Source organism: Sarcophilus harrisii, chromosome 1, assembly GCF_902635505.1.
Source record: "Sarcophilus harrisii chromosome 1, mSarHar1.11, whole genome shotgun sequence".
NCBI classification, from domain to species: Eukaryota; Metazoa; Chordata; class Mammalia; order Dasyuromorphia; family Dasyuridae; genus Sarcophilus; species Sarcophilus harrisii.
Genome location: NC_045426.1, coordinates 322,996,403 through 323,140,581, shown reverse-complemented (window position 1 = coordinate 323,140,581; position 144,179 = coordinate 322,996,403).

Below are 144,179 nucleotides of genomic sequence, written 5' to 3'. Positions count from 1 at the left end.
GAAACGATAGTCTCATTCAGCCCTGGGACCAAACATGGATCGATTGGTCTCACTATATCTCTCCATTTAATAAATTATTAAATACTCTCTAATCTCTATCTTGCTCAGGTTCTCCGGCATTACAGTATATAATCCTAAAGAATGAATAAGTCAAAAACCAAAATAGCTTTCATGTCTGAGGATTGGAGTACAAATCCTACCTATGACACCTACTAGTTGTGTGATTTGGGGTGAATCATTTAATCTCTCTAGCTCTCTCTTTTCTCATGAATTCAAGGTATTTGCCTAAATGTCCCTTAAGTTCTGTTCTAGCTTTAAATTTACTATCTTTAGTAAATTTATTTTAAATTTACATTTTTGTGAAGAGGATAAAAATATTTATGGGAGGGTGCGTAAATATGCAGGTATTATTTTCCTATTAGAATTCAAATTCTCATTAGAATCTAAGTTTCTTGACTGGTTTTTTGTTTTGTTTTGTTTTATGCATGCCTATTAGCCTAGAAATCTGCCAGATACAGAAAAATTTAATACCTGTTTGTGTAAATGGAATTAAATTGATTTTTTGAAGGGTTGAAGGGCAAATGACTGGTTTGGTTAAAGAAATCAGAGTACCAGTGAGGTGAGCTTTCAAAGTTTTCGTTGTGGCTAAAAATATTATCTCAAAATCATTCCAATGTCTAAATGTCATTGGAACCAAGGATTTAGCTATGAATTGGCAGGGATGGCTTAGAGAGCTGAGTATGACATATCTATTACAGGTCAAAAGATATATAATGTTAGAAAATCCTTACCATGTCATTTCCTGTGATTTCTCCTCCTGCCTCCCCCCCCCCAAAAAAAAAAAAAAAAAATCAAGGTTTTACCAAAGCTTCTTCTGTGGTCATGTTATTCAAACAGGGTTCATTCAGATGGATGTATGTTGGCTGTGAACCAACAAATCCACCTTTCACTTGTGAAGACTCAGACAAAGTGAACTTCTTTGATCTAAAAAACAAGCCAGATGCTAAAACGTGGCCTTGGAGCCACTTAAGACAAGGGGGATGCTCAAATCCTCCCATAGTCTGGCATTCAGTTCAGCACCTGAAAAGAAATTATTCAGATACAAAGGAATTACCATGTGAATGGTGTTTCTACACCATTTCTGCATATGCTGCCTTGCATTTTTATCAAGACAAAATAAACCAGCGTGAGAAAGCAGGTGCTTTCCCCCCCTCTATCTATTGAATATCAGTCTTTCCCAGCAGTTAGCTGGGTGCACTAATGGCTACAATACAGAAACGTTTTGATTTCGATCCAAACTCTTGGCCCTGAAGCAGCCTTTTTTTTTTTTTTTTTTTTTTTTTTTTGAGTGTGGGTATTTTTTTTTTAAAGCACTGAGCTTTTGATCCAAATCACATTGTATGGCAGAACATTTAAATGAGAAGGCAAGGGGGCTGATCATAGGGGATAGTCACTGAGTTTTGAAGTCTCAAAAAGCATGTGAGCTCTGAGAGGTTTTTGAGAAAAATTCATTTGAGGTTCTTCCCTGCAATCCCACCTACAGAGTTAAAGACATTAATTACTAGTCACAGATATATTAAAACGCTGAGAGATCAGGCTGACAACACTATGTGGGTCTTTCATCTTGGGACTTCACAACAATAAGGATGATGATAAGATAGACCTGGGATAGGAAATTGCAGTGGATTTCAGGTGAAATTTAAAATCTTGTGTGTACCCTGATATCAGACTATAGAAAACCACTATTCAGTCAGCTGCTCTCTGAGAAGAAATAAAACAGGGGTCTGGCAAGGTGGCAGCACGGATGTTAATTCACAAAGCAGCAAGTGAAGGGAAGCTGCTAAGTGGCACAGTGGGCTAATGAGCCACTCCAGTGTTTCACCACAGGAGACAGATGGGTTGAATTCTGGCATTGGTCACAAGTGAAAATTGGTTTACAGATCTCTGTTTGGTCCCTGGTGGACAGTTGTCCTCCTGATAGACTTCCTCAGACTTTGCTCCAATTTTCTGCACAGGAGAGACACAAGACTGAAAGAGCAGGAACAGAGGCCATCAAGATGGAAGTGCTTGGGCAGAGCAAGAGTCATAGCCAGAGTGAAAAGGGGGACCATCTTCAGTCCCTTTCTAATATTTGCAGCTGACAAGTATCTCATTTGCACAAGCATGGCAATCTACTCAGTGCTGTAAAAGAAAACAAAGCAATAAACAAGGTCAATTTCTTTTTTAATATAACCACATTTCCAATAAACTACGAGTTAACAGTAAGATATTTGAAAAATTATATCTATGAAAGAAAGGGGGTTAGGAAATCAAGAAGAGGAAGAATGGGAGAGGGAGGAAGAAAAGGAAGGAAAAGATGGAACAGGGTAGAAGGGAGAAAGAAAAAGGGACAAACAGAAACAGGGAGAGACAGAGAGTCAGAAGCAGAGAGAGACAGTAGTAGAGAGAGAAAAAAAAAGAGAAAAACAGAGAAAGAAGAAGGTCTGGAAGAAACATGAGAGTAGTAGTGGTCTCCTCCATGAGACTAAATCCTTAGGGATTTCTTAAAAGTGGATAAATCAAATTGATTTGATTCCATTAAAAATGTTTGCATTCTTTTCTTATAATCTATATAATATAATAATAACCACAGTTAGAGCTGTGGTTAGCAGCACCCAAATTTTATAGTGATAATATTAATTTTAGTCTTATCAGATAGTAGTATGTGTTTGAGACAATATAATTGAGTCTTTTAAAAAAAACTGATATATAATACATAGGAAACAGTAAAACAAACGTTTCATTCTTGGCAAAAAATCACAGTTATTTGGTAGAAAATATTACAAGGTATCAGAGAATTAAAAATATGAAAAGAATAAAAGTTCAAGAAAAACTCAGTAGGAGGAAAAACACAAGAAGGGAATAGTTAAGAAAAGGTTAACATTGATTTAGATGGGTCAGTTTTAAAGCAAGAAAAAAGAAAGTAGAAGAAGAAACTAAAACTAAATCAATTAAAAGAAAGTCTAGTGGTTAAAAAGTCAACTTAAAAATGAATAAAAAGAGACATCAAATGTTTAAAAGGAGATTTTTGAAAAAAGAGCATTATGACATAAGAGGGAAAAATAAAATACTTTTAAAAAGTTTTTTTCTACTATAGTTTTTATTTTTAAAGACCAGAGAGATATACAACATATTTAATTCATAGATTTTAGTTTTCTTTTTAACCACTTCTTTATTAAAAGCATTATTATTGATTGATTCCATCTGGATAAAAAGTAGGATCATAAGTGAAATCATGGAACCAATCAAGCAATGGTTTCTGTGAAGTTCATACTGTTTAAAAATTTCCCTGTTTCCAAAGTCTTCATCATGTTCAGTCATTGTATTCCAAGATGTTGGTTTTATATGTTATGTTGGTCTTCAAAAAAGCTTCAAAAAAGCTTTCCTAAGCTATGAGTCTCTATTGGACTAAAACTCTTGGAAATAAATGAATTTCAAAAAAGAAGTAAAGTTAAAAAAAAAAAAAAAAAAAAGATGAATTGCCAGTGAGAGCTATAGATGAGAAAGGCAACTGTAAAACATATACATTGAGAAGAGCAAAATTCAAATTTTAAAAAGCTATTTTCTGAAAAAATACACAATCCCTAAACTACAATTTTCCAGAAAGCTTTATCCCCATTTAATTTTGCTAAATTCAGTTTTATCCAGATGTTGTATGTAAGGTGGGTTTCACTCTAAAGAAAACTATTTCATTTAAAAAAAATGTTTTTCACTGAAAATCAAAACAAAACACCATATACTCTTCAAAGTGGTAGAGAAGATGAAAAACAAAATGTTCATTTGAAGAAACCATGGCTATATTATTGGTGGAGTTAAGAATTGGTTCAAATGTTTGGGAATTGGATCTGGAATTATGCATGAAAAGTCATTAAATTAGTCCTCCTCTGAGACCTAGCAATACCACAACTGAATATATACCCCTAGAAAACCAAAGACAGAATGAAGAGTCTTATGTACATCAAAATATTTGTGGCAGCACTTTTTATGGTATCAAAATAAAAAGAAGAAACAAAGTGGGTACCTGTCAACTGATGATTTCAATGGAAGAGTAATGAGCTTTAAAAAATTACAAATATTTTTTGTTCAGAGAAATATGGGAATACTATCATGAACACATCATGAAATATCATAGAAAAAAGTATAAAAACCAGGGAGAAAATACATACAATAACAACACTAATATAAAAGAAAATAAATCTAAAAAGCAACAATTAGAGTAATTGCAACAAACTATTGGTTCCAGAGAAAAAATGAATGAATGAATGAAAAAGCATTTTTGAAAACTTCATATGTACAAATACTGTACTAAGCATCAAGGATACAAAGAGAAAACCAATCTTGTTACTGCTCTCAAAGACCTTACATTCTAATGGAGGAGACAACAGATATTAAAATTGGTCTTCAGAATTCAGAAAAATAAATGCCCACTTGGATAAAACCATAACTGATTCTGAAAATTCTGGAGACTTAAGTGCCAAGAACTTTATTTTCTTGGGTTCAGAAGACAAAGGATCACAACAGAGGAAGTTGGTGCAACAGAAAGAACACTGGAGGACAAGTGCTTTCATCCCAACTCTCTGGAGTTTAGTCTTTTCAACTATAAAATGAATGGTTTGGGTTAGATTGTCTCTAAGTTCCATTCTTATCTGATCTATGATCCCATGATCTATGATCACATGAAACATATTTCCCTCCTTTCAATAGAAAGGAGCTACAGAATGATGCATATATTGTCAGAAAAGGTCATCATGTGAATTCAAAAACTTTATTTATTACAAAAGGCAAATCCTATGTGACAACACCAACCTGTATACATCCTCATGGCACTTCCTGTCTTTTATTGTGTGTTGGAGTCATCACATTTACTAGCTGTATTAGTTAACAAATCACTTAATCTCTGGAACTCAGATTTCACATTCATCAAAAGGGATAAGTATTAAAAGGTTTTAATGCTTATCTCCCAAGACTGCTGTAAGGATAGAATTAAAAAAATGTGTCTAAAGAATTTTTTAAACTTTAAGAACATTATGTAAATAGCTGTTTATATGATTGTTATTGCTGTAATCATTTGAATTCTTTGTCTTCTTAAATTTCTGTATGACACTGAGTGTTCTTTAGTTCATAGAAACATGTCCAAATCTCCCAAGTCCTTGGGTTTGGCCTTTCACCAATTCAAGCTATTGTCTTATATCCCCACCTTCCTTTCAGAGATAAACTACTTTTTAAAAAAATTATTTCACATAGACTTGATCTCAAGCTTAAAAAATTCAGCACAAAGTTCATTCTTTTACCCGCTTAAACCCATCTCTCTATCTAACTGTTCCTTTTTAGTTATTTAAAAAAAAAAAAAAAAAAAAAAAAAAAAAAAAAAGTCTTGTTTTCTCAGTATTACAACCTAGGAAGCATCCTTAACACCCCATTCTTTCTCTCACCCAGTCAGTTAATTGCCAAGTCCTAGCAATTCTTTCTTCACAATATCTCTCACCACTCTTCCTTTTTCATCACTCAACCTCTTTCTCCATGTTGATTTTATATTATTACCAACTAAATACTCTATTTTTACATTAGTGTTATCTATTGATGCTCCCAGTAAATGACATTCCATTTTCTGTTTTTCATTCCTGAAGCACTATCCTTCCTCACCTTTTTATTCTACAACTACTTAGCACTCTATCACTTAATAATATATTAGAGAATAAATAAATACATAGAAAGATAGATGATAGATAAATATAGATAGATAGATAGATAGATAGATAGATGGACAGACTATATGTATATATGTGTTTACATTTACATTGTTGATGTTGTTCAGTCTTGTTCAGCTCTCTGTGACTTTCTGGACCTTAGAGTGTCTATATTGTTTCTTTAGCAATGATAATGGAGTGGATTGTCATTTCCCTCTCCAGTAGATTAAGCAAATAGAAGTTAAGTGACTTGCCTAGGCTCACACTATAATAGGCTCACACTGAGTCTATATTTGAACTCATCTTCCTGACTCAAGAGTCAGCACTGCATCCACTGAATCATCTAGCATCTAGCTGTCTAAGCAGTTTATATATGTATGTATGTATGTGTGTGTGTGTGTATATACACACATACGTATACACACAAAGTATACATGTATATGTATATATTTGTATAGACTATAATAGTATACACGTATATGTACATTATATACGTGTGTATATATATGTGTATGCATGCCCTAATAATAATATCTAGCATTTACATAGGGATTTAAGGTTTTCAAAGCACTTTACAAATATTATCTCATTTCAGTTTCACAACCCTGGGGAGATAAATACTATTATTATCTCAATTTTATAGATGAGAAAACTAAGGCATACAGAAGTTAAATTATTTGCCCAGAGTCACAGATAGTAAGTGTCTAAGGCAGGATTCAAAGACTTTTTGACTCCAAGCTAAGTACTTTATTCATTATGTTACATAGATTCATATATGAAATTATACATGTAAATATATGCATGTGATATATACACAAACATATGCATATATGTCTAAACATAGATTTGTATGTAATATACAGTGTGCATATTCTTGGAATACAGTTGACATTTAATAAATGCTTATTGAATCAAGTTGAATCTTTAATTCTTGTTCATATTATCTTTCCAATTTGATTTGTAGTCCTTAAATCTAAAACCATGTAAGATGTAGTTACTTAATAAATATTTATAACTTTTATTTTTTCTCTTTCTCAAAGCACATAACATAGTGTCTTCTACAGAGCAGATTCAATAAATGTTTGTTAAGTGAATATATTAATATTTTCCACATAAATCACCTGATTCTGTCCCTTATATTTTCTTTTAAATTCTCTGAAAGAAGAATATCATTCTCCAACTATCTAAAGACATTTGAAACTTTTATGAAGCTTTAAATGAGAGTCACTTCAGACTGCTTAAATTTTTGTACTACTTTATAGCTAATAACAAATTTTTAAATGACCAAAAATGTTTTTAATATCCCATTTCATTAGTGAAAGCTATTAAAATTATTTTTTAAAGTTATAATTAATTTTAACAATTTTCAAGCAATTTAAGATGCTGTCTTTATAGTATTAAACAAAGAAAGAAAATGGAAATAATTAAGCATATTTCAGACCATGTTGATAACCCAACTAGAACTATTTAGGAAACAAAATAAACTATTACTTAACTGGTGGTGTTAAATAAATAGCCCGAAGTAACCAAATCATTGTCTACTCTCTGCAGATGCTAAAGAAAAATAGGGAAAGATTAATCAATATAATCAAACAGTTTTTAAAAAGTAATTTAGCAAATACTTATTAAGTCATTACTATGATCTAGGCACTGTGCTAAATCTGAAAATACAAAAAATGCCAAAAGCAGTCTCTCCCTTCAAGTAGTTTACATTCTAATGGAAGAGATTATATGTAAATAAAAACATACAAGACAAATACAGAGCAGATGAGGAAAGTTTCCTGATAGGCAGTCACTAACTGTCTGGAAGGGCTGGTGTTAAGGAAGGAGAGCTAAGCCTTTAAGGAAGTCAAAAAAGCAAAGGCAGAGATAAAGTGACAGAATTCCAGGCATGGAAGATAATCAGTGCATGAGGGAAAAGGTAGAAGATGAAGAAATAGCAAATAGGCTAATGTGACTAGAATGTCAAACATAGAAGGGATTAAGCAAAAGAAAACTAGAATAGTTTATAAAGAGTAAAGTGAAAGTGTGTTATCATTTCTTCTGGAGATGATAGGGAGTACTTGGAGTTCCTTTAGTAGGCAGACGTATATCTGTCTTAGAAAAATCCACTTGGAAGCTGAGTAAACGATAGACTATAATGGGAAGAGATTTGAGGCAGGGTGACCAGTTAAAAGTCTATTATAGTAGCCCAGACAAGGAGTGTTTAGGATTTGAACACTTTCATATTTAAATTGAAAATTTCTACATATTAAATATTTTAAGGCAAATGGTAAAAAGATAATAATTCTAAGTTCATATTAAAGTCCATGAAAATGCTCTAGGAAATTAATAAGTAACTGATTTAGGATTATGAATAGAAAATTGTAAGGAAATGTATAGAAGGTTGGAACTCTGAAAGATGTATTTGAATCCAGAACAGCAGAGTACTTAAGGCTAAGTACTTACTCAATGAGAGATAATGGTTCTATAAACATATACTTATATGATATGGTGATATGATGTCTCGCCCCACAGTTGGGCACCAAAATATAATGTCTGGACTAGCTCTTTGGAGGACCTCAGGATCAGTCAGAGTCAGGATCAGTCCAAGTCCTTGGTTTTTAGGAGGAGAAGTGAAGGAGGCAGGCAAGCTGCCATGTGGTTTGTTTAACTTGGATCCTGACCCTGGAATCTGGAGGCTGAAGTCTTCCCTGCTGAGCACATTGTGGCAGAGAGACTCAGACCCTCTCCCTCAGCCCTACAATCCTTCCCTACAATTATCTCACCACACCACATTCAACAAGCGCCAATAGTGAGGAGAGCCATCACATTACCATATCATCTAAATATATGTTTATAGAACCATTATCTCACATTAAGTAGGTACTTAGCCTTAAGTACTCTGCTGTTCTGGATTCAAGTACACCTTTTCAGAGTTCCAGCCCTCCACAGAAATGCACATAAACATGTGTTGTACCTAAAGCTTGCAAACTCCTTACTTCCTTATGTCTATAATATGCATGGCACTGAATGGCATATGATAAAGAAGTTTCAAGTATTTTTAAAATCTTGTCTTTAGTGAATAGAAGATTCAGGGCAACTCTAAAACATGTTGGGAAATAGTTTTATTCTAAGTCAATTTTGTCTTAAGAAAATAAGGATTTGAAGTCCCACTATATGTGTTTTTACATATATGGAAGAGACATACATAAAAAGAGACATAGATAAAGATACAGAAATGGGGGAGAAGGGGAGAAAGGAAGGGAGAAAAGGAGAGAGAGAGAGACTGATGGAATAAAATAGGAAAGTGGAAATTGAAGTATAAAAGGTAGATTTCTTAATGATTTCCTGAAATGAATCAAGGTAATTAATATTAAACTATAATACAGAATGTGATTTAATTTGGTCTATGTTGACTATGCCTATACCTACTGTCTGGCCTATTTTCCCAATTTTGTTCTGCAGTATGCCTATCTTGAACTCTACATTTCAACCCACTTTAATTTCTCACATTTCTTGTTTTTATGTTTTTCTTTCCTATTTCCATGCCTTTGTTCAATATATCCAATATATCTAAAATCCAATGTTCACTACTTTCAAATTCTAAAATAATAACAAAATCAATTCTGTTAGTGATCCTGGAAGAGCATGTCAAACTACTCCTCTATTTTTTATTTATTTAATTTTCTAAAACAAGATATTCCTCAAAGATAACATTGCTCTTTCTATATATATAGTTTCCCTTTATTCAATTCTAAGGTCCTTGAGGATAGGGACCCTCTTCAGTTTTATAATTTTATCACCATCTTAGTACAATACATGACATATAGTAAGGTTAATATATACTTTTAATATGTTTATTCATTCATTACTTTTCAAAATATCCCTTATGTCTAAGTCCTCCATGAAACCTCTCAAATTAAAAAGAATCTTTTTGTTCTCAAATTTTTCATAGCTCTTTTTATTTTGCCTAATATTCACATATTTAATTTTATATGATATTTCTCTATTAAACTATAAACTTCTTTAATTCAATTCCATTCACCAAATCTATATGAAGTAAATACCCAAGTGAATTTAGAATTCCAGAAAATAACAAGAAAAGATAAAATAAACAATTCAAAGAAATAAAAGAAAACAATACAATGGGAAAAGCTAGAGATCTCTTCAAGAAAAGTTGAGGTGACCTGTCAGATTGGCTAAGATGACAGGAAAAAATAATGATGATTGTTGGAGGGGATGCGGGAAAACTGGGACATTGATGCATTGTTGGTGGAGGTGTGAACGAATCCAACCATTTTGGAGAGTAGTTCGGAACTATGCTCAAAAAGTTATCAGTGTTACTACTGAGATTATATCCCAAAGAGATTATAAAGAAGGGAAAGGGACCTGTATGTACACGAATGTTTGTGGCAGCCCTTTTTGTAGTGTCTAAAAACTGGAAACTGAATGGATGTCCATCAGTTGGAGAATGGCTGAATAAATTGTGGTATATGAATATTATGGAATATTACTGTTCTGTAAGAAATGACCAACAGGATAATTTCAGAAAGGCCTGGAGAGACTTACACGAACTGATGCTGAGTGAAATGAGCAGGACCAGGAGATCATTATATACTTCAACAACAATACTATATGATGACCAGTTCTGATGGACCAGGCCATCCTCAGCAACGAGATCAACCAAATCATTTCTAATGGAGCAGTAATGAACTGAACCAGCTATGCCCAGAAAAAGAACTCTGGGAGATGACTAAAAACCATTACAATGAATTCCCAATCCCTATATTTATGCACACCTGCATTTTTGATTTCCTTCACAAGCTAATTGTACAATATTTCAGAGTCTGATTCTTTTTGTACAGCAAAATAACGTTTTGGTCATGTATACTTATTGTGTATCTAATTTATATTTTAATATATTTAACATCTACTGGTCATCCTGCCATCTAGGGGAGGGGGTAGGGGGGTAAGAGGTGAAAAATTGGAACAAGAGGTTTGGCAATTGTTAATGCTGTAAAGTTACCCATGCATATATCCTGTAAATAAAAGGCTATTAAATTTAAAAAAATAAATAAATAAATAAAAAATTCATACATAAATGCCATGGGAAAAAAAAAAAAAAAAAAGAAAAGTTGAGGTGATGGAATTCCAGCTGAGCCATTTAAAATCCTAAAAGATGATTCTATTAGAGTACTACAGTCAATACACCAGAAAATTCAGAAAACTCAACAGTGGCCACTACATTTGAAAAGATCAGTTTATGTTCTAACCCTAAAGAATTCTAATCTATGGCAAATAATGTCACATTACCAAACTATTGCACTCATTTCATAGAACAACAAGGTTATGCTTCAGATTCTGTAAACTAGGTATCACCAATATATGAAATGAGAATTATCACAAAGAGTAACCTCATTTTTGAAGAGACAAAAGAGCTAGAGTCCAAATTATCAATATTCTCTGGATTATGGAGAAAGCAAGGAAGTTTGGGGAGGGGGGAAGTGAATATACTTTTATTTCCTTGACTACACTAAAGTTTTTGACAACAAAATGTGGCAAAGGAGATCATTTTACTAATGAGAAACCTGTATGCTGTCTCATGAGAAACCTGTATGCTGTCCAAAAGCAAAAATTAAAACGAAACATTGAATAACTGATTGATTTAAGATTGGAAAAGGAGTATGACAAAGCTGTATGTTTTCAGTTTATTTATTTAACATATACGAAAAACACATCATGTTTAATGTCAGGATGGATTAATTAAAAGATAGAATTAAGTTTGCCTGGAAAAATATCAACAATTTTAGATATTTAGACAATGCCATTCTGATGGCAGAAAGTGTTTCTAAATACATGACTATCCATGCAAATGTGATGTAAATATCATAATCACAATTTCAAGAAATGGAGAAATCTTTATATAAAGTACTTTTAACACATTACTTTCCAAGCTTTCATATAATGGTATATATTTTAACATTACAAAAATGTAGGGATTGAATTTTAAAAGTTTATAGTTTAATAGTGAAATATCACATGAAATCAAATACATATAATATTAGGCAAAAATTCAAAGAGCTATGAAAAAATTTTGAGATGAAAAAGATCCTTTTCAATTTGAGAAATTTTAAAGGCTTCATGGAAGAGTTAGAGCAGGGAAATTTTTTTTTTTTAGTAATTATTATTATATTTATTTTAAGTTAAAACGCATAGTATACATTTTTTCAGTTTAGATTTTTTCTTTTTTTTTTTTTTAATTTAATAGCCTTTTATTTACAGGATATATGCATGGGTAACTTTACAGCATTAACAATTGCCAAACCTCTTACCCCCCCACCCCCTCCCCTAGATGGCAGGATGACCAGTAGATGTTAAATATATTAAAATATAAATTAGATACACAATAAGTATACATGACCAAAACGTTATTCTGCTGTACAAAAAGAATCAGACTCCGAAATATTGTACAATTAGCTTGTGAAGGAAATCAAAAATGCAGGTGTGCATAAATATAGGGACTGGGAATTCAATGCAATGGTCTTTAGTCATCTCCCAGAGTTCTTTTTCTGGGCATAGCTGGTTCAGTTCATTACTGCTCCATTAGAAATGATTTGGTTGATCTCGTTGCTGAGGATGGCCTGGTCCATCAGAACTGGTCATCATATAGTATTGTTGTTGAAGTATATAATGATCTCCTGGTCCTAGAGCAGGGAAATTTTGAAAAGTAATGAATGAATATATCAAAAGGATATATTAATCTTACTATATTTCATACATTGTACTAAGAGAGTGATACATTTGATAATAGGTAAAAGAGAAGAATATAGAAGTTGATTTGAAATTTCACATCAAAAAAACAAAATTAAGATCTTGACAACTGGTCTCATCACTTCTTGGCACATAGATACAAGATATGGAAGGCAGTGCCAGATTTTATATTCTTGGGCTCAATGATCACTGTAGAAGGTGACTGCAACTATGGAATTAAAATATGTTTGCTCATTAAAAGAAAAGCTAAGGTAAATCTAGGCATCAAATTAAAAAGCTGAGATATCATCTTGAAAACAAAGGTCCATGTAGTCAAACCTATGGCTTTTCTAATAACAATGTGTGATTATGATAGCTGGACTATTAAAAAATGCTGAGTGCCACAGAACTGATGCTTTTAAATTGTGGTACTAGAGAAAACTTTCAAGAGTCCCTTGGACATCAAAGAGAGAAAATAAGTCAACACTTTAATAAATTAATGCAGGCTGTCCACTAGAAGGTCAAATACTGAAGATGAAGCTTAAATACCTTGACCACATATAAGATAACACTCATTGGGAATGGCTTAGATATTGAGAAAGATTGAAAGCAAAAGAAGAAGGGGACAGCAAAGGGTGAGGTGGATTGACGGTGTCATGAAAACAACAAATATGAGCTTGGACAGACTTTGAGAGATAGTGGAAGATAGTAAGGCTTAGCATGATTAAGTCATGGAGTCATGAAGAGTTGGATCCTACTGAACAACTAAACAATGAAAACAATAAATACAAAATACCAACTCTGTGCCTTGCTAAATCATGGAAAAATTAAGCAAAAATTAAAATGAAACCTGTTCTCAAGGAACTTCTACTCTATTAGATGCCTTTGAGAGATAAGTAACCTTTTTTTCTTTGTATATCATACTTCATTTGATTGGAACTTAATAACTACTTGTTAGTTATAGTTATCAGACCAAGCTATATCAAAAACTTTACTATCCTCTTTCCAAAAAACCCTAAAAATCTCTTTTCCTTCCCTGTTTCTAAATACATGAGTACTTGGGCAAATGTAACGTGAATATCGTAATTACAGTTTTAAGATGAGAAATCTTTCTTTACATAAAATACTTTTAAAACATCACTTCTCACACTTTCATATGATCGTATATATTTTAACATTACAAAATTATATGTCCTGGAGATCTAGTTTAAAATGGATAACTAGAATCAATGTTAAAAGCTTTGTTGCATTCTTATCCAACTTTAGCATTCTCCTGATACTAGAAAATGGATCCATAGGAAGGAGAGACATAAAACCTTAAAAAAAAAAAACAGGCCAAGAATTAGTTTGGCAAAAGATGTAGAGATTCTCAGCTGGATATATATTCAATAAACATAAGCAACCTAGCCCCTTTGTGAGAAACTATCGTCAGTGGATTAGTTAAGTTCCCAGTGAATCACTTTGCCACCAAAGATCATAATGTTTTGTTGCTGCCATAGATCATTTCTGTCAGATAAAACCCTTTGTTAAACCATCAATGTTGGAAGCTCATATCTATCTAAAATGGTACAAAGCATGCATTATAATTTCAGCTATGATAGCTATTTTCAAGGAAGAATTAAAATAGCACAATTTTGACAATTTACCTTTTTAAAAACTAATTTCTTAGTTCATTATTTTATACATCAAGTACACTAAATCTTCTTACATGCTTTTAATATATCACTTACCATTCAGTAATTACTACCTCCTCCAAGTCTTCATATTCTTTAAGAATTGAAACTCATAAAATGACATTGGTCTTATAACTATATAAAATCCACAAGGAAAAAAATCCCCTGTTTTTAAAGGGTCCCAGTTGTGAAAATTTTACTCACACTAACTTATTAAACTTTTAAAACTCATTTCAGATTGTGAGAGGCATAGCATGATCTCATTGAGAAGGAAGAAGGAACTGAAATGATCTTACAGGATAAGATATAAAGAAAGAAGATAGTAGGTTTTTTTCTACCTTCAGAGAAATCACTGAAACAGTAAAATTCCATTTAGTGCTTCTCCTAGAGGAAACACATATAAAAATGAAGTCATTTGAGTAGAAAAGTTATCCATAATACTTGAGCCACTGAGCTAGTTAATCTGTTGTATCTTAGTCAGAAATATAATCAGAATAGTCTGAATAGAATAGAATAATCAGAAGTTTCCTCAATTGAATCTTTTTTTTTTTTCCAGAGGATGATTGTCATCCTAATCTGCTTTATTTCTGTCTTGATATAATACATTATTATATAATATTTCAAAATCAGTGAAGCTTATCATACTTATAGGTCTTGTGAGCAACAAGATTAAAGATAAAACATTATCTTTGATCCTGATGACCTTTCAAACTTCTCTAAAAAAGAAACTATGTGCCAAATAATTCAATTTCATAAGTCTCTATTGTATAGGACATCTAGAATCCAAAAGAATGTTTTTTAGAAGCCATGAACTGATACTTATACTGAGCTCATCAAGCAATACTCCAGCTTCCACACTACTAATAGCAAAGCGGTACTAATTTCTCCAAGGATTTGATAACTAGCAACAGAATACAACTCTAAATGTAACCCATCTTCCTCTTTCTGGAGACCTTGACTCCAGCCTTCAAAATTTGCTTAAACCAGAACATATTGAGCTGCAGCCATTCAAAAGTAGAAACCTTCTGAAGGTCATGATAACTAGGTTAGTACCACAACAGATAATGCTGTAGCATAAGAGTTCTAAAGTTTTGAAGTATTGGTTTTAGGACAACATGAACATGCAAAGTTTGAGAATGGGGTGTTGAAGCACTAAACTCTGCTGAACACTGCTGCCAGCAGACTTTGAATTGCTGGGTCAAATGCTGGGTCAAATAATTAAATAGCAAAAGGAGTGGAACAGGTCACTAAGAGAAGATAGTGTTCATGTAAGCAGCTATGTAACACTCCATTAAACCTGAAGTAAAAGCTCTGCATATAGTGGAGATCAATTCTGTGCACCAATAACCAATGGGGTGGAGACTTAGAGTGATGAATTGTGAATTGCCCATCCTGGGAAGAGGCTGAGACACTTTGGATTCTAATTCCCAAGGAAACCACCATCATTGAGGACAGGGTCAGAAAGCAAGTAATAAGGTAAAATCAGGAGAAATAAGAATAAAATTGCCAAAGATCTTAAGAAAAATACAGACAAAGACTACAAGAAGGAAAATTTCAATAATAGAAGGAAATATGGCCTCCAGATCTAGTTAACAAATTAAGGCATCTATGAATTAACATTACAAGACAAAGGAAAATGATCCAACATTTGAAAATACAGAGAACTGTAGAAAGTGATAAGAATATGGAATTACAAAACACTGCTCCTAAATGATTCAAAAGAGAAACGAAAACTGTGAAAGCAAAATATATATAATTTTTATGCAGCAAAAATAATGGGTAGAATAGAAAAACTAGAATCTGCAAATCTTTCCAAAGAAATGAGAGAATAATAGATAGGAAATGCAAATATGTAGAAGTTAAAGACAAAGTAAAAAAATAAATAAATAAAACATTCAAAGAAAATATATTCACTCTTTAAGTTAAACACATTGATCTTAAATACAGGATTCAATAAAAGGATAATATTAACAGAAAATATCCTCATCATCCAAACATACTGATGACAAGCTATATAGATACACTCAGGTTCACAGGTCTACCAGAAGAAGGGAGACAGTTGATCAGAAGGCAGTTACAAGGGGGTCTCTTTACCAGAACTGAGACAAGATTCTTTTACTTTGCCTATACTCAGATTTGGGTTGCAATCCTGGCTCACAGTACAGGTTCCTAAAACGATCTCTGAAAACAGTTTTGCACAGAACATTCAAAGCTTGGGACAATGCATCTTTCATCCTGGAAACTGAGACCTTCTTTAACATAGTCAGAAATTGAATAATATTTTCAGATTAAGAAATTAAAACCATTTCTAAGGATATGAAAATTTGCTCTAAATCACTATTGATTAGAGAAATGCAAATTAAGACAACATATTTCAGATTGGCTATGATATCAAGAAAAGATAATGAGGGAGAGAATGTGGAAAAACTGGGGCACTAATACATTGTTAGTGAAGTTGTGAACTGATTCAACATTAATGGAAAACAATTTGGAACTATGTTCAAAAAGTTATCAAAGTGTGCATACTCTTTGATCCAGCAGTATCTCTACTGGACTTGTATTCCAAAGAGATCAGAAAAAAATGGAAAAGGACCCACATGTGTTAAAATGTTTGTGGCAGCCCTTTATGTAATGACAAGGAATTGAAAATGACTGATACCCATCAATTGGAAAATGGCTGAATAAGTTAGGATATATGAATGTTATGGAATATTATTGCTGTATAAGAAACAATCAACAGGCTGATTTCAGAAAGGCCTGGAAAGATTTATATGAACTGAAAATAAATGGAAGTGAGTAGAACTAAGAGAACATTGTACACAGCAACAACAAGATTATGTGATAATTAATTCTAATGGATGTCTCTTTTCAACAGTAAGGAGATTTAGACCAATTCCAATGTTCTTGTAATGGAGAGAGACATCTTCACCCAGAGAGAAGACTGTGGTGACTGAGTATGGATCACAACATAGTATTTTTACTTTTTTTTTTTAACTTTTTCTACTTTTTGTTTGCTTTTTACTTTATTTCTGAATTATTTTCCCTTTTGATCTGATTTTTCTTGGGTAGCATGATAAATGCAGCTATATATATATATATATGTATATATATATATATATATATATATATATATATATGAATTCTACATATTAAATATATATTGAATTGTTTCCCATCTAAGGGAGGAAGTGGGGAGAAGGGAGAAAAAATTGGAACACAAGGTTTTGCAAGAGTGAATGTTGAAAATGATGCATATATCTGTGCTTTAAAAAGAAGAAAACAATTTATCAATATGTGAGGGAAATGAGCAAACAAGAGAAAAAACAATTTTTGATCATAGGAAGTTACTATGTTGACAAGGAAGATCAAAAAATACTCTCAGAAGGTAACAAAGTGAAAAATACATCCAAAATTTTCATGAAAAATAAGAATTGACCTCAGGACATGAAAGAGCTCAAAAAAGATATGAAAATAAGTAAGAGATATAGAGGGAAAATGAGAGATCCAAAAGGAGATAGAAAAAGGTAATAATGAGAAGAATGCCTTAAAAATCAAAATTAGTCAAACTGGAAAAAAAAAAAGATGATAAAGCTTATTGAGGAAAATAATTACTTAAAAATTAGAACTGAGCAAACGAAAGCTAATAACTTTATGAGAAATCAAAAAACATCCAAACAAAAACAAAAGAATTAAAAATAAAAAAAAACAATGTGAAATATCTCACTAGAAAAACAACTGTCCTGGAAAATAGATCCAGGAGAAATAACTTAAAAAGTATAGTCCAGCTGAAAAACATGATAAAAAAGAGCTTAGACACCATTTGTTAAGAAATTTTCAAGGAAAACTATCTTAATATTCTAGAATTAGAGGGTAAATTAGAAATGGAAAGAATCTACTGATCGCCTCCTGAAAGAAGCAAAGATTAAAAAAAAAAAAAAAAAGGAATACTTTAGTCCAATTCTGAAACTACCAGGTCAAGGAGAAAATATTACAAGCTTTCAGAAAGAAAGAAATAGTTCAAGTATAGCATAGGAGCCATAGCCAGGATAACATAAGATTTAGCAGCTTCTACATTAAAGAATTGAAGGCTTGGGGTATGGTATTCCAGAGAGCAATGGAGATAAGATTACAACCAAGAATCACCTATCCAGCAAAACTGAGGATAGTCCTTCAGAGTAAAAGATGGATATTTAATGACAGAGAGAATTTTCAAGCATTCGAGATGAAAAGGCCATAGCTGAATAGAAATTTTGACTTTCAAATGCAGGACTCAGATAAAGCATAAGAAGGTAATCAGGAGAAGCAAATCATAAGAGATTTAATATAGACTAATCTGTTTTCATTCTTTCATAGGAAGATAATTCTTGTAATTCATAAGAATTTTCTCATAGAACACAGTACAATATAAAAGGAAAATGTCTAAAAATAACAAAATTAAGGGGTGAGAGAAGAATGTACTGGGAGAGAGGGAGAGTGATAGAATTGCATAAATTATCTGCCACAAAAGAGACAAGAAAAACATTTTTAAATGGAAGAGAAGAGGGGAAAGAGAGAGACTGTAAGTGAACTTTACTCTGGATTTTCTTAGAATTTCTTCAAAGAGGAAATAATATAAACACTCAATTAGTTTAGAAATCTATTTTATAAAAGTAGGAGAGTAAGGGGATATAAGAAAGGAAAAGGAGGCTATAAGAGAAGGCATATTGGGAGAAGGGTGATCAGAAGTAAAACACTTTTGAGGAAGAATGGGGTTAAAGAAGAGCAAGAATAAAATAAACAGGTAGAAAATATAATTAGCAATGATAATAGTGAAAAGAATTTTGAAGCGAGTTTCTCAGATTAAAGCATTATTTCTCAAATATATAGAAAACTGTGTCAAGTTTATTTTATTTTTAAAATAATAATAATAGTTTTATTTTTCAAAATACATGTAAAGGTAGTCTCCAACATTTAGCCATGCAAAACCTTTTCTTTTAATTTTTTTCCCTCCCTACCTCTCCCCCTTCCCTAGATAGCAAGTGCTCCAATATAGATTAAACATGTGCAATTCTTCTAAACCTATTTCCACAATTGTCAGGCTGCACAAGAAAATTCAAATAAAAAAAGGGGGGAAAAACAAGCAAACAAAAACAACCAAGAAAAGGTCAAAATACTATGCTTTAATCCACATTCTGGATGTGGATAACTTTTTATCACAAGTCTATTGGAATTGGTTTGAATCATTTCATTGTTGAAAAGAGTCAATTTCATCACAATTGATTGTCCCATTATCATGTTTTTGCTGTGTACAATATTCTCTTGATTCTATGCACTTCATTTTGCATCAGTTCATGAAAGTCATTCCAGCCTTTTCTGAAAAGAGGCTCTTCAGAAGATAACTGCACAAATATGTATACATATATTGGATTTAACATATATTTTAAATATTTAATATGTATTGGACTACCTACCATCTAGAGAGGGGAGAGGGGGAAGGAGGGGATAATTTGGAACAGAAAGCTTTGCAAGGGTCAATGTCTAAAAATTATCCATGCTTATGTTTTGTAAATAAAAAGCATTAATAAAAAAATTTTAAATAAACAAAATCTTATAAAACCAAAAAAAAAAAAAGAAAAGAAAAGAAAAGAAAAGAAAAGAGGCTGCCCATCATTTTTATGGAATAATAATATTCCATTACATTTGTATATCATGATTTATTCAGCAGTTCACCAATTGTTGGATACCCATTCAATTTTCACTTGTTGCTTCTATGAAAAGTGCTGCTATAAACATTTATGGGTCCTTTTCTCTTTTTTATAATTTCTTTGGGATACAAACCCAGTAGTGACACTTCTGGACCAAATGGTATGCACAGTTTTATACTGCTTTGAACATAGCTCCAAATTGATCTGCAGAATGGTTGAAAAGATTTACAGCTTCAACAATTTATTAGTATTCTATCAATTAAAAAACTGCAAATTAAAACAACTCTGAGGTTCTACCTCACACCTCTCTGATTGACTAAGGTGACAAGAGAAGATAATGACTAATGTTGGATGTGGGAAAATTGGGACACTAATGCACTTTTGGTGGATTTGTGAAATCAGCCAGTCTTCTGTAGAGCAATTTGGAACTATGCCCAAAGGACTATAAAACTGTGAATACTCTTTAATCCAGAAGTGTCTCTACTGAGTCAGTATCCCACACAAAATTATAAAAAAAAGTGAAAAGAATCCACATGTACAAAAATGTTTGTAGTGGCACTTTTCAAAGAGGCAAGGAACTAGAAATGGAGTGTATGTCCAACAATTGAGAAATTGCATTAATCAATTGGAGAGTGGCTTGATTTCTTATAAATTTGAGTATTTCTGCTCTTGATTGTGAGATATTTATATCCTAATTCATCGTCATTTTTTGTGCAAATGCAAGGTACCACTGAGAAAAAGGTAATTCCTTTCTGTCCCAATTAAATTTTCTCCAAAGGTCTATCATACCTATTTTCAAAAATTCTATTTACCTCCTTGTTTTCATTCTTGTTTATTTTGTGCTTTGATTTATCTAGTTCTGATACAGGAAGGTTGAGACAGCCCTCCCCCAGTATAGTTTTGTTGTCTATTTCTTTTTGTATTTCTCTTAACTTCAGGAAGAATCACAAAAGAACTATTGGCATAGGGAAACAAGGGAGAGGGATAAGCATTGTCTTATCAGTTTGGGCTCAAAAGGGAGTAACTTAATCATTCAGTTAGGTATAGAAATTTATCTTACCCTACAAAAAAGTAGGAAATGAAAGGAGAAAGAAGAGAAGGGGCTAAATAGAAAAGAAGGCAGAAATACTAGGAGAAAGGGGTAAGAGAAGAGACAAGGAATGATAAAAGGTAAGTCAAATAGAGGATAGGGTGAGTTAAAAACAAAGTACTAAGAAGGAACATGGTGGAAAGAGATAAGAAAAGTAAATACAAGGGAGAAATTAGGATAGAGGAAAATATAGAGCTGGTTATCATAACTGTGAATGTGAATAGGATTAGCTCTCTCATAAAATAGAAGTGAATAGCAGATTGAATTAAAACAGAGGATCTTACAATGTATTGTTTACAAGAAACACATTTGAAATAGAGAGATATATGCAGAGTAAAGGAAAAAGGCTGGAGCAGAATTTTTTATGTTTCAATTGAGGCAAAAGAATTACCAGGGATAGAAATTCTTATCTCAGATAAAGCAAAAGCAAAATAAAATAGATCTAATAAGAAGAGATAAGGAAGGAAATTATATCTTATTAAAGGGTACTATTAAAATTAAGTAATAATGATACTAAATGTATTATTTAGTGGTAGAGCATCCAAATTCTTAGAAAAGATATTAAGCCAAATAAAGGAAGAAATAGGCAATAAAACGATATTAGTGGGGGACTTCAACCTTCTCCTCTCAGAATTAGACAAATCTAACCACAAAAAATAAACAATTCTATTTTTAAGGAGTTGATTTCTTCAGTCAATTTCTGCTTCCAAACTCTCCTTCAAAGTTTTTATTTCATTTTCCCATTTGTACTCAAACTCTCTTTTAATCACAAAGGATTCATGACAGAAAATGCATCCAGAGGAATAACTGATGGAGTCCAAATGCAGATTGAAGCATACCCTTTTCATTTTCTTTATTTTTTTCTTCTTGTTGGATTTTTTTCTTTTTGACTTCTTTCTTCTTTCACGACTATGACTAATGTGGAAACATGTTTTACATGATTACACACATGTAACTTACTTAAATTGCTTAAAATTTTAGTTAGGGAATAGAGAAGCAGAAAAATATGGAATTCAAAATCTTGTAAATTTGATGCTAAAAACTGTCTTTACGTATAATTGAAAAATAAAATACTTTAATAAAAAAATTTCAGAAAACATTTAAACTCACACAAAATAAAAGAGAAAATGGGAGGAAATATATTAGACATCAAGGAAATCAAAATTTTACTATATATCAAATGAATCAAAAACAGCAGAAAATGATTTCATCCTATTTAATAACATTCAAAAAATAAAAGGGACAAACAAGGAAAACACATCATGCTGAAAGGAGCCGTGGACAATAAGCCATAATCAATAATAAATTTATGCATTCCAAATGACAGCATCTCAATTCACAAAGGAACATGCTGTTAAGAAGACACAGACAGTAACACAACAGAGGAGGGAATATTTCAATATTCTTCTCTGGATTTGGATGAGTCTAGCATAGATAAAAAGAAAATGGGAAAATAAAGAACTGAACAAATTACTGGAGAAATTATGGTTAAAAGATTTCCAAATGGGAATACAGAAGCACATATATCTCAGCGCCACACAAATCTTTTACAAAATCTATGTACCAGGCAACAGTTATTACAAATGTTATGTTTTACTTTTTAATGTAGAAATAGTTTATACATCCTTTATATCCCATAATGATTACTATTACTATTACATTACTATTATTAGTAATTGGTTCAGCAATTGCTAACAAAAGATACAAAGTCAAAAGGAGACTTAACAATGAAATCTTAAATAACATAGAAACAATAACTATGGAAAAGAAAATGATAATTAGGAAAAGAACACCAACTTTTCTGAGATTCTGATAAAGCAGTCCCTTAGGGGAAAAGTCATATCCCTACTTATGTTACATTAGCAGTAACAAAATTTTAAAAAGAAAGTAAAATTGAATATACATTTAAAAATAAGAAAATCTACAAAATCACTGGGATCAAAATGTACCCTGTTGGATTGTCCTATATTTTAAATCCCTAGACCAATTTTTACTTTCATTAGTCTGTCAATCAGCAAGCATTTATTAAGTGCTACTAAGTTCCAACCACTTTGTAAAGGTTTATGGATACAAAGAAAAGCAAAAGTAGTTCTTTCCCTCAAGGGATTCACACTTTAATTGAAGAGACAACATGTAAATCTACTTTACATATGTAGTTTATATAAGTTGTACATAGAGAAGATAGAAAATAACCTCAGAAGTTATCATTTTCAAAAAGAATAGGAGAGAGGACTATTTAAGCAATTCTGTTTTTATTCTTTGTCATGAATGTAAAACAACAATATTTATAGGGTGCAGAATGGGAATAATAACAATAATAATAATAATAATAATAATAATAGGATAATAGGATGATTGAAGATGTGGACAAATTTTGTGATGTTGAATCAAGAAGAAGGAGCTGTTGGTCAATGTTCTTTCTTTGCCCCTTCTCCCTCCCCTTCCCCCAAGGAAAATAAGATTCAAGAACATTTACAAAGAGAGAGAATGGATTAGAGCTGCTTTTCAGGCTTGAGTCACTCAGTAAATAAACATTTATTAAGTGCTTACCTAGAAAAGAGCTAAGCAGTGGATACACAAAACATACAGAATTCTGCTCACACAAAGTTGGAAGGCATTGCAGAATCTCTTAGATTCTGTAATTCTTTGAAATGCAAACAAGAACATGACATTCGTCAAGTATGAAAATTCAATCAGACATCACTACAGAGTGAAAGATAGAATAAGTTTGGAATTCATTTACCCTCAGAGTTGTACATAACTGAATCTGCACACTCAATATGATATTTTGTTAAAGAGACAGAGTTATAAAAGGTAATTTGTTGATAATTATTATTTCATTATGATAGGAGGCATTTATATAATACTTTACCTTTTGCAAGAGTTTTGCATTTTATTTAATCTTCACAACAAAAATTGTAATATAGATGCCATTATTATCCCCAGTTCATAGATGAGAAAAATTGAAGTACAGAGAAGTTAAGTGACTTGTTTTGAGTCACACAGCTTAACAAGCAACTGAGGTGCAATTTGAACTCAGATCTTTCTAATTACCAGTTCAATGCTTTATTCATTATATAGCCTTCATTCCTTCAATAGGAAATTGTGATGTTACGGTAAAATAGTTCTAGTGTTATAGTTTACTATAGGTAATGACCCAGTTCCAAAGTCAGGAAGACTTTAATTCAAGTCCTTCCTTTCACACATGCAAGTTATATGAACAGAGACAAGTCACTTAATAACTTTCAGTGTCCCCAGACAAATTCTCACGATTAGAAAATACACATAACTTACTAGTCTACAATAAGGGAGGAAGAATTCACACTGGGAATTCCCTGAAGCCATGGACAGATCTTACATAGGCACTGTGTTAGGTGCTGGAGATGTAAAGACAAATATAAAAGATAACCCTTGACCTTCCACTCAACAAACACACATAACTACTCACAGTAAACAACATGCTTTGGTAAATATTTTAAGTAATAAAAATGCTAGGTAAACATATTTCTTTTTAGCCACCCCATGAGTTTACTTTCATGTACTAACATTAAGAACTTCAAAATTATTTAAAATGCCATTTTTAAAAATCAAACACTGATATGAAATGTAAAAATTTTTTTTGAGGTTAAAAAGATAGCTTTGTCCCCCCCACATCCCTCTCTCTACCATAAATAAGTCTAATGTGGTTAAATGCACTTTTAGTTATTACCACCAATGAAAAATATATTTTGTCAGTTTTTAATTTAAGGGACATATATGGAGCATGTTCTTCACTTTGTGGTTTTTTGCCCTCATTGAAAAACAAATGTATCGTGGTCCAACAATAATCAGGCAGATAGCCATTAAACCCATAGCACTTCAAAAAACCACAAATAAGGAATGGATTGTTCCTTTAAAGCCTTAACCCAGAGCTTCCATCTTCTTATGTCACTCCTAGCACTTGGGATTTATTAGGAACTGATGCAAGAGAGCTTTGTGTTCATCATTTAATCTATAGTTGTCCAAAACTGACCAGCCAGTCCAGCCAAAGTTTGATTCATATCCTGCCAGAAAAGATCACCCATCCAACTGTGACTGGTTTTCATTATTCCTACTGACTGACTAGTGCAGCATGACAAATATAATCTTCATCCTTGCTTGCTATCATTTGACTAATATAGTCACTTAACTGAAGAGATGATCTTGGCAAGGGGTCCCTCCCCTACCTCGGTGCCTAGAAAACATGGACTGATTCCAGAGACCTGTTAAATCAAACAAACACACATATTTTTCAAGCTACAGACTGTTCTTGCATGGAATGGCAATGTAAATGAAAACTGAGACCAAAAAAAAAGTATATGCATTTCAAATTAAATTGTTTCAAGTCAAACAATGCTAAATTCTGGCATCAGATTAAAGATGCTTTTTTTTTTCTTAAAGTATAACCATACGACTCAGGTTCAGAACATAGAATATTATTTTTAATGATCTAAAAGAAGTCCTTGATTGAAGTACTATAGGCTATTTAGTGAAAACCTTGCAGCATTATTCTTCTAAAAACAAAAAATAGGAAGCAATTAATGGGAATCAGATAAGGATGTTATTGATCATTTATACATTAGTCAAATATCAAAATGGAAGGAATTTTTTTCTTCAATGAAATCAGGAAAAGACATAATGAGCAGATGAAAATACACTAAAGAACAATTCATGTTCTTTTAACACAATTTTTTTTCCTCTTGGAGAAAAAATATAGGCATATATAAGTATGTATTATAATACACTTTGGACAAAATTTAATTGATCTCTGGTACAAATAGGGAATAATTATATCTATCTATCTATATATATATATCTATATCTATATCTATCTATCTATCTATATATATATATATATATATATATATTTTTTTTTTTTTTTTTTTGCTGAGGCAATTAGGGTTAAGTGATTTGCCCAGGGTCACACAGCAAGGAAGTGTTAAGTGTTTGAAACCAGATTTAAACTCTGGCCCTCCTGACTTCAGGGCTGGTGTTCTGTGCACTGCACCACTTAGCTGTCCCATATTTAATCGACGTGCTTTAAGCCTTTATATAGTGAGATAAATGAAAGAGTGTATGAAAGTAATCAGTTTCTTCTATATAACTACAAATAGTAAGCAGCAAGTGCTCTAAATAGATTATCATGCCTTGTGTGAGATCTCAGTAAAATAATATTTTAGGCAAACATATGTATGACATTCAAAAATGTGGTTAGTCTTTGGAGTTGCATTCTCTGTAGTAGATGGTGAATTCTTGACGTTTCACTCAAGAAAGGACCTTAGTATCCAAAACTTAATTTTGACAGTACCTTTATTTTGCCAGTTGATCTTCAGAATCTTGCTAAGAAAATTAAATGGAAACAATTCAGTTTCTTGGTTTAATCTTGGCTTATAGCCTTTTCTAGTTGAATAATTTACTATTAACGCAGTAGCTAACCTTGCTACCATTTTTGTTCTCAAAGGCATCTGACAACATCATTAAAACATCAAATATGGAAGCAACCACAAATCCTAGCTTGATTCCATTATTAATGAGTAAAGTGTGAGAGATTTTTCTATTATCCAGAACCCACACAAGAATGCCAAAGTGGAACTGGCACACAATATTGATGAACTTTTTTGGACAACCAAATTTTGCTATAATCTCCCACAAGTCCTCATGACTGACAGAATAAAAAGCTTTGATCAGACCTATGAATGTTCTACTTTATTCTACTTCTGGCATTATAAATACCATATCAACTGTTCCCCAGACTTTTTGAAGTTATACTGTTTCTTGGAAGATGACCATCTTCCAGGGAAAGGAGCCACCTATTAAGAAGGATTTTGGAAAGAATCTTGCCAACAATGACTAAAAGGGACATTATCCTCCCCAGTCCCCTATACTGTAATTGCCATAGGACAACCTATTTATCTTTCCTTTATAGATATATACTATGATCCCTGGGAGATAACTTCCTCTTTCCATATAACTGGGAAGATTTCATTCAATTTTTTTGTGTGATCACCAGACGCTTGCTCCCCATCCTCAACATTATAAATCTCAGCTGGAATAGAATCAGCACCAGGTTCTTTGCTACACATGAGGAACCAAATGAAATTTAAAACTTCTTATTCAGTTGGAAATTCAGCTAAAGAGATATTGACTTCAGTCTGGGGGATATGATCAATAACTTCAGCATTGTTGAAGATGATGTTCTGTTGAGAACATTCTAGAAATGTTCAACCAATCTCTCCAGTATCATACTATTTTCACTCAACAATATGGCTCCATCAAGATTGGGTGATTGTAATGTACCAAAGGTCTTTGGCCCATAAATAGGCTTCAAAAATTCTGGATTGTTAGTGTCTGTAAAACTGAACTTTATCTGCCTTCTCATTAAACCAGGAATCTTGCATCTCTCTAAACTTCACTTATACTTACTTTTGATGGAGTTAAATACTACTTTCTTAGAGACAGATGAACAATTCTGCTGGAAAACCTTGTGGAGTTAGTTTTCTTTCATTTAGCACTTTCTGAATTCCCCCATTATTTTAGTCAAACCAATCTTGATACTTATAAGTGTTCTGGTTCAGATAATTAATGTAGTGCTGCATACCAAATCTCTGAAAGCTACCTTCCTTTTTGTTCCATTGTTGCCTACCACGTGTTGTTTCAACTTTCCCTAAAAGTTAGCAACAAACTGAGGAATGTTCTAATCTGCTGACATTAAGTCTTCTTATAGTCACCTTTCCTTGGAGCTATCCTATTTGTTGAATGCAAAAAGTTTAATTCGAAGAGGATAAGTCTATGATCAGTCTATGTATCATATAGTATCACATAGTAATTCCATCATTTTCACATCCTGTCTCTTCTTACATGATCTATTAAATGCCAATATTTGCTACAAATGTATGTTCATGAAATTGTATTACATTTAGGTAAATGGAAAGTAGTATTGATAATGCGAAGCTCATGAGATATAAAAGTCTTCAGTAATAAGTGATTATTGCTGTTGCTCTTTCCAATTCTATTCCATCCAAAGACTCCCTGTCATGTCTGATAATCTATGCCTACTCTGTCATTAAAGTTGCCTAATTGTAAACTTGCTCTCTTTTGGCACATTGATGAATCTCCAAGTTTCCATAACATTTTTCTTTGATCTCATCAGGGCTCCTCATGATGATGGCAGCATGGCACTTTTCCTGCAAGTAACAATTCTCTGTCACTGTGAGGCATAGATGCCTGTTGACTAGATTAGTTTTGATTGCAAAACTTATGCCATCTTCCCAATACTCTCCAAAACTATGGTCACTCAAAAAGAAAACACACAAAAATATGTATTCAGCTCTGACTTTGGTAAACTGGTTTTCATTTGCCAAATTTGTCTTACTAAAGGCTATAATTTGGATATGATACCTGATGAGTTTTCTTGCAAGAAGTGTTTGTCTTTCAGGTTTATTAGATGTTGTGTTGTCTCAAAGCATGCATACATTCCTTGTAGTGATGGTAAGTAGAATTATCTTTGCAAAAGGTTTTGTATATTTGTTTTTGTTTTGACTGCAGAGGCTCCCTGCCTCTGAAGTAAACTGGCCAGAGTTAGCTTAGGTGAAGCAGACAGCTTTAGGACATCTTTTTTAGCTATTTCCTCATGCCAGGAGGTGAGCAGTATTTTAAAAAGGCTACTCAGTCTGGAAGCTGCCAAATTCCTCTGCTGTTTCAATACAGTGAGAAGATAACCCTATAGCCTAGGCTGCCTTTGTGCAAAGGTTGTGACTAAAGCTCCTAATACAAACACACTTGCGCTTCATCATTTGCCTGTCACCATGGGATTTTGTTTTAGGTAAAAAATATTTGATAGTATGAGTAATATCTTTTGACTTGAGCAAAAGATTGCATCAAGTGAAGTAAGGTTGCATAAAACCATAAGTTTCATTTTCCAAACATCTTCCAAAGTTATCAGAGTCCAGTGGTAAAACAGAAGTCAAGATGACTAGTAATTGTTTTGGATGCAGTGGATGATATTGGTGTCTTTGATGTTTAGCCAAGCTTTAAGTGTCCCAAGGCACCTGTTTTAGTCATCGTCATTGTCATTGAAGCAAATTGTTCTCATCTTCCCATTCCATTAGGGGAAATATTCACATGTCTGAGGTATATAGCCCCTAACTCACTGATGGGTTTGGGGGCCTTTGATTACCCACCTGGTTTTTCCCCAACAATTAAGATATTTTACCAAATTGTGGCTGTTATACATGCTACGGCTTTCTGGAGCCAAAGGTGAGAGTTGGGTAGCAGGAGGATACCAAAAGTGAAAAGCTGCCTTGAAAATGACTTGGAAGTCCTTAAATCAGACCTATTAGTTTTCCCTTAATACCCATATACCCTCAAATAGTAAACATTAAAGAATATATATGGAATAGTTGATATGTTTTTTTTTGGGACACTGAGATAAGGCAATTAGTCTGAAATGTAAGTATAGAGTATTCCTGTAAGATGTTGGCAAACTAGTGTGTCTTTGGAAACTTGAATGTCGACTAAAGGAGTACTAAGTTTATTTGGGAGGCAGAAGATTTGAGGCTTGCAACAGGCAAAACTAATGCACTATTGATAGAGCTGTAAATTGGTCCAATTATTTTAGAAACTTATTTGGAATTATTCAAAGAAAATTATTAAAATGTGAATTTTTTTTGATCCCGAAATCTTGTTGCTGGGATATCCCCAATGAAGTCAATGAGATAGGTAGATAGATAGATAGATAGATAGATAAATGTTTTTATATGTCACAATATTTATTCCACTATTTTTTTTGGTAAAAACAAAGGAAAAAATTGAGTATTTTAACCATTGCCAAGTGGTTAATACAATTTGTATGTGTATGTTGTACATAAATATCATGAAATGATTTGCTGTAAGAAATTATTAATAATATCAATATAGAGAAGCATTGGAATGGCATATAAACTGATGTGATAATGAAATAAAGCCCAGATAAAACAATATGCTCAATGGCTGCAACAATATATAGGAGAAAGACAATAGTAACAAAATTATGAACATTGAATTCTGTAAAAATGTAATGATAATACTTGACCCCCAAAGAAAAGACATAAGAAGACATCTTCCTCTCTTCTTCACAGAAGTAGAGAGCCACATATATGAAACGTATCCTACAAAGTCTGATTTGGTTGATGGAGTGATTAGTTTTGCTAAACATTTTTCCCTTTTCTATGTTTTAAGGACTGGCTCTCTGGGTAGAGGAGGAAAAGAATTCTCCCTAATTCCAATATACTGGGAAATATCAGTGATATAAGACAAGAGACCCAAAGAAAAGTCCTTTTAGATATTCATGGTAAGTGGTTGTTATGATATAACAAAGCCATTGAAGGAGAAAAAAGTATCAGAAAAGATTCTTTAACTTTATGCATGTCATAAAGGTCTTTGACAGTCTGTTGAAGCCAATATACCTCTTTTTAGAATGTTTTTAAATACATAAAATTAAATGCAAAGGATTACAAAGGACATCATTTAATGTAAAAGATAATTATCAATTTTAAAAGATGGTTCATGGACTTCAGGCTAAAAATCCACATGAGAAAATTGAGGCAGGATGCTGGTCACAAAACATGAGCTGATATCAGTACTTAAAGCTATCATTTTAGCATATATTTGATGAAGTATTAAATATTAATTGAATAAATGAAGTTAACCTTCAGAGTGTAACAGTTTAAAGTGGTCACTTAATAAGAAAATTAGAATAAGAGATAGAATGGAAAATAAAGTAGTTACTGAGGATATAAGATGAGTGTTGAATAATGGTGATTATAAGAAAGGAAGGACTTAGACCAGGAATGGGACTTTGGAGCTACATAATTTTCATTTCATTGAGTGGAGGAGAAATGAAAGGTATTGAAGTTCAGTTACTTAAAATAGATAATTCCATATTGGGTAGATATAGAATGAGTTCTAAGAGAGTTGCTTAGCTCTGTCTGATGAAGGAAAGTTGTGAACTCTGGATCATGTGCCCCTCCTGATGTGGACTATCATCACTTTGGGAGCAATGTTGAACAACTTTCATCAGATTCAATACAACTTTGAGTTGAATCCCAGGACTTCCACAGGGGAAAAAAAAGCTCTCAAGAAGCCAATGAACCCATTATCTTAATGTGAGCATAACAATTAGCAAGTTGGAAATGCTTATAAATGTGTATGTGTGATACAGAAAGAAGAAAATCAATATTTTAAAATATATTTCTCCCAATCCCCTTACCATGCTAAATTGTGATCCCAATTCAATAATTGTATATATTAGAAGTCTACATTTTTAATTTCTCTCCATTATTGTGGTGTTCTTCTCTTCTTTAAAATAATATAAAGGTTCTCTCTGGGAGCAAGTTTCTTGGGGAGATAGCCCTAGTATCAGTTCAGATCAATAATCACCCCAAATGCAGCCAGCTGACAAAATGCAAATGTTTATTTTCTCCTTCCTTGGGCCTGGGTAACTTTAATAGAGGCCTCCGCCTTCCTTGGTTCTGAGAGCTCTTGCAGCTTGTCCTTTGCCTCTGCTTTCTTCTGCCTCCAGCCAGCACAAAGGAAGAAGATGGAATGGATCCATCCGACTCCTCTAGCTCAACTCCAAATGTCTCCAGCCAGCACCAAGGTGAAAGTTGGAAAGAATCTCTTGTCTCTGCCTGGGGCTGGGCAGCTTTCTGGAGAGCCTTTCAGACCAGCCTTGGTCTCAGTGGGGGAAGTGCAGGAGCCCAGCCACCACGGTGAAGTGAATGAATCTGGCTGCGCCACCGAGAGAAGGCTTCTCTCTGAACTGAACTTGACTGGCTCACTGAAGCTCTGTTTATGTTCCTTCTCTGAGAGTGGGATTGTGGGTTTCCTCCCAGAGTGCTCTCTGGCCCTAAGAGCTTCTTGCTTATATGAGCTCTCTAAAGGTGTGAACACAAGCATTGTTTCTATCAGTTACACTTAGTACCTTGTTTCTTCTGGCCCATAACATCTCCTTGTAGGATCAGATGAATTATACTGAACCATGCTAAATTTGATAATTATTATCTCTATCAACTCTAATGACTTAACACTTTGTAAGGATTCCAACACATTATGACACTGTGAATTATTTTCCCTTGTGGATTATTAATCCAGTTTTATTTTGATTTAGCATCAGTTTAGGTGGATAGAGTGTTGAGCCTGAAGTCGCAAAGACTCATTTTCCTGAGTTCAAATCTGATCTCAGACACTAGCTATGTGACTCTGGTCACTTAACTTCTGTTTGTCTCAGTTCCTCATCTATAAAATGAACCTTTTCCAGTAACCTTTTCAAGAAAACTCCAAATGGGGTTATCAAGAACCAGACGACTAAAACAACTGAATGACAATAAAAAGTTGCTAATAATCTTTCTCTTTCTCCTCTTCTTCCACCTTTTTATCTTCCTTTTCCTTTTTCCCTTCCTCTTCCTTCTCCCACTCCAATTCCCTTACAAGTCATGGCATCACTTTCCTAATGTCATGATCCTCTTTGAGAATGAAGGACAAAGAACAACAAGCTCCTCCTCCTTTAATAAAAGTGAGAATAAACTAGAGTACATTTTTCTCATGTACTAATTATTTAATTATATTCCAAGAGTTTGTTTTTTATTCACAGATAATCTGTTAATGTTATAAATGTTATTTTATTCTATGTTTATGTTCCAGATTCCACTGGTCACTCAGGAAATCTCTGCCTGATCTAGGAAGCCATGTACCACTCAATACCAATGCAGGTGATTTTTAAAGCTGTTGCTTCATTCATATTCTCTCTTCTCCACAGCTGCATTCTTGGCTCTGTTTTGGGTTTCACTTCTGAGGCCAGATGGCTTGGATTAGAGAAGTGCTTTTTTTGTGTTTCCTTCGGTGGCTAGTCTGCCATTATAGGGAGAGCTGTTTGCCAAGAAACATTCAGTACTGTGTCTTATTTGGGTGCTAATTTCCTTAACAGTTATATCCCTAAGCTTCAAGTTCATCTTAGTGATCCCAAGCAATGGTGCAGAAACATCTGGGTTACCTTATATACTGGATAACAGTTTAGGGAAGATCAATTTAACCATTTTATCTATGGTTGACACATTGAACCTAGTGTCCATGCTGATGAATGCTACTTTCAAATCACTAAAATCTCTGTTTGGTACTCATATATTCTTTGGGGGGAGCCCCAAATCATCCTGCTATTAGGATTTTAAAATATTCAGTTGCCTGTTGTTAGCCATATTTTAGCAGATAGGTTTCACTTAAGAGAGTTCACTAAGAAGAATGGAGTTTTATGAGAGTACAGGCAATTTATTCAGTAATAGCAGAGCAAAACATACCTATGATATGTGAGGAAGCTACTTTACATGCTACTCTAAAAAGAAAATCTCTATAGCAGCACTTTTTATAATATCAAAATGTAATAAATTTTCCTGAGTACAATATTACAATACAAATACAATATTACTGAAGTATAAAAAATAAAAATAAAGAATTTATAGAAAAAATGGGAAGATCTATATGAATTGATATAGAGAAAAGAAAGCAGAACCAAGAAAACAATATTGCAATGGCTCCAATAACATAATAAAAATAACGCTGAAGATATCAGAATTTAGATGGAAGAGAAAACATTATAAAAAGTTCATTTACAGACCAATCATCCTTCCATAGAACTAATCATAAAACACTTTCGTCTTCTCTGTAAAGAAGTTGTGGACTTTAGGCAAAGAATGATGCCTAAACTATCCCGTGCATTTGAGGAATTAGTTTGTTTTTAATAAATGCTTTTCTTTATTACATAAGAGGATAATATGGGTCCTATAAAGAAGAAATTGAAGTTATTGGAAAATAAAGATGATGTTTAAATGATCAGTGAGATAGATAGTCTAATATGCTATAAAGAAGACTAAACAATTGTTTGAATGTCTATATAATACATTATGTTTCAGCATAGCAATTATATAACTTTATTTTGAGTATGAATTTTTAAACCTCTCTAATGTGACTTCCTGAAAAGTACAATTGCTGGCCTTCCCTCATCTAAGGGGAAAGCCTGCAGAGGGAATCACTCCATTCCACTCATAAAAGTCTTAGTATTGATTGATCTCACAACTCTTGTCAGAGGTACAGATCCTATTATCAAGGGTCTCTCTTTAACAATGTTCCATCTATAAAGGGTACATACATATTTGTTGATAATTGTATTAATACAAACTTGGATTTTCCTTTAATATTAATAGGAATCCTTTGGCTACATAGAGATCAAGAAGTAAATTATTTTGTTCAGTAGGAAGAATGGAAGGCAATATACATTTATATAGTATCTCTGATATGACAGTCTCTTTTCTAAGTATATTTTCACAAACACTAGCTCATTTGATTCTCACAACAATCCTGATGTCTTTGAGTGCTATAATTGTCTTCATTTAAGAATTGATTAAACTGAAACCTACAGAGATTAAATGACTTGACCAGAGTATCTTCAAAGGTCTTCCTTTCATTTGAATCTTCCTATATTGTTTTGGTTTAAATTTAAATTTAAAGTTTAAATGAGAACATAAATTCTCATAAATTTGAAAGTGTTACTCCAACACTTATTACTGTGTCTCAATAGGAATTTGTTACTTGAAGAAAGTCATTTGTAAGACAAAGCCCAATTCTACAGAAACAGAAGCTAAAGTGTATGCAGAAAGTGGTACCAAGCAAATTCAGAAGATAGGAAGTCAATCACAGCAGAAATTAGGAAACCCTAGAAAATCTAGTAAAATGGAAAATTAGGATTTACATTCCTATTGTCTGGATCAAATGGAGGCTGTTCTTGCCAGGAAGTACCTTTATCATCTACCAACACCTCCACAATCTTCTTTACTAAAAAACAGGGGTGGAGATGAGGTAGTATCCACACATTTAATTGTTTCAATTATCGTTATATACTGTGAATCAGGAATTTTTAAAAGACAATAAGTATACACATCCATGAGATCTCATAAGGGATTGACCTTAAATATATAGTGAGGTATTTTTCCTCTATTCTCATTTCTTTTTTAAAAAGAAGTCTTCCATTATAGGCAGACCTAACTGTTTTAAATGTATAAAAATTACCATCTGTATTGCATAAGCTCTTCTCTGTACTACACAAAACCTCCCACATCCCTTAGAACAGGGAAATCTCCCTATAGTATATTTTAAATATTAGCATATTGCAGAATGAATACCACTTGAGCACAAAGCTAATTTTTATCTGAGGTGGGTCCTTTGCATGCAGAATAAGACTTTATAATGAGATGAGGAATGTTGGTTCTGTATCACTCATGTAACAAAGCTTATAACAATAGTAAAAGGCATAACATTAGTTATTTCCAGTGACAATATTAAGATTGTAATGAGAACAAAATGGCACAACATATTCTTTCTCCTGACAGGTATTGCAATAATAATGGGAAAGGACAAAAAAAAATCATCTATTCTGAGTTGGCCAAATGGGAAATAGATTTGGCAGGAGCAATTCTGACAGCAGACAAAAAGGAGAGGACAAAAGACAAAATAAATTTTATTCCTTAAGTTTAATGTCCTGCTTAGTCCAGAGATTTGGGTCAAGATTCTCTCTGGCATCTGTTTAACTCTTGTCATCTAAACTCAAAGCTAATGATAAAAGCTTTTCACTTGGATAAAGAGCACCTGGTATACTCTTACCTCTTGTTCCAGCTTTTTTTTTCTTTATACAATTTTGAAGAAACCCCCCTTCCCCTTCAATTAGACAACTGAAGTTGCCTTACTTTATTACTTCATTCATACTAGGAGAATATCTTTTTTTTTAAGCGATTTAACATTTTATTTCCCCCAATTACATGCAAAAGTAATCTTTAACATTTGGGTATTTTTTTTAATTTTGATTTCCAAATTATCTCCTTCTCTCCCTTCTGCCCCTCATAGAGGAGGCAAGAAATTTGGTATAGATTAGACATGTGCCATCATGCAAAACATTCCCACATTAGTTGTGTCAATAAATAAATAAACACAAAGAAAAAATATTAAGATAAAGAAGTCAAAGAAAAGGACTTCAATCTGAATTTGGACTCCATCAATTCTTTCTCTGGAGATGGATAGCATTTTTCATCATAAGTCCTTCAGAATTGTTTTGGATAATTATATTGTTGAGAATAGTTAAGTCATTCATAGTTGTTCACTATACAATATTGTTTTTATTATATACAATGTACTCTTAATTCTGCTCATTTCACTTTGCATCAGTTCAACTTTTTTCCATGTTTTTTTTTCTGAAATCCTATTCATCATTTCTTATAGCAAAATAGTATTCCATCATAATCATATACAACAATTTATTTAATCATTATCCAATTGATGGACATCCCCTCAATTTCCAATTCTTTGTACCATTAAAAGAGCTTCTGTAAATAATTTGTACATATAGGGCCTTTAACTTTAATAGGAGAATACTTTAAAATCAGGGGTCCTCAAACTACGCCATGGACCAGATGGGGCAGCTGAGGATGATTATCCCCTTCACCCAGGGTTATGAAGTTTCTTTATTTAAAGACCCACAAAACAAAGTTTTTGTTTTTATTATAGTCCGGCCCTCCAACAGTCTGAGGGACAGTGAACTGGCCCCCTATTTAAAAAGTTTGAGGACCCCTGCTGAAATCTTATTATTAAAAATTAAGGAATGAAAAAATGAAAAGCATATATTATGATGGTTTAAACTCTGGGGATACAAACACAAAAGCAAGATAATTTTCTGTTCCCAAAGATTAGATTTGGAAAGAGGCAACAATATATATAGAGGATTGGTGAAGATAAGAGAATGAGGCCTTATATGTAATGTCATGATTTAAAAGGTGAATATAAATGGAATTTATACCATATTTTCAAGTCAAAACTGACTTTTAGAAACTTTTTTTTCAATTTACCATGGAAATTAATATCTGAGTATTTGTAATTGGCTATAATCTCAATCATATTTGGGGGTCTGCAATCCTACCAAGATCCTTTAGAGGAAGTTATGTTCTCTTTTCATGAAAAATGTAATAAAGAGCCAATAATATTCACTTTAATACCCATTGTAAAACAAAGGAATTGATCAATGAGAAATGAATCCTCTCTCCCTCTTGGTGGTGTTAGAAAAAATAAACCCATTGCAGTAGCATTTTTCTAGCCTGATGTTCTGTTGTTTCTAATTAGGGAAACCTCTAGAAATTCTTCCTATCAGCACTCCCAGTGGTAGCTCTCAGCAGTTACTTAGCAGCAATGTCTTCCCATAATGGCTTTCATCACCTGTTTCCACCATCAGTCACTCTTGTCCACCCTGGTTCCCAGAATATGTAGCAGTTTCTAGAGGTGCCAGCAATTGTTCCAACCAATGACCTTACCCAGCATTTACTATAACAATTTTGTCTCCTCGTTTGCTATTACTGTTTGCCTCTTCAAATTTTCTTCTCAATCAGGATCTTTGCTATTACTTTCTCAATGTCATCATGATAGGGCACATTACAACAGGTTTCAATGCTTTTTCTATAAAAATATGATGTTTTTCTCAATGTCTTGTCACTACATTTTGGGAAAGAATTGAAAAGCTTCATACATAGTCTTTAATTTGTCCTGAACTCTAAACTGAATTTAAATAGACTTCACTTCTGATTAGTGATAATGACTACAATTTTCAGAATAGAATATCATTCCTAGTTTTGCTCCCTTCACCCCCAAGCCAGAAAAGAGAATCATTAAAGTAAAATTTGCTAAAGAATTTGCTAAAGAATAGCAAATTCATAACCAAATACTTCAAATAATACTCTGAAGAGTCTGCATTGCTTCATCTTTTTTCCTTCTACAGTGTTCTAGCAAACAACAATCTTTTCAAGGAAACCCTGTTCAATACATTTCCCAGTAATTTAGGGATATATATGTATAGATAGATAGATAGATAGATAGATATCTATATATGGTATATTTAGGTATATATATATATATATATATATATATATATATATATGGATTGATCAATATCTATATCTACATAGATACAGATATATTGTAATTGTGATTGTATCTTTGAGCCAAATAGAATTTGGCAAATTAAATTGGATTTATTGTTTTGAAAGACAAAGTAGTATAGATGGTCTCAGGCCTAGGAAGTACAGAGTTCAAATTCTACCTCTTACACACAATGGCATAAAGGTAAATTTTTCCTGGTAACCTAATTTACTAATTATCTATTCTGGTAGCATATTAAAAAATTTGCTTGCAGAGTCCAGTCTTGACATTGTTTTCTTTATGCGTATTTCACCCATACTTATACTACAGAGATGATGAGATCAATGAGATAATAAAATCAGTGATTTCATACTATGGTCAGATGCTACCAATGTCATTCCCAGGCAATATTCTCAATAATCAAATTGAAAATAAGTTTATTTATTACTGTATTCACTGTCAATAAAACACATACCAAAAAACCTAGCTTGAGAAAAAAAATGTTCTGTGTTTTGGTTTCTTCATTAGTGGAGTATGAACATTTGCCTCGTAGGGCTGTTAAAAGGACATTCTAAGAATCAATTAACTAAATTAATTAATTTTACTAATTAACTGAAGTTATAGATTTTTTATATGGATGCTACTTTAGAGGTCATCTAATACAACTCTCTCTCTCTCTTTTTTTTTTTTTTTTAATTTAATAGCCTTTTATTTACAGGATATAAGCATGGGTAACTTTACAGCATTAACAATTGCCAAACCTCTTGTTCCAATTTTTCACCTCTTACCCCCCCCACCCCCTGGGGGATAAGTAGATTTAAATATTTAAAATATAAATTAGATACACAATAAGTATCCATGACAAAACTTTTTTCTGTACAAAAAGAATAGTCTGAAATATTGACAATTACTTGGAAGGAAATCAAAAATGGGTGTGCATAAATATGGTTGAATTCAAGTAATGGTTTTTAGTCATCTAGGTTCTTTTTCTGGGCATAGCTGTTCAGTTATTCTGCTCCATTAAAATATTTGGTTGATCTCTTGCTGAGGATGGCCGGTCCTCAAACTGGTCATCATATGTATTTTGTTAATAAAATGATCCCCTGGTCCTGCTCATTTCCTAGCATCAGTTCTTAAGTCTCTCAGGCCTTTCTGAAATTATCCTTTGGTCATTTCTTACAGAACAATATTCCATTATTCATATACCACAATTTTTACCATTCTCAACTGTGGACATCCATTAGTTTCAGTTTTAGACACTACAAAAGGGTAACAAACATTCTACTGGTCCCTTTCCTTCTTTTAAATCTCTTTGGGATATAATCCCAGAAGTAACACTCTGGATCGAAGGGTATGTACAGTTTGATAACTTTTTGGATAATTCCAAACTACTCTCAAAATGGTTGGATTCGTTTACAATACCAACAATGTATCAATGTCTCATTTTCCCACCCCCCAACAATCATCATTATTTTTTCCTGTCATCTTGAATCAAAGGTGGTAGTATCTTAGAGTTGTCTTAATTTGCATTTCTCGATTAATAATGACTTGGGCATCTTTTCATATGACTGAAATAGTTTCAATTTCTTCATCGAAATTGTCTGTTCATATCCTTTGACCATTTTTAATTAGAATGGCTTTTTTTAAAAATTAGAGTTAATTCGCTATATATTTTGGAAATGAGGCCTTTATAGAATTTTTTAAAAAATTTTTCCCATTTTATTTTTTAAGGTTTTTTGTTTGTACAAAAACTTTTCAGTTTAGTATAATCAAATTTTTTATTTTGTGATCAGTAATGATCTCTGTTCTCTTTGGTCAAAGCCTTCCCCTTCCACAGGTCTGAGGTAAACTATCCTGTGTTCCTCTAATTTATTAATAATTTCATTCTTTATGCCTGGTCGAACCCATTTTTTATCTTGGTGTATGGAGTTAAGTATAGATCAATCTAGTTTCTATATTAGTTTCCAATTTTCCCAGCAATTTTTTCAAACAGTAAGTTCTTAAAAAGCTGGGATCTTTGGGGCTTTCAAAGATTAGGTTGCTATTTTGTTACTTTTTTCCCTTGAACCTAATCTTTCCACTGATCCTAATCATTCCTTAGCCAATCCAAATGTTTTTGGTAACTGCCTCTATAATATAATTTTAGATCTGGTACCAAACCACCTTCATTTGATTTTTTTCATTAATTCCTTAAATTCTTGACCTTTTTGTTTTTCCATATGAACTTTGTTGTTATTTTTCTAGGTCTTAAAATGTTTTTTGGGAGTCTGATTGGTATGCCCTAAATAAATGATTAGTTTGGTAATATTGTCATCTTTATTATTTTGCTCGCCCTATCAAAGACATTTAATATTTTTTTCAATTGGTTAGATCAGACTTAATTTGTGTGAAAAATGGTCTGTAATTTTTCATAAAGTTTCTGATTTTCTCTTGGAATGTTCCTAAATATTTTATATTATCAGTAGTTACTTTAAATGATTTCTTTTTGAACTCTGACTTTGGTTTTTTTAGTGATATATAAAAGAATCTGATGACTTATGTGGGTTTATTTTAAACCAGCAACTTTGCTAAAGTTGGGTTACTAATAACTTTTTTAGAAATCTCTGGGGTTCTCTAAGGATACCATCATGTCATCACAAAAATATAATTTGGTTTTCCTCATTCCTATTCTTATTCCTTTCTCTTTCTCAGCTCTTATTGCTAAACTGCGTTTCTAATACAATATTAAATAGTAACGTGATGGTGGGAACCTTGTTTCCTCCAGATCTTATTGGAATGGTTACAGTTTGTCTCCATTACATTATCACATGGTTTAAATAGATACTTGGTTATTTTAAGGAAAGTCCATTTATTCCTATTCTCAAGTGTTTTTAATAGGAATGGATGTTGGTTTTATCAAATGCTTTTTCCATCTATTGAAGGATGATCATATGGTTTTTTTAATTTGGTTTTTTCTGGCCAATTATTTGATAGTTTTCCTAATATTAACCAGCCCCATTCCTGGTATAAATCCTATTGATCATGGTGTATTTCTTGGAGATGATTTTCTTAGTCTTTTGCAAATATCTTATTTAAGTTTTGATCAATTTCATTAGGGAATTGGTCTATAATTTTCTTTCTCTTTTTTCATACCTGGTTTGGTATAATTAATGTCTTTAAGAAGGAATTTGGTAGGACTCCTTCATTCCCTATTTTTATCAAATAATTTATATAGCATTAAATTGTTCTTTTGTTTGGTAAAATTCAATTAAATCCATTGGTCCTGGGGATTTTTCTTGGGAGTTGTTTAATTCCTGTTCTTTTCTTTTCTGTGGGACTATTCAACAATTACTTCCCCTCTGTTAGTCTGGGAAGTCTATATTTTTTGGAGGTAGTCATCCATTTCTTGGTTATCAAATTTATTGGCATAAAGTTGAGCAAAATAACTCCTTATTATTTCTCTAATTTTCTTCATTGGTGAAGGTTCTCCTTTTCATTTAAGACTACTAATTTCATTTTCCTCCCTCCTTTTTAATCAGATTTAAAGGCATCTTTTTAGGCTTTTCATAGAACCAACTCTTAGTTTTATTAATTAGTTCAATAGTTTTTTTTCAATATTTTTTTTCTCCTTTTAATTTTAAACAATTTAGTATTTGATTGGGGTTTTAATTTGGTCTTTTTAGTTTTTTTAGTTGCAAGCCCAATTCATTAACTTTTTTTTCTGTTTTATTCAAGTAAACCTCTAAGGATATAAAATTCCCTCTTATTAGCCCGGCTGCATCCCACAAATTTTGGTATGATGTCTCATCGTCATTATCTTGAGTGAAATTATTAATTGTATCTATAATTTGTTCTTCAAATCATTCTTTAAGATGAGTTTTTGTTTCAATTACTTTTTTGGTCTATTTCCCCTAACTTTTTGTTGTGTGGTTTTTTATTATCATGATCTGAAAAAAAGCATTTACTATTTCTTTTTGCATTTAATTTTAAGGGTCTTTATGTCCTAATTATGGTCAGTTTTGAATAGGTTCCATGAACTGCTGAGAAGAAATATATTCCTTTCTTTTCCATTCAATTTTCTCCAAAGATCCAACATACCTAATTTTCTAATATTCTATTTACTTCTTTAATTTCTTTCTTATTTGTTTTGTGGTTTGATTTGTCTAATTCTGAGGGGGTTGAATCTCCTACTAATCAGTTTTGTTTCTTTTCTTTTTGTCTCTTCTTCTCCTTTAGGAAGTTGGATTGCCATACCACTTGGTGCAATATGTTTAATTTATTCTTCGTTGTTTATGCCCAGCAGGATGTAGTTTCCTTCCTTATCTCTTTTAATTAGATCAATTTTACTTTTGCTTGATCTGGATAAAGGGTGGCCCCCCTCTTTTTTTGACTTCACCAAACATAATGATTTTACTCCAGCCTTTTACCTTTACTCTATATGTTCTCCCTGCTTTAAATGTGTTTCTTGTAAACAACATATTGTAGGGTTCTGACTTTGATCCAGTCTGCTTCTGCCTCCTCTTTATTGGGGGTTTCCCATTCACATTTACGTTAGAACTACTAAATCTGTATTTCCTCCATCCTTAACCCCAGAATGCTTTCTTTTCTTGCCCCCCCAACCCTCTTTTCCTCCTTTTTAAACATGTCCCCTCTTGTTCACGGTTTACCCTCTTTATAATCCCTCCCTACCCCCTTTGGTCTTTTCCCCTTCCTTCCCTTATTACTCTTTTTTCTTTTCCTTTTCCTCTCCCCTTTTTTAATGAGGCGAGAGAGAATTTTCTCAAAATAAATTCAATTATTTTTCTTTGGAACTCTGATGAGGAGTAAGATTCACATAATGTTCCTCCCTCTCTCTAAATTCCCTCAGATTGATAAGTTTCCTTTGCCCGGGGGATGTGGTTTCCCCTCTGTTTATCCCTCCTTCCCACCTTTTCTATATCCCTTTTTCCTTATCTACTTCCTTTTTTGTTATATCAATTTTAAATCAAATTATACTTATTCTTTTGTTATCCACAACGAAATACAATTCTCAAAGTTATTTTTACCTTTTCTGCATTCTTGGTTCTTGGTTGGAGATAAATTTTTGTTTAGTTCTGGTTTTCTTCAGGAAACAAATGGAATTCATTTGTTTCATTAAATATCCATCTTCTTCCCTGGAAGAAAATCTCACTTAGCTGGGTGTTTTATTCTTGCTGCATCCCAAGTTCTTGTGCCTTTCGGAATATCAGATTCCAGGCCCTTCTTTCCTTTAATGTAGGGCAGCCAGATCTTGGGTGTCCTTATTTGGCACCTCGGGTATTTAAATGGGTTTTGGCTGCTTGAAATTTTTCCTTTCTGATAGTTCTGAAATTTACAATATTCCTTGGGGTTTTTATTTTAGGGTTTCTTTTTAGGGTGTTCGATAATTCTTTCAATGCCTATTTTACCTTCTATTCTATTACATCCCGGGCAGTTCTCTTTGTGATTTCTTGTAAAATGTATCTCTCTTTTTTTTCATACTTTTGGAAGGTCCAATAATCCTCAGATTATTCTCCTAGATCTATTTTCCAACCTGTTGTTTTCAAGTAGATAATTCATGGTTTTCCAGTTTGTCATTTTTTTGTTTTGTTGACTGGTTCTTGCTGTCTCAATGAATCATTAGTTTCTATTTTTCAGTTCTAATTTTAAAAATTATTTTCTTCATTAGCTTTTTTTACTTCTTTCTGTATATGTCAATTGAGTTTTTTTAAATTATTGTTTTGGTCTGTGGAATTTTTTTTCCATTTCACTAATTTTTTTTAGTGAATTATTTTTCTTTTCAATTCACAGATGCTACTTTCTTGAGTTCTTTTTTTTTTCCAATTCACCAATTTTGTTTCCCTGCATTTGGAATTTTTTAACTTTTTCAATTCGTATTTCAGGAAGTTGTTTCTCTCTTTAAGGCTTCTCTTTCCTTTCCCCCATTTTCTTTAACTCTCTTTTGAGACTTTTAATGGTCTCTTCTTGAACATCATGTAAAAGGGAGGACAGTCTGATGCATTTTTGTTTGGGGTCTCTTTAAGTTTGCTGACCTTTCTTTTTCTGCATAGAAGCTGTCGATCTTCTTTTCATCTTTTTATTCATGTTTTAAAGCCTTTGGGTTTTTCTCCTAGGAAGGGGTTACCACCCTCTGTGAGCAAGGGAGATGTAAACCGATTTCCGGCTCCGTCAGGGTTTCTGGTGAGGTTTTTCCCTTCCCCCCAACAGGAGTGGATTCAGCACTGGCCGAGCTAAAAGGGTGCCAGTTGGGCTGTGTGGGTTAGCGATTGCCCTCAGCTAGAGACTAAGGGGTGAAAGTGTCACTGCCCCAGGCCGGAGCCTCTTGTGGGACTGTGAGTATTAGCAGCTGACTGCAGACAGCAGACCACCCCGAACTCTGCCCCAGTGTCTCTGCCTGATGCAAATCGGCCCTGGAAAAGTTCTATGGCCCCAAGCCGAGCTCCCTACTGCACAGATTGGAGGCTAACCTGGGCTGCGTCCTCCTGCCGTGCAGTATCACAGCTGCCCCAAGGAAAAGCCCCGTACTGCAGGTTGGGGCTGCAAGCTTGTGCTGAGATCTGTGCTTTCACTTTCGTTTTGAGGTTCTCCTCAGAACCTAATTTCTCTCCCTGTCTGTGCTGATCTCCCCCCTGGCCCCAGAACCAACCTTTTTTTGGCGAGACTGCAGATTTTCTTCAGCCTGTGAGTTGTTCTACTTCTTATCTTTACGAATTGTAGCAGTCAAGACTATTTTTGAGGCTCCATATAATATTGATAAAGAGGGTAAGAGAAGAGCTTAGAAAGTCGCGTGTGTTTTCTCCGCCATCTTGGCTCCGCCCAACCCATCTAATACAACTCTCAACCCAATGCAAAATTCCTGTCTATAATAACCTTAGCAAATAGTTATGCAGCTTCAAGTAAAATACCCTGTTCTATTGTTAGAGAGCTTTAGTTGTTTAAAAAGTCTACAAAAATCTCTGGAATATAATGCTAAGATATACCTTGAAAAACATTAATCTTGTCTCTATAGCACATTTACCAGTCAGCCCCATTCTGTCCAAATCTCTAGCCTATGAAACCAATGCATAGTAAATATAGGAGCTCTGAGTGGATCTCTGAATAATTCTTAGCCTCCTAATGATGACTAATAAATTAGGTTAGTTTGGCATATAGTTTGCTGAAATTATGTCAAATCAATCTCTTGATCTACCCTATAATCTGTTCAAAGCCCTGGAGTGCTCCCAAATTGAATCTTTTAATTTACCTCCAATGTTAGCCCATGGGTAGTCAGAACAAGGCAGGACAATCTTGGTCCTCTAGTGTGATCCCAAGTTTAATTGGTTATGCTAAACCTACCACAATGAAGTGATAGCTTTAAAGCAAGAACAGTTTAAGCTGTTCTGAGTTCTCAGTGCCAGAAATAGGGGGTTCCAGAGGAAGTCTAGATGAATGTTACTGAGATAATTTTTACAAATTTATTTGTAAATGTTGATTTTTGAGTTTTGTAAATATTTACAAACATATTAGAAATACAACACTTTTACAAAAGTTAGAAATTTTTTGAACATATGAGAGATGGATATCAAATAATGACTTTACCTAGATGTGACTTATGAACAGGAAGACTCTTCAATTCTTCCTTGTCCTCTGGAGGTAATTTGGTCATTCTTGAATTTCTTTTTTAACTTCTAACACCTGCAATGGAGTACTAATAAGTTTTAACATGCTACAGAACCTTAAACTTTGTTTTCCATAGTGTAACAATGTCCAAGGATGAGCCAAGCTAACATTCATTGATATTCACTGATAAAAGCAACCCAGATAATAACTTTTTTTACTCCCTTCTATGATTTCAATCTTCAAAAGATTGAAGTAGCAACAAATTCTATTCTAAATCTGATTTTTATTAAGAAGATGGAACTACTTATTGGAGTGAAAAATGATGGATGAGAAACTTGAGATAATGGTGGGAGATGATCACTTACTTCAAGAATGTTAGTTCTTGAATAGTTAGAATAGTCAAGAATAGTCTAATTAGTTAGACAATGAAAACTACCTAGGCAAGTCCCTGGACTTGTGGAGAATTCAGAGAAGAGACTGGGGGAATCCCATGGACTATAATGATATAGGGAAAGTTAATTTAGGATACATGGAAAGTGCTCAAAAATTCCATTTTGAAGAATCAAAGGACAACAATGCAATTAGAAAGAAAAACAGGATCTTCCTGATGCCTAACCCAGTACTTTATCCAGTACTGCCTGCTAGAGAAGAAAGTTTGTACACAGAGAGATAAAATAGTATATTTCTTCCTCAAAATAATGGTAGGAACAAAATGGGGAGAGAAAAAGGTAAGAGAGAAAAATTTTAATAAATAAATAAAATAATAAATAAAGGTATGAACTCTAACATATAACTCTAACTCTAACATAACATGGTATTCTTTCCAAACATTACTATTTCATTGGGTAAAAATTGAAGGGAACTAAGAATCAGCTATGATTCTGAGATTTCTCCAAACCAAGAAGATATATATATATTCTCTGAAACAGTTGAATCCAACACCAAAATGCTCTGATTCAATATGATCAGAGAAATATTTACCCAGAACAGTTTACATTTCATTTCTATGAAATGAGAATTTGTTTGCAGAATAATGCCTAGACTTTTTTAAGTAATATAACATTTAATCAATAAATGTGAAACCTTATCTCTGGAAGTACTTATTCCACTGGGTTGGAGTTGCCATTTTGCTTTCCAGTTATGTGTTTAATTGAGATCCTCAGTCTTCCCAGATAGCTTTATATCTTCTTATCTTTCTACATTAGCAGCTTTACTTGCTCTTCTGAAACACATTTCTCATTACTACCTTTGAACACATTTCACTTTCAACTCAAAGTTTCTTCTTTGATATTCCATTATGCATCTGAAATATCTTGCTTTTCCAAAACTGGCCACATTCCCCTTCTTGCATCATTTAGAAAACTCTTTAAATTTCATGTTCATGAAGCCCACCTTCAATGATAACATGTGAAGTTATTTTGAAACCTATCCCTATCACCAAAATTCACTGAGACAGCATGGAGTTGAAGGGAGAGAAGCAGAAAGGAAACCTAAGTTTTCTAATCCTCAAATAATTACTAGCTGTGTCATTAAGCAAGTGACAATCTCTTACTCCTAGTTTTTTCTCTTATATAATAAGGATAATATTATTTACCTTATAGCCATATAGTGAGCATCAAAGATAACTAAATTAAATTCAAAATTAAATTTTGAAGAATCAAGATAAGACTTGTAAAGCACTTTGCAAACCTTCTGGCTTGTAGAAATTTTATTTTTTATTACAAGACATTCTCTAGTTGAGGAGACAAAACAAAGTCACATCTACTGGTCCTCATTTTTGGATATGCTGATCCCAGGATTCAATAGGATAAGCTAGACTAGAGGTATCTAAAATTTAGAGGTTAATGAAATTTCTTAGAATAAAGGATTCAGAAAGGCAAATTTAAACAGCTGAGTTAATGTGGTAGACAATAGATAGAGATCTAGATGCAAGCAGGATATGGTTAAGTGTTAGCAAAGACCTCTGACACATGTGATATTCTAGAAGAATTATGTTTGACTAAGAATATGCTAAAAAATAGGATGATTTTGTTTTGTTGTTGATAAGTTAACATTTTAGCAGTTATTGCCTCAGTCCTTTTATTAACTATCACCACAAACTCAGATAATCATAATCAATGGTATCTTTTGAACTTCATTTTCCCAAAGGAATTCTAGACAGAAGCCACTCTTTAATCATATCTCCTAGAGAAATGTATCTCTCAGAAAATCACTCATATTATAACACCCCAAGAGCATTTTTTTTATTTTAATAGTATTTTATTTTTCCAAATACATGTAAAGATAGTTTTCAACATACACTTGTGAAAAACTTTGGATTCTATATTTTTCTTTTTCCTCCCTCTTACCTCCCCCTCTTCAAGACAGCAAACCTGTATCAGCAACCTGATATAGGTTAAATATATACAATCCTTTAAAACGTATTTCTATATTTGTTTAATTGTACAAGAAAAATCAGACCAAAGGGGAAAAACACTAGAAATAAAAAAAAAGATGAAAATGTGAAAATACCATGCTTCAACCCATTTTCATACTTATTTCTCTGAATGTGATTGCATTTTTTCATCCCAACTCTATTAGAACTGCCTTGAATCACTGCCTTGTTGGAAAAAAAAAGTCTATCACAATTAATCATCACATAATCTGCTCACTTCACTCAGCATCAGTTCATGTAGGTCTTTCTAGGCTGTGCATCATTTGGTGCACCATTCTTATAGAACAATAATATTCCATTATCTTCATATACCATAACTTATTCAACCATTCCCCAACTAATGGGCATCCACTCAATTTCCAGTTCCTTGCCACTGCAAAAAGAGCATTGCACTTGATTTTATTGTCATATTGAGATGAAGTCTATCCCTGCTACTTCTTCCATCTTCCTTTTCAAAACAATAGGACCTACACTACACATACTGCAAAAAGATGATAATGAGCTAATTCCCAAATCACCAGAATCCCACTGCTAGTATTTAACTTGTCATGAGACTCTTTAAGGAATAATTTCCCTCATTTGACACAAAATTATCTGCAGATACTTCCAACAACTACTAAGTTGATTTCATCTTTATACTACCTTCTTGTGTTGTCCTGATACTGCCTCACATTCTGGCATCATAAGTGGCTATCAGACCATAAAGTAGTGAGTACTGCATTGGGATTCAAAGGAAATTCTAATTCAACTCAAGGTGGTTTTTAATTGTATGACTTTAGGCAAGTGATGGTCTTCTTGAACCTCATATGTTCATCTATAAAATGAGAGACTTGGATTGGGTGACATGATGGATGGATTAAAAAAAAAGAGAAACAATTATTAAGGATTTGTTATTTGCCAAGCACTGTGCTAAGTGCTGGACATAAAAACATAAACAAACAAGACAATATCTGCTCCCAAGGAGTTTATATTCTTTTATATATAAATATAATAAATATATAGTTATAATAATATTATTACATTATATATCAAGAGAAGTCAATAGTAAAATAGAAATAAAAAGTTGTGATGGGCAGATCATTAATACTTGGAAATGGCCAGAAAATATAATTGTTCCTTCTCTTGACTAAGGCAACATTAGACTAAAGTTCCCTTCTCAGAGTTCAGGTCCCAGGGGCAGGGTTCAAATTATGTCTGGAAAAAGGATGGGGATGATGACCAAGGTAGAAGAAGTATCATTTGAAAAATCACTAGTCAATGGTATGATAGCTTAGTTATGGACAAAATCAAGTAATCTGTCTGACTCTATCAAAACCCAGGATCCAATAATCATAGTACAAAATCAAATAGGAGATAACTCCTAAGATTTCTTCCTTGCTCCAAATCTTTGATCCTGTTCTTTCAAAGTAATTCAGAATTAAGTAGCAAGTGTCAACAATGGATAACAGGCATATTTATCCTTATAAATTGAAGTGAGTGGGCTTCTGAGAAGTGCGAAATAAAACTATGGCTGCTCAGCTAAAAATGTCCCTTACAGAAAGTCAGAACAAATATTGCTATCAAAATAATGTCACATTAATTCAAAGTACTACCCTTGATGGGAAATGCAAGTCACAGCAAACTGAAATTGGAGGGTTGCCTGGTGCTATCTGGGAAAGTTGAAGTTGTTCTAGACCTAGTACTGGAGCAAATTATTGGATGGCTGACAGAACCCCTCTGTATGACTGCTAAGAACTAGTAAAGTAGAAAGAAAAGCAGTAGTTGAAGCTGGTAATCTGACTCAACCACTTATCTCTGATTCAGTGAGACAAGTAAATATTGAATCAAACATAGTGTGTTACACAATTAAAACATCTAGAAATTGAGTCCTGTGAATGAATAGATGGATAGAAGAATGAGTTTAAAAGGACAGATAAATTAATGAATGAAAATAAATTTATTAAACTTTTGAATATCATTCCTAGAATTCATTTATACGAGTCAGTGTGGCTACCTGTGCTACATATCCTGTGCATTTTGTGACACTTATTATAGGAAATTATTTCATTTTGTCTCTGAGATAAATGGGATCTTTCTAGTAGGAAATGCAGCAGAAATGATCTGAAAAGTTGATTAGAGATCAATTATTATTAGAAGTTATTACTAAAAAAACGCTGAGTAAGCCAAATTGGGTACTGTCTATGAAAATCTACATGAGACATTTCCTTTTGTTATCCTTTACCATGACAACCAGGGAAGAAATAATTCTTATTGGGAGAGAGAGAGAGAGAGAGATAGAGAGAGAGAGAGAGAGAGAGAGAGGAAGGAGGGAGGGAAGGAAGGAAAGAAGGAAAGAAGGAAAGAAGGAAAGAAGGAAAGAAGGAAGGAAAGAAGGAAGGAAGGAAGGAAGGAAGGAAGGAAGTAGTAATAATACTAAATGTACATACACAAAGTGGTAGAAGATACAAATTCCTAGAGAATGTATTAAGTGAGTTACAGGAAGAAATAGACAGTAAAACTATTCTAGTAGGGGACCTCAACTTTCCCCTCTCAGAATGAAACTAAGGAACTTAATAGGATTCTAGAAAACCTAGGTATAATAGACATCTGGAGAAAATTGAATAGAGGCATAAAAGAATATACCTTTTTTTCCAGTAGTCCATAGCACCTACACAAAAAATAACCATTAATTAGGGCATAAAAACCTTACAATCAAATGCAGAAAGGCAGAAACAGTAAATGTTTCCTTTTCAGATCACAATGCAATACAAATTATATTTTAAAGGGGTCAGGAGAAGACAGGCTAAAAACCAACGGGAAATTATTTCAAATCTAAAAAATGAATGGGTCAAACAAGAAATCATGGAAACAATCCATAATTTCATCCAAGAAAATGGCAATAATGAGACAACATACCAAAACATATTCAATTGTATGGCATCAAATCTGTCAATCTAACCAAAATGGATGAATATTAACAGAAGAGGAAATAAATTATTTAAATAGTCCAATTTTAGAAAAAGAAATTGAACAAGCCATTAATGAACTCCATAAGAAAAAACATCCAGGCTCACATGGCTTCACAAATAGATTCTACCAAACATTTAAAGAGCAATTAATTCCAATACTAAGTAAACTATTTGGAAAAATAGGTAAAGAAGGAATCCTGCTAAATTCCTGTTATGACGCAAATATGGCACTAATACCTAAGCCGGGAAAGTCCAAAACAGATGAAGAAAATTACAGACCTAATGAATATTGAGGTAAATTTTTAAAAATAAAATATTAATAAAGAGATTTCAACAACTTAGCAGCAGGATAATACACTATGACTTAGTGGGATTTATATCAAGAATGCACATCTGGTTCAGTATAAAAAAAACTATTAGCATAATCAACTATATCAATAATAAAACTAACAGAAATAATATGATAATTTCAGTAAATTCAGAAAAAAAAAAACTTTAGACAGAATATAGCATCCTAGTGTTAACTCAACTTGAAACAAGGTGATAACTCAAGGGAGATGTTAGAATCCTAGTGTAAACTCAATGGAATTGATACAATGCTTGATTCATTGGAGTGAGTACTTAAATGCTTCTTGATTATATGAGCTCTCTAAAGGTGTTATCACTTTGTTTCAAGTTGAGTTAACACTAGAATTCCAACACATTACTATTAAAAACACTAGAGAGCGTAGGGATAAATAGAATGCTCCTTTAAATGATAAGCACTATCTCTTGAAAAATCATCATCAAGCATTATATCTAATGGGGAGAAGCTAGATGCATTCTCAATAATATCAGGTATGAAACAAGGATGCCCATTTTCACTATTATTAGTCAATATTGTACTAGAAATGTTGGCTTCCATATATTTTAACATATTTAACATGTATTGGTCTACCTGTCATCTAGGGGAGGGGGTGGGAGGAAGGAGGGGAAAAGTTGAAACAGAAGGTTTTGTAAGGGTCAATGCTGAAAAATTACCCATGCATATATCTTGTAAATAAAAAGGTATAACAAAAAAAATTTAATGTTGGCTTCAGCAAAAAAGAAAAGAAAAAGAAATTGAAGGAATTAAAGTAGGCAGTAAGGAAAAAACTATCACTCTTTGTAGATGATATGATGATATTCTTGGAGAATCCTAAAATAATCAAGCAACAAACTATTTGAAACAATTCACAACTTTAGCAGTTTCAGGACATAAAATAAACCCATATAAATCATCAGTATTTCATTATGTTACTAACAAAGTCCAACAGCAAGAGACAGAGAAATTCCATTTAAAATAAATATAGGCAAAATAAAATATTTGAGTGTCTACCTACCAAGATAAAGCAGGAAGTACATGAACACAATTACAAAACACTTTTCACACAAATAAAGTCAGATATCAACAATTGGAAAAATATCAATTGCTCATGGATATGCCAAGCAGAATCAGAGATTAAATGGCTTTCCAAGGTTATCCAAATGGTTGGGTGTTGTCCTTTTTTCTCACAGTTGTAAAATGACATCAATATGTTAGAACCAAGTTATACTGTGTCTGACTGTGGCTGATCAAACCAATATGAGCTTGAATGCTCTGCCACAGGTCGAACACAAATAAGCCCTAAGAATATTTGGGGTGACTTCTTTAACTTTGTGCATCTTGAGTTTCTTCTGAACTAATTTAATTCTGCTTTGCTCATAGAGTACAGTACTTTCTCTGATGAAGGCACACCATGCTATGCAGTTCTGTGCAATTGTCTCCCAAGTCATACAATCAATTCTAAAATTCTTAAAAGAGACCTTGAGATGATTCTTGTATTACATTTTCTGATCTCTTGTTTGTGTTTGCCCTATGTGAGTTCTCCAAAAAATAATCTTTTTGGCCAGCATACATGTGTCATTCAATCACTGTGTCTAGCTCAATGAAGTTGTGCTCTCTGCATTAGAATTAGAATACTTGGCAATTTAATTCTAAAAAAGACCTCAATGTCTGGTATCTTATGTGATCAGGTGATTTCAGTATCTTCTTAAGACAATTCAAATGAAAGCAATTCAGTTTCCTGGCATGACACTGGTATACTGTCCAGATTTAACAGTCATACAACAATGAGATCAGCTCAAGGGTTCTGTAGACCTTCAGTTTGAAAGTCAATCTAATACTTCTCCTTCCCCATACTTCCCTCCAGAGTCTAACACTGAACTAACTTTGACTATGTGTCAATCTCATTATCAGTGTGGACATACCTAGAAAGTACACAGTACAATAAAGCACAAAATTCAGTACTGTACCCAAATAACAAGGGTCAGAAGCACAATTTAAATCTGAATCTTTTGATTCCAAAGCCAATGTTCTTCCCATTAATGCTGCCTTTTTAAATGCTAAGACTTACACGTTAAAATAATGTGATTTTAATGTACCTTTTTCATAGTTTGACATAGAGATTAATTAGAAAGAAATAAAAAAAAAAACTAAAAAATATTAGGAAAAAATATTGATTTCATAGAACTATGACAATTAATTAAATGAATATAGTGGTGACTCTGTAACCAAAACTGGTTCTTCCAAGGATATCTGAAGTCCTTCATAGGACAATTAAAGTAAGATTTTGAAATTATCAGGGTTATATAATCTCATTTACATATTTCAAGACAAAAAAGTTCATATCTTAAATTTCTCTTTCCTATGCTAAATGCAAAATTTCTTAACTTTTAATCTTTTAAGAGTTTTGGCTATTTATCTTCAGACTATCAAAGTTTCTTCTTTTTCAAATAGTGATGAAATCTAGGTGCTTTGTTTAAGTGTTCAAAATAAGATGTGGAGTCAAGATGACAAAGTAAAGATAGAGACTTGCAGAGTTTACCCCCAGACTCCTCCAAATGCTTTTAAAAATGACTCTAAGCACATTTTTGAATATCAGAACCCACAAAAAGACAGGGTTAGGGTGGAACAATTTTCCAGCCAGAGGCAGCTTGTAATGTAAGCAGGACAGGTCTATTGTATGTGGTGGGTTCACCATGAAATCTCAGTGTGGACTAGTTCAGCAAAGCCTGGGGCCCTAAGAAACCAGGAAGTGACAGTGATATCCAAACCTCTCAGCCCACAGAGGCCAAGAACAATGCAGCAGGAAATGTTTGGCATACTAGATTGTAAGGGGAGCCTTAGCCCAGGATCCAACTTTAGGAGCCAATGAATCAACAGCTGAGGCATCAACATTGTAGTAGGAGCAGTGATCATGGTGACAGTAGCTTCCAGACATTTTAGCAAGAGGGAAGAGGGCTAGAACAGGAGATCTCAGGGGGCCTCTTTGCTGACATTATAGCAGGACTCTATTGCTTGGTCCATATTCAGATCTGGGTTGTAGTGCTAACTCACAGTACAGGTTCCTAGAAGGATTTCTAAAAACAGTTGTACAACAGAACCCTAATTTAATAAAGACTTACAAGTCAAGTAATAGGTTGGGGAAGTGAATAGAAAACAGAGTAAGATTATGAACTTAGAAAGTAACTATGTTGACAAGGAAAATCAAAATACACACTCAGAAGATAATAGAGTCAAAGGTACTATATCCAAAGCTTCTAAGAAATATTAGTCTCAGGTTACAGAAGAATTCAAAAGGTATTTTGAAAATCAAGTAAGAGAGGTAGAAAAATTGTGAAGAGAAATGAGTGAAAAAAAAGAAATTGGTCAAATGGGAAAAGAGGTACAAAAGCTTACTAAGGAAAATAATTCCATAAAAATTATAATTAAGCAAAGGGAGTCTAATGACTTTATTAAAAATCAAGATACAAAAAAATACAAAAGAATGAAAAATAGAAAAAAAATGTGAAATATTGTTTTGGAAAAAACAACTGACCTGGAAAATAGATTCAGGAGATATAAAAGTTATTGGTCTACCTGAAATCCATGATCAAAAAATTATCCTGGGCTTTCAAGAAATTATCAAGGAAATCTACCCTGATATGCTAGAACCAGAGGAAACAGAAATGAAAAGAATCCATCAAACACTTCCTAAAAGAGAGTCCAAGATGAAAGCTCCCAGGAATATCATAGCCAAATTCTGGAACTCCCACATCAAGAAGAAAATATTGCAAACATCCATAAAAAATACTTCTAGAATAGTAGAGCCATAGTCAGGGTAACACAAAATGTAGCAGCTTTTATGGTAAAGGATTGGAAGGTGTAAAATATGATATTCAAGAGAGCAATGGAGCTAGTATTACAACTAAGAATCCCCTATCCAGCAAAACTGATGGATAATTAATCCAATAAAAAAGAGGATTTTCGTGCATTATTGATGGAAAGACCAGAGTTGAATAGGAAATCTGATTTTCAAACACAGGAGTCAAGAAAAACATAAGGAAGTGATCAGGAAAGGGAAATAATAAGGGACTTAATAGAGAATAATCTTTTTATATTCCTACATGTTAAGATGATACTTTTAACATTTCAGAACTTCCTTATTGATCATTATGCACTGCAATAAGAAGATTATGCAACGATCAGTTTGTAGCTCTCTTCAACAATGAGATGATTCCAGTGCCAGTTCAAAAGGCAAACTCTGGGAAAATAAGCTGTTTCCTAAAAGAGTAGACAAAGCCATCTTCAGCAAACACAAGGGACCCCTGTGCTAAAAATCCAAGGCTCAGAGCTGCACAAGAATCTTGGGACAGTAACTCTTTCACTTGAGGAGCAGAGTTCAACCATAAAAGTAAACAAAAAATGAAATATCAAAAGAAAAAGAAAGAAAATGAGCAAGAAACAGAAAACAACTTTGACCATAGAAAGCTACTACGATGACAGGGAAAACCAAAACACTAACTCAGATGAGAATAAAATGTCCACAGAGGAAATCTCAAAGAGTGAGATAAATTGGTCTCAAGCCCAGAGACGCTTCTTGGAAGTGCTCATAAAAGACTAAAAGGCAAATAAGAGGAGTAGAAGGAAAAAATCACAAAAGAAATGAGCAATATGTGAGAGAGTCAACAACTTGGAAAAGGAAGGAAAAATTTGACTGAAGAAAACAATTCCTTAAAAAATACAATTGGTCAAATATCAAAAAAAAAAAAAATTAACTGACGAAAACAATACTTTCAAAAGTAAAATTAAACAAATAGAAAAAGAGATACAAAAAGTACTTTAAGAAAATCACACATTAAAAACTAGAAAAGGGCAAATGGGAGCTAATGACTTCATGAGATAGCAAGAATCAATCAAACTAAAAAGAATTTTAAAATGGATGAAAATGTGAAATACCTCAATGGAAAAAACAGCAGACCTGGAAAATAGATTCAGAAGAAACAATTTAAAAATTATTGGTCTACCTGAAGACCATGAGCCAAATAAAAACAAAACAACAACAACAACAACAAAAAAAAAAACACAAAAAAACCCCCAACATTCTTCAAAAGATCATCAAAGACAACTGCTATAATATTCTAGAAACAGAGGGGAAGACTCATTGAAAGAAACCATTAATCACCTTCAGAAAGAGATCCAACAAGTAAAACCCCTAAGGAACATTGGTGTGAAACTCCAGAACTACAATCTCAAGGAAAAAATACTGCAAACTGCCCGACAAAAACAATTCAGATATGAAGGAGCAATAGTCAGGATTACCCAAGATCTGGAAGCTTCTACAATAAAGGACCAGAGGACCTGGAATACCATTTTCTAGAAGGCAAAGACCCTAAGATTATAACCAAGAATTAACTACCCATCAAGACTCAGCATCATCTTTCAGTGGAGGCGATGGATCTTCAATGAAATAAAAGACTTTGTATCATTTCTATTGAAAAAAAAAAAAACAGAACTAAATAGAAAATTTAATCTACAAATACAAGACTCAAGAGAAAATAGAAAGGTAAACAAGGGGAAAATATATATCATTTAAAGGTTAAACTGTTTTTACATCCTTAGATGGGAAAGTAATATTGGTAACTCTTGAGAACTGTATCTGTTACTGAAGCAGACAAAGGGGGGCATCACATAGATAGAGGATGAAGTTGTAAATGAACTCTGATGTGATGACATCAAAGAAAAAGACATTAAGGAGTGGAAAAAGGTTTTTACTGGAAAAGGAGGAAAGGGGAGATATAATGAAACAAATTAGATCAATCATGCTCCCAGTCAAAATAATAGCTACTAAAGAGAATTGCCCAGTCTATCATTAGGTAGAAAACTTCAATTAAAGTAGCAACCTCAATTATTGCCTCTAGCATTACTATTATTTTTCTTTATAAATGAAACCCTAGGAATGTGTTTTATTTAGGGATTTCTACTACTAAGAACAATAGGCTTTATGATTGTAAGGGTTAAAAAAATTCCATTTTCATGTTTTTTTTAATAAAGCCACTACATTAATATATCATATTCTATATATGCTTAACTATGACTCAGATCCTTTCAGCTGTGCACAAACATTAATCTAGTCTTTTCCCACCCAGTATTTTCTACTATTTCATTTTTATTCCCAGTTGTACTATTTTGAATTTTTCACTAGGAAATTACATTCCATTCATACATTATTCTATATTTATCAGAGTAATTTTAAGCTTTTCAACTAATTTCTAAAGATATTAAATTAAATACTTTTCAGTATTTCAATGGATCTCTGACCTAATAATATAGATTATAATCTACCCATCACATATCATCTTGTAGGGCCCATGTCTTCTCTTAATTCTCCCATAGGTGGTGGACTAAACTTCATGGAAATTTTCCTCTAAGGTGTAAATATCAACCCACATATGTAGAGGGCCAGATTTTATATACTACTGGCATACCTTTTAATCCTCAAGCACAGGCAATAGTCGAAAGGAGAAATAGAGATATCAAGATGCTCCCAAAAAATAAAAAAAGGGGGAGTCAGAGGTAACCCTAGAGAACTTCTAAATTTATCTCTTTACACTATTATTTTTTTATTATTTTTGATAAAGATGCACTGTCTCCAGCAGGCAGATTTTATAACCCACCAGAAGGTTAATGGCCAGTGCAACGGGCTCCACTATCTTTAGATAATCTCCAGGTGATGTGGAGAGATTCAGAAAGTGGTAAATGGAAAGGACCAGATAGGTTAACTACTTGGGGGAGAGGGTTTGCTTATATCTCTACAGATGGAAAAAGAATCAGATGGATGCCAACAAGCCAATGAGCCTTGTCCATGGGAGAGAGACAGAAAAGGATAAGATTCTTGAAACAAAGTAAAAGACGCAAGAAACATCGGGTGGTTCCATCTCTGACTGCACATACCAATGAACAACAAAAATTGTTAATTAGACTACTACAGGACTTCAAAATCTGCAGGAATTGGTGGATTTCCTGACACATGAAGTGATGGACAATAGATTGGTTTTGGACTATCTCTTGGCTGCTGAAAAAGGTGTGTGTGTGTGTAAATATTATTTATATGCCCTCCTTCTAGGACTTATGGACATGTATAATTCCTCATGTTGATTCATATTGTTTGTTACATCACCACTAGTCTGTATAATATTACTATGTGCTTGTGTAATACCTCCCATGCTGATGGATTTATGTATACCTGTTTCAAGTAAGATCCTTCAGTCTAGAGGAAACCAGCTAACAAGATATGGTTTGGTGCCCACTTCCTTTCCTGAGAAGTCAGGAAAGAAAACAACAACAACAACAAAAAAGCAGAAGATTTAGAAGGCCGGAAATCTGGAAATGTATACTCAAAACAAGGATACTTACAGCAGGGTGTTTACTCAGTGTAATTGATGAGATAATGATTCTCTAGTTTATATATACTTAGTACTTAGTATGGTGATGTAATGGTTCTCTAGTTCACACATACTTAATGTATACTGTATACTGTATAATGTAATTGTAATAGGGTATTTAAAGGCTGAGAGAGCTGGGGACACAATCAGTCAAAGTGAACAGACTGTGAAGTAGACAATAAAGACTTTAGACTCTATTCCTGACCATCCTCATGGTGACTATCCTGCTAAAATCATGGCCCGACCAGAGGACCTCCAGAAAGCTAGCCTGGACATTACACACATATACCAAAGCATTCAGATTTTTCATGATTTGTCCCTCACTTTTGCCAAGAAGGATAATCTTATTTTATTGTCATATATCTCTCTAATGTCTAATATCTCTCTTATACCACTCTTTTATGTTTAATCAAGAAAGCTTGCAAAGAACATGAGGGTTAGCTTAATTGCATGATAATCAGCACAATGTCCCACATAATAAGGTGCTACAGGATAAAGACTTCTTATGGTGAAAGTGAAAAATCTATATTAATTGGACTGGAAGAATGGATCATTTAGAAGAAAATAGGGTAAATCTTAAAGAGAAAAGTGGATGAAATATATAGAGAACTGAGACATTTTGTAAGAACACAAGTCATTCCCCAATTAATTAATCATCAAATGATATAAATAGCCAGTTTTCAGAGAAGGAAATCAAAGCTTTCTACAGCAATATTAGAAAATGTTCTAAATTACTAAATGCACATTAAAACAACTCTGCATTACCATCTCATATCTATAAGATTGAGTAAAGTAAAGAAAAGTAAAACGATAAATGTAGAAGGGGATGTGAAAAAATTTGGACACTATTCACTTTTGGTAGAGCTTGAACTGAAACCAACCATTCTGGAGAACAATTTGGAACTGTGCCCAAAGGGTCTATGAAATTGTGCATACCCTTTGATCCAGCAATATTAATACTAAGTCTGTATCCCAAAATGATTTCTCAAAAATAGAAAGGGATCTATTTGTATAAGAATATTTATAGTAGCTTTTATGTGATGACTAAGAATTGCAAATTGAAAGAATGCTCATCAATTGGCAAAATGGATGAAGTTGTAATAAATTATTGTAGTTGAATAGTATTCTACTATATGAAATAAGGAGAAGGATGACTTCCTAAAAACCTGGAAAGATTTACATGAATCTATGCAAAGTGAAGTAAGCAAAAAGAGAACATTGTACCCCTACTATTGTAGGATGAACTACTGTGAATGATTTAGCTATTCTTAGCAACACAATATTCTAAGACAATCTCAAAGGATTCCTGATGAAAAATAGTATTTGCCTCCAGAGAAAGAATTGATGGAATCTGAGTAATGAACAATTTCTTTCTTTCTTCTTTCCCTCCCTTCTTCCTTGCTGCTTTCATTTTTTTGTTTCTTTCTTTTTCTCTCCTTTGAATTTTCTTCCATAAAATGACTGATATGGAAATATGTTTTTACATGATTTCACACGTAAAATATATATCATATTGCTAACTTCTTAGGAAAGGGATAGAAAAGGGTCAGAAAGATAAAATTTGGAACACAAATTTTTTTAAAATGTTAAAATGTTTTATACATGTAATTGGGGGGAAAGCTAAAATATTATTTTTTTAAAAATATCAAAGCAGAATAAGATGTTCAAAGACAAATTGTATTTGTGAATGAAAAAAGTTACCTTCTAGTGTATAGAAGTCATTTTTGAAGTCATTCATTAAAGCCAAAGAATAATAAAGCCTACAGGGGTTTCTGCCTGAAGAGAGTACTTGTCCTGAGTAAGAGAGGGAATACAATGTTTTGAGGCAATTGGGAGGGCATTGATGAAAGGAGATTTCTAGGCAAAGGTAGGAAGAAAACCAAAGGTCATCAAAAAAGCTGTTTTTCACTTGACCCAAGAAATCCTTTGAACCATTATATCTTTCCATCTCTTTAAAGTGATACTATTCAAAAAAGTCATCTCTACTTTTTGGTTTCACTTCTCTTAATATAAATCTCATTCTCTTAATTTGTTCTCATCAATCAATTAAATTTGTTTTCTGCAAAGTAAGCAATGTTCTTTTAATATTAAATCCTGGTAGGATTTTTTTCAGTCCTCAGTGCTTCCTGACCACTTTTTTCTTCTAAACATTCTCTCTTCCTTCCTTGGCTTTTAGTAATACAGTTCTACCCTTACTTGGCTGTGTGCTCTTTTTTTACTCTCCATTTCTTTATTATGATTCATGTCTGGTCTCTTAATGTGGGTATACTTCAAGGTTTTTATTAGTCCTTCCCTCTGTGTTGGTGATATTATCAGCTCCCATTGTCTCAATTATCATCACTATGTAAATGATTCTAGGATTTATATATGCAGCCCTAGACTTCCTACTGAATCCCTGTCTCATATCGGTAGCTGCCTAATTTCCAACTGTATATCTCTACCCTTGCCATCCTTATAATCAATCAGATTCACATCTCTGAATCACCTAGAGATAAAAAATATCCTTAGAAATAATGATTGGTTTTTAGAGGAAGAACAATAAGGACTGTTTCATACACTTTTACCTCTTTCCATAGCTAATCAGGTGTAAAGTCTTATTGATTCTATGTCTACAGCATTTTTCATCTCCATCCTTTTCTCTCCAGTATATGAACATTACTTTACTTTTAGCACTCTGACCTAAAAGAAAATACAATACAACTATAATATTCTTTTTCCCTGAAATTATACACATTCATGCTACCTGATGTTATTGTTGGTGTTGTTTTTGTTGTTGTCGAGTCATTTCAGTTGTTTTTGAGTTTTTGTGATCTCATATGTAAATTTTCTTGGCAAAAATACTGAAGTGATTTCCCATTTCCTTCTGCAACTTATTTTACAGATGAAGAAACTAAGGCAAATGGCTTGGCCAGAATCACACAGCTAGTGAATGTCTAAAGCCAGATTTGAATCCATATCTTCCTGAGTCCATCTATTATATACACTATATCACCTAACTCTCTAACATAACATCACCATTTTTTTGGTTCAGATGTCAATAATTCTCTTAATATGTTCCCCATTCCCTATTTGCTTCAGTTCTTTCCAAATTGGACTACTGACTTATTTCCACAAGATATTACCTACTCAGATAAAAAAAAAAAAAAAAAAAAAAAAAAAAAAGCTCTTCACCCTGGGGCTCACTCCATCCTTAAACTACTTCTCAATTTAAAATGCTATTTACCCTTATAACCTGTCCCTCTGATTATCTGGATTCTCCCAGAACCCACTTTTAAGATGTGAATTTATAAAAGCAGGACAAGTATGTTTCCATTACTCTTCAGGCTATATTCTTGACTATTCAAATTTTTCTCTACCATGCTCCTAAGCCAGATACCTGTATTAGTCTTTCTTTTCAGCTAACTTTTATGTCTTTCTTCAATTATTAGAATGTAAACTCCCTGAGGACAGGGACTATCTTTCTTTCTGCATTTTTTTGTATTCTCAGTGGTTAACACAGTCCCTGGCATATAGTAAATGCTTAACACATGCTTGTTATCTTAAATTGATTCCCATGAAATCTGAATGGAAATTTATGCAAATGGAAAAATTTGACTTTTTGATCTTTTCCATTTTTAGTTGCTGAACATTTAATAGATACTTAATATCTATCTTTCAGTTGTCATAGAAAAGTCATTAGAAAACTTCTAGTCTTAGTTTTACTTTGATAATTGTTGAGTCTATATCCTTGCACACACACACAAAAATAATAATAACAAAGAAAAGAATAGAATGAATAGTCTCTCTGCTTTCTCCCAGATCCAAGATTCTATAATTCTATCATTTGAATTATTGTCCACCTACAAGCTTCTGTTGCCACTGAAGTGCAGGTGTTAGTAGTGGAATAAATAACATGAGCAAACCGCCTTAGTTTAAATATTTCCCCAAATGGTGTTGATTGACTTTACCACCACCAACTTCCTTTTTGTTGATGAAAAACACACCACATAGATTAACCAATGCCAAGGAAACAAGATTTTTTTGGAAACAAAGCTTTCTTTTTGGTCTATACCTTATGAAAATGTGTAAATGGAATGAGGTGAATAATTCTCAAATAAGGTGTGCGTTGTTCATGAGCACCAGGCTCTGATTTCTGGAAACCACAACATTCCTCCTCCCAACCTCCTCAGGGGCAGAGCCAGAGCTGTCTTGCCAACTGAATGAACAAACCTTGACATTTTATTTATTTTTCTTTTAGGTAGCTTTCATTCAGAGGAGAAAGGGTCCCCAAATTTCATACAGCTGCTGACTGTCTCATTTTTCTAGTAAAATTCAGAGAACTGCTTGGGTGGCCACTGAGAATAGTGAGAGCAGGTTGAGTTTCCCATTTGGGATTCTTTAAGCATTTCATAATAACCTCTTACTCTATGAGGTCAAAATCATACCTTTCTCCTTGCTATGTACAACTCAATCTCTAGGTAAACAGGGTGTCCAGACAATTTAAAAAGTTGAATGATATTCCCCAGTTCAATAGACTTAATAAATGGCTGCATGTGGAATCAGAAAACCTCTCTTTTAATCTTTCCCTAGATATTTACTAGTGGTGTAATGCTGGATGAATCATTTAACCATTCAACTACCATTCCTTTATTTATAAAATTGAGATAATAACAATATCTATTCCACAGTGTTTTTTACTGTAAAAATCAAATAATATAAAGTACATAAAGTGGTAGATATTATGATGTTCTTGACCTCTCATTCTACCTCAGTCCATATATCAAATCAGTTGACACTTCCTGCTAGCCACATTAGTACCAAGGTCTTGTTTTTTAAATCACAAATGTGATATTACTGAATGTTACTCAATAAAATCCTGTGACTTCCTATTGTCTCAAGGACTAAATATAAACTCTTTTTAAAAAAAAATCTCTCAAAGTTCTTCAGAAATTGACCCAAAACTCTCTTTTCAGCCTAATTGAACAATACTTCCGCTTCAATGTTTTAACATTAAGGCCAATAAAACTGGCAATCTTTTTGTCCCTCACACATGCCACTCAATCTCTTGTCTCTGTACCTTTACATTGACTGTCTCCCATGTCTAGAATGAACCTCTCCTCATTAGAATCCTTCTTTTTATGAAAAATGCAAGTTAATTACCACTACTTTCCCCATTAAGCTTTGTCTGATTCCAATATTTGCCAAAGTTATTGCTCTCAAAGTCCCTTGTATTTAATTATTATTTTATATTTCTGTGCATTTATTCTCTTTATGTGTATTCTACATGTGTATATGCATGTTCTCATTTTTTCATCCATTAGAAGAACTTTTTTAGAGACTGTTTTTTTAAATAATTATAATTTTTTATTGACAGAACCCATGCCTGAGTAATTTTTTACAACATTATCCCTTGCATTCACTTCTGTTCCTACTTTTCCTCTCCCTCCCTCCACCCCCCAGATGACAAGCAGTCCTATACATGTTAAATATGTCACAATATATCCTAGATACAATATATGTATGCAGAACCGAACAGTTCTCTTGTTGCACAGAAAGAATTGGATTCAGAAGGTAAAAATAACCGGGAAGAAAAACAAAAATACAAACAGTTCACACTCATTTCCCAGTGTTCCTTCTCTGGGTATAGCTGATTCTGTCCATCATTGACCAATTGGAACTGAATTAGATCTTCTCTTTGTTGAAGATATCCACTTCCATCAGAATACATCCTCATACAATATAGTTGCTGAAGTATATAATGATCTCCTGGTTCTGCTCATTTATCTCAGCATCAATCCATGTAAATATTTCCAAGTCCCTCTGTATTCATCCTGCTAGTCATTTCTTATAGAACAATAATATTCCATAACATTCATATGCAACAATTTACCCAACCATTCTCCAATTGATGGGTATCCATTTATTTTCTAGTTTCTAGCCACTACAAACAGGGCTGCCTCAAACATTTTTGCACATACAGGTCCCTTTCCCTTCTTTAGTATCTCTTTGGGATATAAGCCCAGTAGTAACACTGCTGGATCAAAGGGTATGCACAGTTGGATAGCTTTTTGAGCATAGTTCCAAATTGCTCTCCAGAATGGCTGGATGTATTCATAATTCCACCAACAATGTATCAGTGTCCCAGTTTTCCCACATCCCCTCCAGCATTCCGCATTATCTTTCCTTGTCATTCTAGCAATCTGACAGGTGTGTAGTGTTATCTCAGAGTTGTCTTAATTTGCATTTCTCTGATCAATAGTGATTGGGAATATTCTTTCATATGAGTTGAAATAGTTTCAATTTCATCATCTGAAATTTGTCTATTCTTTTCTTTTGATCATTTATCAATTGGAGAATGGCTTGATTTCTTATAAATTAGAGTCAATTCTCTATTTATTTTGGAAATGAGGCCTTTATCAGAACCTTTAACTGTGAAAATGTTTTCACAGTTTGTTGTTTCCCTTCTAATCTTGTTTGCATTAGTTTTGTACAAAGACTTTTTAATTTGATATAATCAAAATTTTCAATTTTGCAATCAATAATGATCTCTAGTTCATCTTTCGTCACAAATTTCTTCCTCCTCCACAAGTCTGAGAGGTAAACTCTCCTTATGTTCCTTGAATTTATTTGTAATCTCGTTCTTTATGCCTAAATCATGAACCCATTTTGATCTTATCTTGGTGTATGGTGTTAAGTGTGTATCCATCCCTAATTTGTGCCATACTAATTTCTAGTTTTCCCAGCAATTTTTGTCAAATAATGAATTCTTATCCCAAAAGTTGGGGTCTTTGGGTTTGTCAAACACTAGATTGCTATGGTTATTGACTATTTTGTCCTGTGAACCTTAACTATTCCTCTGATCATCTAATCTATTTCTAGCCAATACCAAATGGTTTTGGTGACCACTGCTTTATAATATAGTTTTACATCTGGTACACCTAGGCCACCTTCATTTGATTTTTTTTTTCATTAATTCCCTTGAAATTCTTGACCTTTTGTTCTTCCATATGAATTTTGTTGTTATTTTTTTTAGGTCATTAAAATAGTTTTTTGGGAATCTGATTGGTATAGCACTAAATAAATAGATTAGTTTAGGGAGTATCGCATCTTTATTACATTTGCTTGGCCTATTCAAGAGCATTTAATATTTTTCCAATTATTTAAATTTGATTTTATTTGTGTGGAAAGTGTTTTGTAATTTTGCTCATATAATTCCTGACTTTCCTTTGGTAGATAAATTCCCAAATATTTTATGTTATCAACAGTTATTTTGAATAGAATTTCTCTTTGTATCTCTTGCTGTTGGTTTTTGTTGGTGATGTATAAAAATACTGAAGATTTATGTGGATTTATTTTGTATCCTGCAACTTTGCTAAAGTTGTGGATTATTTCTAATAGCTTTTTAGTAGAATCTCTGGGGTTCTCTAAGTATACCATCATATCATCTGCAAAAAGTGATAATTTGGTTTCCTCATTACCTACTCTAATTCCTTTAATCTCTTTCTCAACTCTTATTGCTGAGGCTAGTGTTTCTAATACAATATTGAATAATAATGGTGACAGTGGGCAGCCTTGTTTCACTCCTGATCTTACTGGGAATGGTTCCAGTTTATCCCCATTACATATGATGCTTACTGACAGTTTTAAATATATGGTGCTGACTATTTTAAGGAAAAGTCCATTCATTCCTATCCACTCAAATGTTTTTTATTAGGAATGGATGTTGGATTTTATCAAATGTTTTTTCTGCATCTATTGAGATGATCATATGGTTTTTATTAATTTGGTTATTGATATAATCAATTATGCTAATAGTTTTCCTAATATTGAACGAGCCCTGCATTCCTGGTATAAAACTTACTTGGTCATAGTGTATTATCCTGGGGATGATTTTCTGTAATCTTTTTGCTAATATTTTATTTAAGATTTTAGCATCAATAGTCATTAGGGAGATTGGTCTATAATTTTCTTTCTCTGTTTTCAACCTACCTGGTTTAGGTATCCGTACCATGTCTGTGTCATAAAAGGAATTTGGTAGGACTCCTTCAATCCCTATTTTTTCAAATAGTTTATATAGCATGGAAGTTAATTGTTATTTAAATGTTTGGTAGAATTCACATGTAAATCCATCTGGTCCTGGGGCTTTCTTCTTAGGGAGCTGATTAATACCTTGTTCTATTTCTTTTTCTAAAATGGGACTGTTTAGGATATTTACTTCATATTAACTTTTTTTAATTTTCTACTTTGTTGGCACAAGCATAGTTTAGTGACTTCTTTTAATGTGCAGTTGTATTCTACTTTCCAAATGTGAACAATAGAACATATTTTTTAAAAGAATGGTGGTGGTGACCATGATGATGATTACTAAAACTACTATTATCTCTTTTTCACCATTTTGATTGTGTTCATTTAGGAACTTTCCAGGGACTAGTTACTGTCTTGCTATTACCTTTTATATTTAATGTTGTGCAAATAAATTAATAAATGACTGCTTTTGTAAAAAAAAAAAGTGTTGAAATATGAACCCTTTTGTAGAATTATTGAAGCATCTTTGAGTTAACTGCAAAAGAACAGAGACATGCATATTGTTGGATAGAACTCCCAAATCCCAAATGAGATTACAGATATACTTGATTATTTGAATAAGGAAAATATAAGTGAAAAAACACAGATATATATAGAGACCAGATAATATCCTAATCAATGGGTCAAATAAGTAATAGAAAAACTGATATTTATATTAAAGAAAATGATAAAAGAAAAATTTATGAAAATTTGTGAAATTTAGCTAAAGCAATCCTTAATGAAGATAGTATGTGTGTGTACATGTATATATGTATGTAGTTAAGTAGATATGTAAATCTATATAATATATATTAACAAAAGACAAAAAGAGAACTGATGAATTTGCATGTAATCTTAAAAAATAGAAAATCTGAAGAAGTATAATACCAAAACAAGTTAAAAGAAGAAATATTGATATTCAAAGGAATAAAATTTTAAAACAAGAAAACAGCTAAACTGATAAAATATGATTTTTTTCTTTTTAAGAATAATAAAATTAATATTGTTAGTTCCATATTTTGAAGGGGCTAAAGTTTTTCACCTGTGATTTCATGAATTTAGATATTTCCCAATAAGTAAAATCAATATAGATGAGAGATTATTTTGCAATGTAGAATTAGAGAGTTCCCTGGTATACCAAAAATCAAGTAACTTGGTTAGAGTCCCATTTGCCAGCATATAATAGATGCTGAATATGAGCTGAAGCCTTTTTGACTCTAAGACCTAATAGCTATCTTGAGAGCTGAATTTGAGACCAACTCTCTATCTCTGAAGCTATTCTGTTCCTTTTACACCATTAGCTAATTTATTTTTAATAGAGATAAAAATGAAATTAACAAGATAAAAAAATGCAAAGTCTTTTTAAAGTTTCAGGTCATTTCCTATCTACTGCTCTTTCCTAACTGCCTGTATGCTTAAAAACTCTGTTTGGTTTATAAAGACCCATGTCATGTCTCCTTCCTACCTTCTCAGTTCCTTACACCTTCTACCACCTCCAATGTACTACATGATCCAGTGACAATTGCTTCCTTACCATTCTTCATGCATAAACTCAATTTCCAAACTCTGAGTGTTTTCTTTGGCTGTCATGCCTAGAACTCTCTCCATAATTAAGCCTCTTGTCTTTGTTCATCTTAAATTCCTCCTTCTTCAAGAAAGTTTCCCATAGCATTTTTAATGCTATTGATTATTTCCAATTTCTTTATATATCATGTGTGACTATAGTGGTTTGCATGTTATCTCCCCCCAACAGACTGTGAGCTCCCTTAGCACAGGAACAGTTTTTAGCCTTTCTTTGTATCTCCAGCACTTATCACAGTGCCTGCAATATGATAGACATTTAATGAAATGCTAATTGACTGATTTCAAATATAAAGGAAATGAAAGCAATTAGAAGTCACTATACTATGCTTGTGCCAACAAAGTAGAAAACTAAAAAAAGTTAATATGAAAATACATAATATGAAAACCATACCTAGATACCAGACTGTTTTTGCTCCAGTTTTACCTATAATAACTAAATATTGAAAGTCTCCCAGTAAGAACAAGAACAAAACAAGAAGATCATGTTGTCCTTAGTATTACATGAGAAAGAAATATATTACCAGAACAAATCCTATTTAAAAGCAGCAATTATAAAAAAAAAAAAAAAAAAAAAAAAAAAAAAATTCAGTGACATTAAAAGAATTATAAAGTAGAACAATGGAATAAATTTGACAAGAAAATGTAACCAGTAGTCTAGAGTTTGGTAATCTCGAGGATACAAATGATTAGGAAGGGATTCTTTATTCAACAAAAAAAATGCTAGAAAAATTGGGAAACAGTTGCCTTGGAAGTAGATATAAACACCATAAGCTACAATAAATTTTACTTGGAATTCTTAACCCTGGCATAAAATTAAATTAAAAGTTTCATCATAAAAAATAAAGAAGTATTTCTGAACAGATATTGAACAGAGGAGGTTAAAAATTATTTTAAGGAATGAAGTGTTTAAAAAAGACAAATTGGATGATTTGTTTGTGTAAAATTAAAAAGACTATAGAAACAAAAGCAATGAGAATAGAACCAGAATGAAAGATGAATTAAAAAAATATTCTTTCATTAAATTATAGCAATAAGTAGAAAACAATTTCAAAAGAAAAAGATGCAAATTATAGACAACCATCTTAACATTCAAAATTATGAGCAATACATGTATGAAGTGGCAAAATAAAAATATGTACTTCTATCAATCAACCAATATGTGTTGTATTCCATACACTTTGCTACACAAAGACAAAAATGAAATAATCCATGCATTTAAGGAACTTTTTTGTGAATAATATTTCTCAATAATATGTAAAGATTATTTTAATCATTTATTTTATAGGAGTTTGAGTTTCAATTTTTTCTCTTCTCTTCCCTTCCCTACAAGACAGCAAGTAAACTGATATAGTTTATAGATGTGTAATTATGGGAAAATATTTCTACATTAGTCATGTTGTGAAAGAAAAATAGAAGAAAAGGGGGAAAGTCACACACAAAAAACCTCCTGAGAAAAGGAAAATATGCTTTGATCTACATTTAAACTCAATAGTTTTTTTTTTTTTTTTTTTTTTTTTTTTTGGTAAATGTGAATAACATTTTCCATAATGAGTCTTTTGGAATTGTCTTGGATCACTGAATTGCTGAGAAGAGCTAAATCAATCATGCTGGTTGTGATATAGTATTACTGTTATTATGTAGTGTTTTCCTGACTCTGCTTACTTCATTCAGCAACAATTCATGTAAGCCTTTCCAAGTTTTTCTTAAATATACCTGTTCAGCATTTCTTCTATCATAAAAGTTTTCCATTACATTAAAATATACCACAACTCATTCAATCATATCTCGATTGATGGGCGTCCTTCTATTTTCCAATTCTGTCATCACAAAAACAGCTACTGTAAATATTTTTCTAAATGGATGTTGTTTATTTTCCTTTTTTATAATCTCTTCAGAATGCAGACCTAGTAGATTTAGCTAAATCAAAAAGGATGCACAGTTTTATACCCCTTTGGGCATAATTCCAAATGGTTCTTCTGAATGCTTGAAACCATTCACAATTCTAAACAAATGCATTGTCTCAATTTTTTCCACATCTTTTCCAACATTTATCATTTTCCTTTTTTCTTATATTAGTCAATCTGATAAGTATGAAGTAGTATCTCAGAGTTGTTTCAATTTACATTGCTCTAATCAATAGTGATTTAGACCATTTTTAATATGGCAATGATTTTAATTTCTTCATCTGAAAACTGCCTGTTCATCTCCTCTGACCATTTATCAATTGGATAATGACTTATGAATTTATAAATTATGACTTATAAATGACATAAATCAATGTCTTATAAATTTGATTAAGTTCTCTGCATATTTGAGAAATGAGGGCTTTATCAGAAGCACTAGTTGTAAAAATTGTTTCCAGCTTTCAACTTTCCTTCTAATCTTGGTTGCATTTATTTTGTTTGTGAAAAAACTTTTTTGACAACTCTAAGATACCACTACACACCTGTCAGATTGGCTAAGATGACAGGAAAAAATAATGATGATTGTTGGAGGGGATGTGGGAAAACTGGGACATTGATTCATTGTTGGTGGAGTTGTGAACGAATCCAACCATTTTGGAGAGTAGTTTGGAACTATGCTCAAAAAGTTATCAAACTGTGCATACCCTTTGATCCAGCAGTGTTACTACTGGGATTATATCCCAAAGAGATTATAAAGAAGGGAAAGGGACCTGTATGTGCACGAATGTTTGTGGCAGCCCTTTTTGTAGTGGCTAGAAACTGGAAACTGAATGGATGTCCATCAGTTGGAGAATGGCTGAATAAATTGTGGTATATGAAAATTATGGAATATTACTGTTCTGTAAGAAATGACCAACAGGATGATTTCAGAAAGGCCTGGAGAGACTTACACGAACTGATGCTAAGTGAAATGAGCAGGACCAGGAGATCATTATATACTTCAACAACAATACTAGATGATGACTAGTCCTGATGGATCAGGCCATCCTCAGCAACAAGATCAACCAAATCATTTCTAATGGAGCAGTAATGAACTGAACTAACTATACCCAGAAAAGAACTCTGGGAGATGACTAAAACCATTACATTGAATTCCCAGTCCCTATATTTATGCACACCTGCATCTTTGATTTCCTTCACAAGCTAATTGTACAATAATTCAGAGTCTGATTCTTTTTGTACAGCAAAATAATGTTTTGGTCATGTATACTTATTGTGTATCTAAGTTATATTTTAATATATTTAACATCTACTGGTCATCCTGCCATTTAGGGGAGGTGGGGGGGTAAGAGGTGAAAAATTGGAACAAGAGGTTTGGCAATTGTTAATGCTGTAAAGTTACCCATGTATATATCCTGTAAATTAAAGGCTATTAAATAAAAAAAAAAAAAAAAGAAAAAACTTTTTTAATGTAATATAGTCAAAATTATACATTTTACATTTCATCATGTTCTCTTATCTTTTGTTTGGTCATAATTTTTTTCTCCTCCCCATCAATCTGAAAAATAACTATTCTATGCTCTCCTACTTTGCTTATGGTGTCACTCTTTACATCTAAATCACATACCCATTTTGGTCATATCTTGCTTACAGTTTGAGATTTTGTTCTATGCTTAGTTTCTGCCATATTATTTTTCAGTTTTCCCAACAGCTTTTGCATATGATATAAGTGAATTCTTATCCCCAAAGCTGGCATCTTTGGACTTATCAAGCATTAGTTTATTATAGTCATTGTGTCTCATGTTTCTTATCTATTTCACTGATTCCCCACTCTATTTTTTAGTCAGTACATGATATTTTTGATTATTGATGCTTTATAATATCGTTTGATTTGATATGGCTATGATATCTTAGTTTGCTTAATTTGATTTTCACTAAATCACTTGATATTATTGATCTTTTTTATTTCAGATGAATTTTGCTATCCTTTTTCTATGTCTATGACATAATTTTTGTTATTTTTATTAAAATATGAAAATTGAAATAAGAAAATAAATTAATTCAGGGAGAATTATCATTCTTATCATATTGTCTCAACTTACCCACAAGCAAGTAACATTTTCTCAATAGTTTAGATCTGACTCTTTATGTGAAAACCACTTTGTAGTTGTTACTATATAATTCCAGGATTTGTCTTGGCAAGTAGATTATCCAATATTTTAGATTGTTTATACTTATTTTAAGTGGAATTTCTCTATCTCTTGCCACTAAGCTTTATTGATAATATACAGAAATTTTGATGGTTATGTTTGTTTTATATCTTATAATGGCTAAAATAGTTTTTTTTAGTTTTTAGTTTAGATTTTTTAGTTGATTCTTTAAGAGTAGCTAAATATATCATCCTATTATCTGCAAAGAGTGATAGTATTTTTTTTCATTACCTATTTTAATTCTTTCCATTTCTTTTTCTTCTCTTATTTCTATAGCTAACATTTCTAGTATAATATTGAATGATAGTGATGACAATGTACAGTCTTCTTTCACCTTTAATCTTATTGGGAAGATTTCTAGCTTAGCTGCATTGCAGATAATGCTTTCTGATATTTTATATGGATACTATTTATCATTTTAAGGAGCATTCCCTTTATTTTTATGCTCTCCAGTGTTTTTAATAGGAATGGATGCTATATTTTGCAAAAGTCTTTGCTAAATTTATTGAGCTAATCATATGATTTCTGCTAGTTTTGCTATTGATAAGGTCAATTATGCTAATAATTTTCATAATATTGAACCAGTCCTGCATTTCTGGTATAAATACTACTTGATCATATTATCCTGGTGATATATTGCTATAATTTCCTTGCTAGTATTCTATTTAAACTTTTTGCATCAATATCCATCAACAAAATCAGTCTATAATTTTCTTTTTCCATTTTGGCTCTTCCTGGTTTAGGAAACAGCACCACATCTGAGTCATAAAAGAAATTTGGGAGAAAGAAATGTATACGCTTTGAGAAAATACAATACATAAGATGAATATATTCAAAATACATATGAAATAAATGCAATTATTTTCTGAGGAGAAATTAGCAGTGTTAACATCAAGAAGAGCCTTACACTGAAAGTGGTCTTTGAATTGAGCTTTGATGGAAACTTGGGAGAATAAGAGTGGATAGTGAGTGTACAATACATTTTAGGCACGAGAAACAGCCTATTCATGGATAGAGAGATGGAAAATATAATATTATATTTGAAAAACAGTAGGAAAATCAGCTTGGGTGGATCACCAAATATGCTAAAGAATATTAAGTCTATTACTCTACCAATCTATTTACACAAGTGTGTACATAATATGTACAGTGTGTCTAGAGACATTTATGTCTATATAACACATACACAAATACACTCATATATATTGTATATGTTTGTGTGTAATTGTGTGTATATATACACATTTGTATATTACCACAAATTATAAATTAGTGTTGTCTAAATAAGTTAAATATTAGATATATAACAATTCCTATTGTTCACCTAGTGTCATTGAAAATAATATTTTGTTCCATCATTTTCAAAGAAATCAACCACTAGCTTTGTTTTCCTCTTTATTCTTAATTATCTTCAGAGTATGTGCATGTATGTGTATATATTCTCACACATACACATGTGTATATACACATATATGTTCTTTTCTGAGTCTCTGGCACACACATACATATATATGCATGCAGGCAGGCATATATACAGGTAAACCCTCCACATCATGACTTTCCTTATCATGGTTTCAATATATTGTCATCATATGTATCATCATAAGAAATTAAATGGGAACTTTTAGGAATTTTTGCAGAAACTGCAGATGAATACATGAAAACCAACAGATTACATAGAAAAAGTATAGACTCTCAGAAATGTATAAAATGTATGCACAGTATTGTATGATATCAGCATATTAGTACTATAATAATTCATACTTCTACTCATAAAAAGGAAGGATCAAAAAAAATTTACACAGATTTTACAGATCATAAATAACCATACTCCTAATTCCCATAAAGTGTATGAGATAATTGTATACACAGATGCTGTCACTCTGATGGCAGAGAGTGAAGCAGATTTAAGAAGTCTCTTGATGAGATTGAAATAGCAGAGTTTAAGAACTGGTAAATCTAATAATAAGGTAAAGCTTAAATATTTTAGCCACATAATGAAAAGACAGAATTTGAAGAAAAAAGTCACTAATGCTGGAAAAGACTGAAAGCAAAAACAAACAAACAAAAAGAAATGGTGAAGGATAGAAAGACCTGAGTGTTTTTCATGGGGTCACACACTTATGTGTATATATGTGTAAGTAATAGCAACATAAGTTGGAGTCAGGTTTTGAACAGTGTTAACTATCAGAGGGATTATATTTGGTTCTAAACATAATATGAAACTATTTTAATTTGTTGGACAGGAGAGTTACAAGATTAAAAACATACCTTATAAATATGACTTTGGTAGCTCAGTGGAAACTAAATTGGAGAGGTGAGAAACATGACTGTAATGATGTACATGGAAATAAAACAAAAAGAAAAAAGTCAAATGCAATGTATAATAGTGTTATCAGAGTTTTAAAGTTAAAGCAAACAACCTTTCTGCTGACAGCTGGTCAAGTATAAATATAGATAGTAATGTGTATCATCAGTTTTAATCATTTTAGTGAACTGGTTTGCTTGACTGCTTTCAGGTTATTTTTGAGTGGTTGTAGAAAAGCATTGCATCAAAACAAATATATCAATAAGAAACTAGAAATTGCAAAGGTAAACTTGTCCTAAACTGATACAAATTATCATAAATTACAGATTTGTGTTATATTGCATTGAGATATTGGGGGAAATGTTTTTATAAAGTTTTATGAGCAACAATTTCAAAAAATAAAGATAAATAATTCCATAGATCACCTAGAACTACTGAAATTTTATTCCATTATCTTTAGTTATCCCATAAAGAAAACAACCACAAATTTAATTTAATTTAATAATCTTAATAATAATAATCTTTAATAATTTAATAATATTAATGAAGTATGACTTCCAACTTCCTTCAAGTTTTCCCTGATTATGGACAGTAAACTGTCTCAGGAATTATAGAGAACAAAGTTAGGTACTGGATCTGTGATTTAACTGACATAGAGGACTTCCAGTGGAGGAATTCCCCCAATACAGGTCAACACCTTTTTTCTGGGCTTAGAGATTCCTGAGACCCTGAGAAATCATGTGACATCTCCTGGGTGACATAATTGAGGTTGGAAATGAATTCACATTTTCTAGGCTTCTAGGCATCCAGTTCTCTTTGTTTCAATAATTATCAAAGTCTAAGCTGCTCTAAACATATGTATTTAATTCTTGTATTCATGCCTCTCATCTACTTTTCAGTTTTTAAAATTAATTTTAGGGGGAGAGTCAAGATGGCAGAGAAGGCACACTTGACTTTCTAAGCTCCTCTCATGCCCTCATGACCAATATTAAATTCAGCCTCAAAAAATAGCATTGACTGCTAAAATCCATGAAGATTAGAAGCACAACAACTACCAGTCAAAGATAATCTGGAAGATTGCCAGGAAAGGTTTGTCCTGAGGGGCCAGGAACAGACCAGCACAGGCAGGGAGAGACTAGTGTCTAGAACAGACCAGGGGCAGGGGTGACCTCTGTGGCTAGAGATGACTCTCCCATAGGCTAACTGCTCTGCCTTAATTATAAAGCAGTAAACCAGCAGAGAAATTAAAGCCAAAGTCTAAAAATGCCAGAACCTAACAAGATCTGGCTATAACCACCCAAAACCCAAAGTGACTCAGCATAGACCATAACACAACCCTGCAGCCACATCCTGCAGTACGGGGCTTTTGCAGGGGCAGTTACAAATCTGCATGGCAAGGGGGGCACAGACTGGAGCAGCCTTTAATCTGCACAGTGGGAGGCTCGGCCTGGGGCAATAGAACTTTCTCAGTGGCTGTGCTTCCTAGGGCAGAGACAATTCCAGTCCCTGTGGGACTACTCACTGGTCAGCTGCTAATACTCACAGGCTCACAGAGGGCTTTGGCCTGAGGTAGTGACACTTTCACTGCCCAGCTTCTAGCCCCAGGGCAGTTGTTAACCTACACATCAGGGTTCTTTGCAGGGCACTTGAGCTTGAGTTACTTCTGGTGGGGAACTCTTTCCTGGAGCACTCTCATACCTCCCTGCTCTTTGTAGCTGGTTGGTAGGACAGCTATCTGTACATACACTTATTCTTGCTCTGCAGAGGAAGCTGGTAACCTCCTGACTCTGAAGGCAGACCCTACAGGCTTTAAAAAAAATGAGTAAAAAAATCAAAAAGATTATCAATAGCTTCTATACAGAAAGAGAGCAGGTTTTCAACCCTGAGGAGACTAATAGCAGACAGTCTCCAGACAATTGTTTCTCTCCAGCACAAAAGGCTCTCCTAGAAGAGATTATTAAAACTTTAAAAGAGAGCTAGAAGAAAAATGGGGAAAGGAAAGAGAAGCTATGCAAGAGAGTAATAACTTCTTGAAATGTGAATTGGAAAAGGTAAAAAACTCCCAAGAACTGCAAGGAAACAGAATTTATGAATTGGAAAAGGGAAAGAATTTCCAAGAAAGTAGGATTTGTGAATTGGAAAAAGAAAATAACTCACTAAAAAAAAAATAGTGAAATGGAAAAAAATTCCACAGAGCAAAACAACTCATTTAAAAACTCAATTGGACATATGCAAAAAGAAGTAAAAAAAAAAGCTAATGAAGAAAATAACTCACTAAAAATCAGAACTGAACAAAAAGAAATGACTGATTCACTGAGACATCAAGAATCAGTCAAGCAAAACCAAAAAAATGAAATATTAGGAAAAAACACCAAATATTTACTTGGAAAAACAACAGACCTGAAAAATAGATCTAGGAGAGATAATCTAAGGATCATTGGACTTCCCGAAGAATATGATGAAAAAAGAGCCTAACTACTATTTTACAAGAAATCATGAAAGGGAGCTGCCCAAAAGTAATAGAACCAGAAGGTAAAACAGGCATTGAAAGAATTCTTCGAACACCTTCCGAAAAAGATCCTAAAATAAAAGCACCAAGGAATATTGTGGCCAAACTTCAGAACTATCATACTAAAGAAAAAATATTACAAGCAGCCAGGAAAAAAAAAGACAATTCAAATACCAAGGTGCCACAATAAGGGTTACTCAAGATCTGGCTGCCTCAACATTAAAGGATCTAAGGGCCTGGAATCTGATATTCCAAAAGGCAAAAGAATTTGGAATACAATCAAGAATAAACTACCCAGCTAAGCTGAGAATTTTCTTCCATGGAAGAAGATGGACATTTAATGAAACAGGAATTTCATTTGTTTCTAAGGAAAAAAACATCTAAACAAAAAATTTGATCTCCAACCACAGGACTCAAGAGAAGCAGAAAAAGGTAAAAGTAACTCTTGAGAACTGTATTTCTGTGATGGATATACATAAAAACCACATGTATAATTTGATTTTACTGATATAACATCAAAAAGGGAAGTAGAAATGTAAAGGAGATAGTGTCAGGAAAGGGAAAGGGGGAGATAAAAAGAGGGAAACTACATCCCATGATGAGGCAAATGAAACCTATCATATCTGAGAGAACTTAGAGAGGAAGAGGAATATTGTATGAATTTTACTCTCATTGGAGTTGGCTCAAAGAGAAAATAATTGACATATTTGTTTTACAGAGAATCTTCTCTCACCTCATTAAAAAGTGGGAGAGGAAAAGGGAAAAGCAAAAAGAGTAATAAGGGATGGGTACAAGAAAGGGGAAGGGATTCAAAGGGAGGAGGGAGGGATCCTAAAGAGGGAGAGCTACATGACACAAGTGGGACCCATAAGTTTAATACTAGGGAAGGAGGTAAGGGGGGGGCAAGAAAAAGAAAAGCATAATATGGGGATATTATGATGGCAGGAAATACAGAATTAGTCATTTTAACCATAAATGTGAATGGGATGAACTCTCCCATAAAGCAGAAGTGGATAACAGACTGGACCAAAAGTCAGAACCCTACAATATGTTATTTACAGGAAACACATTTAAAGCAGGGAGATACATACAGAGTAAAGGTAAAAGGCTGGAGCAGAATCTATTATGCTTCAGGTGAAGTCAAAAAAGCAGGGGTAGCCATCCTTATTTCAGATAAAGCAAAAGCAAAAATTGATCTAATTAAAAGAGATAAGGAAGGAAACTCTATCTTGTTAAAGAGTACTATAGACAATAAAGCAATATCAATATTAAACATATGCACCAAGTGGTATAGAATCTAACTTCCTAAAGGAGAAGTTAACAGAGTTGCAAGAAGAAATAGACAGCTCAATCTTACACTCTCAGAATTAGATAAATCAAACCACAAAACAAATAAGAAAGAAATTAAAGAGGTAAATAGAATATTAGAAAAATTAGATATAGATCTTTGAAGAAAACTGAATGGTGACAGAAAGGAGTATAATTTCTTCTCAGTAGTTCATAGAACCTGTACAAAAATTGACCATATATTAGGAGATAAAAACCTCAAAATTAAATGCAGGAATGCAGAAATAGTAAATGCTTTCTTTTCAGATCACAATGCAATAAAAACTACATTCAACAAAAAGCTAGGGGTAAATAGAACAAAAAGCAATTGGAAACTAAATAATCTCATCCTAAAGAATGATTGGGTGAAACAGCAAATTATAGACACAATTAATACAGTCAAAAGACCTGATAAAGGCCTCATTTCCAAAATATACAGAGAATTAACTCTAATTTATAAGAAATCAAGACATTGGAGAGAAAAAGAAAGAAAGAAGAGATGATATTTATTAAATACTTAGTGTGTGCTAGAGCCCATATCAAATACATGGGACATGAATACAAATGAGTAGGATGGTCCCTGCTATAGACAGGACAGCCTTCCAATGGAAAAATAAGAATACTGGAAAGTGGGGAGGAGAAGAAACTATCCACAAGTACATGGTGAAGAGAATAAGAGAATCGTGTGGAGGCTTAGGCACCAATAAGGTAATATAAAAATCTCTACAATCAGAACTTGGGATATCCAGGAATGAAATCCACATTTTCATTGGAGTAGAAATGATCTGTGAGCAGAACTATAACAAAGAAACTGAAATGGTACTCTTGGACTTTGTTCAATCACTAACTAGATTATTCCCTCATGTGTCAAATAAGGATAACAATGCTATATATCATTTAGAGTTAATATAAGAAAAAAGTTAAATAATATTTGTAAAGAAATTTATAACTATTAAAGTGATACAAAAATGCTATTGTTATTGCTACTGTTATTATAAGAACAATAAGTCAAGCAAAGTCATGTACAGTATGTATTGTCTCTAATAGCTTCATTACATAAGTCATAAAATGAAAAAAGATAGGTTTTCTGGGGTAGGAGATCTTACATTATATTTGAATACATTCACTTTTGTATAGAATTGCCAAAACAGAAAGTATGCTTTTGCTTTTTTCTATTTCCCTCTGCTCCTATTTGGATAAGCAAGTATGAAGAATACCTGGAGATCATTCTGTAACAAATTAAAAAATGAACAGGATATATGCATATATACATACATAGATAGTGCTCATGTACAGGATAGAGCACCGGGCTTGGAGTTGGAAAGTCCTGAGTTCAAATTTGGACTCAGCATACTGGTTCTGTGATCTTGGGCTCATCACTTAAGCTATAGCTACCTCAGTTTCCTCACCTATAAAATGAAGATAATTATAGAATCCATCTCCTGGGTTATTATTCAAATAAAATAAGATGTTTTTAAACTGTTTTGCAAATTGCAAAATAAATACCAGAATACTTGTTTTATTTTACTTCATTTTATTGTACTTCACAAATAGTGCTTTTTTTTACTAATTGAAGGCTTATGGCAACCTTATATTGAGTTGTTGGTGCCATTTTTCCAACAGTAGCATATGCTTAAATCATGTTTTTGTGTCACATTTTGCTAGCTTGTAATATTTCAAGCTTTTTTCATTATTATAATATGTTATAGTGATCCGTGATCACTGATCTTTGATGTTACTATTGCAATTGTCTTGGGGCACCATGAACAACCATGCCTATAAGATGGCAAACAATCAATAAATGTTCTGAGTGTTCTGTTCCAGTGATATGATGTTTCTGACTCTCTTCTTCTCCTTGAACTTCCCTATTCCCTAAAACACACTAATACTGAAATTAGGCCAATTAATAATCCTACAATGGCCTCTAACTATTCAAGTGAAAGGAAGATTCAATCATTGGGACAGACTTCATTGTTGTCTTATTTTAAGAAATTGCCACTCCTACCCCAACCTTCAGGAACCATCATCCTGATCTATCACCAGTCATTAACAGAGACAACACTCTTCACCAACAAAATGATTGTTCATCATTCCACTTATGTTGAAATGATTAAATTATCCATTAATATTAAATACCAGTAATTCCTAATTTTATTAGGTTGTGTTTTGGTATTGATACTATAATTATTAGCCAGTAACAGGTGTGCTGGGAGACATTAGGTACATAATTGTCCTCTCTTTCCTTTTCTCTGATTCAAAAGAAGGATTCTGTATTACTCTCCTCTTGCCTCAGTTTCCTCCTTTTAAAAATGAACTGGAAAAGAAAATGGCAAACCTCTTCATTATTTTTGCCTACAAAATCCCAAATGACCTTATTATATCTTTGGAATAAATATTCCTTTGTAAAAGCTAATCTGAATGGTTAAATGGAACTACAGGGCTGGTTTCAACAGTAGGTTCTTAAATCAATGGCAAAAGAAGAAAAACACTTCCAACAACTCCAGAGTACCAAAGTATTCAGAGTAATCTGTGGTCAGAGTAAAATATAACAAGCCTAGTTGTCAGATAGCAATGTCAGACACAACTATGTTACAATGTTATCATGGCAATTGTTCATCCAAATTCAAAACAGTAGCAACTGAAAGGAATTCACAGCTACACCAAAGAACTTTATGTTAGGTAAACTCTTCCATTTTTGTCTCCAACATGAACACCATTCTTCATCTTCTTCAAGGAAGCACTCAGCATCTGTTTTAATTTAAGGGATTCTACTGCACAGGGTGAAAAAGTTTTATATGATTCAGAAAAGCAGGAAAATAATACCCCCTCCATACTTCTCATCTCTCCCATCTTTTCCATTCCTGCTTTCTTTGAAGACAGATGCCTAAAGATTTTACTCTCCAGTTTCAAAGGAATCATGCCTAGGAGAAGCTCACATTGTAATTTAAATTGGAAATGGCAGCAAATTTTAGAACGTATTTAGCAGAAGGAGAATGTACACAGAAAACATGTTCATATTAAATAAATGAGTGTACTAAGTGCCAAAAATGTGAAAGCTGTGTGTTAGAGTTATATGTTCATAATATTTAATGATGGAGATACTGTCAAAGGAAACAACATTAATAAAGTCATCATTAAAATAATTAGTATATTTTGGCATAATATGAAAAAACATATCCATATTAGAAATAAATAATGCAAAAAATCTATTAAGAACTTAGAATATATGCCCAGCAGTGTATTGTGCCTTGGGAAAAGAAACACAAAAAAGAGGCAGTTCCTGATCTCAAGAAACTTATATTCTAGTAAGGTAAGAAAACACAAATAGAAGCTTAGTAACTGAAAAAGGATGCATTGGTCTGAGAAGTTAGAGGGATGATGAAGGGAGCCATAGGGACTCTTTGGACCACTATAGAGAAGAGACTATTTGAATTTACACACTCATTAATCAGAATATGGCCCCACATGAAGATTCCCCAAACTGGATAGTTTAGTTCCTTGAGAGTTCCACTGGAGATCTTGTTTCTAGGATATAACATCAGCAGTAGAGTAATATGACCAAAAGATATGATTGTTCAGTTTAATTTAAAAGAAAAATTTAATTGACAATCTACTTTGTGTAGGATGGTCAACCAAAATGAGGGAATATTGGATATAGGGTTTTCTTTACCCTCTCCTTCACCTGTTCTTTCTAAAAGACCACTGTGCTAGAGTGCTAAGTTATCCTCACTGGCTATCTGATCACACCAATCTTCACATTTGTGTCATCATTCCTTCAGAGTAAAGTAATGGATAGAAATGTGATTTCAAAAACAGAAAGATCTGGAGTTAAAAAACTCTCTCTTCTACATACTACATACTAGCTGTGACCTTAAATAAGTCTATATATGGAGATATACAGAACAAAAGTTTTATTACTTGATAGATAGATATTATATTTATAGATAGATATGTAGGTATAGATAAATACATATAGATATATCACTAGTCTTTTCTCTACTATAACCTAAGTTCCTCAGTTAAACTGTCATCTAACTTAAAATCATAACTCCATTTTAGATTTTACATCCTTAGCATACCCTAGGAAAATGTTCCTGGGGCTCTATTTTTTCAAGTGGAAAATATATTGAATGATACTGTAGTGAGGAAACTGTTTAAATACACTTCCACCAACACCAATCATATTCTATGTTCTATGCAAATAGCAATAGCTTTGCAACTTAGATTAGGCTGATGACCTTTGTTTTATTTTCTCTCAATAATACATCATGACCTTTTCTTTCTCATGCCTCTTTATTTTTCCCTGCCCCTATGTGTTTCTCTATTCTTAAATAAATAAATGGAATACAATGTTAGAGAAAGGCTGCTGTACTTCTTGGAAAGAGATGGATAATATCACCAATAACAAATATATGTATATATATATATATTATTATTATTATTATTAAATCCGAAAGCGGCTTGACAAACTTATTAGGCATCTTCTAGAAGTGACTTAACACAATGTAATTTATATCAGTGCCATGGATTCTTTATTTCCTCAATGAAAGGATTCACATAATGATGGTAGATCACAACCTACCCAAATCGTTTTATTCTATAATTACTGCTTATCCCTTTGTAAGAATCCTCTGAGGCAAGGGATCTATGCAACACTATAAAGGCTTTCCTTCATGGAATATCAATTGGGTTTTATTACCTCCTGGATATTGGTGTAGCACATGACTGTCTTCAATCCCTCATATTTACTATATTATGTCATCCCCTCTTCTACTGATACATACTATACCATTTTGACATTTACAAACTTATACAAGATGTTCCTAAAGTCATACACACCTGCATAGTTTTATATATATATATATATATATATATATATATATATGTATATATATATATACATTTATATACATATGAGATAAAAATAGTTGCTATTAATGCTTAAAGGTTTTCAAAGTACTTTTAAAATGGTATCTCACTTTATCTTCACAACAACCCTAGGGGATAGATTCTAAGTGCTCAGTTCTAGTCCTGCCTTTGAAACTAACCAGTTGATTGATACTGGTCATAACCTTTCATTGTGTCAAACAAACCTTTGGGATTTATCTACTAAGTCATAAATAATCTGAGGCCTAAGTCATAGATAGACATAAACCAGACTGTGTAGAACTGAGATCCTTCAGATTTGGCAAGTTGTGTTAGTAGGAGTCCCTACACCAGGAGTTCTTCACATGATGAAATGATGGATTCAGCACATATCAATGTTACTATAATAAAAATGAGCAAGATATGAAAGATTATGAAATATCATCTAGATTGTAAATAGTCTTTTATGGAAAAACAAATCCAAAGGACAGCCAAATCAAAAGCTTTCAATTAGCATCTTCAAGAATGTTTATTGACATATTTATACCTCATCTTGAAGCTAATGTAACAGTTTGTGCTAATTACAGTATTGCTTTTCCTGAAATAGCTACCCAAATGAACGTGTATTACTGTTAAAGGAGAATGTATTTATTTTAACATGAACACATTTCCCTCCTGTGAGAATTTCTTTCCATGTATAAGCACATGGCACATATATACTGATTTCAAACCATCATTTTCTCCTACTGAACTGAGGATTTGCTCAGAAGAAAGCAATAAATGAAAGACAAATCAGGAAAATTGATTCCTATGTCAAGAAAAAATGATAAAAGGAGAGGGAATTGGAATGGTGTCTCTTGTATTAGTACTTTCCTTCTCTGGTCTCAGAATTAAAGAAAGATGTCATTCTTTCAGCAAACCACAGAAAAAGTATTCTTCAGATTTGAAAAGTCTGTTTAATATGCATGTATTCTTAGGATCATATATCTAGAGTTGGAAGGAAAAACAGAGATCTAGTTTAGTTCCCTCATTTTAGATGTAAAGTAAATAAGGAGAAAAGAAGGAAGGAAGGAAGGAAGGAAGGAAGGAAGGAAGGAAGGAAGGAAGGAAGGAAGGAAAGAAGGAAGGAAGGAAGGAGAAAACCAAGAGGGAGGGAGGGAGAAAACAAGCATTTATTAAATACCTAACTATTTGTTAGGCATTGTGCTAAGTGCTTTGCAAATAATATCTCATTTGATCCTCACAAAAACTCTAGGAGGTAGCTGCTATTATTATCTTCATACTGCACTTGAGAAAACTGATGCAAACAGAGACTGTAAGAAGCAAGCCTTAAACCAAAATCAATCATTCTCATTGATTGGCCATCAATAGGTCCCAAGCCAAGTGCCATTTGGTCATTGTTTAGGTCTTGATAGATTCAGATTGAAGCAGTCAGTTTCGTTTTGACCAGAATCCCTGAGGGTCTTTCCCTCCCAGATTTATTTATTTTTCAGATTTATTTGTTTATTTATTGAAAAAAAAAATTTTTCTGGGCTAGGTTAAAAAGATTCTTTGTCTCAATTACTATCTAGGGTTAATCACTGAATGGGTACAGCCTCAGTCAAACTGAGATCTGTTGAAGATCTTAAGGCCAAGGTATCTCATTGAATTCAGGGAATCTCCAGTCATCTTGATCTATATCTGGCCATTGGACTCAGATGGCTCTAGAGGGGAAAGTGAGACAGCTGACCAGGCACAGACCTCCCTCACAGCATAACCTTCCTGATGATATGATTCTCTTTGAGAATAAAGGACAAACAGCAACAACATACAGTTCTTAAGTATCTGAGACCTGATTTAAACACAAGTCTTCCTGACTTTATATACTATGCTACCTAGCTGCCTAAGGAAATTGTTGTCCAAGGTCACATAGGTAGTGAGTGGCAGATGTAGGATTTATGGTTTTTTACCTCTCTTTTTTTATACTAAATAGTATTTTATTCTTCCAATTACATGTAAAGATCATTTTCAACATTGAATTTTGTAAGATTTTGAGTTCCAAATTTTTTCTCCCTCCCTCCTTTACTTCCCTGATTCACCAAAATAATAAGCAATCTGATATAGGTGATATATGTACAATCATTTTAAACATATTTCCATATTATACATGCTGTGAAAGAAAAATCAAAACAAAAAGGAAAAATGACAAGAAAAAAAAAGGCAAGCCAAAAAAAAAAGGTGAAATTAGTATGCTGCAATCCTCATTCAATCTCCATAGTTCTCTCTCTGGAATGCCAATGGCATTTTCCATCCTAAGTCTATTAGAATTGTCTTGATCATTATATTGTTGAGAAGCTACACTAAGAGCTATCATGGTTCATCATCACATAATATTGTTCTTACTGTGTACAATATTCTCCTGGTTCTGATCAGGAAGCAACATTAAGTATGTATTTCTTATATATAAAATGTTTCGTCAATATTAAAGTGGTAAATGCCCATTTTCTGCAAGTAACTAAACTAGGTGTGGGATATACACAAATCAGTCCAGCCTTTAAGTAATTTATATTCTTTTTGGCAGAATATGTGTGTGTACTTGTATTGCAAGGAAAATGAGGAAAGAGAAGTATAATAATTTGTATGTGTGGGGGAAATTTCACAAAGAATGTGATAAGTGACCTAGAAAAGAATTCTGGAAGGTAAAGATGAGAAGAGAATACATTCTAAGCATAGGAATTAATCTATGTGAAGACAAACAAGAAAGAAATGGAGTGGTGAGATTTAGACATTGTTATTCAAAGGATTTGAAAGGAACAAAACCTATATGAAGGAGTTAATGTGAAATAAAATAGGTGAAAGAGACTACAGAGAGCCTCCAATACCTACTAGGGAGATAGTATTTTATTCTGAGGAATCATTGAAAGTTTTTGTATAGAGGTATGATGCAAATAGCTTCAGGAATCTTTTTTTTTTCCTTTTCTTTTCTCTTTTTTTTCTCTTTCTTCTCTTCTTTCTGTGAGAATAGATGAACATGTATTTGGTTTCCACAGTTATGAAAATTAAATTGGAGAAATGAAACTTAAATTAGAACATTGAAACCCATAAAGAAATCAAAGAATAATTGAGGGTAGAGGTTTTCTCCCCGAAAGAATTTAAGAATATAAGCTACTTAAGGACAGGGACTGGATTGACTGAAAAAATACCCTGCCCTATTAGGTATTTGATAACCTCAGGATTTCTTACCCACATTTTTAGAAACTGTCCAGTCAACGGAGAAAGGAGTTAGGGGGATACAGACAGGAGCTTTCATTAGGGAATAAAAAGGGAATGGCCCTTTCTTGTGTGTGTGTATATGTGTATGTGTGTGTGTGTGTGTGTTTCAAACCATGCCTTGTGTGTCAGAAAGTACACATCCTTTCTCATGAGAAAGAAATTCTTTTTTGCCTTTCCTAAGACAAGTTTCTGATTGATTAATTGAAAAGGGGTGCAATGACCCTTACCACACCTTCCATCATTCCTTTCTTCCTTACTTCTTCCTTCCCTCTTCCCTTCCTTCTTTCTTTCTTTCCTTCCTTTCTTTATTTTCTTCCCCTGAAGATTCACCAGTGTCAACCATATGTATGTGTTACAGACAAGACTAAACCAAGTGATGACTCTGTCTGAGAAATAGTTCAGACACTGAGGGAAATATGGATCAATTTCAGTAATATCTGGAATATATTTTTCTCCATCTAGAGATATAGTTTGATCTTGAATGACTCCCAGATGCCCTCAGCTTTGAAAGTTCAAAAATTTTTTTTCAAACTTCATAAAACAAATAATTGCCTTTCCACACCTGATTGTCACAAAATTGCCACTCAAGATGTAACTTTTTTTTTCCTTTTTTGATTGGGAAGCAATTTCAGAACTTGAAGTGTTTGTCCAGTTCTCAAAAAGCTGCCTATAATTTATATATATATATATATATATATATATATATATATATATATATATTGTCATGAGAAATTGATATTGCATCTTCATTAAATGGTCGAAATTTCAAGGTTTTGCCAAAGATTTAGATAGTGGCTATTAGTCTCAACTCACCCAAGTTCAATAATTATTTTTCCACACATTAGCTATACATTTTAAAATCCCTGTATCATAATAGCTACCCTTTGGTAACTTTATATAAGAATGGTACTTTATGTTAAATCTTTTCAAAAAGTAAAACATTTTAAAATGTGCTCTGTATCTTTTCTTTTTAGTCTTTTGTATTTCCACTAATAAATTATTCTAACTCCACTCAAATCCTGATTTAAAGGCTGAACTTTATAGTTTATCCTGAATCTATTCTTGGCAAAAGTTTTCTTGGCCAACATCCTGGATTGGTTTTCTATTTGCTTCTCCAGTTCATTTTGCAAATGAGGAAACTGAGGCAAACAAGATTAAGTGACTTGCCCGGATCACACAGATAATACTAAGAGTCTAAAGCCAAATCTGAACTCAGGAATGAGTCTTCCTGACTGAAAGCCTGGCACTCTATCCACTGAACCAACTACTTGCTTCACTTTAAATCTAACTTGATGTCAAAACCCTTTAACATCACGTCTCTCTGCTGCCAGATTTCTAAACTTTAGCTTCTTCTGATTCTAGTGAGAGCCCAGATTCATTGAAACCAAAATAATTGAAGAAAAAAAAATAGAGTTCATTTTTTCTAGAATTTTTATTAAACTAGAAAGTACTTTTCATTTCCCTAGTATAAGAATTCTTTTCTTCAACTTTGTTTCCCCTTCAAGATGAATGAAAAATGATCTATTTTGGGAGAGAATGACATATTATAGTCACAAATTTAATGATCAATTAAAATATTTATTGGGGGAATATTCTCCAATCCGTAACTCCCTCATCCTAGGAGATATAAAAACTGTTGGATCTTAATTTGAATATAAAGCTTTATTTTACTGAGTTTCCTTAGCAACTCCTAGTAAATGCTATCTATAAAAAATTATTTTTTATAAAAAGAATCCTTCAAATAGCACAATTCCCCTGTAATGGAACAGAATATTTAACCAGAAAATCAAATAGAAAATAAAATTATTTATTCATCAACCAGGCCAACAGCAAAAACAGAAACACATATATTTTAGGATGTCTGGGGAAATAGACAAAATTTCAAAGTAGTTGAAAGGAAAAGGTGTAAAATACTTGAAAATGTGGAATTCTGGAACTAGAAGAAATTTTGCTAAATCAGTCTCTTCTTTTTATGGTTGAGCTAATTGAAGCTCACCAAGGTTCAATTCCTTCTATAAGGTCACCCAAATAATGCAAGGAAATAGAAAGTCATGTTGTATTCAAGGATTCTTTCCACCATATCACATTAATTCAAAATCATTTTGTAAATTCTGTCTATGTAGTTTTAAAGACATCACCACTTTTAAGGATAAAGTGTAAAGAATTGATAAATATTTTTTTTTCTTCTAAAGCATTGTATAGGTACATGTACAAAGATGGGGTTACCGAACATATCTCCATATATACTTGCAAATAAAAGTTTGGGGAAACAATTGAGTTAAAAATCTATATTTTTTTCATTTTTAAAATTTTTTATTCATTTTCAACTTAACTACAAAAAGGGGAAATTTTCATGCACACAGCATAACATAAAAAATTAGGTAAAAACAATCTATGCTACTCATCATTTTCAAAGCTCCTCTGCTTTTCTGTGTTGCCTTCTAAACTTTTTGTTCTCTGCATTTTTAAAATTTTTCTCTCCCTCCCTTAACACCCATCACAGAGAAAGCTACAAATAGAAAGTCACAAATAGTTTCTTCCATGAAACATCCTTTGTAGTTAATTTGAATATTTATGGCACTCAAAATGAATTAGTGGTTATTTCGTCACAATCAGTTTCTTTAGCCATTCCCCAACTAAAGGGCATTTCCTCAATTTCCAGTTGTTTGCTGTAATATCTGGCCTAGATCTCTGGAGGATTTGGGGACCAGCGTTTCAGGACCTCCTCTTAGTGGAGGAGTGAAGTAGATAGGAGAGCCACCAGGAGAATCATCAAAGATAGAATTTCCAGTCCTTCTCAGTCTCTAAATACCTCAGTATTATTACATCATTACAGCACACTAAGTATGTGTGAACTAAAGAACCATTACATCACCATTCTAAGTACTGAGCATATGTAAACTAGAGAACTATCATCTCATCAGTCACACTGAGAACACCCTGCTGTAAGTATCTTTGCTTCATATATGCTTTTCTGAGTTCCTCAATATCTGAGGTCCTCTACAGTTTGACACCACAAAGATAGCTGTTATAAATATTTTAGAACATATAGCTTCTTTTCCTTTTCCCTAATTACCTGGGGAAACATACCTAACAGTGGGATCACTGGGCAAAAGAATATACATAGTTTAATAACTCTTTGACCATAATTCCAGATTGCTCTCAAAATGGTTGGATCAGTTCACAGTTCCAGCAATAGTAAACCAGTTTCCCAATTTTTTTCACATCCCTTCCAAAATTTGTCACTTTCCTCTTTATCATTTTCATCAATCTGATCTGTACAGTATGATATCTCAAAAGTTGCTTTAATTTGCATTTCTCTAATCAGTAGTGAATTAGAACAGTTTTACATAACTATATATAGTTTGAATTTCTTCATCACAAAACTACTTGTTCATATTCTTTGCATATTATCAATTGGGGAATGACTTGTATTTTTATAGATTTGACAAAATTATTTTTATATTTAATAAATAAGACCTTTATCTGACAAACTATTTATAAAATTTCCCCCAACTTTCTGATTTCCTTCTAATCATAGCTATATTAGTTTTATTTGTACAAAAATTATCCATTTTATACTTCACAATGCTTTCTATCTCTTATTTATTCATAAATTGCTTTTCTATGCAGAGGCAATAGACTCCAAACATTATTCTTTAAAATAATTATAGCCAATATATTGTAAATGCATAAAACATAGAACTCTGAGACATAAGCATATGTAAATTCTAACTTCTCTATTATCTGACTAAAAGCTATATACTCTGAACACTGTATGAAAATTGGCAATGTAATATTTGGCTTTAAGAACTAACAAAGCATCTGTGTTAATTCTCCATTTATGCTATTGCCAATAAATATTTGTTACCACTGAATTTTCCCATAACTTAAACTTTTTAAGCACTCAGACATTGTTATTTATTTTAGTCATTTCTACTGGAAAACTTTCTCAAATATATTACATTCTTCCCCATTTCTTTAAATAGAGTCAGGATCATTCCTAGGAACATTAATTACTATTCTGTGGTTAAAGTGATGTTATCAAAAGTAATTGAGGCTGCAGGGTTTTTTTGCCCCTTCATTAAATGGTTCCATGCTAAATGTGTCAATTGTCATTGTTCTCTATTGATAAAATGTCCCATTTTTTCATCTGTTGCTTTATTTAATTCCCAATCATGTGTCATAAGACCTTAGAGTACTCCTATAAAACATCAGAACTGGTTGCCATTGAGACGTTTTTACTTATTTTCAGTTTTTTGTCTCATAGATGACTGATACTAACAGAAGTCTTTAGGGAAGGATAAGAGACATTGTGTATAGATTTTCAGTATTTGGGGAAGAAAGAAGTGGAGGAGTAGGAAAAGAGAAAAAAAGAGGAGGAGGGGGAGGAGGAATTAAAGGAGAAGGAGGAAGAGAGAAGAAGAAAAAGAACAAGAATAAAAATATGATGATGATGATGAGTGATTAAAAGCATAGCACTGAAAATGCTAACAAATGGGGTTAAATTAAAAAGACTTCATTAAGCAATTTCTTTGTGCTAGGCACTGTGCTAAATACTAATGTTATAAATATAAAAATAGAATAATCCCTGATCTTAAATAGTTTACATATAAATATGGAGAGGCAATACTTACTGGGGAATATAGCCATGGAGAAAAATTTTGTCTTGTAAAATCACAAGGATGATGAGTACAGCCACAGTGTATTCCAGTACTATCAAACTCAAATAAGAATGGAATTCACTTAACTGGACAGATGAATCATTGTGGGCCATGTGTTGACTTAGAAAATTACATATAAAGATCTGTAATGTTATATTTTTAATTTTCTTACTTCCAAATTATTTTTTTCATGTCTTCTGCACTGAGCAATGTTCATGATACTGTTGAGTAGCATGTTTGACTTCTCTGATACAACAGATTGACACACCTCTTTTCCAGAAAGGTGATTGAATGTACCAACCCCAAACTCACAAGGCAACTGGCAAAAAGATGGCTTGAATGAGGAATATTCACTGTATAGAAATCATAGACTCACCAATCAGGGAAACAGGTTCTCTGTTCAGGGTCTTGCTTCAGGCCTGAATTATCAAAATAGCTTAACTGGTCTTTATGCCTTTATTATCTTTCTTATTATCATAGGATCATAAAATGGGAGCTAGAAGAACCTCAAAGATCACCTAATAATCTCTTCATTTTGCAAATTAAGAAAGTAAGGCACAGTTTGAGTACCTTGTACAGGGTCACACTGCCAATGTCTGAGATGGAACATGAACCTGTCTTCCTGATTTCAAGTCTAGGACTCTATTATTACTGTAATTTTAGACTGCAATTCTATATTGTAAATCACCTCTGATGATTTCCCTTACTCAAAAACTTTTAGTTCCTTATTATACTTGAATAGAAATGAAGTATAAACTACTTATTCTGTCAGTACACACCATCCACCACTAGACTTCAGCTTATGTTTCCAACCTTATCTCATACTACTCATTTTGATGCACTGTATTTTAATTATACCTGACAACCTGACAATTGCCCAGCCTTTTACTGTACTCTGCAACTTCTGTGACTTTGTTCAGATTACTGCCCTCTCCCCCCATTCCCATCTTTACTTTCTGACTGATGAAACCAGTCTCTCTTTTTAATATCCACCCTGAATACCACCTCCTGTGAGAAATAATGCATTTGGACTCCACTCTCTTCCAATCATATATAATTCCATGGGATAGTAATTATAATTTTTGTATTTTAGGTCCCAGAGCTGTAAACTGTAGGTTATAAATTCACTTGCTTAATCATAGGAAACTAACCAGAATCCCTCCACTCTTGTTTTCCCCTGGTATGGTGACCAAATCCAGTGTGGCAGAAATGACTGAATTACATGAAAAGTCCCCCAACTTATTTTTGTACCTCCCTATTACTCTCTCTTGACTAACATGAGCAGGTAACCATCTTATGACAACTTAATAAGCGGAGATGGCCCATGTTTTGCCTACTGCAAGACCCTCTTGCTGACATACTACATTACATACATTCTAGCCAGTGCTCTTTTTCTGGCCCTCAATGGGATTCTGTATTTTATATAGCCTGTCTACAGTATTTATGGATCAAATATGATAGTAAAACATAATAATAAGGCCCTAGAAGACTCTCAGACCATGAGAGAGGTCTGGTGTCCATTTCATTAGAGGAGACCATAAACACTTTAATAACTGACCTAGAGCTCTACTTCAGTGGTTCTTTAGACTGAGAAATTATAATCCCCATGTTCCTCCACACACTTTTCCTGAGGTTTTTAGTTCAAAGATTCTTAATCTTGGGACCACAAAATTGTTTATTGTATTGTTTTTATGACTATTTTGACATAATTGATTTCCTTTGTCTTCCTATTCCTTGACAAAGAAAAGATTTTTAAAAACCTGCCCTGACTGGAAGTGTCCTCCCTTTTCTCAACTTTGATCATTATTTACCTGTGTCTCTCTATTTCATTTACAATATTCTGCCCTCTATCATAAAATCATTTTCTTTCTACCCCATTAAATTGTTAGTCCCAAAAGATCAGAGCTTGTATTATTTCATCTTTGCATTCTGGGTTTATAGGATCTAGGATAAGAACCTTATGCTTAGTAGAGACTTAATAGTAATGTTTGCTAAATCAGATTGTATTGAATCACTCACAATTCCAAAGAACTGATTTGCTTTCTTTGTTTATCTTTTCCCTGAAGCAAAATTCTTATAGCTTCTTTCACCCCACCCCAAGCTTAGCCAAATTATAGTGAAAGGTGGTACCCTTTATACAAATTAAATGTTTTGCTAGTTGCAAATTACATTCACTCTTTTTAGTTCCTGGGTTTTTGCTTTTTGTGTGTGTGTGAAAGCTTAAAATGAAGTCCGTTTTAAGAGTGTTCCCCCCTTTTAAGTAAAAGAACATTTTTAAAAATAGAACAATGTATATTTCATGAAATAATGATTCTTTTCTGGGCAGAGATTTTTCTAAGAGATCTCACTCTGGATTTACATTTGCAAAATTTGTAAAGTCTGAGCAAATTTGTTTGGAGTAATAACTTAACTATTGTTACTGTATTTTTTAAATAATTATTTTAGGGGAAAATATTTCATTTAGTGAAAGAAGTCAGCTGAAATTTGATCAAAATGTAAAGACTAAATCAATTGTTCTGAGGTCCTACAGGAAAAGAATTTTAAAGCAGAAAGCTAAATAAAAACTGATATAATCAGTAGAACTTTTTGTCCCATGTAAGTATTAGTTCTTGAATTTTCAACATTCTTCTTCTTTATATGTGATTTATAAAGAAGGAAAAAAATCATACAAATTAATATATGTATCTTGATGAGATATTGCATATAGCCTTTGCACAAGTCTGCTGCTACATTTTAGTGAAAAAATGATCTTGAATTAGGGCAACAGGAAAGATGTTTTTCTCCATGTATACACACACTTCATCTGACTTAAGTCTAAAGCCCACATATTCCCATAAAGTGATAACATCTACAGCGTGGCTGTCTAAACTTGTTTGGAACAGTGGTTACTAGGCCATTGCTTAGAGCTGATTGGCATTCATACTTCATCTGAGTGGGTTTGCATTTGGACAAAGTCTTCTTTCATTTTCACCTTTCTTGCTATTTCCTAGGGAAAATCAGCAATTCTGTAATGCCAGTGTGATCAATTGTAGGTTTGTTCAGTGACCCCTTTCTTGTAAAAAGGAAAGGTCTACATTTGAGGAGTTTGTCAGGTAAGAAGGTGTTAGATTCAACTGTAACATTTCTCAAATGATCTTTCTTTTTTCCTTTTCGACAATTGTGAATGATACTTGATTGACAGCATTAGATATATGAGTTTTTCATTTATCCATAGACCAAGGATAAGATGAGACTTGATGAAAGGACCTTACATCGCTTTGGAGGAACTGACTTAGAGGGGAATCTTGTTCAATTTAACTCAACAAGGACTTATTAGGTATTTACTATATAAGTTCATATATGTAAAGTACTTTTCAAATCTTAAAATATTCTAGAAATGTTAGTTATTTTTATTATTACAATGATGATGACATAATGATGACAGTGATTACAACTACATATTGTAACATGCCAGGCACTGTGGAATCCAGAGTTGTTGATGTGATTTTCCCCATGTGAATTATTTCTGCTAAAACTGACTGTTCAAGAAAAGGACATTCATTAGTCAGGTGTATATAATAAAATTTTGCTCTGAACTCAACCAACTCTATTGAATTCATTTCTAAGTCACCACACATCTGTCAAATGTTAAGAATATGACCATGGCTAATCACAGTGTCATAGACACTATGAGTAAAAACCATGTATTTATTGCCAAAGTAAATCAAAGAAAATAGCAATTATCCACTGAATTCAAGGAATATAGATAAACAATCTGGATAATTGAGATCTTTAAAATTCTATCTTTTAAGCAAAAATGAAAAGCACTTGACTTTCATTCTCTTGACTGGTTAACTGCCTACGACAAATTTTCCTGTATTATTAATTGTTTATACTTCCATTTGGTTATATAGACATGATCTCACTATTTTAAGGTTCCACAATAACTGGACAGAAGTATCTAATATTCCAGTGGATTACCTCAGTTGCTAAATGGAGCCTGTGCACTGAGCTGTGAAAAAAATCCACTCTTTAAAAAAAGAAAGGAAGGAAGGAAGGAAGGAAGGAAGGAAGGAAGGAAGGAAGGAAGGAAAAATTAGAAAGAAACACTGATTCAATTTGAGTGATAATTAATGAACTTGGAGGTAGAAACATATGGTAGATAGAGGAGATTAAATTAGGTTAGTATTGACTAGGCAATTCATTCTGTTCCTTCCTGAAATTGTTTTCCCATTTGATAGGAAAGTTTTTATCCTATTTACTAAGTGATAATAAAGATATGTGTGAGCACACACACTCATTGTTTACCTCTATGTGCTTTTCATTTCTGTCCTTAAATCCCTCCCAGCTATTCAGTGGGGTCCATTATGCTAATGCTATTTTCCCCAAATAGTGTCTGGATCTGTTGAGGAACAAATGTGATAGTCTGACTGACTGGGAGTAGCATTGGAATCCCAAGCCAGAGCTGTAATGAAAAAGACAGCATATAACAGCATACTCGCTTGAACAAATCTCTTCATTTACTACTAGTATTCCAATAAGGCAGCTGGGATGCCTCTGGAGATACATAATCCATTTTTCATGACATGACTCAAGGGAGAGCAAAATCTCTGGGAAATTGGATGTCTGCGAAGGGAAGTTGAAGACTCAGTAACCTCATCAATTTCCTATTGGCTCCTAAAACATCTGTATAGCTCTCAAAACTGGATATTTTTGAAGTACTTAACCATTATCAAAACTGTCAAATAATACCTAAAAGAAAATTGAATAAAATAAAGGTGAGAAATGACAGGTGTTACTTATTGCTGAAAAAAAGATAACTTTATTTTGTGAAAACTCCACAAGTTGACCAATCTTAGAAGCATTCTTTAACTTTATTTTCACTGAAATGTATAGCCATCATTATTTTAGTGGAGCCATGATTTTATTGAAGTCCATTTTTCCCTTGTTAAGTATGGATTGCAACCAATTCATTCAGGCTCTTCTTGTGTGGCTTTCATCAATGTCTACCACTCTCAAAAGAGGGTCCATTTAGCCCTTTTCTCTGGGTCTTTTAATTGTTATGGAGACTATTTTGGCACTTGGTCAGCCCTCTGTTATTCTTCACCCTCAGAACCAAATTTTTCTTTTTCTACCTCCTTTTCCAAATATCCTTGTCCTTGATGCTGTCTTCTATGCCACTTCTCACATGGAAGTCAACGCTGATAATGTATTGCTGCCTGTTTATGCTCACCATATATCTTTTCATTGTCCTTTAGGTCACCTGAAATATTGAATTCACTGAATGATTGCACAAATTGAGATATATCAAAGTAATGCAATATTATTGCTCTGATAAAAGTGACACATGCAAGGAATAATAAAAAACACAAAAAAGAGTAGTATAAAGTAAAATGAAGCAAAGAAACCAGAAATAAGAGAACAATATCCATGTTGACTATGGCTATGTATATCAAGATTTTTTTTTTTTATAAGCTACACAAATAGAAAAATGATTGAAAGGAACCCAAAGCAGGTAAGGTATTACTTTGCTAAAATTTCTTATTTTTTTTAATGGATTAATATTTCTAAGCATCTGATTGTATTTTGAATTATATTCGTCACCTTTGTTTTTGTTCAATAATATTGTTAAGCTTGAGAATTAAATTAAAATTAATTTTAAAAAAACAGATTACCAAGAACTTTTTATCATAATAACTTTATGAAGTAGGAATCACACATATTATTCTTTCCATTGCATATATCAAGAAATTGAAGCTCAGAGAAACTAACTTTCCCAGGGAAGCATAACTAATATATGTTGATGTGTTAAGACTTAGATCTCTCAACTTCCAGGCCAATGTTCTTTTCACCAAAGCACATACCTCATTAAATATGCATTTCTTTTTATGGTTAAAAATAAAGGGATCTGAAATTTCCTTAAAGTGAAAAAATCTTTTAACTTGTTTAATATTGTTCCAGGTTTTTCTTGAAGGGGACTTGGACAGTCATGAGCCTCACTTTTTCTTCCAGAGTCATTTAAGTCCAGGGGTAAAGCAAAAGTCTAGACAACTGACCAGGATAAAATGGGTAACTTTAGTGTCCTCCTTCACCCACCTTCATGAATGTTATAATAAATTGTTCAAATCTGCCCATTCTACCAAAGAAATCTTGAGAAAGACTAACACCTCTGATATGGGCCCTTTTATTAGGGCTACTCATTTACTCTTTGTGTCACCAGTCACCCAGCTTTCACCCAAGATTCCAAGAACCGCAGCATATGCAGCAGCCATACCCCAATAAAACTATCTTAACAAACAGGCTAAATCACGCTGAAAGTAACCAACAGGCTCAAATATGTTGGTGAGTGAGGGGTAAGTTAGGAGGATGTGGTTTCAAGATAGCAATTAAGTGAATCCCCCATGGTCACACAGTTAATGTCGATGCAGAATTTGACCCAAACTTGTTTCAACTCCACACCCAGAAAGCAATCATTACCCTAGACTGTCTTCAAGGATCAGAATAATTGCAAAATGCTGACATAAAGTTAGACTGTTTAGATAGATAAATAAAATACTAATGCCAAACTGCACAGGTAGTTCCAAAGTCTTACTAATTAAAGCTTAAAACTACACTAAGATTTTTGGGACACTGTATTTTAGATGTAATGAATTCAAATTTATATGAGCTATAATTTTTAAAAAATTTTTTTGGTATGTTGGCTCAAATGTCAAATTAAAGCACAGCATTTTCAAGACATTTATCTCTTTTTTGTGTACTGTTCTTAATGAGTAATGTTGGTAATTTATGGAATTCTCAGCAAGAAAGACAACTGTTTGATAATGTAGCATTTTAGACACTTGCCTAAGAATCACAGTGATTGAATAAATAATTTGCTCACTCATTTATTCAATGGGTGTGACAAATTTGAATTCAAATCTTCCTCTGATATATTTTGCAAACCATCCATGACCTTTTCTATTTTCTGTCCTTATTCTCTCAACTTTCTCCACTACATCACAGCAACCTCCTCAACTTGAAAGTTCATTTTACAACTGATTTCTCATACACTAGAAGTAACTTGCACAAGTATTAATCTTTTGCTCAAGATGGCTGCTTCTTCCCACCATCTTAAGTTTAAAGAAAGTATTGATCACAGACATGTCTTCATTCTTCTCTGGGCTTCACTCTTGATTCCTCATATTTTCTCTACCATTTCTTTCTCCCCTCTCTCCCATGGTATCACTTTTACTTTCTCTTCTCCCATTTCCAACTCCATTTACAATATAAGCTCCATGAGGACTTACCTTTTTTTCTTGATTTCTCCTTTTCTTTGTCTTCTCAATGTTTAGCTTCAATGCCTAGCACATAGTAAGCTCTTAATAAATGCTTGTTGAGTTGACTTGCTGACTCTAAGATCTCCTTAAACTATATAATAAAGCCTCTCAAACATTTTGTTCAAGAATATCCTTTTTTACTAAATGCCTAAGAGTAAGTCTGTCAAGGACAACCTATATCCTCTTTATCAAACCCTTTTCACTTCTAAACTATGAGAAGAATTTATGGACTGCCTTAAGAGTCATTGGAATCCCTCTCACTAATGGTCTTCAAACAAATATTGGATGGACATTCCTCAAGTATGTCTTAGAGAAAATGCATTTCCAGATATAGATTGGACTATATTGGCTTTGAGGTCCCTTACAACTCTGATCATTCTATAATGGTGAGGTTCTATCAATATATTTCAAACCCCAGAGTGTGTCAAACTATGCAATAATTTGCATTATTTTTATATATTGCAATATATATAATTTTGCAATTATTTTTTGCAATAATTTTTATGGCTTTTTATAATTCTCAAATTCTATTAGTCTATGGGATAATTTTCTGAAACGTAATTCCTCTTGATCATTTAAGAGAAGACAAATCAATCTGGGAAGTGTCCTCAAGCTAGTAGCTAGTATTTTGTTGATTTCTATGGGTGCTGCCTTTTAGACAACAACCTGAATATATTAAATAATTACTGACTACCCAGCATTGTGCTAAGAGTATTTTGTTATACAAAAGAAATATGATATGCTCTTTGCCAAAAAGGAACATATGCACACACATATATGTGTACACCTATACATATATATATATATATATATATATATATATATATGTGTGTGTGTGCATTTTTTAGGAAATACCAGTTGTGTGAGTATCACAGAACTTGATTTTTCTATTAGAATTTAAACTCCCAGTTCTGGGACACTAGGCCCTAATAAGTAAATTTGTACATGATCTTGCTCAGAATCAGGCCACTAAGCCAATTCCTCACCTTATCTAAAACATATTGTTTATGATATCTACATACTGTCTATCTCCTCCCACCAGAACTTGGATTTATGGCCCATTGAATCTACTCTGTGAGAGATGAGTTTTCATCTTATCTTGCCTAAAATGTGTCTACTCTACCACTTTCCCCTGTCTCCAAATATCAACAGGTACTTACATACCCTCTCTTGCTCATTCCCTTTCCAAAGCTAGGTCTTCCTTATATGTTGGCTTCCATTATTTGAACAAAATGACAATTTTAACACCGCATATATGCTTTTGAAGGGCAGACATTGTCTTATTTGCTTGGATTTCATTCTAATATTTTATTCTCATTTATTCACATAGTGAATATTTAACACATGTCCATTCATTTATTCATTCAATGGCAAAACTGCCTCTATGACCAGTTCTCTATCATGTTAAGTTATATGATCTCTCTTAGTCTTATTTTTGACCACCTGAATTTCTGAATGTTTTATAGATGAATTGAAACTATAAGATTTGTTGATTACCCATCAAAAATAGCCAGAAAAAAATCATTTACACCAAGTAACATACATACTAGCAATTGCATTAATGATATAGAAAAATTGTTTGATCCTCTAAGTAAATTTGAAGTTTTCTGTCTGACAGAAAGGTGGATATGGTTCTGACCACAGACTTCCAGGGCTTCCTTTAAATTCAAACTAAAATTCTAACTTCTATTGGAAACTTTCTCTAACTCCTCTTAATTCTAGTGTCTTCCTGTCAGTTACTTCCCATTTATCCTATATATAGATTACTTTGTATATTTATGCTTATGTTTGATCTCTCCCACTGAATTGTAAACTCCTTAAATACAGGGATTATCATTTGTCTCCAGCACTTAATGCTAGAATGCCTGGTACATGGTACATAGTAGGTCCTCAATAAATGTTTGTTGAATGAATGAATAAATTATGAATAGCAAAATTTTCTCAGACTTGGTTTTAATGTTGTAATTGCATACATTATATATTATGTGTAATCACATCTAGCATTATATGAAAGATAATTACAACATCATTTTTTATCCTGAACTATAATTTCATCTTTGTGGGAAAATCCAGATGTAGAAATAGAAAGATTATAAGTCTTTAAGTTTTAGTCTTATAATGCTATCTGAGGCATTCAGGGGCAGCTAAGTAGTGCATTCAATATATTACTGGGTCTGGACTCAGGAAGATGAGTTCAAATCCAGCTTTACTAGCTGTCTAACAGTAGACAAGTCACTTAACCTTTGTGTAACTCAATTCTCTCATCTGCAAAATAAGCTGGAGAAGTAAATGGCAAACTACTCCATTATGTTTGCCAAGAAAATCTCAAAAGGGGCCATGATGAATTGGACATGATGGAAATGACTTAAAAACAATAAAGTTGCCTGGAACACAGAGATATCTGCCTACTGTCACATAGCCAGTTTGTATCTAAGATTAGATTTGAATAAACATATCAGCAAACAAATAAATAAATTGATAACTAACATTAATTTAGCATCCATTATATGGCAGGCACTGTGCTAAGTACTTGACAAATATTATCTCATTGGATTCTCATAACAAACATGGGAAAGTATAACTGATATTTTCTATGACTTTTCTTTCTCTTTTCTTGGAAAAATAATATTCAGCTTTAAAACATTATCACATAAACACTTGTTTTGTAGGCTATAACCCTAAATTTTACTTCAATTTAATTTACTTTTCCCCAAGTTGTGAAATAATATTGTAGGGAAACTTTCCAAAAAGGGAGATGTCCCAAAAAGAAATAATAACATGGACCAATTCAGGAAAGAAGCTTTCAAGTCAAAGACAGATGTGAAATCTTTAAATGTTAGTTCCAATATTTTTTAAATCTCTTCTAATCAAATGCTAATAATAACCGTCAATGACCTGGCTAAAGGATGAATAAAAGAAATCAGGACCATAAGACAAAAATGACTAAAGCAAAAATTATTCCTTTTACTGTGAATGAAAAATGCAATATTGGGCCAAACTAACCCTTGAGGAAGTGAAAGTCAATAAGCCAAATGTCCTTGTTATAAACCTATACCTACTCAAAAATCCCCAGCATGCCTCTTTAACTCATCAGAAATAGTTATTGATAAAAGGCTAATCATCAGTATGATTTCATAATGGATAAAGAACATTCAGAGTGTTCCACAGAAATCCTCTAAGTTATTTTGCTTAAATCAAATTTGAAATTTGCTGTCATTCTACAAGATCACTTAAAATTTGTTTGTCTTGAGGAGGAACTTCCAGCCAAGATAGCAGAGAGGATGCACACATCTACTGAAACTCCATCTTTCTCTCAGAATAATTTATTTCATGACAAGCCTCAGTATTAGTGCTTGACTGAAAAAAACCACAAATAATTACTAAAAGAAGATATCCTCAAAATTTGCCACAAAGATCTGTTTTTGCTTGTGGATGAGGACAGCTATATTGGGCACAAACTGAAGGCAGGCAGCGGCAGCACAGCAGACAGAGTAAGGCACACAGCTCACAGCTAAGCAGACCTGAGGGGGCTGCAGGGGTGATCTCAGCCATTTCTGTGGGGAGAGTTTTACTATAGTATTGGCTACTTTGCCCTAGCAGCAAGGCAGTACACAAGCAGAGAAGCTAAAACACAGTGGGTAAAGACTATAACCCTGAAAAGCTAGTGTCTCTTGGGACCTGGCCACATCCACGAAGAGTGTCTCAGCACAGTCTCAGAGTCTCAGGGTGCAGAAGCAGTACGGCCATTGCTATCCTGCTAGTGCCTTGCTTTTGCCCCCTGCAGTCTATAGAGGAAGCTTGGTAATACCATCCAGCTCCCCTCCCCCCAAAAAAGCAGACTTCATTTGTTTTTCTTGTTAGTTTGTTTTCTTTGTTTCTTCTTTGACAAAATGAGCAAAAAATTAAAATGAACTCTAACTATTGATAGCTTCTATATGGATAGAGAGCAGACTTTAAACCCTAAGGACACTAAAAACAGGTTGTCTCCAGATGAATCCCCAAAGGGGGATATGATCTGGTCCTCAACACACAAGACTCTCATAGAAGAAATTAAAAAGGCTCTCACAAGAGAGTTAGAAGAAAAACGGGAAAAGGAAAGGGAAGCTTGGCAAAAGAGTCTGGATAAGTCATCCAACTCACTTAAAGATAGAGTGGATAAAGAATTAGTGAAATTGGAAAAGAGAATTAGTGAACTGGAAAAAGAAAATAGCTCTTTAAAAAATAAAATTGGTGAAACGGGAAAAAATTGCACAGAACAAAACAACTCACTTAAAAACTCAATTGGACAATTAGAAAAATATATTAAAAAAGTGAGTGAAGAAAATAACTCATTAAAAATCAGAATTGAACAAATGGAAATGAATAATTCAAGGAGACACCAAGAATCAGTCAAGCAAAACCAAAAAAATGAAACAATGGGAAAAAATGTCACATACCTTCTTGGGAAAACAACATACCTTAAAAATAGATTTAGGAGAGACAATCTAAGAATTATTGGACTTCCTGAAAAACATGATGAAAAAAAGAGACTGGATACTATTTTCCAGGATATTATCAAAGAGAACTGCCCAGATGTTATAGAAACAGAGGGTAAAATAGACATTGAAAGAATTCATCTATCACCTACTAAAAGGGACCCTAAAATCAAACCTCCAAGAAATATAGTGGCCAAACTCCAGAACTATCACACAGAGGAAAAAATACTGCAAGCTGCTAGAAAAAAATCAATTCAAATATAGAGGAGCCATAATAAGGATTACTCAGGATCTAGCAGCATACACATTAAAGGATCAAAGGGCCTGGAATATGATATTCTGAAAGGCTAAGGAACTTGGTATGCAGCCAAAAATAACTTACCCAGCCAAAATGAGCATTTTTTTTTGAGGGAAGAAGATGGACATTCAACAAAATAAGTGAATTGCATCTATTTTTTGATGAAAAAACGGGAACTAAACAAAAAGTTTGATCTACAAATGTAGAACTCAAGAAAAACCTGAAAAAGTAAAAAGAAATCTTGAGAACTATATTTCTGCTATAAAGATACATAAAGAACACATGCATACTTTGTGCTAGAAACTAGAGGTGGAAAGGAAATTGTACTGGGAAGAGGGTAAAGTGGGGTTACTACATCTCACAAAGAGGCAAAGGAAACCTATTATATCTGAGAGAAAGAATGGATGGGGATGACTATAGCATATATCTTACTACCATCAGACCTGGCTTAAAAAGAAAATTATTACATAAATTCAATTTATGGTGAAACTTCTCCTACCTCACTGAAAAGTGGGAGGGGAAAAGTGAAAAGGGAAGGAGTAAGCTAAGCAAAAGGGAATACAGAAATTATGAGGAAAAGGGGTAAGATAGGGGGAGGAACCCTAAGATGAGGGAAGGATACTAAAAAGGAGGGCTGTGAGAAGCAAGTGGTGCTCACAAGTTTAATACTGGGGAGGGGAGTAAGGGGGAAGGAAAGGAGAAAAGAATAAGCAGGGGTTAACAAGATGGCAAGTAATACAGAATTGGTAATTTTAACCATAAAAATAAATAGGGTAAATTCCCCCATAAAGAAAAAGTGGTTAGCAGAATGGATTAAAAGCCAGAATCCTACAATATGTTGTTTACAGGAAACACACTTGAAGCAGGGTGATACATACAGAGTAAAAATAAAAAGTTGGAGCAGAACCTACTATGTTTCAGAAAAGCAGGAGTAGCCATGCTGAATTCAGATCAAGCAAAAGTAAAAAAATGATCTAATTAAAAGAGATAAGGAAGGGCACTATATCTTGCCAAAGGGTAGCATAGATAATGAAGCAATATCAATATTAAACATATATGCACCAAGTAGTCTAGCATCTAAATTCTTAAAAGAGAAATTAAACGAGCTGCAAGAAGAAATAGACAGCAAAACTATAATAGTGGGAGATCTCAACCTTGAACTCTCAGAATTAGATAAATCAAACCACAAAAAAAAAAAATAAGGAAGAAGTCAAAGAGGTAAATAGAATACTAGAAAATTTAGATATGATAGATCTTTGGAGAAAACTAAATGAAGGCAGAAAGGAGTACACTTTTGTCTCAGCAGTTCATGGAACCTATACAAAAATTGACCATGTATTAGGACATAAAAACCTCAAACTCAAATGCAGTAAAGGCAGAAATAGTAAATATATTCTTTTCAGACCACAATGCAATGAAAATTACATTCAATAAAAAGCCAGGGGAAAATAGACCAATAAAAATTGGAAACTAAATAATCTCATACTAAAGAATGATTGGGTGAAACAGTAAATCATAGAAATAATTCCATAACTTCATCCAAGAAATTGACAAAATGTGTGGGATGCAGCCAAAGAGGTAATAAGGGAAATTTTTATATCTCTACAGGCCTACTTGCATAAAATAGAGAAAGAGAAGGTCAATGAATTGGGCTTGCAACTAAAAATGCTAGAAAAGGAACGAATTAAAAACCCCCAGTGAAACACTAAACTTGAAATTCTAAAAATAAAAGGAGAGATTAATCAAATTGAAAGTAAAACAATCTATTGAATTAATTAATAAAAACTAAGAGTTGTTCTATGAAAAAACCAACAAAATAGATAAACTCTTAGTAAATCTGATTTTAAAAAGGAAAGAGGAAAATCAAATTGTTAGTCTTAAAAATGAAAAGAACTCACCACCAATGAAGAAGAAATTGGAGCAATAATTAGGAATTACTTTGCCCAGCTTTATGCCAATAAATTTGATAACTTAAATGAAATGGAAAAATACCTTCAAAAATATAGCTTGCCCAGATTAACAGAGGAAGAAGTAAATTGGTTAAAAAGTCCCATCTTAGAAAAAGAAATAGAACAAGCTATTAATCAACTCCCTAAGAAAAAAATCCCCAGAACCAGATGGATTTACATATGAATTCTACCAAACATTTAAAGAACAATTAACTCCAATGCTATATTAACTATTAGAAAAAATAGGGATGGAAGAAATCCTACCAAATTCCTTTTATGGCACAGACATAGTACTGATACCTAAACCAGGTAGGTAAAAAACAGAGAAAGGAAATTATAGACCAATCTCCTTAATGAATATTGATGCTAAAATCTTAAATAAAATATTAGCAAAAAGATTACAGAAAATCATTCCCAAGATAATACACTATGACTAAGTAGAATTTATACCAGGAATGCAGGGCTGGTTCAACATTAGGAAAACTATTAGCATAATTGACTATATCAATAACTAAATTAGCAAACACCATATGATCATCTCAACAGATGCAGAAAAAGCATTTGATAAAATCCAAAATCCATTCCTAATAAAAACACTTGAGGGGATAGGAATAAATGGACTTTTCCTTAAAATAGTCAGCAGCATATATTTAAAACTGTCAGTAAGCATCATATGTAATGGGGATAAACTGGAACCATTCCCAGTAAGATCAGGAGTGAAACAAGGTTGCCCACTGTCACCATTATTATTCAATATTGTATTAGAAACACTAGCCTCAGCAATAAGAGTTGAGAAAGAGATTGAAGGAATTAGAGTAGGTAATGAGGAAACCAAATTATCCCTCTTTGCAGATGATATGGTGGTATACTTAGGGAACCCCAGAGATTCTACTAAAAAGCTATTAGAAATAATTCACAACTTTAGCAAAGGTGCAGGATACAAAATAAATCCACATAAATCCTCAGCATTTTTATACATCACCAACAAAAGCCAACAACAAGAGATACAAAGAAATTCCATTCAAAATAACTGTTGATAATATAAAATATTTGGGAATCTATCTACCAAAGGAAAGTCAGGAATTATATGAACAAAATTACAAAATACTTTCCACACAAATAAAATCATATTTAAATAATTGGAAAAATATTAAATGCTCTTGGATAGGCTGAGCAAATATAATAAAGATGACAATACTCCCTAAACTAATGTATTTATTTAGTGCTAATCAGATTCCCAAGAAAATATTTTAATGACCTAGAAAAAATAACAACACAATTCATATGGAAGAACAAAAGGTCGAGAATCTCAAGGGAATTAATGAAAAAAAAAAGTCAAATGAAGGTGGCTAGCTGTACCAGTTGTAAAAGTATATTATAAAGCAGCAGTCACCAAAAACATTTGGTATTGGCTAAGAAATAGATTAGTTGATCAGCAGAATGAGTTAGGTTCACAGGACAAAATAGTCAATAACTATAGCAATCTAGTGTTTGATAAACCAAAAGATCCTAACTTTTGGGATAAAAATTCATCATTTGACAAAAACTGCTGGGAAAACTGGAAATTAGTATGGCAGAAATTAGGCATGGACCCACACTTAACACCATACACCAAGATAACATCAAAATGGGTCCATGATTTAAGCAGAGAGAACAAGATTATAAATAAATTAGAGGAACATAGGTTAGTTTACCTCTCAGACTTGTGGAGGAATAAGGAATTTGTGACCATAGAAGAACTAGAGATCATTATTGATCATAAAATAGAAAATTTTGAGTATATCAAATTAAAAAAACCTTTATGCAAACAAAACTAATGCAAACAAGATTAGAAGGGAAGCAACAAACTGGGAAAACATTTTCACAGTTAAAGGTTCTGATAAAGGTCTCATTTCCAAAATAAATAAAGAATTGACTCTAATTTATAAGCCATTCTCCAATTGATAAATGGTCAAAGGATATGAACAGACAGTTTTCAGATGATGAAATTGAAACTATTTCTACTCATATGAAAGAATGTTCCAAATCACTATTGATCAAACAAATGCAAATTAAGACAACTCTGAGATACTACTGCACACCTGTCAGATTGGCTAGAATGACAGGGATAGATAATGTGGAATGCTGGAGGGGATATAGGAAAACTGGGACACTGATACATTGTTGGTGGAATTGTGAATACATCCAGCCATTCTGGAGAGCAATTTGGAACTATGCTCAAAAAGCTATCCAACTGTGCATACCCTTTGATCCAGCAGTGTTACTACTGGGCTTATATCCCAAAGAGATACTAAAGAAGGGAAAGGGACCTGTATGTGCAAAAATGTTTGAGGCAGCCCTGTTTGTAGTGGCTAGAAACTGGAAAATAAATGGATACCCAGCAATTGGAGAATGGTTGGGTAATTGTTGTATATGAATGTTATGGAATATTATTGTTTTATAAGATAATGACCAACAGGATAAATACAGAGAGACTTGGAAATATTTACATGAATTGATGCTGAGATAAATGAGCAGAACCAGGAGATCATTATATACTTCAGCAAGTATATTATATGAGGATGTATTCTGATGGAAGTGGATATCTTCAACAAAGAGAAGATCTAATTCAGTTCCAATTGATCAATGATGGACAGAATCAGCTATACCCAGAGAAGGAACACTGGGAAACGAGTGTGAACTGTTTGTATTTTTGTTTTCCTTCTCAGGTTATTTTTAACTTCTGAATCCAATTCTTCCTGTGCAATAAGAGAACTGTTCGGTTCTGCACACATATATTGTATCTAAGATATACTATAATATATTTAACATACATAAGACTGCTTGCCATCTAGGGGAATGGGTGGAGGAAGGAGGAATTGCCCAGGCATATGTACTGTCAATAAAAAGTTATTTTAAAATATATATGTTTGTTTTCATGGCCATCTAATTTACTACTATTATTTAACTTTAAACAAAGAAACCAAGAAATATCTCAGTAGTATGATATTTAGAATTCTGACCCTAATGGGATATTTAATTGATTAATAATAACATGACAATTTCATGAACATAGCAGAATGGATAGAGAGCTTGGAATAATGAAGACTAGGTTCAAATCTTTTCATTGATACAATGTGAACATGTCACTAAGAACAAGTCATTTTGGAAAATCCCCAGAAACTTACTATGGTTATAAGTTATAGGCAAATTAGCAATTGGTATCAGTTGAGGTAGTTTCAATATCATTGGAGGAAGTTTCCATAATCATAGTTGTACACCCATATTCATATCCATTAAATTATAAGTCTAAATCGAATGACTACCAATACTACTACTGCTACTGCTACTGCTGCTGCTGCTGCTGCTGCTGCTACTACTACTACTACTACTACTACTAGTAGTAGTAGTAGTACTACTACTACTTCCATTACTGTTACTATCAGAATCACCATTACTGCTACTATTAACTAATATTATTATGGGATTTATTTGTGCTTTAGCGTTTGCAGTACATTTTACTTATAGTATCTACTTTGATCGTTATAGCATTCTTAAAAGATATATGCTATTATTCCCATTTTAACAATAAAGAAACTGAAGCTCAGAAAGTTTAAATAACTTGGGGAAAGCTCATGAGATCATTGCAAGAAGGAATGAAAAAAGCATGAAAAATGCCCTACAAAATAGATAGGAAAAAAGATACCAACTCATTGGAAAACAAAATTTATGAAATGGAAAAAAATGCAATGAACAAAACAATTCAATTGGCCAAATACAAAAGGAGATTAAAAAGGCAACTGAAAAAAATAATATACTAAAAATTACAATTGAACAAATGGAAGTGAGTGACTCAATACGACTTCAAGAATCAGTCAAACAAAACCCAAAAAAAAAATGAAAATAATAATAGAAAATATGAAGTACAATCCTAGGAAAAACAACTGACCAGGAAAATAGATCTAGGAGAGACAATCTAAGGATTATTGGACTTCCTGAAAGCCGTGATGAAAAAAAGAACCTAGGCAATATCTTACAGAAAATCATAAAGGAAAATTGTCCTCATATTTTAAAATCAGAAAGTAAAATAGCCATTGAAAGAATTCACCCATCACCTCCTGAAAGAGACCACAAAATTAAACCCCCAAGGAATATTGTGGTTAAATTTCAGAACTATCACACTAAGGAAAAGATATTGCAAACAACCAGAAAGAAACAATTTAATTACTGAGGAGCCATAATTAGGATTATCCAGAACCTAGCATATCCACCTTAAATGATAGAAGGGCCTGGAAATTGATATTCCAAAAGGCAAAGGGACTTGAATTACAGCCAAGAATAAGCTATCCATCTAAAATGATCATTATTTTTCAGGGAAGAAGATGGACATTCAATGATACAGGTGAATTTCACCTATTTCTAATGAAAAACCAGAACTGAACAAAATATTTGATCTCCAAACACAGAACTCAAGAGAAGCATAAAAAAGGTATAAAAAAAATAAAGAACTCTCGAGAACTATATTTCTGCTATGGATATTCTTAGAGAATGTAGGTATAATTTGATTTTATTATGATAATATGAAAAAGAAAGTTGAGATAGAAAGGGGATCATATGGGAAAAAGAGGGAAAAGGAGGCAAAATAAGGGAAATTACATCTCATGAAGAGGCAAAAGAAATCAATTATAATTGAGGGAAAGAAGGGAAAGGGATGAGCATTGTGTGAATCTTACTCTCGTCAGATTTGATTTAAAGAGAGAATGTCAGACATATTTTATTTCACAGAGAAAGGTTAAATAACTTGCCCAAGATCACATAACTAACAAGTTTCTGAGTTAGGGCTTCCTGAATTCAAGTTCAGTATTCTAGATATTGTACTACTTACTTCCTATGCCTCATTTTTCAGTGACATTGACTATAGGCCACTTGCTTTCCATATTTAAATGAGACTCTTTAGTAATAAAATGTATTATCTTTTTAAGTTGTTTTCTATTGTTTTATGTGTATTCAACTTGTTTATTCAACTGATGACATTGGGTTTCTGTCTTATTCCTTTGTATCTCCCAAAATACCAAATTTTGATTTTGTAATTAGTAGTCAATTAAAAAAACTCATTAATTCCAGCTTATGCCTTTGTTCTTTTTTGGGGGGAAATCCAAGAAAATCAACATGATGTAAAAGCCTCCACATCTTCCAATGTGACAAATTCTTGGCATGCTACTATCCCAGATAATAGTTACTGCACAAACACAACCTTAACATTGGTAATCTTACCCTAGAGGAGAGTCATCAAAGTTGAACAGTTTTCTTTCCAGCTTTGTAAAATATCAAAATATAAAGGAAAAGCTACATAGCAAAAAGCATTTCCTGCTGTGTTTACAACCCAGGAGAGTAGTTTTCCAAGGGATTTTTGATCCAAGTAATGCCTGAAATGTACATTTATAGTACTATACATAGGGTTTATGTTGAATGGGATCTTTGATTTTGTTTCCACATCTGGCATATCTCTTCTTAAGCTTCATTCTTTCTGTTTATAATTTAAGAAAAAAGATTTATATTGTATTTCTACAGTGCAATACAATTAAGAAGTACATTTGCATCTGGAAAGAAAAGATGATATTTATATTAATTAGTCATAGACCTGATTTTGTCACATGATAATGATTATTTTTTTTGTTTGAATATCTAAGCTAAGGAAATCATTAAGTATGGGAAAATAAGTTCTTTGCCCTACTACAATAAAGATAAAGAAAGAATAGTAGACCAAGGGGCAGTTGGGGGCTCAGTGGATAAAGCACCAGCCCTGAAGTCATGAGGACCTGATTTCAAATCTGGTTTCAGACACTTAATACTTCCTAGCTGTGTGATCCTGGGTAAGTCACTTCACTCCAAATGCCTCAGCAAGAAAAAAAAAATGCTAGACCAAGTGATATTCAGGAAATATCAAGGAAAATACCAAGGAAAAAGCCATGGTGGGTCATTGTTTTAATTCAAAAAGGGACAGAAAAAGTCACAGAATAAAAAATGGAAATTTAATTACAATTTTAAAAATTTCTTGTGAATCTTGCACAATACAAAACTGAAGCAGCTAAAATTAGAAAGGAAAGAGTTAACTGGGAAAAACATCTTGATAGCAATACTCCCTGATAAAAGTCCCATTTCCAAGATGTAGAAAAAACCTATTTAACTTTATAAGAACAAGAACCATTGTCCAATAGATAAGTGATCAAAGGAAATTAATATTATTCTCAGTGGAAGAAATGTAAGCAATTATTTGAAACATTAAAAAATTCCAAATCACTAGTAATTCGAAATACACAGATTAAGACAAATAAAAATTTCTATCCAATATCAATCTAATGTAAAGGTGAAAAAGATAATGACAAAAAAATGAAAATGACATATGTTGAATGGGCTGCAAGAAAATGTGTATATTATGTTGTTTTGGTAGTAACTATGAATTACTATAGTTATTCTAGAAAGAGATTTGGGACTATGCTGAAAAGAAAAAAAAAAAGCACCAAATGACTTAGTAATGCCAATGCTAGGTGAATAACCCAAAGAGATCAAAAGAAAAGGAAGAATACCATATATACAAACACATTTAAAGCTTACTTTTTTTTAAAGCAAAGAATTGGAAACAAAAGGAGTACTACTCAATTGTGAAATGTCTGAACAACTCTTGTTATATTAATAAAATGAGGGAAGAGAGGAGTCAAACAACTAGATGAAAAAAGATTTCAAGGAGCTCTTTGCTGGTGCTGGATTCAAGACCATTACATTGCCAATACAGAATACCAAGTCACAATGCTTGGGCCAAAGGAATGATTATAAGTGGAACAACAGGAAATAAGGAACATTGATTGCAATACTAGAATGGAGAAGAGTTTTTGGTATCACTCTTAAAAAAGAAGGGATTCCGGCTTCACTTGCAAGATAGAGGGTACTACTAGCAATTGTGATTACAGGAGAGTAGGGGATCTGATCACAGTCCCAGAGCCAGGAGGAATACTCGCACTAATGGCCATAAGAGAACAAGCCCCCTTCCTTGAAAAAATTGAAGAGCACAGGAGAGAAGAGCAATGACCAAACCTCTCCTCAGATTTTGGAAACAACAAAATCATATAGACCAATAGAATTAGCACTGAAAATACAGAAAGCTGCTTGAGCTCTCCCAGTTTCCCTCAAAAACCATATGAAACTAAGCCTCTGAACAGTCCCAACTCAGAAGGCAAACTGGGAAATCAGGCTGTTTCCTGAAAAGAACAGGCAAAGTTAGCTTTTGCAAACACAAGAAGCCCCTGTGCTGAAAGCCAAGGCTCAGTGCTACACAGGAAGCTTGGGACAGCACCCACCTTTTTTCCCAAAAGCAGAACTCAACGATAAAAGTTTAAAAAAAAGGAAATATCAAAAAAAAAGGAAAAAATGAGCAAGAAATAGAAAAGAATCGACCATAGAAAGCTACTATGACAGGGGAAAACCAAAACACAAACTCAGATAAGGACATAAAGTCCACAGAAGAAATTTCAAAGAGAAATATGAATTGGTCTCAAGACCAAAGAGATTCTTGAAAGTGCTCTTAAGAAACTTTAAAAGGCAAATAAGAGAGGTAGAATACAAAGTGAGGAAGGAAATGAGACATATGCAAGAGAGAGTCAACAATAATCCACTGAAGAAACCAATACCTCCAAAAGTAGAATTAACCAATTGGAAAACAGATACAAAAGTTAACTGAATAAAAACATACATCAATTATTTAGAACAGAGAAAATTGAAGCTATTGCCTCTATCAGACATCAAGAACCAAACAATCTAAAAGAATGAAAAATTGAAGAAAATATGAAATACCTCGTTAGAAAAACAGCAGACCTAGAAAACAAATCCGGAAGAGACAACTTAAAAATTATTGGTCTACTGAAGGCCAGAACCAAAAAAATAAAGAGCCAGGACAGCAATTTTGAAGAAATCATCAAGAAAAACTGCTATAATATTTCAGAAATAGAGGGGGAAATATGCATTGAAAGAATCCATCAATCACCTTCAGAAAAAGATGCCACAAGAAAAACTCCAAGGAACATTGTTGCAAAACACCAAAACTACAATCTCAAGGAAAAAATACTGCAAGGTGCCAGACAAAAACAATTCAATATCAATGAGCAACAGACAGGATTATCCAGGATCTAACAGCTTCTACAATAAAGAGTCAGAGTGAGACTCAGCATCACCTTTCAGGGGAGGAGATGGATCTTCAATGTAGTAAAAGATTTTCAATTATTTCTTTTGAAAAAAAAAAAAAGAACTAAATAGAGATTTTAATCTCAAGAGTAGCATAAAAAGGTAAATGGGGGAAAATATGTATTATTTAAATGTTAAACTATTTCTATTCCTAGATGGGAAAATGATATCTGTAACTCTTGAACACTGTATCTGTTACTAAGTCAGACAAAGGGGTATATCACGTGTTCAGTGTTCAGAAGGTGTGGTTGTGAATGGACTCTGATGTGATGATATCAAAGAAAAAGACATTAAGATATGGAAAAAGGTCTGTACTGGAAGAAAGGGAAGGTATAATGGGACAAATTAGATTGCATGAATAGGCACAAAAGACCTATTACAATCAAGTGAGGAAGAAAGAGGGGTGAGAATTGTCTGAAACTTGATGATGTCAGTTTGGGCTATAAGAGGAAATAATTTAATCATTCAGTTGAGTAGAGAAATTTTTCTAATCTTAAAAAGAAGTGTGAGGAGAAAGAGAAAAAGGCTGGATAGAAGGGAGGGCAGAAACATTAGGAAAAAAAAGTAAGATCAGGAGGGATGGGAGACAGAAAATAAGGTACTAGGTGGGGTAGATCAAAATTTAAAAAAAAAAAAAAACTACTATTGTGTGAGATGTCTTCCCAAAATTAAACAATCTGAGACATCTTCAGGTATAAAGAGAAAGCATTTATTTAGTCCCTGCAGGGAGAGGCCCAGACTCACATCTGGGAGCCATGCCAGCTCCCACCATGTGCTCATGGAACATGACAAGTTTCCAGCTTGTCAGGATTTAAATAGCAAAAGACCCAAGCCTTTTCACTGGATAGACTAAAAAAGAAGTAACCATCCTTGATCAATGGTCATCAAACAACTTTAGCAAAACAGCAAAAATGCAGAACATAAAATAAACTCACAGAGTTCATTTGTCCTTCATTTTTTAAAAGCACCATGACATCAGAGAGGTGATGCCATGACATGAATTGAACTGAAGTAAGGGAGGATTGTGCAAGGTCACTTATCTCACTTGCCCCTCCAGAGCCATCTAGGTACAGCAGCCAGATATGGTTCAGGAGGACTGGTCATAGCCTTGGATTCTATGGGGATGAGCTTTTTATGCTAAGATCTTCAACAGATCTTAGTTTGACTGAGGCCACATCCATTTAGTGATTAAGATCAGGTAGAAATTGAGGCAAAAAAATGTCCTCTTTCACCTATTCAAAAAATATATTTATATAAATAAATAAATCTTGGAGGGCAAGACCCTTGGGGTTTCTAGCCAAAACAGAGAAAATTACTACTTGTATTCACTCTAAGTCAATCAGGATCCAAACAATGACCACTTAGTTCTTGGTATGGGACCTAATGTTGGCCTATCTCTGAGAATTAAAGTGTTTTTGGTTTAAGGCATGGTGCTTAAGAAAGAAATTTAGTCAGTCAATCCTAAGATATCTTGGGAGGATTCAGGGATTTAAAAGAAAAAAAAAAGTTTAAGAGTATTTGTCTGTAGGTAAGTGCATTATATCCTAGGTGGACAGAGGAAGGTAAGGAAAGGAAGAGAGATAGGGAAAGAAAAGAATAAGGAAGATAGGGAGGGAAAGAAAGGTGAAAGGAAAGCAGAGAGAGAGAGAAGGAGGAAAAGAGGAAGGGAGGAAGAAAGGAAGATGTTTCCCAACTGACAGGAAAAGGTTCAGGATACAAAATAAACTCATCAATTATCAGCATTTCTATATATTAATAATAAATTCCAGAAAGACATGGAAAAAGAAATTCCATTAAAATAACTACAGATAGTAAAATATAATTAAGTCTGCCTGCCAAGACAAACCCATGGATTATTTGAACTCAATTACAAAATATTTTTCACATAAAGTCAAATCTAAATAAGTTGAGAAATATTAATTGCTCAAGGTAGAATGAGCTAATATAATAAAAATTACAATTCTACTAAAATTTTATTAATCAGTGCTATACTGTAATGCTGGAGAAACTGAGGCAAGAGGCTTTAATATTTTATTTAGTGGAGAACTTAATTGATTGACTGGATCAGACTTGTGTCTCAAAGTATCTAGCATTGAATGTGAGATTCCAAGGATTTTTATAGGACTTCAGTGAGAAGAGAAACAAATACAGAAGGCAAAGAGTGGAAATTTTCAGGGAAGGACCATAAATTCTGTTCAGCAGATTGGGGGAGAGAAAGGAGGTGTTCAGCTAGAGACAGGAAGTCTAAGAGATACAGGTAGATGATGCCAATTAGCTATAATAATTATAATGCTATAATAAATATATAATATAATAAATACTACTCCTGATCATAATTATTTTTTTTGCATATCTTGTATTTCCTATTCCTCCTTACTCCTCTACTTTACTTCTACCCACTACCTTGACTCCCTGTTATTTACCCACCACACCCAAGAATGCCTTTCTTATGTTCTCCACCTACTCTTTCCCTCCCTCTTTATCCATTCAGCTAACTTATATACCTTTTCACACTCCTGTTAATCTACACACCCTTCTATAATCCCCTTATTCTATTTCCTCCTTCTATTATTTATTTATAATTTAGAAGATTTTTATATCTTTTTAGATATATATTGTTATCTCTATATTCCCAATATGCATGTGAGTAGGATTCCGGACTATCTGCCCTCCTCTTTTTTCCCCATCTACATCCTCTATATCAGTTCTTTCTCTCATACCTCATTCATATAACGTAATTTACTTTTTGCCTTTTCCTATATGATTTTTCTTTCTAGAATCAATTATACTCAGCTCTATTCCAATTTTCTTTCAAGCTACCCAATTACTAATGACAATCTTAGATATTAAATTTACATTTCCACATATAAAACCTAAATATGTTTGTCCTTATTGAGTTCCTTGAAATTGATTTTTAGTGTCTACCTTATATTTCTCTTGGATCATATATGTCAAATTTCCTATTACATTCAGGTTTATTGTAACAAAATCCTGAAAACCTGGCAATTTATTAAATGCTCTTTTTTTCCATTCAGGATTATGCTTGAATTTGCTTAATATAATATTTCCTCAATTAGATATCTTACATGGATATCTTACAAGTTTCCTCAATACATGAAACCATAATATTTTTGAATGATCTTCTAAATATCAGTATAAAGGGAAGCATAAAGCAAAGATATATGTCATAAGATCATAGATTTAGAATTAAAATCAGAGGTCATCTAGTTCAACAACATGAATTTACAGATGAGAGAGTGATACCAGAAATTTTAGGTAACTTTTCCATTTGGTAAGTAAGTAATTCATTTGGAATTGGAATGCAGGTTCTCTGACACCAAATCCAGCATTTTTTCAATGGACCATGTGGGATAATGATCAAGGTGTTGGTAATTCATTGACTGAGTTATTTGTCATTGTCAATGAAGTATGTCATGTTCAGAGCCCAAAGAAAAAAAGCATTCCCTAATGATAGTGAAGTCTCTTCATTTTCTTTTGTTGACAGATAACATAGCTTTAAGTGCATAAGATTCCAATACATGTTGATCATATACACACACAAAGACACATACACACAGTATAACTACAACTATGACAACAACTATTACTACTATTACTACCACTACTACTTCTACTACTACCACCACCACCACCATTTCATAGTTTTCACATTTTTAATCTGTAATCTGTAATTACAGTATAGTACTGTACTATAATTTGAATATTCATATCAGATTGATTTCATTAGAACATATTTAATAGTATTTAATTTTTATCCCCAGTTACATGATGTCAAGAAAAATTTTAGCATTCATTTTTACAAAATTTTGAGTTCCAAATTTTTTTCTCTCCATCCCTTCTCTTTCCTTTCCCAAAGATGGTAAGCAATTTAATACACTGGCATCATGTAAAACATATTTCCATATCAGTCCCAGTTGTGAAAGAAGAAAAAGATCAAAAGGGAAAAAAATGGAAAGAATAAAGTAAGTAAAAAGGTATGCTTCCATCTGCATCCAAAGTCCATCAGTTCTTTCTCTGGATGGAGTTAACATTTTTCTTCTTGAGTTCTTTGTACTTGTCTTGGATTATTGCATTGTTGAAAAGAGCTGAGTAATTCATAGTTCATCATCACATAATGTTGAAAAGTACTATGTAACAATGTTTTCATGGTTCTGTTTATTTCACTTTCTATCAGTTATTACAAACCTTTCCAGGTTTTTCTGAAATATGTGTGTTCATCATATTATATGGCATAATAGTATTCCATTACATTCATATACCACAACTTATTTAGTCACTTCCCAATTGATGGACATCCCCACAATTTTTTTAAGATCTTTTTTATTCTTTTTTTTAATATGCTTTTTTTTTTTTTTTTTTTTTTTTTTTTTTTTTTTTTTTTTTGTTTTTTTTGTTTTTTTTTTTTTTTTTTTTTTTTTTTAGTTTACACATGTACATTTATTTTGAATCTATTTCCACATGAGTCATGTTAGGAGAAAAAATCAAAGCAAAAGGGAAAAACAGTGAGAAAGGAAAAAAAGTGAAAATAGTATGCTTTGACTTGCATTCAGTCTCCATAAATTCTCTCTGGATGTGGATAGTATTTTCCATCCAAAGTTTATTGGAATTGCCTTGGATCATTGAACTGCTGAGAAGAATTAAATCTATTGTAGTTGATCATCATACTAATTTGATGTTGTGTACAATGTTTTCCTCATTCTACTCTCTTTACTTAGTATCAGTTCATGTAAATCTTTCCAGGCTTTTCTGAAATCAACGTGTTCATCATTTCTTGTAGAACAATATTATTCCATTACTTTCATATACTACAACTTGTATAGTTATTCCCCAATTAATGAGCATCTTTACAATTTTTAATATTTTGCCACCACAAAAAGAGTTGTTAAAAATATTTTGCACATATAGATTCTTTTCCTTTTTGTATGATCTTTTTGATCATCATAATAATATCCTATGGCCAGATTATTTTTTTATATATTTTTTGCCATGGGGGAGGGTCTTTTTCTTTTCTTTTGAATTGGAGTTCTCACTCTCCTGATAGAAAAAGCACTGTCTCAGGCTTTTTGTACTAGAGGTTACAGGTGGTGGCTATCCATCTGGTACTGCCCTGATGTTGCCCTCAGACCCATAGGGGACCTTGTATCTGGCACTACACTGAGGGTTGTGGAAGGCGAGCTGGCATTACTGGCAGGTATAGGGTCTAGCAGTTTACCTTGTCTGAGCTGTGGTAATAGAGGTGATTGGCACATGCTAAGGCCCAGTGGGGTATTTCTGTATCTTTCTGGGCTACACTGAAGCACATGGTGTTTTGGCCATGGAAAGATGTCAGTTTGCCTGAGGCCATGCTGAAGCATGTGAAGGTCCCACTGATGAAGAATGCCTGTCTAACCTGGGGCTCTATTAAAATACATGGTGGTTCCCAGAAATGGAGTGCAGTGACTGCCCTAGTAGCCCAAGGCATGTGAAGAACCCTGATATTGGCATTCATCACTCTACCATACTGGGGCTTAGGATCTCCTGCAGGTTTGCTAGAGGTAGGACTTCTTGTTGGCTCACTGGATGCTTCCTGTACTGAACTGGACACTGTCTTACACAAGTGCGACAGATTCCTCCTACCAATCCTCCAAGTTTCCTTGGCTACCCTATCTCCTTTCTGGTTCCACCACTTCAGGATCTGTCTTGTGGCACTCTTTTTATATGTGACCAGGATGAATATGAGAGAGTTACAGTGATTCACTGTTCATTCTGCCATCTTGGCTCCTGGAAGTCAGAACATTTTTATTATAAGTTCGGCATTAGTAGCAGTGAACTTTTGTAGCTAGAAAGGGACTGAATTGAATTTATAAAACTATACTTTATACTAAAGTATTTCCTACATTAGAAATACTTTTTAGAGAAATAGTATTTTGTTGATTATTTTTATTTTTATATCATAACCATTTAGTCATATCCTATGCCAACACATCCCATAAGTCCCTCCCTTATAACAAAGAAAAAATAAGAAAAAAATTTCACTCTATGTACACAGCATTCCCACTTATATCATATCTATAATGAAAAGAGATAAGTGAAACACACTAGCAATTCTCTTGAAGAACTGTTATTAGTATTACTCAGGGATCTGTTTTTCTTCTATTGTTTCAATTATTATAATGTAGGTTGTATACAATGTTTCCTCATTTCTCTTTCTTTTATTCTGCATAGATTCACACAAATCTCATATTTCTCTGAATTTTTCATTTGTATTTTTTCATATGTAATAACATCTCATTATATTCATATCACAGTTTAGTAATTCAGCCACATGAATGGCACCCCCTTTCTTTCTGTTTTTGGCAGCTAGAGATTATTAGCATGAGTGAAATGTTTAGGCAGATTGTCCCTTTACTGTTCTTTTACTAATCAGTGCATTAGAAAGATGTTTCAGACCTTTTCCTCTTCTTGCAATTTGATTATAATATACTTGATGTTTATCTTTCTGTTTTAAGATAGGGTATAAAGATCACTTTAAAAACTTTTATTAACATTTTTCTGCTTGTATCTCAGCAATAATTTTCTGCCAAAATGTTATCTTGACAATGGATGATTCTAAAAATTTCAATATGGCACAGCCTAGAGTCTGGTTGATATTTTTGATTCAAATGGAAAAGGAAATTATAAATGTTGGTGTTTTCTGCAAGAAAATTTCTTCATATATTGCTAATAATTTTTATTATAGTTTTATCATAGGTCAGTGGGCAAGTTAGAATTATATCCTCCCAACTCATATACCTATCTATTGTTTATCCATTTAAAAAATATTACATATGTAATTAAAATTTTAAATGGTAAGATGGAGACAGTGTGACAATTTCTAACTTTATAAAATTTTTTTTTTGCTTTCTTATGTAATTTGTGTTTTGAATCAAAAAAAATGAGCAAAAAAAAAGGAAATAGAGCAATGAAATAAAAGCAAGCATATAAGATGAAGAATATCATGTTAATAACACAAAGGATGTTAAAAGTTCCATGAGAATGCATTACAAAGTATCCAAGGCATAAGTTAGAGTCTCTAATGCAGGATTTGTGGCAAAACACAGAGAAGAATTACAAGAAATGATGTGGGATTTCCACCATTAAAACAATGATTCACCATAATGAGACCCAGACTCCACCAAAGCATTGAAGTATTTAACTAATGAACTAAATAAACAATTGACTCATTTCAGCATTGACAATGTATTTAGATTTTTGTATTTTTTTTAAATAAGAGTTTTACTAAAATGATATAATAAGAGGAGCTGATATAAAAACTTCTCCCAAAACCTGAAGTGCACTACCCATTTGCACTTACAAAGCCCCTTGAATTCAAACTTAAACTTAAAGTTGAAGAACTCTGTTAAGTACTGAAGGGACAGTTTTGCCCCTTTAAAAAGAAACAGAAAGAATATGGTCAGCATGCTCTACCTTGATATAAAAGGTTGCTACTCACAGAGCACTTAACAACATAGTAAACCAATCTTCAGCTGATCACTGTCTTATTTTGGTTTTCCTTCATATTCCTTGATAATCCTGATACTCTGGATTTTTTTTCACCTTTTGATGTCAGCCTGTATTCTCATCCCATGTAATCACTCCTTCTGGCCTTCACTCTGATTTCAGTCTTGCGTTGATCCTTAGATTTACATATTTGGCCCTGTTTTTTGTTATCTCTCCTCCAATTTTGTTATACTTACACTATGCAACATATAGTTGGTAGCCTACCGGTCTAAATAAGTGAGGTAAGATTATCTTCACCACAATAAATTGTTAACCCATTAAACATCAATTCCACTTCTTTAATAGCAAGGGGATCAGTTTTCACTATTATTATTACATATTATTACTCAGATTAATATCAGAGAAACTAATAGCTGAAAGACCTATTGATTTTTTTAGAATAACACATATGCTGATAACACATTTTTATGTTCTTGGTTGTGCGCAAATAAATGAAAAGAGGAATTTGAGTTTTCATCATCTTTTTCCACTGAACCTATTTTTTTAACTTGACTTATAACTGCTGAAGTCAAGGCTACTCTGAGCACAGATATAGCTAAGATAGAATAACAGAATTCCAGAATTGGTGAGGATCTCAGTGGGTCAAGACTAACTTATACTTGGTAAAGAATTGTCACTACAACATAGCCCCAAAGTGATTTGCCAGCTTTTGCTTGAAATCCTTCAATGAAAAGGCTCAAGGATGATATATTTAGAATTAAAAGGGACCTCAGAGATCATTCAGGACAATTATCTCTTTTTTTTAATGTGTGAGGAACCAGAGTCAAAAGGAGCTAAATGATTTGACCAAAGTCACATAGGTATTAAGTGGCAGAGCAAGGACTTGAATCCTTGACTACATATCCAATAACCCTTTTTGCTGTGTCCTACTGCCACTTTCATATAGCTAGCTTTTGATGTTGTTTTGTTGGTTTATGATATCAAGGGTAAGGGATTCAAAAGTTCATAGATTAAGAATAAAGTTTCTTACCAAGACACTCCATGTTCCAAATCCACATATTTTCCCTGGATCCTTCCCATATCTGGAATACACCCTCTCTTCATCACCTTATGGCTTCCTTGCTAAAGGAAGTTCCAGATAAATTTCATCTTCTACAGAAAGCTTTGCCTGATTCCTTTAATTCTATTACTCTCCTCCTATTGATTACCTCCCATTTATCCTTTTAATAGCTTGTTAATATGACATTTTTGTAGAATGCCTTTGCCATTACATTGTGAACTCCATGGTAGCATAGAATGTGTTGTGTTTTGCTTTGTAACCAAAACACTTAGTTACAGTGCCTGGAACAGAGTAGGAGCATAATAAATGTTTATTTAGTGACTGACTGGAACAATAGAAGTTTTCTGTAGATTTTTCTCCATCATTTGAACCTCTTCCCTGATAAGCAGAAGAATACTTTTTATGTGGTAAACATTTGCCTAGGAAAATACCATAAAGAATTGGTAGTGAAATTAGTCACCATTCCTGAATTTACTTTTCAAGAAATGAAATCCATTCTGAGTTGGACTTGAATCTTTGAAAGAAAATACAGGATTAATGAAGATATTTAAGATTCTAGATGAGAAAGAATAAAACATTAAAACAAACACATAACTATTTGGAAAATTATAAACAAAGAAAGAAATGTACTTTCTACCTTTAAAAAAAGGACTAACCATTGTTTTCTTCTTTGAAAGGGTTAAGCATTTCTGATTAGCTTTTGGGTCATGTACCACACTTTGAGTGCCTAAGCTTAAGGACACACTTCATTGAACTCCATCTAGTGAGAGCTTCATGCTTATGAAGGTGTTACTCTTGATTGCTTTTCATCTGGGCTACAAAACGATTTGGTTGGAGGCTGACATTGATTAAGTGCAAGAGAACCGTGTTTTACTGTGACAGCTGCTAGGCCTCTGTCAACAAATCAATGTTGTTTTTTTTCTCTCCTCTTCATCTTCTTAACTCTCCCGTTAGCATCCCGCTGTTGCCAGAGATGAAAAACATCTCTATAACTGTCTAGTGATTGACCACTTTCTGATTTGCCAATCACACAAAATGTTTTGGTATAAGAAAAGTCTGACCTTTTATTCTAAGAAACACTTTGGGAGTGCCATCATTCATTTCTGTGGAATAATAGCATCACTGGGTTACTGGTTCCAAAATTAAGAATCAATTAAAAAATGCATCTATTCTAAAAATGTTTCTTTTACTTTTCCTGGATAATGCTGTGAAAAGGACAAATCATTTTTGTCATTATTTCATTGCTTTTTTGTTGTTTCTTCAGACCTATAGCTCTATCATGGCAGACATCTTCATCAATATCACTTATGTTTAACTATAATTCTTTTTCTTTCCACAATGTATTTAGTTCTGTCTTTCCTTTTATCTATCCTTCTGTTAGATTTAATCAAACCTGAGAGAGGTACATTGAAATATCATTATGTTTAGTTATAATAGGCAGGCTATGATAACAAGCAGGCTTAAATGTTTTTATTTGTTCCATGACATAGAACTAGCAACAGAGTGAGGAACAGCAAGGTACAGAATAAGAGTGATTCAGTGAAAAAAGAGTCCAAATTGATATCAGAGGTGTTCATTTAAAATTTTTCTCAGTCTTTGATCTTATCTTTATTCCTTTATTTTTCTGGTCTCAGTTTCCTCATCTTTAAAATGAGGGGACTAAGTCAAATAAAAATGATAATGATAATAGCATTTACACAACACATTATAGTTTACAAAGCACTATACAAATATTTCATTCAGTCAGAGGAACTCTAGGAAGTAGATTCTATTATTTCTATTTTACAGGTGAGGAAAATAAGACAGCTAGAATTTACATTACTTATCCAGGATCATATAGATAAGATGTGTCTGAGATAGGATTTGAACTCACATTTTCCTAACTCTAGATCTAGCACTCAGCTGCAACACCTAACTTTCTCCTTAGTCAATCTGTAAGGTTCCTTCTAGTTCTGTCCAAGACAAAAGGCCTTTTATGTTTAATGGACCTTTTTTGCAGTCTGGTGAAACCTATGAGGTCCTTATCAGAATGTTATCATTATTGTTATTATTATTTTTTTTATTATCCCTTCATTCATATTTGAAGGAAATGCTAGATTTCAGTTAAAGGTTAATAAAAATTTATTTTTTCCATACTCATTTACATTCTCCCTAAAATACTCCAGATACACAATTTTTACTAAGATGATCTCTAAGTTTCAGTGTCCAGTATAGATTTTATGATCCTAGATGCCAAAAGAAGATATTTAAGCTCTTAACTTAATGCTAAGCACTTGCTGCAGCAAAGAATTCAGATACCTAGGAAGGGAAGTAGTGGAAGATAATAAAGAACAGAATAGGATTTAATCAGTCTTGTGGTTAAAACCAAGCTTCATAACTATGGACAATTCATTTAGAAATTCCAGTAACACATATACTCCAAGACTATACATTGCCTTATTGAAATAATATTTTATCGGCATTGGGAAAGGAGGTTTTCTCCCAGAGAGTTTCCTATACTAATGAGATGAACAACAACAGTAAAAAATTTAAAACAGAGGTAAGAGTCACAAGTTATGCTTATATAGAAATCATTGATTACACTGTGTTATCTAAACATGGGTTATAGAACTAGTCTAGAGCTATACTTCTACCTAATCCAATGGGAATATAAAGTTTATCTTGGTATAAATAAATCATTCAATGAGATATAGATGAGACATTTTAAAGCAAAAAGATGCTTCATTTAGAAGATATATATATATATATATATGTTTAGATATATGTAAACATATATGTATAGATGTATAGATAAATATAGATAGATATAAATATCTATCTGTATTTATAAGTAGATATAGATAAAAATTACCCCTTTTGATCTGAACAGATATTTCTCAGTTAAAACCAAAACTTTCTCAGCATCCAACACAAATCTAATGATTTACTTTCCTCTTTCCATTTTCTCTTACCTCCAGGATGGGGGAAGAGGAAGAATCTTAAGGTTCTCAATGAAAATTTGTCACATTTTTGCTAACTTGGAAATATTATTTTGAGCACCATAAGATATTCATTTTATCACAATATGTAGATAGTCATAGCTCATTTTAATCTTTTGCAACTTTAAGAACTAAAAAGGGAACAAAACTTGATATACAATGTAGGAACTACCAACTTCAAGCCAACTGGGTAGTGCTAATCCTTTCAAAGGTTAAAAGGAAATAAAGTATTTTCTGGACAGTATCTCATGAAATAAATACAAATAAATAAATATGTGAGTTGAGATTTTGAAATCTTGTAAAATATTTGATATGATAGCTCAGTCCCTCAATATAGATCACAACCTTCTATATAAAAGATCTTTCTATATGAAAGCTATGGCTTTCATATCTTAATAATACTAGACTGAATCTTCATAGCTTTTTAATGTTTCCAAAGCATTTTAAACAATTTTTTATTTTCACAACAACCCTTTTTATATATTATTAGATTGTAAATTGCTTGAGAGAAGGAACTGTCTTTTGTCTATTTTCTGGCCCTTTTTTTTTTGGATCTCCAGATTAGCACAGTGCCTGGCACACAGTAGTAGGTACTTAGTATTTATTGATAGTCTGGCTAATTGAGGCAGACAGAAATTTGCTCAGGATTATATCAGTAATTAAGTGGTTGAGAAAAGCTTTGAACTCAGGTTTTTCTGATTCTATGCCCAGAGCTCTAACCACTCTACCACATAGCTTAGGAGGTAAATCCTATTAAGTTGTTTGAAACATAGATGTTGTAACTTGTACATAGTCACATTTTTAGTACATTAAAGATGAGTTCAGTCTCTTTCTTACTCTAAGCCCAGCTCTCTATCCTATTATTTCATAAAACATTAGAGGTAAATTTAGGTGGTTTATAAAGCATTTTATTCTGTGGTATCCCAAAGGCGCCTTCCATATAGGATTATCATTTTTAAAGCCAGAAGAGACATTAGAGAGCATCTGATTCAGTCTTCTCTTACAGATGAGAAAACTAGAGACCAAAAATACTTGCTGATTTATACAAGATTACTCAAGTGTTAACTAGCAGATCTAGTATTTACATTCAGATTATTTTGACCCCAAATTCAATGTTTTTCCTACTAAGTTATATCCTGTGAAACACCTCATACTACAGAGCAAGTGTTTAATTTAGAAAACAAGAACAATAGCAGATGGAAATGGTAGAGGCAAAAGTAAAAATATTTGAGGGAAATGAATAGTAACAAACATAATTCCTAGCAGAAAGGAACTAAATCAATGGTATGAGATAGAACCTCAAAGTTACTTTAACTTTCAATTTTTTAATTATCAGTGGTTTAGAACATTTTTCTTAAGAAATATGATCAATGTAGACCAATCATGTCTCCAGAAGACAGATTATGAAGAATAATATCACCCTATTGACACAGAGGTAATAAATATGCAACAGTAAATATTTTGAACAGGAGAATCTGTATTCCTTAATTATGCATCTTTGTAAATTGTCTATCTATTTTCTCCCAGTTTGGGGACTGGCTTTACTTTTTAAGTTCCCCAGCACTTAACATACTTCCCCATAGAAAATAAGTGCTTAATAAATGCTTGTTACAGAACTTTTGGGTGGCAAGATGGAAGAGTAAGCAACAAAACACCTTAACTCTTCCATACTTATTTCCAAACAACTATAAAATAATCCCAGAACAGAAGAACAAATAAAACTATGGAGGAAATAAGCTTTGAACCCACAAAATTTGGTATATCAGCAAGAAAAGTCTGATTCACTCAGGTAAAAGGCGAGGCAGTCCAGGACAAGAAGCCTCCCACCAAACCCCATCTTGGCAACTAGTGGTAGATCCTGAGCCCCACTGTGGTGGAGCAAGCAAATACCAACATCAACACCCCTCATGTACCTCAGCATAACCTAGAGAATGGGCAGACTCCTCATATGAGAACCATCCCATGCTTCAGCATGCCCCCAAGCAAAGAGGCATCCCTCAGAGGCCAGCTTCCACAAACTTGAGCATAACCCTGTGTAAACAGATAAAGTCCAACCCTACAAGAGCCTACGCAAACTCAGCCACAAATGTAGGATCCTACCATGTGTTTTAGTATAGGACTGGACAAATAGACAACCACCAGTAGCCAGACCTTTACATGTCTTAGTCTAGCCCTAGGAAAATGCAGAAACCTCACCAGGCCTTAGCAAATGCCAGTTGCCACCATTAGAATCATGATTCAACAGGATGCAAACTGTCAGACCCCTATAGCCTCCAGCAGCACCAGACATCTATCACCCCACCCCCACAGCATAGTAGTACCAGACATGTGGTCCCCCATGAGCCTTATGGCAGCATCAATGAACCACCATGTAAACCATCACTGACACAAGAAATCTGAGGCAGTACACTTTTCATTCTGGGAGCAGAACTTAAATTGAAAAAAAAGGAAAAGACAAAAGAGATGAACAAGAAGTACCAAAAAAAAAAAAAAAAAAAAAAAAAAAAAGAAAAAGAAAAAAGAAAAAAAAAAGAATCTAAAAAGAAAGTTATCGTAATGACAGGGAAGACCAAGATAAAGATCAGAAGATTACAACAATGTCAAAACAACTATAGGCAAAACTCCAAAGAAAAGTGGAAAGCAGTCTCAAGCCAAGAAAGAACTCATAGAAGAACACAACAATGAGTTTAAAATTATATAAGAGCTATAGAAAAAAAATTGAGAAAAGAAATGAGAGCAATGTAAAAGAATACAAATTAGAAAGAAAATAACTGCTTAAAAAGGAAAATTAGTCAAATGTAAAAGGAGATACAAAATTGCACTAAAGAAAATGACTCTCTAAAAAATACAATTGGCCAAATGGAAAAGAAAGTACAAAAGTTAATTTAGGAAAACAATACCTTAAAAATTACAATTGGCCAAATGGAAGCTCACTCTAAACAAATTTAAAGGAATAGGAAAAATGGAAGAAAATATAAAAAATATAAAATATTCCATTAGGAACCAGAAGTCAAAATAGGCATTGAAAGAAATTGCTAATCACCTCAAGAAAGAGATCCCAAGATAAACTCCAAGGAACATTAGAGCCAAATTTCAAAACTATCAGATCAAGTAAAAAAAATAATACAAGTAGCCAGAAACATTTCAAATATTAGGGAGTCACAATCAGATTTACACAGGGCTTGGTAGCTGCAACATTAAAAGATTAAAGATCATGGAACACGATATTCCAAAAGGCAAATGAGGTAGCACTTCAACCAAAAATCATCTACCTGGCAAAATTATGCATAATATATCAAGAGGGCATTCAACAAAATAGAAGAAATTTAGACTTTCAAAAGAAGACCAGAATTAAATTAAAAATTTGATCTCTTCTATCAAGATCCAAAGGAAGCATAAAAGGTAAAAAGGGAAAAGAAAACAAGAAATTCAATAGAAGTAACCTGTTTATATCTGCGCATGGAAGCATGATACTTGTAATTCTTAAAAATTGTATCACTAGGAGAATTCTGAGAAGATAATGAAGTAGGTCAGTAAATTTCAAGTTCTCTGGATTGCCTCCACAAACAGAACAAATTTGATCCTCAGGATGAACATAGACTATTGAAAAACTAAGAAGACTTGGGCAGAACAAAGGTCCTACTAGGACAACCCAAGAAGATTCAAAGAAATATCTCAGGTGGAGGATTAACGAGTATGAAGAGCAAATACCTCCAGACCAGCTTCATAGAAAGAGCAAGTGGAAAACTCTAGGGCTAGCTGATTTTGGCTGGAGCCTCAGCAGGAATCACAGTTTTCATTTCCAAGACAGTATGCAGTTTCAGGGGTCTGAGTTCAGAAAAAAAAACAGAGGGAACCTCTGGATGAAGCTTTCATTTAGGGTTCCAGGTCAAAGGAGAGAGCTGAAGTGAATATAGAGGCACAATCCTGGCACCCTATGATTAGAGGTGCTTACACTAATTCTTCTTCTTTAAAAAAAAAAACAGACAAAGAAGAAAGAACCCAACCATAGAAAGTTAATATGACAATAGTGACAAGCAGGGTATATCTTCAGAGAAAAGACAGTGAAGTAAAAAAATAAATAAATAAAGTTTGACCCCCAAAGAATAATGATAAATGGCTTCCTGCTCAGGTAGAATTTGTAGAAGAACTCAAAAAAATTTAAAAAGAAATACAAAGGAAAAACTAGAAAAAATAAATAAATAAAAATCATTCAAGAAAAACAAGAAATATTATGGCAGAAGAGGAAGTAAATCAACTAGAAAAGGAGATATAGAGTCTTAAAAATAAAATAACTCTTTGAAAATTAGAATTGAGCAAGGGGAAGCTAGTTAAGCTATAATAGACCAAGAAATTACAAAACAAAATATAAAGAATGAAAAAAATAGAATGTGAAACATCTTATAAGAAAAACAATACATCTGGAGAACAGATGAAGAAGGAAAAATATAAGAATTAGACTACCTGAGAACTGTGACCAAAAAAAGAAAAAAATTGACAAAATAATCCAAGAAAATTGATTTGGGAATGGTAAAACAGGAAGAAAAAGTAGAAATAGAAAAAGATACACCAATCACCACCTAATGAAATCTTTGTGGAAAACATAGAAATATTATTGCCAAATTTTGAAACCCCCAGTTCAAACAGAAAATTTTGCAAGAAAAAAGGAAAATATAATTCAAATATGTTAGAGCTACCATTAGAATTGTACAGGATTTAGCCGTAGTCACAATAAAAGACTGTAGATACTGGAATCACATATACTAGCCAAAAATATCATTTCCAGAAAAATTATCCCTAATATTGAATGGAAAAAATGGCTATTCAATGAATTCAAAGATTTTCAGGATTTTGTCTCAACCAAACCTGGACTTAATAAAAAAATTAACATATAATAGTCAATATCAAAGATTAATTTCAAAAAAAATTGATGACACATTGGTTATGTTTTTTGCATGGAAATGTATACCATCTGTTTAAGATTGACATCATTAATTGGGTAACTCAAAAGAAAAATTGGGGCAGAGTTGGGTACGATCTGACTCTAAAAAGCAAAACTATCTAAAGAAAGGTAAAAATTATTATTATATTCTACAAAGGAGGGGCAGAGGAAAAATAGACACAGAAGGCTCATAGTTCTGAAAATCTACTCATATGGGGAATGGATTAAATAGGCAACAATAATATATACCATGAAAAGTATAGCACCTGTGGGGTGTTTTTTTTCCTTCTTTAAAATATAATAATAATATGATTCTCTCTGGGAGAGCAGGTTTCTCGGGGAGGTTTTCTGGAGGCAGCTTTAGTTTCAGTTAAAATAAATAATTACTCCAAAATGCAGCCAGCTGATAAAAGTTCAGATTTTTTATTGTGTCCTTCAATATAGCCTGGTTAGCTCAGGCCTATCTCTCTGCTTGGTTCCAAGAGCTCCCTCCGAATATCTCCAAATCCAAAGGTTTGTCCTTCAGCCTCCAGCCAGCATCAAGGTGGAAAATGCAATGAATCTCTCTTGCCTTCCAGAGAGGGCTTGTAGGCTTTCTTCCAGAGTGCTCCTTTCCGACCCCTGGGAATGTTCCCAAGTAACTCTCTTGAATGGCTCACTGGAACTGTATTTATGCTGCTTCTCTGAGAGTGGGATTGTGGGATATCTCCCAGCATTCTCTCTGGCCCTAAGAGCTTCAAGGGAGGTGTGAATTCAGATATCTCTTCTAAACCCTGAAATCTCCCAAACATGTGAACTCCAATGAGTACTTAAATATTTCTTGCTTCTATGAGCTCTCTAAAGATGTGAACACAAGCATTGTTTCTATCAGTTGTACTTAGTACCTTGTTTCAAGTTCAGGCCCAAAACATCTCCTTCCAAGATCAAATCAATCATTGAACCATGCCAAATTAGATAATTATTGTCTCTATCAACTCTAATGGCTTAACACTTTGTAAAGATTCCAACAAATGACAATGATAGCTAACATTTTTTATAACACAATGTGCCAGCTACCATGCCAATAAGAAAATGAAATCATATGATTATATCAATAGATGTTGAAAAAAGGTTTTGATGAAACATACTACCTATCCCTATTAAAACATGAGAAGCTAGCAATGAAGGGAATGTTCCTGAAAATAATAAGCAATATTTATCTAAAAGCATTAGCAAGCATAACCTATAATGCAGATTAGCTAGAAGCCTGTCCAATAAAATCAGGGAGTGAAGCAAGACATCCCTTATCACCAATATTATTCATTATAGTACTGTAGATGTCATCTGTTTTAATAACAGAAGAAAAAGAAATCAAATGAGTTAGAATAGTGGAAATAAAATGAGGAAAATAAGGAAATTTTTTTCTGAGGAAATAAAACTATCATTCTTTGCAGATGATAGGATGGTATAGAGAATCTTAGAGAATCAATTCAAAAATTACTTGAAATAATTATCAATTATAGCAAAGATGCAAAATATAAGATAAAGCCACATAAATCAAAAACATTTCTTATGTTATTATTTCTTAATGGGACCAACAAAACCAAGCAACATGAAATAGAGAAATTCCATTTAAAATGAAAGTTAACAATATAAATTACTTGGGAATCTATCTGCCAAGACAAATACAAAAACTATGTGAACACAATTACAAAACCCTTTTCACACAAATAAAGTCACATCTGAAAAACTGGAAAAATAGGAATTGCTCATAAGTAGAGTGAGCCAATATGATAAAAATGAAAATTCTGCCTAAATTAATTTACTTATTCAATGCCATACAAGTCAAACTATCCAAAAATTATTTGATAGAGCTAGAATAAATAACAAAATTTATCTGGAAGAACAAAGGTCAAGCATTTCAAAAGAATTAATTAAAATAAAATACAAAAGAAGGTGGCCTACCCATACCAGATATGAAACCATATAACAAAGCAGTAATTTTTTAAACTATCTAATGTGGAGTAAGAAAAAGAGTGGTAGGGCAGTGGAATATATATATACACAAAACGCAGTGTTCAATGACCATAATAACTTAATGTTTGGTAAACCCAAAGACCCCAACTTTGGGGATAAGAACTCACTATGTGATAGAAAAAAAAAAAACTTTTGGGAAAACTGACAAATAATAATACACAAACTAGGTATGGACCAGCCTCACACTATATACCAAGATAAGATCAAAAAGGGTGCATAATTTAGATCTAAAGGGTGATATCATAAGCCAGTCAGAGGAAAAAGGAATAATCTACCTATTAAAGTGATGGTGAGGAAAAGAATTCAATACCAAACAAGAGATAGAGAGCATTATGAAATGTAAAATAGATAATTTTATGATATTAAATTTAAAACTTTTGTACAAACTAATGCAATGAGTATGAGAAAGAAAACTATGAAAATTTTTATAGCAAACATTTCTAATAGTTTTCACTTCTCAATAAAATAAATGAGCCAAATTTATAAGAATACAAGTTAATCTCCAATTGATAAATGTTCAAAAGATATGAACAGGCAGTTTTCAGATTAAATCAAATATACGTATAATTTTGTGGGAAATTTCTCTAAACCATTATTGATTAAAGAGATACAAATCAAAACAATTCAGAGGTATCACCTCACATCTATTAGACGGGCTAATATGACAGAAAAGGAAAATTACAATTTTTTATTATACCTTTTTATTTACAAAACATATGCATGGGTAATTTTTCAGCATTGACCCTTGCAAAATCTTCTGTTCCAATTTTTCCCTTCTTTCCCTCCACCCCCTCTCCTAGATGGCAGGTAGACAATACATGTAAAATATGTTAAAGTATATGTTAAATACAATATATGTATACATATTTATACAGTTGCTGCACAAGAAAAATCGGATTTAGAAATAAGGTAAAAATAACTTGAGAAGAAAATCAAAAATGCAAACAGACAAAAACAGAAGGAGTGGAAATGCTATATTGGGGTCCCATAGTTCTTTCACTGGGTGTAGCTGGTTCTCTTTATTATTGAAGAATTGGAACTGATTTGGTTCATCTTATTGTTGAAGAGAGCCACATCCTTCAGAATTGATCATCATACAGTGTTGTTGTTGAAGTATTTAATGATCTCCTGGTTGTGCTCATTTCACTCAGCATCAGTTCATGTAAGTCTCTCTAGGCCTTTCTGAAATCATCCTGTTGATCATTTCTTACAGAACAATAAAATTCCATAACATTCATATACCACAACTTATTCAGCCATTCTCCAATTGATAGGCATCCATTCAATTTCCAGTTTCTAGCCACCACAAAAAGGGCTGCCACAAACATTTTTGCACATATGGGTCCCTTTTCCTTTTTTAAGATCTCTTTGGGATATAAGCCCAGTAGAAACACTGCTGGATCAAAGGGGTATGCACAGTTTGGTAACTTTTTGAACATAGTTCCAAATTGCTCTCCAGAATGGTTGGATGCATTAACAATTCCACCAACAATGTATCAGTGTCCCACTTTTCCCATATCCCTTCCAATATTCATTATTATCTTTTCCTGTCATCCTAGCCAATCTGAGAGGTATATAGTATTATCTCAGAGTAGTCTTAATTTGCATTTCCCTGATCAATAATAATTGGAGCATACCCTCTGACAACCACTAGCTCTGTATTACAAAAAGATCATAAGAAGCAGGAAATGACCTGTATATGCAGAAATATTTATAACAGTTCTTTTCATGATGGCAAAATGTTGGAAACTGTAAATGCCTATTAACCGGGGAATGACTAAACCAGCTGAGGCATTTGAATGTAATGGAATACTACTATGTAATAAGAAATAATGAGTGGTGGATTTCAGAAAAAAGCTGGAAAAAATAGCATGAACTTATACAAAGTGAAATGAGCTTAATCAAGAAAACACAGTACATTGTATTAGCAATATTGTGTCATGGTCAACTATTAGTAACTCGGCTCTTGGCAGTAACTCAATGATCCAAGACAAGCACAAAGGATGCAAGAAGGAAAAAGCTATCCACATCCAGAAAAAGAACTGGTGGACTCTGAATGTAGATTGAAGAATACTTTTTTCTCTTTATTCTTTTTTGTGGTTTTTATCCTCTTAATCTCTTTCTTCTTTTACAACTGTGACAGATATGGAAATATGATTTACATAATAGCACATGTATAACCTATATCATATTTCCTACCATTTTAGGAAGACAGAAGTAAGGGAAGAAGGAAAAAAAAATTGGAACTCAAAATCTTATAAAAATGAATTCTATAAATTATCTTGACCTGTCATTGAGGGGAAAAAACACCATTAAAACAACAACAACAACAAAATAAATGTTTGTTGATTGGTTGAAAAAAGAAAAGGGGGAAAAAGTCTTCCTGAAGAAACTTTAAGGAAATGTTTCTTGTTCTACTAATTTCTCAGAACTTCATGGTTTTTGCCTCTGAAAATCCAAAGGATGTACTTATAATGAACAATGGGGTTTCAGCTCTAATTTTCGAAATACTACTTTATGTCATTCCATTTTAGGAATTGAATGTGTCATTACTAATGAAGGCTAAGGCAAAAAAGTTATGAGCAAAGGCATAAAATATTAGAACTAAGCAGATCCATTTTGCTGTAAAAAAAAAAAAACAAAATTAGAAAACAAACAACACTTAAGAGTAATGGCAGAAATAAAAAATTGTACTCATTTGATGGTATGTTGACACAAAGAGCTAAGACTTTTTTTCTGTTCTAAAAGCATCTCTGTGGCCACTTTCAGAATCTTTCCTCTACATTGTTCATCAGTTGAAAATTTTAAGACTCTTATATGTAAAAGTGATATTTTTAGATTACTATGTGGCATTCCTGCATAAAGACAAAAGGGAACTCTTAAAGTATCTAGGTTTGTAGAACATGGACAGTTATTTTGAGTTCAAACTGGGCATTTTGTTCAAGTAGATATTCTTTTCTTACTTTCTACGTGGGAAACTTTCTCAATCTGATAGAAATGCAAATTCATTTAGAGCAAAAATGTATGTGACCAAGTTAGTGCTGTACACTCCACTATGCCAATATGGATGAGGGAATTAGAGCAATTGACAGAAGAAAATGAAGGAGGAATCTTTTAGGGCTTAGGAATTGTCTATCCCCTCTTTCCTCCCTGTCTTCAGAGATTTTTAAGAAACCTCTTTTGGTTTCCTCTCTGACACAATGGAAAGTAGCCCAGAATTTTTAGTCATTTAGCTTTTGTATTAAAGTGGGTCTCCGATTTCCTCTGAATCCAGGAACTAACTAAAGGAACATTAAATATTAAGATCCAAGCCCAGCTTTCCTTTGCTCATCTTCTGTATCAAGAAGATTCAAGGGAATAGCCTATCATGAAGAGTAGGAACTCCACATATACTTTTTCCCTCCTTTTATCCAAAACTATAGATTCCACTAGACATCATACTCAATATGATTCAAAAGTATCATGAGAGAACGAAAATAAAATAAAACAACAATAAAAACTAATGCAACCTTCATCTCAGTCCCATCCTATCACTGTTCACTATAAAATGGAAGAAAACAATGATGTGAGGGAGCTGTAGAGGTTTCTATTAAAAATAGTTTCCTCTGTAATGTTGTTTGATTCATATATATACAAAATTAAGCTCAAATCAAAGAGGATTCTAGGTATAAATGGTAGGAATGAAGAGATTAGTCCCTAGAAAACTATTAATTCTAACAGAGTTTAAGACTGAGAGAGCATCCTTTATTGTGATAAATTATGCAAACTGGTTTTCCATTCACAATGTTGTGGTCATTTGGTAAGGATCATTATTGGTGGGAAGTGTTTTAACAGCAAGGATGGTTTTTCCCCCTCATGATAATTTTTTTTAGCTTTTTATTTTCAAAATATAAGTATAAATAGCTTTCAACATTCAGTCTTGCCAAAATCTTGTGTTCCAAATTTTTTCTTCTCACCCCCTCACCCATAGACAGCAAGTAATCCAATATGTATTAAACATGCAATTCTGTGCATATTTCCACAATTACCATGCTACATAAGAAAGATCAGATAAAAAAAAAATGAGAAAGAAAACAAAAAGCAAGCAAACAAACAACAGCAAAGGTGAGCATGCTATGTTGTGATCTACATTCAATCCTGATAGTCCTCTCTCTGGATGCAGATAGCTCCATCACAAATCTTTTGGAAATGGCCTGAATCACCTCATTGTTGAAAAGAGCCACGTCCATCAGAATTGATCATCACATAATCTTGTTGCTCTGTACAAGACTATTCTCTTGGTTCTACTCACTTTATTTAGCATCAGTTCATATAAGTCTCTCCAGGTCTTTCTGAAATAATCCTGCTGATGGTTTCTTATAGAACAATATTTCATAACACTCATGCCATTCCCCAATTGATGCACATCCACTCAGTTTCCAGTTCCTTACCACTATGAAAAAGACTGCAACAAACGTTTTTGCACATGTGGATCCTTTACCCTTTTTTATGATCTCTTTGGGATACAGCCCAGTAAAGACACTAGCAAGGAGGTTTTTAGAAATAAGACATCTAGAATGAAGGAGGGAGAGAAAAGAAAAAGTAGTAGAACTGCAAAGAAGAGAAAATTTAAAGACCATTAAGTTTAGCATCTAGAGATTACTGGCAATACCATAAGAAATGAACAGAGAAACAAATTTGAGAAGCAAGTAATTAAAGTGAGGTTTCCAGGACAAAGGAAAAAGACTGAATAGAAATGGAATATAGTTCAAGCAGAATCCTGATGATCTTGGAACCCAATCAAGACACAAATGGACTGAAGACTGCCTTCCTCTCTTCCTTCACCCTGTGAAATAGAAAATCTTCAATCTGGTCACTAAAGGATATAAATTGATCAACAATTTCCTTAGTCTGACTGTTTGGGAAGTGAGATAATTTCCTTATTTCCTAATAATTGTTTCCCAAGATTATACTAATTTCTGTATAGATAAGAAAAGATGCTTATACCATGTTATTCTTCTATTTGTTATTTACATTGCTTCATAACTTAATTGAATTCTTTGGGGGGGATTTATGGCTTTTTTGTATGAACTGTCAACAGAGCATGTATTGTTTTGGGGTTGGCTATAAGTTGGATAATTGATTTTTATTGATTTTGAGTTGATTCAGTAATGTCTGACTATTCATAAGCCTTTTGAGATTTTCTTGGCAAAGATACTGAAATGGTTTCCCAATTCTTTCTCCAGCCCATTTTATAGATGAGGATAATGAGGCAAACTTGCCCAAAAGTCACATGTCTAATAAATTTCTGAAGCCAGATTTCAACTCATGAAAACAAGACTTCCCGACTCCAAGTTCAGTACTCTTCACTGTGCTACACAGCTGCCTGTAAAATTGATTACCACCTTTTGAATTCAGGGAGGAAAAACAAAGCGTTCTTAAGATAAATTATACTGAGGAGGCTAAATGCTATATTTGCAGTGTATGTGACACACACACACACACACACACACACACACACAAACAGACAATTTCTTTTGATATTGTGGAATGTCATTGAATAAGGAAAATATGAAGACTGAACTAACTCTAGGTTCTAGCTGACAGAAATGATTGTTTGACCATTAATTGACTTATCTGTGTATCAGGAAATTACTGTGTACTGATGTTGGTTTAAAAAACTTCATTTAACCAATGAATCAAAGTTCTTTTGATCATAATTAATTTAATAAACTTCAACAAATCCATGTATGCAATGTTAGCAAAGTTTTTTAATCACAATGACTTTTCACCAATAAAAAAGGCGGAGATTGCATTCCAGACTACCTTCTGATTGGCTGCCCACAATGGTCCAACTTAATCCCTATAGGTCTACCCAAAAACAATAATAAAAATACAGGGGCAAAGATCTGGCTCTTTAACAAGGTATGCATTCCATAATATTCCTGTTCCACTTCTTGTGGTTACCCATGGAATTGTAGTTCTGGTTAGAGTCATATTTTTTTTTTTTTTTTTTTTTTTGCCCATGAGCAGTATTTTGTCTTATTTGTGATCTTTTTGGTACCTCACCCACAATCTCTTCGTAGAAACATATTTCATGATACAGCCTTTACAAAATAACTTGCAAAAATTTAATGTATTAATTATACATTCAGTATTTTATACTATATATCATTGCAACTTAAGTACATTCAGTAATTATATCTACATTATACATACATAGATTTTTCTTCCATGTTTATGTATTATAGGTTCTGATCACTTAAATTACTAAAATCAAAGACAATAATCTATGCTGAAGAGACTTTAAGGATGATTTAATATGAGGCCAGGAGAAATGGGTTGACTTCATCAAAATTACACAGCTAACTTTTTTCATGCAAAGCTGGGACTTTTAACTCCTCTCCTTTAGAATTCTATCCACTACATTCATTGGAAAATCATTGAATCCCTATTATGTTTCCAGAATTTTACAAAGCACTCTGGGGATAATATACTTACATAAATACACATATACATAGAAAGAGAAAGAGAGACACAGACAGAGAGACAGTCAGACAGAGACAGAGAGACAGTCATAGACATAGAGAGACAATCAGAGACAGAGACAGAGACAGAGAGAAACAAAGAAATTTACCTGACATAGCTTACCATCTAAAAATCATTAGCATCAAGCTGTTATTGTAATTTTTGTCCTAATCACTGTTTTATGAAAATGTAATATAAAACCTGCCCCTTTCCCTGCAGGAAAGAGACAAGTTTTCCCTATTTTAATTATTTAGTCAATTATAGTAATGTCTTCATTTCTAGCTGCCACTTGATGGCTATACTTCCATACTGAGCGATCTGTACTTTTACAAAATTAATCATATCCTGATTCAAGCTCTTATAAATTAGTGCTCTTCCTCCTTTGAGCCCATCTCAGTCTCTAATTCCAATATCTGGCATGGCATTACTATGCTCCTCCCTCATGTAGTGATAGCTTGTTTGTCTTTTATAAATTTATAATTTTTATTTATTATATTTATTTTTTAATTTAGTATATAATTTTTTATAAGTTAATTTCTCTAAAATCATTATTTCTCTGCATACTGAAAATGGGTTCTGTACCTTGACATGGTGGACATAATTCTATATATTTCACCATAGGGAATTATAAAATGGAGCTGCTGACACTTGGGAAAATGACATTATTTTCCAGACAAAGTTTTGAGACAATTTAGTGTATCACAGTAATCTAGAACATCAAGGCAAAAGCATTGTGGTCATAAATTCTATAATCCCTATTCCTGTCTTTCTCTTTGTAGTCTCATTAATATTAGGGATGTTTTCATAAAAGCAGAAAAAAACTTCAACTATTTTATATATGTATAATCAAAATGTAGACTATTAGAGATTAAGGAAACAAAGTTCAATTTGTTTACTAATTTCTAGACATTTAATCTTTAAAATGTTAATGTTGATTTAATTACACAAATCAAATAAATATAAAAATAAAGTACACAATTTTGCCCCAAAATATGTTTTGAATAAATGATTTAATAAAGAAGGAAATTGTCCTAAATTTTGCTCCAAGCTTATGATGATCTACTACTTAAAGATTTGTTTTCCTTTCTTCCTTTCTTTTTTCTTTATGCCTTAAAAAAAACCTTATTTGTAGTTAATGTTAATATAATATTATTCTGCTTATATTATTGCAGCTAGGCTTTTCCATATTTCTTTGTATGTTTCATATTCACTAATGGTAATGTAGCTTGTCTGAATATTATTGTCTTTAGTCAATTCTTCATATATATTTTGTAGACAGTTCCTACATACCTTTTTAATAGAGTTTTTATAGCTTTTTCTACATAGATTTTTTCATCCCTTAGTAATTCATATAATTCTTCCTATATTTTCTGACTTTTTTTTTATTCATCACTATTTACTTCATGAACTTACTCCATTGCAATCATATATCCCATTTTATTCAGCCCTTTCCCAATAATGGACTAATAGTTTATTGGAACTTTTTGTTATTCCATATACTGAATATTTTGGTATTCATTTGACCTTCTGTTTATCATTAACCTCCCCAAAATATAAACCCATTAGGGAATCACTGGATCAAAAGATGGAACAATGACATCTCTTTTTACAATTGTAATTCCAAATTGTTTCTAGAATAGTTAGATCAATTCACAATGCCACCCCAGCTGTGAATTAGTGTGACTGTCTCATAATACATATTTTCCAACATTTTCAATTCCCCTACCATCTTCTGGTGTTCATATTGAATATTGTAATGCTCTTCATATTTGTTTCTATATCTTCCTTATAAACTCTATTCCATTCAACTTTTATCATTTTAATCAATTTGATGGATATGAAGTGATGCTTCAGGGTTCTTTGCATTTACATTATTTTCTCAGAGATTCTGAACACTTTTAACATCATTTTTTGATATTATACTTTTTATCTTTTAGACATTGCATGCCTATAATTTCTGACCACTTGTGTTATAAGAAATAATTGAGACATTTGGATTTTTGTCAATTTTCTGCAAATTTTAATGGCAGAGCATGATAAGAAATGCTTGATGACAATGTTTTTCTTTTCATTCTACATCTTTTCTCATTCTGGTTGCACTGATTTTGTCAATGCAAAAGCTGTTTTTTTTTTTATTTTATCTAATTGAACTCACATATATTTTCTTTCAGAGTACTTTTATCTTGTATTATATTGATATTTTCTTAAACCACAACTGTGAAATATATATTTCTTCTCTATATTTTAATCCTCTAACTTTTATAATTAGATGTCTACTTGGAATTTATTATGGTATTTGAAAACAATTTGACATAACCCTATTTCCCACTTAACTAATTTAGTCCCCCCACCATCTTCTGATGTTCATCTTGAATATTGTAGTGCTTTTCATATTTGTTTCTATGTCTATTCCATTAAACAGATATTTGAAATTCATTTACATATTGCTAAATAGTAAAATTTCATCTTTTTGAATTACTACTTGCTAACTTACATTATAATTCTCAAAATCATCTGAACACTAATGAATCAGCACCCAAAAGCACATTATTATCAGTAATAGTAGCATATACAATTTTTCAACCAACATTCAAACTCTGTAGAAATGTTTTTTAAAAATGTCCTTATGAGGACCCACATGTGCAAAAATGTTTGTAGCATCCCTTTTTGTAGGGGCAAGGAACAGGAAACTGAGTGGATGCCCATCAGTTGGAAAATGACTATGGTATGTCAATGTTATGAAATATTATTGTTCTATAAGAACCGATAAGCAAGATGATTTCATAAAAGCCCAGAGAGACTTACATTAACTAATGCCAAGTGAAAAGAATGTTACCAGGAGAGCATTGTACACTACAACAAGATTATGTGATGATCAATTCTGATGGACATGGTTCTTTACAACAATGAAGTGACTCAGGACAATTCCAATGGATTTGTGATGGAGAGAATCATCTACATCCAAAAAGAGGATTGTCGGGACTGAATGTAGATCACAACATAGTTTTTTTCACCTTTTTGGTTGTATTTTGCTTACTTTTTGTTTTTTTTTCTCATTTTTTTTCTTTTTTGATATGATTTTTCTTGGGCAGCATGATAAATGTGACAATATATATATAGAATTGTGCATGGTTAACGTATAAATATATTAACATATTTAACATATACTTGCTGTCTAGGGGAGGAGGTGGGGAAAGGCAAGAAGAAAAATTTGGAACACAGTATTTTGAACTATCTTTGTATGTGTTTTGAAAATAAGCTATTATTTTTAAAAATAAAACAAAATTGTCTTTATCCCACTTTTGATTTTGACAATGAGACAATTTCTGAGAGTATATCTTGGCCAGGCAATAAAGGGAGTTAGAAGAGAAATATCAGCAGCATGATTTTAAGACCTTACACTACAGAATCTACTTTTACATTTCAGCTTTTTTCTTTCTTTTCTTCCCCACTTCCTTTTTTTTTTGGGGGGGGGGGGGTGGAGGAGGAGCTGGCTATATGATTTCATTGGAATCGGAAATTCCTAAATGAGCAAATTCCCTCTACCAATGTAAACTGCAACCACCTCTGCTTATTGCACTCTTGAAATACTTACTTTGTAAGTAACTTGTCCATAGTCATGTATAGGAATTGAACATAGGCCCTCCTGATTTTAGAGTTATCTCTGTATTCTTTGTGAGAAGGCTCACTGCCTATTTCCTGCTTTTTCCATTGTTGTAGATAAGCTATTCTTTTTCAAAGCCTACGGTAAAAATCACTTTATATTTCTATTTTAAGTTTTTCTAAGCTTTCCTTAAACACAATATTTAAAGTTTGTTCTGAAAAGGATAAGATTTTTAGAACTCTGGATTTTGTGTTATCAGCAAATTCAATCCAAAATTTGATGATTATCAAGGGACCATTATATGAAGCAATACCGACTAACTTTTAAAAAGGCAAAGATTTAAAGCTGAAAGGCAAAAATTTTGTTCATCCTAGAAAATCTAAGTAATAAAGTGTTTTTCTAATTTCCATTTTCTTAGGGACAGAATGGTTTTTTTTTTCTTTTATATTGTTTTTAAACTAGGATACAAAGAGAGGATTAAGAAAAACAAGAGGTCTCCAAGAATTCCTACAGTTGAGGGATATGAATGAATGACAAATAATAGTCATATTATTTCCAACTGCATATTAATCCAAAGAGACTTTGTACTCTAAGAAGAACATTCAGGACTCAATTTGATAGCAGGGTTAAGGTAAAAGGGAGTAGAGCTGCAATGAGTGCTCAAAAACATTAATATTAATCTCATATCTAATTGGACAAAATATTTCTATTTCTTTAACATTTGAGGTTTTGTTATTTTAAAATATAATTGAAACTATAGCATTGTGAAAAGGTGGCAAGAATAGATCAGAAAAAATGGAGATCCAAAGAAAGATTCCAGTAGAGTATTGCTCCTGTGAAGTGTAAACAACTCTAAGCTAGTTTTGCTGAAACAGCAAGTGGTGAGCCCTGGGGCTAGCTGGGTTGGAAGATATCCTTGACCCCAGCCACAAGAATTTTTTTTTATCTGATTTTTCTAGTGCAGCATGATAAATGTGGAAATATGTATAGAAGAATTGTACATGTTTAACATATATTGGATTGCTTGCTGTCATGGGGAAAAGTTAGGGGAAGGGAGGAAGAAAAATTTTGAACATGAGTTTTTACAAGGGTGAATGGACTATCTTTGCATGTATTTTGGATAAGCTATAATTTAATAATAAAATAAAACAAAACTGTCTCATAGTGAGCAAAGAGCAATAAAACCTAATAAGAGAAGGGGCAGAACAGTGGTCCTCTGGGGACAATTAGAGAAAATGCAAAAAAAGATTCCAGTAGAGGATTGGCTCCTGTGAAATGTAAACAACTCAAGCTAATTTTGCTGAAAGAGCTAGTGGTGAGCCCTGGGCTAGCTGGATTGGGAGATAGCCTTGAATTGACCCCAGTCACAAGAATTTTTATCTCCCAGACAGTGTAAGGAGTTTGACACCTAAGGAGGGAAATTTTAGGGAACCTATGCTGCTAAGGAATGTGAAGTTCAGCTGTACTGCTGAGATGCAGCTCTGGACAGCAGGAAGCAGCACACATCTAGTGAGTGCAGAAGTAGGATGACAGGCATTCACCTGGCTGTGCACACTCACAGGAGAATTGAGATGTTGGTTTCTAGCTCTACACTAGAGGTGAGAACCTAAAAAGGACCAGAGGCCAGAGGCACCATCCCCCATATTCAAGAACTAAAGGTGATTATATCAACCATCTTATTCCAACTAAAAAAAAAAAAAAATGAGCATGCATAGGAGAAAAAACTCCTTTCCTTGGCATACTTGAAAGAGAGATTGGAATGATGTATCTTCTGTCTGGAATCTGGAAGCCAGAAGAACCAATATTTTCTCTGCCCATCAATTCTCACTAACTCTACCTGTCCCCTACTTAGACAGGTATCCACCAATGAGGAGTCTCCTAGAATTGGATCTTGTAGGTAGGTGCTAGTATCATTCTCACTTTACTGATTAAAAAAAAAAATGCAACAGGCTAAAAGAAGTGACTTGCCAAAGGTAATACAACTAATAAATTGGAGGCGACATTTGAATTCAGGTCTTCCAAGTCCATTG